Source organism: Leptosomus discolor, chromosome 3 (genome assembly GCF_034619465.1).
Source record: "Leptosomus discolor isolate bLepDis1 chromosome 3, bLepDis1.hap2, whole genome shotgun sequence".
Taxonomy (NCBI): domain Eukaryota; kingdom Metazoa; phylum Chordata; class Aves; order Leptosomiformes; family Leptosomidae; genus Leptosomus; species Leptosomus discolor.
The window spans coordinates 29,258,927-29,369,282 of NC_141393.1; the positions used below are offsets into that span (position 1 = coordinate 29,258,927).

The following is a 110,356-nucleotide window of genomic DNA, read 5'->3' on the forward strand; positions in this document are numbered from 1 at the left end:
GAGCACGTTGCGCGGCTCGGGCGGGGGGCGCCGCCTCCGCCCGCTGCTCGGCGTCACGGCCCCATTGTGAGGTAGAGGGAGGCGGAGGCGGGAGGAAGAAACCGCCGCTCGCTCCGCGCGCAGTACCACGGCAGGCAACGGCGTGTCGGTACACAAAAGGACGCCGTGTCGCCGCCGGCGCTTTCTCCCGCTCCTTCTCCGGCTCCCCCGGGGGGAGGGACACGCCGGGCCCGCTCCCTCCTCCCCGGGCCGGGGGGGCCGCTGCCCGCACTCACTCCTTTCCTCCGTATTTTGGTTGTTTGGTTGGTTTTTTCTTTCCTTCCCCCTCGAAGCGGGTCCTGGAGCAGGAAGAGAGCGCGGAGCGGGGCGATGCCGCTGCTGCACGGAAAGCCCTTCGTGAGGGAGAAGTGCCCCGCTGACCTTCGGCCGGACGAGCGCGTTTTCTACTGCAGGGTCACTAACGAGATCTTCAGGAACTACGAGTAAGAGACAACCCTTGTGTCTGTACCCGCTACCGGCCGTGTGTCCATCTTGCCCCCCCCCCCCCCCCCCCGCTCCGGGGCGGCGGGCGGGGAGCGGTTTAACCCCCGAACGGCTGACACCTGGGCGGGCGGGGAGGGGATTCCCCGGCAGCGCCGCGGGGAGCCCTGCCGGGGGGGGTGGGGTGGGGGGGGCGCGGCTGGCGCCGAGCCCCTGCCCTCCCGAAGGGGGTGGGGGGAGAGGGCGGATCTCTCGCCCGGGGCAGGGGGAATCCCTGCCTCTGCTCGGCGGGGGTAACCCGCGGCCCCCTCCCCTCGCGGGGACGGAGGGGAGCCGGCTCCTTCCCTCACCGCCTCCGCCCCGCATCGCTCTTTCCGCGGTGTCGCTCTCGCCCCTGTCCCCCTGCCCCCGCCGGGGAAGTGAAAGTTGAGCGTGTGGGAGGCGGCGGGCGGTAACGAGTGTCTGCCGGGCCCGGGCTCTTCCCCTCCCCTCCGCCGGCAGCCGCGTGTCGGCGGCGGACGGTGCTAGGCCGCCCCGCGGAAGGGGCCGATCCGGGCCCGGGTTCAGCTGGGGCAGCGGGGCCGGCCGCCCTATTGTTGGGGGGGGGCTCCGCATGCGGAGTCGGCTGGGCTCGGTCGGGCTTGGTTCCCCGGCCGGCTCCCGCCGCGGTTAACCCCTTGTGCCGGCCCTCCGCCGGGCCGGGGTGCCGGGGCCGCCGCGCCGCCCAGGGCCGCGCTCGCCCCGCCTCCGCCGAGAGCCGCCGGTTGACCCGGTTGGAAATGGCTGGCGGGCCCTGCCGCCCGGCCGGTGCGGGGGAGGGCAGCCCGGCCGCGGAGGTCCCTGCACCTGTCCGGCGAGGCGAGGGTCCCGCAGCCGGAGCGCTCCCTTCCCGGCCGGTCGGCACCGGCAGAGGTTAAACCCGGCCTGAAAGCGAGCGGGCACACCTGTCCCCTTAGGATCTGTCTTTCTTGTTAGATTTTTCTCCCTCTTTCTGTCCCTTCCTTTTTTTTAAATTTTTTTTTCCCCTTCTCCGTGTAAAAAGACCAGTGGAAACTGTGAAACTGCCGTTAACCGTCGAAAACGGATTGCACGGGTAGCCCCGAACTTGCTGGCGCTTACTTTATCGCTTGTAAGAACAATGGACAGAAAGTATTTAGCGAGACGTTTTTCAAAAGCTGATAGATGTGTATGTGTGTTCACCCCCGTCTGATCCAGCACTATCCCCGCCTACAAGAAGGCCCCTGCATCCAAACTCTCTCTATTTTTTTTTAAAGACGTGCAGACTAATGAGATTAAATCTGAAATACTTTTCATTTGCAGCATACGAAATTAGAGCACACCTAAATCTTTTTCGTGTTTAGACTTGTTTTTCTTACTCAAATACACTTCACCTAATAAAATTTTAAAGAAGTTGGATTAGGTAACTTTAGAGGGTAATGCCTTACTGTTTCCTGAACGGTATACTTGAGGGGGGAGGGGGGGGTGTTGAATGTTTTGTTGGAAGTTTTGTAAGGAGTGTTTTCATTTTAGGGCGTATAAGAACCTAAGGATCCAGAGCTGACAGCCTCCTGTTTCTGTAGGAATTAAGTCCCCCTCCCCCAGCTTCCAATAGTTCAAAAGCTGCTCTTCTGGTTACAATTATTATTATCACATAATTAGATGACTCTCATGTATTTGTTGACACTGCACTGAAATACACTTAAGGTATGTGTAGTTTTGCTAAAATTTTAGCATGAAAAGTATCCTTTTAAAACATCTTTCTGCTTTCAAAGGGTTTGGTGAATATTTTAAGTACTCTGTCAGGCTTATTTGCACTGCAGGGATGTTGTCACTAAGAAAAAGTGTTAATGACCAAATTCCATATTTAACCAAAGTTCATGAATTAAGGGATAAATTTAGACTTGTGTTCACACAGGCAATCCCTAGAAATGTCAGTGGGTGGTTAGCTCAGAGGTCAGGGCTTAGAATATGGTATTTGGGACAACTCTGCAAAGGAGTCTGCTATGCTTGTTTCTTGTCTATATGGAGTGGGTTGGTTTGTTTGTTTGTTTTCTCTTCTGGCTTTTTTGTTAGGTTGGGTAAAATTGGTGCTTTGGATTGAAAAGTTTAGTATTTTGTACTTAGCAAGGTGTCCTGGCACAGATGAGTAAGTTTAGATTAACGTTAGTTGTTTGTGGCATAATCTACTGGAGAACGTAAGGTCATCTTTCAGTAAGTTTTAAAGGTGCTGATCCTTGTCTCTGCAAAGTGATGCTTCAAATAGCTAAGGTCTTCTGAAAACACTTCCCATTTCTTTGCCTAAGCAAGGGCAATTAGCTTAATAGGAATAGGGAGGGCTCACTTGTAAAAAATTGTATCGGCTGTTTCCTGAAAGAAAACCGCTGTCTAAATCTGGCTTCTCTGAATGTACTTTTGCAATGGCAAGTTGAATTTTTTGAGGGCAGAATTTAAAAATTCTAGAGTCTGACTAGATCAAACAGGCTGTATAGATACATATGGTAACCTGAATTCACCCCCTTCCTCAATGATATGAATGCTTTTAATTACTACAAATGGTTTAAGACTTCAGTTGCTTTCTTGTTTGTTTTTTGTTGTTGGTTTGTTGTTGTGTTTTTTTACACAAACTTAGTGTTGAAAAGCTTCTTTCATGCCCGTGGCAGCTTTAGTAGAGATGAATACAAATCATATGTTAGTGTTATTTGTCTCAATATAAGAAAACATCATGCGATTGCGAGGAGGATTTGGCAAGACCAGTATTTTGTAAAGTGACTTTCCTGTTAAGAATGCATTTCCTTTTTAATCTGAAATACCATCACGTAATTTTGTAACCCTTTAAAAGGGGGTGCAGTGTGGTGGCAGTGTTCGATTGTGTTTATCAGGAGTAGCAGGAACCGGGGGAACTGTTGTTCTTCATGCTTGGTTGTACTCCCAGTTAGAGGGACAGACCAACGAAAGGGTCTCTGGAGCCATAGTAGTAGCTGGAAAAGCAAGTGCGGGGGTGTGTGAGATGCACCAGGAAAGCATTAAAGGAGTGGGATGTTACCACTAGTCTTTGACACCTTGTCTGTGAAAGTTAATAGCTGATCTAGATGTGGGGTGAAAGCTGCTATTAAAAGTATGGGAAGTCTTGCTCGTGAAGACAGCTTGAAAAATAAAACGATGAGTAGTATAGATACAGTGGTAGGAATGTTCCTCATTCTAAAACCTGGGGGGGGGGGGGGGGGGGGAGGAAGAGCAGTTTTGCATTTTCAAAACTTACTGAAACTTCTTTATAGGTTGGCCTGTGGAATTCTTGGTTACAGTGAAAAAGAGATCTGTTCAAGAGGCTTTTCAGTGTCCTTAGTTAAATTAGGTGGATTTTTCTCTTTTGTTGAAGAGAAACTCATAACTTGAAATATATTCCTTAATGCATAATTAACCTGTAGATATTAAGGAATAAATGTCTCTCACTGTTTGTTTGTTTTCTTTTGTGCATTGTTTTGTAATATCTATTATTGACCACTTCTGGAGACAAGGCAGAGTACAAGAACGCTTTTGCGATCCAGAGTGGCAGAGCTGGTCTTCTGTGATTACCCTCCTACCGTAGACTAAATAGATTATATATTAGAGGCTCATAGGGGCTTCAGTAGTAAAAATAACAATTATTACAAATTAGCCATTCCGTAGATTTTTTTTTTCCCCTGCTTTTTCATCTCTCTTAAATTTCACTTAGCATGACTTTCTCATATTTTATATTCTCTGATATATAACTCTTCTGTTTTAAAAAAGAAACACTTCCCCCTAACTTTTTTTAATGTATGCTAAGAAAATGAATGGAAGTAAATAGTTTGAAACAAACATGTTCTTGAAACACACTAAAAACCCAGCAGATCTTGAACTCAATGGGAACACTTAGTTCAAGCAAAAGGCATCTGTCATTTCTACACTGGATTTCTGTATCCATTGCAAGTGCAGTCAGCACAGAGATGGCAAATAATTTATTTCTAGCTTCTGTTAATGAACTGCCTCCTAGCAAGCACCTACAGAGTAGCACTATTATACTACTTTTCAATGATTTGCTGATAATTTTACCTTGCCTTGCATGGAAAACTAGCTAATGTAAATGAAAAAGGCATCCAGCTGAGAAGTCAGCATTAATCACTACTACAAAGACAACTCGGTGTTTGGTCTCTGCTCCTCGAGTGGACATCTTCACCATGTGCGGTGGTCCCGTTTGACTTCTTGCAGGCAGATGGGGCCATGCAAGTGAGCTTTGTGGATGTGTTTTGTGTGAGCTTCCTTCTCTGTGTTGTCAAGAGTTACAGAGATCTTAAACTAGTGAGGAAGCCCCAAAGACTGTCATACCCTAAAGATGTAGATAAGGCTTCAGATGTGACATAGCAGCAAATGCCCTTGCTGTTGTGAATTTAAGTTGAACATAGAATATGAGCGAGTGTGTTACTGCTCTAAAGAAAGAGAAAGGGTGTCACTGCTGCTGCTGCCACCATTCTCTTGGTTTGCTGCCTGTTGTGTCTGCTCTTTGTCAGTCTTTTTGTGATAACTGATGTGCACCAGAGAGACAGGGACAGAAAGAGTACTACAAATAACATCTACTGCTATACAGTTGGGATTTTGTTTTCTCTCACTCAAACCAAGTTCAAGTGAGATCATTAAAACATTGCAATAAAGCTGTGTTAACAGACTTAAGCCACAGATGGTTTTGATGTGCTATAGGTAATGACTGGCTAAAGACAAATAATGCTTTCAAAATCAAATTAATTTTTTTCACACAGTTTTTTTTCCTCCCTGTAAGTTCATGGGGGGGAAAATCCACACAAAACAAAAGAGGAAATGAGGGAGAATGAAACTAGATACACAAACTACTCTTCTATGCAAATGGAAAAATGTTTTCCTCAAATTTGTTTCAGTTAAAGTCGTCTTAGAATTTTGCATTTGTAATAATCGTGGATTAAAAATTTTAGAGAGGGGTTTGTTACTGGTTTTTGGTTTTGTTGTCTGTGTCGTCCGTCCGTCCGTCCGTCCGTCCGTGTCGTGTGTCATGTCGTGTCGTGTCCCGTTCCAACCCCCCCTGTAAGTTCAATGCTGTTGCTTTAAATAGCACGACTGCCTGGTGTCCCCTCACAAAGAATAACAACAGCTCTTAAAGGCACACTGTCAGCGTCAACCTCAGTCTCCCTCTCTGCTCTCTCTTCCCCCAGCCCTCCCCCTTTTTACTTTCATAATTTTTGAAGATTATGTTCTAGTAAATTTTTTAATAACTCTTAGGGTGTTTTTTTCCTTTCCTGGCTAAAGATAATTATCAAGAGCCTCTTTGGCGAGTGAGACGCAAATATGTATGTAGAGACACACAGCTGCATGAAGATTGAGTAAATGTTTCTTTATTCATTGAAGTCAGTAAGACTACTAAATATTATTCTGACTATAATACAGAAGTATTGAGATGTAGGGGAGGAAGAGATCTGAAAAGATCATGTTTTATGGATCCAATCATCTTAACAAAAAAAAAATGAAGTTTTGTAACCTTTTCTTTAAAACATTTAAGTAACTATACCTTAAAGATACTGATTTGCCGTCGGTGACAGCAAAAAAAAAAAGAAAAAGACTATTTTATCCTATGCACAAAGAATGACTGACAGCCATCCGTTCTTCATATATTGAATAATTTCTCTCATTCCCTCTCCTTTGTTCTCCTCTTCTTGTTTAGGGTAAGCAAACCCAAATTATTCCTTGTTACTTATGAGTGTTAGACCCATGTACTGTCAAATATATTAAGTAGATGCAGGTGATCTAAAAATCTAAAATTTTGTAGCTATTAAATATTCAGATAATATATCTCTTCTGCTTCTCACAGCTGATGATCTTCCTAAAGCATCTTTCCCTCACTCAGAGGAATCCTGTGCTCATACAGAAAGGATTATCTGAGCCAGGACCCTCCATTGTCCTCAATCTGGAATTTCCATTTTCATTTACAAAATGTTATGGTTTGTCTGCTCATTTGAAGTGAACATCGTTGTCTGCATCAGTCTGACTGACACACTGACTGATGCACATTTGCCAGCTTGAGTTTGCAGGGACCCTTCAAGAAAAAGCTTTGAGTGTGAACTGTCCATTTCTCTCACCCCATTACTAGAAATGATTTGAATTGTTCTGTTCTTTTAAAAATGGTAACACTGCGCAGCATAGTGGTTTGTTTCTTTTTTTAAAGGAATGAAACTTCACTATGGGTAGCTTGTGTAGCATGCAGTGTTCTCACAGTACTGTGTATCTGCCTTGAAATAGGATGTTGAACTGATACAAGGCAAAACAAAACTGTTTGTCATGTTTTGTGTTGCATATTTGTCAATACTAGTCCATTAAATTTTTTTAAGGCAGGCAAATAAAAAACTGTCTGAACCGAGGCTTATTGAAAGATTGCTCTGCTGCCTGATCACTGATCCATAATACGGTTTAACATGGTTTTGTGAATAGCTACATCATATACTTCGTCCAGAAAGTGTTTTAACAAACTGCTGTTTTTCTGATATCTGTCAAAAATTGATGGGTATTGACTAATGAAAGCTCTTCTTTCTTGATTCCAATGTAATAACTATTAAGCAAGCAAGCAATAACAACAATTTAATTTTAACATTAATTTGAAATACAGGGAAGGAGGAGAATCAATATTTGCTACTGGAACAAGGGAGGAGAAGAATCCATAGGAAAAAATAGTTTAATGGTTTTTCGAAGAGCAATGCAAACAGTGAAGGAATAAAAACTATTTTGAGAACTACTTGACATTAATTTTTTTACCTCTTACACCTTTTGTGAGCTTGGGCTCTCAGAATCTGAAACTTACTTAAGTTTCAATGTGTTTGTGTGATCTTAAGGTCATTTTATGTTTGTACAGTTTTAGAACCTCCTCTTGCAAATATTTCTGGAAATGTGGGGGATGTGAGGAGGATATGACACCTATTAAACTCAGTGTGCTTATTCTTATGCATAAGGTTTCTTCCATGTGAATATTTGTTCGCAGCACTTCTAGGTCTTGACGCTGTTAGTGTAGTCTGTAGTGAAACTTTGGTTTTACAATAGCACTTTACCATGCCATGGCTAAAAAGTGGTAAATAATCCTTGATTATCTACAATCTGTAGAAGAGTACAGCTGCCTTTGCATTTCAGGCTTGTAGAAGAAATTTGCTGCTGTATTAATAGTGAGCAAATTCAAAATGTTAGTCAGCACTCAACTGTTTTCTCTCTCCCACACCCTCTGTCTTTCCAGTGATTTTTTTGAACGCACCATTCTGTGCAACAGCCTTGTGTGGAGCTGTGCTGTCACAGGTAAACCCGGACTCACATACCAGGAAGCACTGGAATCGGAGAAGAAAGCCAGACAAAATCTTCAGAGTTTTCCAGAGGCACTCATCATTCCAGTTCTCTACTTGGCCACCCTTACCCATCGCTCCCGACTTCATGAGATGTGCGATGAAATCTTTGCTTATGTCAAGGATCGGTATTTTGTTGGTGAAACAGTGGAAGTAGTTAGAAATAATGGTGCAAGGTAAGTGTATTTAAAAATAAATATGTATTTCTTTTTGTTTAGTGGGGGTGATTTTTGTGTGTGTGCTTTTTTTTTAAACGAAGAATTGGCATAATAAACTCCATCAAACTCGCCCAATGTGAGGTGTGATGCTCAAGCTAGCGATAGTGTTACTGCTTCTCTCTACTTTAATTAAGAGTAGGATTGTATTGCTAGGCTTGGTATGGCTTTCTTTAGCTTAGAAGCAGCTGTGGAGGCAGGACAGCTCTCTAGGATCTTGACACTGCTGGTTTTTGGTCCCCATGGTGCATTTGCAAAGGAATGTCAGTCCCCTGATGTGAGAAAGGTGGGTTGTTTGTAGAGTGAGATTTAATGAGAAACTAGGGAAAGCTATGAATTAAAAATCATATGAAAGTTTTGATTAAATCATCCAGAATGTAATTAATCACATGGTGTTTTGTGTACTCAGAATGGCAGAACTGTTCAAAGCTTAAAGAATTGATGAAAGTTGGATTTCTGTGTTTTAGGTGGTGGCAAAAATTGTGACTGCATTCTCAGAGAAGTTGGGAATTAAAGAGTTTGTAGTAGGTGATTATCTGGGATTTAATGCGATTGTTTTTTTTCTCCCACTCAGAGTTAATGTTATGTGTACTCTTATACTGATGCATATATTGCAAACATTTTTATTGTTAATCTTAGACTGATTAAAAACTTGGAAGAATTTTGAGCTTCAGATGCTTTCTTTCTCATATCATTGGCATATATGCTCTGTAGTATAAATAAGTTGTTCTACAATAGGTGGCTAGCTTGAGTCTTTCTTTAAAGCAGTTCTGGGAGAGGACTATAAGTAGTCCATGTTTTGTGTAAATGAGTTTGCAGTTGCACGTAACTGACGTTTAAAATGGGAAAGACTTAAACATGCTCAACTTGGAAATACCTGCAGAATGTGTGCTGAAGCCTTTGTGGGTTCAGCTGTTGTGGTTGGTTGTTTTTTGGGTTTTTTTTTGTTTGTTTGGTTGGTTGTTTTTTTATTGTTGTTGTTGTTCTGTGTTTGTGGGGTTGTTTTGTTTCGCCTTTTTCAGTAGAAAGGTGCCAGCTTACGCTGCTGAGTAGATGGGGCACAACCTCCCGGTTTCTGTGGGTAGCCCGAGGTCTCGGCGTGTGATTTCGTGTATATTGGGGGATAGGAGTGGGCTGGATCAAAATGGTGAATGGAGAACACAGTTATTCTGTATGAGGGTTTTTTAGTGATTGATCCAGATTGTATTGAAGGCAAATTTAGTACGACACCAGGAAGAAAAATCTGTTGATGTGCTGCAGGAGATAAGTTGTAAGGAAACTTGTGTGGGTATGTACATAAGGTCAGTGCTTAATAGAAAAGCTTTCTGTCTCTTCCCTGCTCTATTCCTTCCAACCAGTGAAGTCCCAGTCTGCAAAGCCAGACAAGAAAAATTCAGTAGAGTTGCTGCTTTCTGTACAGAAAACCTGTATCCAAAGTTTGTTTCTATCTTTCTCGTCTTTATACTTGTCTAATGACTAGACCTAGGTTACCACTAGTATTACAGTTATTTTGCTTAGAGAATAAGTGAGGGTTTTTTTGTGTTGTGGGGGTTTTTTGTTTTTTTTTTTTTTTTTTGTTTGTTTTTTTTTTTTTTCAGGAATAAAATTCAGGAAACCTGAATATTATGAACTGTCAGTGTAGTTCAGCTGTTGGTTTTCATTTGCTTAAATGCCTTTGTTTTCCATCTTTCATGATATTGTCAGTTTCCAAACTAATAGCAAGAAGAATGCTTTAGAAGAACAAACTTCTTCCCCAAGAACAACCCTTCTGTCTTTCTCTTACTTTTCTAAACTCTCTGCCGCAATATTTGTGCGTGTGCATCTTAGCTTTTCAGAGATGAATGAAAAGTAGGCTTATGTGCAATAAATACAAGTCTGTCTTGTTTCTTCATCTTTTGAAATCCAGAATCCTTCTCACTTTTCTTTTTAGACCATCATAGATCAGTTTTTAAGTTTGCCCTAACAAAATGGTTTCTACTTACCATGTAAGCTAAACCGTTAGGATAAAGTTGTGATAGGATTCTATCTCATTAAGATAGCGGTATCGTTTTGGTTTTTTTTTTTTTACCAGCCTTTAGTTCAGTTGTCTTGGTTATTCCAAATTGTGTTGGGATAGGTATCTTAACAATTTTGTGTTTATGTTCCACTTTCACGGATCAATATATTAATATTTTTGGGGTGGGTGGGATACCTTACAAAATACTGAGATTCAGTTAAAATCTTTTTCCATCGAAAATTAACCTGCTAGAGATTGTAAGTTTTAAAACTACATAAGTGTAAATTTGTGTCTGGCAAAATGAAGCACGAAAAATTCACCTTAGCTGATTGTATGCCACTGATATCCTAGTCAAATGTATAGCAGAGAGCTAGTTCAGACCTTTAATACTAAATTCAGGAAACATTGCCAATAATATGGTAATGCAGAGAGATTTTTATGCTTAGAGATACATAATTAAAGAATACAAAGTGGGAGGAGGTGAGGCATAGTGATTCTTCTGCCCAATTAACAGTTGACTTTGACCTATATTTTGAAGTACTACATTGGGGATTAAGTATACCAACTCATGTAACTTGTAAATAACACAGCTGTTCAACAGAGCGATTTGCGTGTGTTTGTCTTGTGCAGCTACATTTTTGTGATCTTTTCTAGCAAAAATGGTCACAGTCCATCTATAGTGTAATAGTATCCTAGGAGACCAATGCAGTTTGGCAGATCGTGAAAACCCGGTTGTGTCATGGTGTTGTGAACTCTTCCACTGCATTTATGTATGAAGTTTTTTGCACGTGTGATGTCAGCAGGATTGTTTGTTGTTTGAGCTCTGCGCATCATTTAATGCGAAGCCTACAGCATGTGTAAACAGGGGTTGCTCAAGCAATTTAAGTATTGGTATTTTATGGCTCCTAATTTTGCACATGTAATATTCTTGTAGGATAGATTGCTTTGATTCAGCTTTCTAGATTTTGAACAAAGTAAACGGGAGGGAAACCAAACACGAGAAAGGTTAGCACTTTGGCTTGATGTAAGTGGTTTTTATCTTGAGCATATGAAGTGGTCTGTGTAGTCTATAGACTATATACAGTCGCTAGTACTGTAAGCAATGGACAAGTGATCTAGACAGAGTAAGAGGACAAGTGCTTTGTGCAGAGACGAGGCAGAAGATGATTTTTTTTTTTTTTTTTTTTTTTTTTTTTTGAGACTGGTGGCTCTTGTATCCAACCTGCATGTTCTGGTTGTCGCAGAATCTGATGCCCCATTGCTGTTTCTGATCTTATGTCCCTGTCAGGCTCTTCTGGTTTCTAGCCTTTTGTTGTGCTGCTCAGTTTTGAATTTGACTGCTTCCGCCTTGCTGCTGAAGTCTGGTAGGAGGAACTCTTGAGAGTTTGGGAGATACTCTGTCTTCCTGTTGTTTCGGTATGTCTGGTGTCTTAACAGCCCATATCAACCAGAAAATTGCGGAGAAAGCCCCCCAGTCCTATGACTTCTGGCTTGTTCAGGCAGTCCCTGAAAATGATATGTGCGATTTGGTGATAGTGGAAGCAACAAGGAGATAATTCTGCTTGCTCTTTAACTCTTTCAGATAATGTATTGATTAAAAATGGCTGGCTTTTTTGGTTTGTACGTGTCCAGCTTTTCTGGCCAAACGGTCTCACTTCTCCAAAGTGACAGCTGTGCTATGCTTTAAAACCGCTATCCCAATTAAAGCACCATGGGAGTTCTGTAACAACATTTTCCTAGTACTGCCTTCATAAACAACAAAATTGTTATTTGAAGCATCAATCTGAAACATCATATAATATAGACAGAAAACTTAATCTCAAATTAAGTTTGTCTGAGTTGCCAAGAAACTGAAAACAACTGACACTGTAAGTACTGTTACTTAGAATGTCAAATTGCTGTTTATGGGAAGTGATTTGTTGAAAAAGGCAAGGAAATTGAGATTTTGTTGGGGGGTATTGGGGAAATGAGAGCAATATTTCATGTTAACCATGGTCAGTTAAGATGTAAAATAAGCAGCTAATGTTTTAACTCACACTTTATTGAAGCAGGGTAAAAATGTTGACCACCTCACTGGAATTGCTTCCTGTATTAGCTCTTCAGAACTGAAAGGTTAAGACCCATACGATACTAGTTGGCTTCTGTTTTTCCACAAGGAATGGCATAGTAACCTGTCCATTTGTTGCTGTCTTAGTACCGTGTTTTATTATTGGTATTTAAAACTTGTGAAGTTGATTTTTCAATATCTTGGCATCTGAAGTCAGTTACCTGAAAGTTGGAACTATGTAGTGTGGAAGGCCTACCTGAAATAACCTCAGTGAATGCCTTAGACCAACCAAATAAAACCTATAACTGTGCAACTCATGCAGCTGTAAGACCTGTTCCTTTCTCCTTGAGGTCAGGAGTGTGCTGCTTTTTTTTTTTTTAAATTATTTGTCAGAGGAAAAACTAGATTTAAAGCACATGTAAACAGACAGTTGTGCTTTATCATCAGTGTTCTGAGACTGGGCGCTATCACAAGAAATAATGGCTGTCTTTATTAGACTATACAAGTGGGCAGTGCAATAATTAGTTAATTAATCTGTAAGCTTGCAGTCTGACTTGAGCAGTGAAGAGATCTGAGGTTTTAGGTTGAACAACTCTACTAGCACTTCAGCTCCCCCTCCCCCGCACTTAAAAATAGCCTATGTGATGATGCCTTCCCTTCCTCATGGAGGGTGGGGGACAACCAGTTGTTGTACGTTTAGTACAGAACTTGATTAAGAAGTCAACCACCTGCAGGCTAAAATAGATTCCTTAAAGGTGGTGTATAAGAAGGAAACAATCATACAGACCGTAGCAGATATGAAAAAATAATGTCTTTTTCGTTGGATTTGACCACTAGATGACACCACTGCAAAGCATAGTGTTTTCAAAATGAACCTGTTTACAGAAGTAGTAGATGAAGTTCTCTGTTGGGAAGATTGCTGCACTTGGTGATACACTAAGTGTAGGTTAAAGTCCTTTCTTTGCTCTGAATGATCTGGTGTTGACCATTGCAAAGCTGTAGGAAACATAGATAATCATGGAGCAACCTTGTCTGTAAGTGAAACTTCTTTTTTTAACTCATCAATTATTTGGCTGGTGTCCCAGTGCTTTAGGACTCTTCATAGTGGATTAACCACTGCATTAGGCCAATTAAAAGATTTGCATACTGTTCTCATCTCTGTAAGTCTTAACTGGGGCACAGGAAGCATGTTGCTGGCCATGACTATGCCTAGCTGACATGGAGTTGGGATGGGAGAAGATAATCCTTGTAAGGGATAAGATTATAGCTCATTTTCCAACTTTTTCGTTCAAACTGGCAGTAAGGTATTACTTCCTTATAGTTGTCTTCTGAGAACTAGGATAAGTTAATATAAGACCACTAGGTAGTAAAAGGCAATTATCTTCCATGTTTAGACTTTACGAAGCTACAGTGAATTTAAATCATTTTCTAGTCCACCAACAAATTTTCCCCTTTGACATGTAGGCTTCAAAGCTGACTGTATGCAGAGGCATTACAGCTAATGTCTACAGAATCAGAAAGTTAAAGTGTGTTTTTGTAGAGGTAAAGCTTAAGCATAAGTTCCTGCATACAAAGAAAGTTTCCTACTTTATTTCAAAAGGTGAATTTGAACTCCAGTAGCGAAGTTAGTGTGGTGCTTATGAAACAGCATCGCTGACAGTACTGGACAGCAGCTTACCTCTTCATAGAGAAAGTACAGTTTGCATTCTTCCACCATTGCTGTTTAAAGATCAGTCAACTCCTGGTCTGGAAAAAGTCACATTAAGGACAGTGGAAAGTGAATTCCTTAAAGTCACTTGGGATATAAATATATTTGTATTTGTTGTCTGGTGAATATATTCGTGTTTGACTAATGGAAGCTATGAGATGATGACATCTGGGAGAGAACCTGCAACTCCTTTCTTATAGATTGTTGAACAGCTGTTACAACTATTTTTGGGTGCTGCCAATCTCTGTTAGCTGTCATTTCTATGCACGCTCTCCGATTTTGTAACTATAAATTTGAAGGTATGGTTTTATGGGTTTGAGGTTGTTTGTTTTGGGATTTTTTTTTTTTTTTTTTCTTACTAGTTTCTTTGAAGTATACGATCTTACTGATAACTTGACAGGCAAATGAAGATGCTAAAACTTGAAAACAGCAGCTCTTACTGTACTTCAGGAAGCCATTATGTGCATAAAACTCGTCTCCTTGTTGTGTGCTTTTGTTTTGTATGTGGATTAAACTGTACCAGTTAGCTTAGTAAAAGATGTCATTTATTCCTTCAGATCTTGCCTTGCTTTTATCTCTGTAATTACTTTCAAGCATATGAGAACTGTTAGGACAGGGATACGAGTTACTGCACTTACCTGACATTTACTTCTTAAAAACTTACTAAAAGCTGACAAAACAGAATGAGGCTATAGCTTTTTGGTACTTCTTGGTACTTGCTACTATAGCTTCTTCTATTACTGACTCTTTTGGGGTTTTCTGTATTCAACCAACGTTATATACTATTAGAAAACGTGTGCTTTTTTGATTTTTGGCATTTGAAAAACTTTGCTTTCATTTGGGTGTCAGTTTTAAAAAGTGAATTTCCTTTTGCTTCTGACTCACTGATCATTTTCTTGATGTTAAAGGTTGACTTCAAAGTATTGCAATATTCCCTGACCACCCCATTTGAAACAGCCTTCTGCATAAAAGGGATGGTTTTGTTTGCTTACTGTAAAGCATACAGAGGCATATTTATAACTCACCTGGGCCTTCAGGGGATCTTGTTTTTTGACTTGAAATGAGGACGTAACAGAGTGCCAGACTATTATTTATATCAGAGTAGTTAGTGCCAGACAGATTGAAAGCTGTTGTGTGGAATGCTTAGCTGATGGGCAGTGAGAAGTGGTCTCTCCTCTCACAGCTTCCAGCTCCAGCCTTGGTTGGAGTAAGGCCTACTCGGCACTTGGGAAGGACTTCTAGTTAAGTGAAAGTGCCAATAATTGCAGGGTTAAGGTTTCCACTTGACATCCTGCGATGGCTGGGTTTGGCCCATTATGTAGTGGAGTGCAGCTTCTCTTCCTCCTCTTCAAATTGTGTTATACTGCTTCAGCAGAGGTAGATGGAGATATCTGCTTGTCCCACAACTTGTAATAGCTTGTGTATGTGCCTTTGAGTTGCTGGGCTGAATGAAAGAGGAATGTGGCAAGTATGTTATACTTACCCTTTGTTCTGGGTTTATCCTGAATCACTCTCATCTTGGACTACTGGTGACCTTGAAGCATGTGGTATGTCTTGCCCTAGTTAGGTATGTGGTTTCCCTGGAAGAGACTCTCCTAGGGGGACCCGGTGTTCCTTTGCCTAGATGACATTTTTCAGTTAGGAAGCATAAACTACTGAAATCACTGAGCTACTCAAGAAATTATACTGTCTCAGGGCCCCTAAATGAGGGAAGTCTTACTACTTCTCCTTCCCCTGCTTTGGCTGTGGACAGTATTTGCCTCTTGCACGTGCTCTAGTTCTCATCAGATCCTTCAGTGAGCTGCTTGAAGTAGCTGATAGGACAAAAACTTAGCCAGCTCTTTGCGCTCGGTTAGTTTTGGGGTTTTGGGGTTTGATTGTGTTTGAGTTTTTTTGATGGGTAAGTTAATTCAATTTAATGGCAATCAATAAATGATACTGAGTGCCAGAGCTACAAAAATCAAACACCACACCAAGTATGTGGCTGAAAGGAGGAATGGCAAGGGAACATTTCCCCTTTTTGGCAGTGTTGAACTGTTAAGTCATCTCTGCATCTCATGGGAGCAGCAACCTGTGTCTGTAGGTGCAGTTGGCTTTTGTACACCTTCAGCCTGCTGCTTCTTTACTGTTCTTCTGGGAGTGACAAGGTTCAGTCCTACCTTACAGTTTTCTGGTAGATGTGTTAAACTGCTTTTCAAAGCACAGCCCAGAATCATATTTCTAGAGAGATACTGATGGAGCTGGGTTTCCAGAGAAGCTATGTCCTGTGCCACAGTCTCCAGTCAGTGTCTCTTGCCTTTAGATTGCTGGAGTCAGTTCTGTTCTTTCAGCTGTGCAGCTGACCATCTCTACCCAAAATTCATGGAAATCAATGGAAGATCCCAGGTTTTTTTTTTTTCATTAAAGAGGAGATGTGCACTGTATTTAAAAAAAAAAAAAAAAAAAAAAATTACATTGGTGATATCTCCTCTGGCTTTGTGTTTGAAAATTCTGTGGTGGTCTTCTCTTTTTCTTCAAAAAAACCCCCTAGATTTAATCATACAGGCCAAGCACTTCTTGGAACCTTTTCCATAACATAAGAGACCTCAAAGAGCTTGGTTTCTGAGCACAGCAAAAAATCAAGCTGTGAGCAGCATAAAGGCCATCCTTGGGACAAGTTGGAGGGCCTCTGTACCCTATTGATAGCAGCCTGTAGTGCTGAAAGACTTATGCAAAATGGTTGGAGTATAGGGTAATCCTTTTGCGGGTCTACTGTTCTAGTTTTTGACTGTCAGTGTCTAGGCTAGAGTTGCTGGGACTGCTGTGTAAAAGTTCATGATGGCTCTATTCTCAATTCATCTGATGCTTTTCCAAATGCCTTAGGGATTCACTTGGTGTGGCTGTAAGCTTTTTCACAATATTTGTCGTTATTTGAAGAAAGTGCTTCCTGACTGAGGCATTATTGGGGTACGTATTTATTTACTTTAACATCACTGTCTTTCTAGATTGAGGTGCCCTCAGTTCTTATTTTATGGGAAATAGTAAGTGAGCATGGTTTGACTTTGACGTGAGCTCTGTAAAGATCTTAAGGTATTCTTTTTAGAAAGTATTTCAAATACTATGCTTCATTTGAATGCTTTGCTTCAGCTTTCAGCTCTGCTGTTTTAGGTGCCTTATGATATAAAATAAGTTGTAATAAGTGAACTCAGGGAATGATGGTTATTGAAAAGAGCAGAGCTTCATTTGCACTAGAAGCAGAGTGTCTTTGCCTCTCTTAGCCCAGGGAAGTGCCTACATGACTTGACTGTAGCAAGGTTTGAAAAAAGTCTTTGTTCGTAGATTATTATTTCTTTAATGTCAGAAGTAATGGTTGCATCACTTTCTTTAATCTTCTGTCCATCAGTAACCATTAAATTTCATTGGATTATGCTTTTATTGAGCCAGGTAATGCATGTTTCACTTGATTACTTCCCCAAAGATTTCTGATAATTATTTGAATGAAGGCATAGAGGATGGAGAATCACTTGCTTTCTGTGATAGCTTATTCCATTAGTCATTCTCCTTGTTTAATAATAAAAAGGAGGGGAGGCAGCTGTATTGGGGGTTTTGCTACTTACTAAATCAAGCATATAGAATATGTAATTTCTGTTCTTACAGAAGGAAATGTGATACCCTGTAAATTACAGGGCTATCCAGTGGATAAACAGGTAAATTGGGTGTTGGTAAAATACTCAGTGACTAAATATATCAGTGTTTTTGTCCAGGAGGATTGATTGGTGTGTGTGCATTTTAGCCTCTTTGTCCTCTCATGGCACTGGATAGCGTAGGTTGCGATTTAGCTTTCTTGTGGCAGCTTTACTGGGGTTGCAAATTCAGTGTATGTGCGCGCCCTCTAGTGGTCTTCAGGTAGCAAACGGGTTAGAAAAAGTGTCAGTAGTCTTAAGCATTGGCCCTTTTGATTATTTTCCATTAGAAATTAGTTTAAAAGTGTTTTTTAGATTGAACTGAACTCTCTAGGAAATATATTTTATAATCTGAAACAGACATAATTCTACTAAGAAGTCTTTTTTTTAGTAAGTGATCTTTGGATTTAAAAAAACCATAACAGTCATAGACATTCTGCCATGCAGTCAGCTCCTTGGTATTTAGTATGAAGGGAACGCTGTGATGTTGCAAATACTGGAAAATCAAGATATTGTAATGATGGACTTTTCTCTTGGGACTCAGCTGGAGTCTGGTGCTGGGCCAGACCTTAATAAGCCTTGCTGGACTTATTTTGTGAACAGCCACTAGGCTCTGTCTCCATTACATTCTTGGGTGCTCTTGGTCCTCTTTACACGAAGTCTGTTTAGATTTGCACAGTTAATTAGCCTGAGCTCCACTCACCAGGAAAAACGTGTCTTCCAGCCCCAGACCAGCCAGCTTTGGAAACGAGACCGGCTGCATTGGAATGGCAGCGTGCCTGCGGTCAGTGAGTCCGGCAGGCTTGGGCTGCCTCTGTGTGCAGGCAGCTCTGGTGTCCCCCTGGATAATTAAGCATTGGTCATATTGTTGTCTTTAGGAGTGTATAAGGATTTTAATAGTTGGGGGGGGTTATTTTTTTTTTTTTTTTTTTGAATAACATACCCCGTTGGAGCATCCTGGAGCTGGTGGAGAGAGTCTTGGGGAGGACAGTTACAGGCTAACTATGTTACTGGTCCTAGCTAAATTTACAAGTGAATACAACCTAGGATGTTTTAATGTTTTCAGCTTTTCTTCCTCTGCCCCCCTCTTTCTCCCCCCCCCCCCAGTGTTTGCAGATTTTGGATAGTGCTGTCTGCTTGCAGAAAGAGGTGTTTTAAGAAATATTTTGACATTATTTCCTTTTTGCTAGTGTTCAGTTCAGATAGAAGAACACTTAAAATTTTTCTGTCATAGATTTGTTCAGATTTGTTTGTTTGTTTTTAACTTAGGTGAGATGTTACGGTAACTCAAGCCTGTGCTTCATGTATTCTCCTGTTCTATTCATTTCAAGTGACAGTGTTTGGTGCCCAGAGAAGAGAATTATTATGTATTCTTTCTCCCCCCACCCTTTGAGCTTTTAGTGGTAGTATGTGACAAAATCCCTTGACTGCAATAGTTAATTTTCATGAAGCAAACAAGGCTTTAGGAGATTAAACTAAAAAATACGAAGCATGGAATTCCAGAAAGGGGTGAAAGTTAGTGGTTAAGAACCAGCTATATACAGTTACCCATTATGAAGTGTTGATTAATTATACTTTTTAATATGTAGTTAATTCTGCCTTTTATAACTAGCATTCAGTATGGCAAAGGGATAGACTTGTTTTGTCAATTGTGTGCGTGCCAGATGGAGCCTTAATATGTGTCAGCAGATAAATGGGCCATTATTAAGATTAGATGCATAATGATCATTTCAGCCTTGTTTATTTAGGTCATCGACAGCAGTGAAAGATGATCTCTTATAAGTTAAAATACTTTTGGATCTGAAAATCTTTTGCTTTTCTTAGACTGCTGTCAAAATAAATGTAAAAGGTTTGGCATGTAGTTTTAAAGTAACACATTAAGTTAACTTTTAGTTTACTTATGTAGGGACTGAAAAAAAAAACAACTTACAACCACAAATAATTCTACTCGTGACTTGATTTGTTGTCCTGAGTAGTGAAGCTGATAGCTGTGTAAGCAGATGAATTTGTTCATTTATTAGATGGAGCTCATGAAATTAATATTTTGCCTAGTATTTCAGTGCAAGGCTCTTAGGTATTTACTTATTTCATAGACAATACAATGTTCAGTTTTTTTTTTTTTTTTTCTTAAAATAACTTTTGCTACAGTGTTAAGATTCCTTGCACTAGTGAAAGACGTTGACGGTAATAAATGTCTGTGTTTTATTTCAGGTTGCAGTGTAAGATTTTGGAAGTCATAGCTCCAGCCCATCACAATGGAATGGCGAATGGCCATGCCAGCAGTGCTGACAGAGACACAATTGTCATCAGTGACAGTGACGACTCAGAAACGCACAATACCTCGGCACAAAATGGGTAAATGATGCTTTTACAGTATAAAGCATTTGGGCTGGGTGGAAATGAGACTAAAGCAGATGTGTCAGGGTCTGATGGAAACAAATGACTTGATCTGTGTGGGTTGTGAGTGTTCAACCAGCTAAAGTTGACAAGCTGAATACTCACAGGTGCCAGTTACGCTACGTGTAATCCACCAGGGAGCTTTGTGTTTCGAGAAATCAAGTACCTACGGAATAATCATTGTTAATCTGTTTGTAATGACAGTGTTTCTGTTGAGAGATGGTGGAAAAGCCATGTGTGCCCACTGCTGGTCCTCTCCGTGCTGCAAAACCTGTGCTGTTGTAGCTTGGAAAAAGCAGTCATATTCTGCATTTCTACAGTCTAGTACTGCTTAGCACGATATATTACTTCACTTCCATTGTGGGGCTCAGAGTGGAGATTGCCTTATGGTATGAGGACATGCTCTTACTGGAACTCTCAGAAGAGTCTTTCCAGAGACTTAATGTGTTTGTGTTCAGAATATGTACAGAGATTTCTTTGTTGTGCACGTGTCCATATAAATATATGCCATTGTGTTTCATGAATTTGATTATGATTTTAGGTGTGGTGAAACAGTGTGTGTCTTGTCTTAAGAAACTGCCTACAGGCTGGAGTAGCTTAATAACATCGAATAAGAGAGCTTCTTGGCTATAATTGTGGTGTTTAATTTGTAGTATCCCTTTACTGACCGGTAATTGAGCTTACATGTGCAGCTTATCCTAGCAGTATAATGAGAAGAAAGATTTGTGTGCTTAACAAGCACAATGTTGATGAAAGAAGAGGGTTTGAAGTAGGCCCTAATCTTGCATCTAGCAACATACAGGCTTTACATGAACTGTCATTGACTTTGAGATGTCACATGGATGCAGAAGTTATTCTTACTGCCTGCTGCATGAGGACTTCCATGTCTTGACACGCCTTGAACAACTAGGGTGGAGCCCCTCACTTGGCTAAGAAAATAACCCAGGATAAATAATTTTTAAAATTCGCTGCTGTCCCTTGAAGGCAGCGTCCAAGGTGTTGGTGAAGAGGTCCTACATCTTTGAGAAAATAAATGCGTTTTTCTGTGTTCCACAAGGCATATGGCATTTGAAAGGAGGTTGTTCTTGGAATTATGCAAGTGTGCACAGAGCTGACTGTGGGATTGATCCCTTTATATTGCTGTCACTTCCGTGCATGCAAAGCTGGTAGTAAGACTGAGTCTTGCACTCCTAGTCAGTCTGTGGTTCTCCCCAGTGGATTACTTATTTTGACAATGCAGAGAAGGGAGGGAAAATAATTTGTTTCTCTTAGAAAGAGAAATTCCGTGAGAAAATACAAATTTTTGAAGCACTGTTCTGTGGCATACCTAACTAATGTTTATGCTACAAGCTTGAATTGCAAGCCTCTTATGGCTTTAAAATGCTTCCTGGAAGTTTTAAATGAGTCTTTTTGTAATAAATGCAAGAGTGTAATAGCAGTTCAATTAGTTTCTGGGTATATGCAAACTCAAAAAGTATTACCTGTAAAACCTGCCTGAAAGTAGAGCATTATTATCAATTTTTGTATATTGGCATCTCAGATTCTTTATACACTTACTCATGACATAAGAAATCACACTGAACTGAACGACGTAGTTTTGCAGCTCTAATCCTTCAGGGACTATATTTTGCCCTTTATGGAGAAACTTGGATGTGGAGAGTATGGTTGTTATTCACCTTGGGACTGATGTCAAGTTGATATGCACAGAACCCAGTTCTGCCTCAGTCTGCACACAAATCTCCAGATTTTGAGACCCAGCCTTCGTGCAAAGCTGCAGTGCTGTTAAACAATGGTACAGCAGATGCTCGGTGTGTTTGTGAGAGAGGGGGAGGGGAGCACAGCACAGATTGATGGGCCATCTGCAAATATTTTTCCTAAAGAATCTGTAAGGCTAGAGAATCTTAACTGAAAATAGATGTCATTAGAGATCCCAACCTTTCTCTGACCGTACCCCTGTCTACGTGGGGCAGAAATAGCCATGCATTCTGCACAAGTGTTCTTGCTGACTTTTTTTATTGTGTTCTGCAGTAAAAGCTGAGGTTGTGCAGGGAGAAAGAGGCTGGGACACTCTCATCCTTACACTCCCTCAGAAAAGCAGGCTGCCTTGAAAGGCCTGGGTTATGAAGCAGAAGGTAGCAATCTTCTGAGATCTTAAACCACTGATACTATGCCCTGGGACTCTCTGGTACTCTAGCATCTTAGAACAGTGGTGACATTATAGGACAGCGTTACCATGGAGTGCTAGGCTTGGGGGTAAGGTTGAACTTGCATTCACTTCAGCACTCAGCAGCAGACTCCTTCTAGGGCTGTGGGTAATGTGAACCACCAACATCATAAATACTAGAAGAAAAATTTCATTTTGGCTTGCTGGCTGGTTCGTGGCAGTAAATTTGGGTGTTTGTTCAATTTGAAGTGAAGTATCTTTTTTTGGGGAAGGGTTAGTGGTTTCTGCAAATTCTGGGATGCAAGCAGAGGAGATGTGTTAGCTTCTTAGGATGATCATTAGAAACTAAGCAGAAAAAGCTTGGTGTGTTTGGAAAGTAGTTTGGGGCTATTATAGATGATCCACTGAAGGTGAGAGAAGGATTTACTCAGACTAAAAAGTAGAGGTTAATGATATGAGAGTATCAGCTGATAGCTGTAAAAGGGCAGTACCCTTTGGGGAGAAGAAAGCATTTAACTTGATAAGCATTTATTTTTAAAACGTAGGTGCATTGCCTTATGATTCCTGTTACTTTCAGAATGTTGTTGATGAGGGTGGTGGTTTGTTTGGTTTTTTTTCTAAATTGGTATTTCAGAAAAATATTCTACCTGGTTTTTACTCATTTTGAGATATGATCCGTAGCTCTATGGCTACTACTCGTATTAATTTTTATTTAACTCTGTGTTTCAGACTCCTTCCTTATTACCTTTTTCTCCTTTTTCCTGCCTTCCTGTTGCCATCACTCGTACTAGGAGTATTAAGGAGGTGGTTTTCTGAGGGATAGGGGTGTATCATTACTTGTATTGCACTTTGTTCTTCCTTCCTTTCTCATCTCCCATCTCCCTACTAAGAAAATGAACATCTCCGATCCCTTTTCTGTTCCTTGCAGGAAGTGGCTTTCATGCAGATCTAAATCTAGTGGCAGAAAAGTTGGCAGAAGTGAATAGGTCCTCTTTGGTACCAGTGGAAGTTACATCCTGTATTAAATATGGCTGGGTATTTTCAAGAGGCCCATTGTGTATGTGTATAAATATATTAATCGTGTACAATATAAGATTGTGTTTTGAGATTGTAGCTAACTTCTTAATTTTTTAAATTTTTTTTTAGGGAGAAGAAAGCCATAATTGATCCTTCTTTGTTCAAATACAAAGTCCAACCAATTAAAAAAGACCTATACGAAACTGTTATTGTTAAAGCATCTCAACTAAGGTAAAGATTAGTACATGAAAGCTAAAATTGTACTTTGTAACAATGTGTTGTGTAAGTCACTGTAAAATGTTTTTTATACAAAATGGCATTTTAAAATAATATGTTAGAACTATTAATTAGAGGCACTGGAACAAAATAGTGTGTTTCACAGGCTTTCTGTAGCAAGGGTTCCAAGCTCTACTAGTATTAACACAGATGCCAACTCCTTACAAGTCTCTGCTTTCGTTGGCACACAGATGAGACCTGCTGTCGCTTCTGGTTCCTATGCCTACTGCTGTGACTGATGGAGTAGGTGGAAAAAAAGTTTGAGAACTTTATTCTATAATATTGATGATCTGTTGGCATTGTGAGCTCTCTCTGTGTGATAGCATTACTGGTTTGAAATGTTGAGGCAGACATTGGCAATCAGACTGATTTACTGCTTTAAAATAGAAAGCTGCAAGGAGTTTTTGCTTCTTAAATAACATAATTTTGGCTGTGCATCAAAACTTTGTAAACTGGGTACTTTGGGGAAAAAAAAACAAAACAAACAAACCCCCAAACTTCAGTAGTTTCAAGTCATTTAGTTCCAGCATAAATCAAGATTAATTTTTTTTGTGAACTGTAGTTTCATTCCTGTGTAGTTGGCTTTCTCCTTCCCATGAAATAATGCAGGTTCCCTGGGATGCCAGGAAGCATTTAGAGCGCACACTGTCCCTTAGTGAGGACTGCCAAGCCTGACGGAGCAGTGTGTGAATTCACCCCTCTCACTTGTTGGCTTGAGACTGCTGTCTTACCCCCCTGTTTGAGAGGTGTCAATGCTGCTTTCCTGCTGTCCTTGTTTGCTTGTTTGTTTTTGCTCTCTTCTGAAACCATCAGACTTTAGTTTTATTTGGGGATTTTAAAAGCTACTGTGATAGAAAGGAATGTTTGGAAGATCTAGCAGGGCTGTGGAGCTTGTATAAAAGAGGACGTACCAGGATCTTCAAAACAAAAATTACATATGCGTAAACCAATTGTTTGAGTCTTCCTTGGGTTTTGTTTTGTTCATGAAGAAATTTTTAATTGAATTGACATTGCAGAGAACAGCTGTTAGTCACAATAGTAAGTGTGATTTATAATTAAGAAAATGAGAAAAAGGTCGATCATTTGATCTGTTACACGTGTTCTTGCACATATTGTCAGCTGTACTTAAACAATAATGAAAAGTTAGTTGATAATGCTACCTTTCTTTCCTAATACAGCCGGAGAAAACACCTCTTTTCTCGTGACAAACTTAAACTTTTTCTGAAACAACACTGTGAACCACATGATGGAGTCATTAAAACTAAGGTAAATAAGAAGGAATAATTTGTGGGATAGAATATTGGCCCTACTCAGTCTTTTTCTGCTCTTCTCTACTAGCTGCTTAGAACTTCTTTTTTAAACTACATCAAGTTTAGCTTTTTGAAAGTATAATATATTGAGTTAGTATTTGACTTTTCCAAAATAAAAGGATGAATACTGCATTTTTTTTCTGTAAAAACAGGTTTTTGGTAACTTTTGCTTGCAAACTAGGTGGTAGCTTTCCTGTACATGAAACAGAATTTAATTCTCTAATTTCTTCTTTAGCTACCAGTTTAGAAAAGTCCCCAAAATAAAAATGGGAACTTTTACCTAGAAAAAATATTATTTATTAAAACATAATATATTTTTGCTTAGTCTCACACGTGAGTTGTTTTCATTTTTCAAGGCATGAAGCTGGTATTTCTAAGTCAAATAAAAATGTAACTATTTCTGTTTTGGTACAGTAAGCTAATGATATGGTGTTGTAATGTGTTTAGCTGGAAAATATTTTATTGTAGATTGAATTTAGTCTCCAGTTCTTCAGTCAGATAGAAGTACCAAAGATTTCAGGTGGCTGGAATGGGCTTTTGATGAGGCCTTAGATGTTGAAGATGTAAAGATGCATATTTTTGTCACCTTATGTGGAGATACATGGTCATACTTAATCCAAGTTATGACTGAAGTTCACATCTTAGTCTGTGCAGGATGACTCTGAGAATTTCTGTGTCCTTGTGCTCAAGGAATTGAGCAGCTTTTCCCACACTTACCAAGTAGGTAGCAATTTCCCTTGCCTTGCTTGCTGTGCTGCAGGAGAGATTCTGGACTCTTTCACTGCATATCGCAGCCTTGACCCTGAAATCCCTCTTATCTTCACCTTGTTTTTAGGCAGTAGCTTGTTTGTTTGTTATGTCTTGTATTTTGTGTATGTGTTTAAGAGGAATCCTCATACAGCTGTGTATCTGCCCCTTCTGCACAGGAAGGCTCTGAGAGATGAGAGTATCAATGAGAGTCTTGCCTCTGAAAGCTGTGGAAAATAACAAAGGCAACTAATTTCTAAATAAGTTTGTAACTTTAAAGTCTGTCTCTTAAATGGAAATAGAAGAAAATAGAGCTGAAAGGGATAAACCACCTTCTTCCTTGGCCTTGTTAGCAATCATGTTGTCCTTGATGTGATATGGTGTGTTGGGTCTAGTGATCTATTAGCGATGCTTTCTGGTGCCTCAGGAAAATTGTTATATCCTTTGTGTGTGTGCATGTGTCACCTTCTCTTTGTTTGAGCTTTTTGTGGAGTGTCTCCTTGTTCTCTTGCTGATTGCCTTGCATTTCAGCAGTTACGTGAACATGTCGTATTTGGAGTGGCTCCTTTGTATCCTCATTCATATCACAGATTAAGGCAGACTTACTGAGGTCACCAGGGTGAGAAAGCCGACTTGAAAATAAACTTTGACAATTCATAATGAGAAAAGTCATAAATTTTCTCCTCCTCCAGAAATGTTTAAGTATGATAAAGAATTATGTGATTCTTCATTAATTAATTTTCCAGCTCTCTCTGTCAGAAGTCATTCTCAACACATTTCAGTAATTCGCTAGGAAGACTGTGTCCAGCTGTGTTTGCTAAAAGGTGTATAAAGAAATAAAATCTTATTAAATGAGGCCAAATTCTGTCTTCAGATGTGTGCTGCTTACGTTATTATCCACTTGGTCGATTAACTCTACACTATTTCAGAGTTTTATTTCTTATCCTAAGCTAACCAGTTGTGAATCTAGTTACTTTTATTGTCTCTTTTTGTGAATTAATGATTCATTAACTAGCTTACGTTTATGAAAAGGTAAGAATTTCACAACAAATATCTGTTTTCCTCTTTCTTACTTAAGGCAACATCAATTGCAAAATATAATCTAGCAGAACAAAATTTCTCCTACTTCTTTGCTGATGACCCACCCACATTTATCTTCAGTCCTGCAAGCAGACGACGAGGGAGACCTCCAAAGATGTCATCTGCTAGTCTTGTAAGTGGTAACTTTTTTTAATTCCAGATGAAGACACATCAGCGTAGTCTTTACATTCTTCCATTTTCTCTGAACTTTCAGAACAGTTGGAATGCAAGGTTGACTTTTTTTCTTTTGAGGATGAATTGGGATATATTACATAGTTGCTATTAAAGTTGATTGCTTTGTAGTTAAGCTGGTAAGAGGGACACCATACTTGATATGTTATGTTCTTATTTTTATCTTTCTTATTTTTGTGATCCCACCAAGAAACTAGCTTTTCAGTGTGTTGTGAAGGCGCCTAGAGTACTTGTCCCTTCTGGGGGGGATTAATAAATAATTTGTGAAAACCCATTAATTTGTACTCTGAGATACAATTCTGTTGCTTGCCCTCAGATAGTTATGTCACTTGCCTGTATTTAAACACAGCAAAGCTTAGTGCTCTAAACTACTTCATTTGAAAAGAAAACTGGAAGAAAAAGTTCTGTGTTTTCTCCCTCCCCAACTATTAGTCAAGATCTCTGAGTACTTAGTATGTTTGTGGGAAACTTAACAGCCTGTTTTTATTCTTGTTTTAGAGAACTGTTGAAAAATTTGGAATATCTGTTGCTGGTCGTTTCACTATAGATATTATGTTCTTTTTTTCCACTCCCAAATTCTCTATCAGGAGGACGAGACTAGTGCTAAACAAAATACCCAAGGAAACAAAAGTAAAGTAGCAAAGGAAAAGACAAAGTTCCAGAAGCAAAAAGAAGATATGCAGGCCATGGGTAAGTTGAGGTTTAGTCCTATGACTGGTAGAACCAGTTTTTGCAGGTCTCAGAGCAGGCCATAATTAAAGTATTTTGGGGGTTGTACCTTTCAAAGGGAGAATGTACTAAGAGTATACTGCCACAGCACTATTGCAAAGTGCACCTTTCAGTGGTTAGAATGGTTGTTTCCGGATTATTTTTTTTTAAATTTTTAAATTTTATTTTACTAAACTGGAGAAATGTTGGAAGCTTGCAGTCCAGCTGTGTTGATTTCTGTCTTGGATAAATAAAGAGCAAAATAAATTTTTGCAGGAGTTTAGATTGTGAAGTCATGCATAAATTTTACCAGCTGAAGGTATATCAAAACATGAACATTTAACACAAATCGGTTGTATGAGGAAAATCCATAAATGGAAAAACTACTTCAAAATTTAAAAGAACTGCAGTTCTTTCTAAACCTGTAATAATCCTTAAGGAAATCTTATCTTTCTGAAGATGTCTGTGTGTAGGTATTTAAGGCATGTCTAAAGGTTCTGCAAGATTACTTACAGTATGTTTAGAAATTTTTCTAATTAAAAGAGCACAAGTAACTTACAAGATTTTTATTTCGGACTGACTAAATTATTTTGGCGTAGCTTTGGCCTGTTTCTGATCTGTTTGAGCAACTTGATTTCAGATGAAGTAAGGGGACACACATGTCTTTTGTATGGGTTTAACTAGGTAAACTGGTGCGTCTTCTTGAGGAGACAAAGTTCAGACAAGGAAATGTTCTTGTGCATTGTAAGCGCTGATGTCCTGCCTAAGGAAAGGCTTTCATCTATCGAAATATTTCAGTGAACTTTTGATTTCTACCTCTCATTTCCATTATCATAGAATGTTTTAGGATGTCAGGGACATCTGGATGTTATCTAGTCCAGCATCTCCTTAAGTAACTGCAAAGTTGTCTGAGGCTGCTTAGGGCCTTTTCTTCGTAAGAGATGGAGACACTAAGGTTTAACAGGCTTTATGAAACTTGTGTGTCTACTCTTTTGCACAACTATCATCTATTTGTTTATGTGCTGGAAATGGCAGCACAGAACAAGATAATAGCTGATGAACATCAGAGCTGCTTCCTTTCTTGTGTGGCATTAACAACAGCTCCTGGAAGGCTAGTTAAGACATATTCTGGCTTATTTTTGTCTTGGTGTTATCCTATTGCCCAAAAACCCAAAATGCCCAATGCCCTTCAAACATGCAGTTTCAAACAATGAAACAGTAATCAGCTTTGAAATAAGCTGTACAACATGGAGATCTAAATGTATTCTTTATATTTTCTGCCGCTTCACTAGAATGCTGTCACAGCACGTCGATATTCAGGCTTCGTAAATGCTTTCTGTTCTTTGTTGAGGACCCAAAATGATGATGAATGCATCAATAAGTAATAATAATAATAAAAATACTGTGGTGTCACACTTGTTCTGTGTGATCATTTTTGGCCTAGTGTTGGTCTGTGATTATAAACTTTCTGGTTTGTTGGGTTTTTGTGTGTGTGGTGTGGGGTTTTTTTGCTGTTGTTGTTTTGTTTTTGAAAAGTTGAAGTTCTTTAATTTGAAACCAGCAACACATTATGTTGGTGGTGTGAAAGTATGATCCCATCCATGCAACAAACTTAAAAGTACACTTTCAAATATATATTAATGTAATTGAATATTAACCTAAACATTTTTTTTACCTGTAAATATTACCTTCTCAGTATGTAGAAGACAATGGGGGATCAGCTTCACTGCTTTTGCTCACTGGGTGAGAGACGTTGCTGGTATGTGTAGTAGCTATCTGTAAAGCAATATAGCCATTTTTAGATTTTTATAGGAAGAGGTAATAAAAATCTTTTTTTTAAGTGCAGTCCACTTGGTAATAGACATAAGGATCTTTTCATTTTTCTTCACTTATGATTCTAGCTTCCCTGTATATTCAATTAAAATGGTAAGCCCCCTGACCCCCTTTTATTTATTAGCGTGTGAGTGGGTTGACAGACATTCTGTCCACAGAAAGTAGAAATTTGTATCCTGCTGTTCTTCTGCAGACAACTACAAATAAATCTGGATCTCCTCAGGCAATAACATTTATTACCAATTAAAGTTCAGCTTAAACTGTGTAACAGAAGTAAAACTTGCACAAAACCCGCTGAAATACTAAGTAGATTTCAAATGTATTGACTTTTCAGTAATTCAGTAATAATTAAATATTTAAAGATCACTTATTTAAAGGTTTTTACTGTCACAAATATTTCATGGTTATATGCCACACCTAGTTGTGACATACTTTTATTAAGCAGTGATTACTAAATATGTTGCTGTAATTATATCCGATTGTAATCAGTTCTCATCTTTATATGTCACTTGATAGAAAACAATAAACTAGTAATAAACTTATGTATACTCATAAAACCAGAGAAATTTGACTTTATTACAGTGATGACAACCATGTAAAACATGTAATACTTAGGCTTAAAATTCTGATTCTCTAAAGTGACTGAGTTTCTGGTTGGCATAGAAACAATTCAGTCTTCATAACACTGTCTTTTTCATATGGTAAGTATAAAAAGATCAGTTTATTTAGCACGTTAATTCTATTTAACTTTTTATAAAAGAAAAAATAACTTTGGTTTGTTTGGGTTGTTTTTCCTTTATAGCTTTTGAAAAAGCTAAATTAAAACGAGAGAAGGCAAATGCTATAGAAGCTAAGAAAAAAGAGAAAGAAGATAAGGAAAAAAAGAGAGAAGAATTAAAGAAAATTGTGGAAGAAGAAAGGATGAAGAAGAAAGAAGAGAAAGAGAGACTCAAAATGGAAAAGGAAAAAGTAATGTGTTTGCAGTCTGTGTTTTATATAGGAACAATATAATGTCTTTCTAGTTTATTTGTTTCTGAGTTGCTATCTGCTTCAAGTTATTTTTCCATTAACTGATTTCAGTTCATAGAAATGCACTTTAGAGGAATAAGCAGTTATGTGATTATGGTTTTGTATTTCTGGATAACTTTCTGTATATTATAATTTTAGTTCACAAAAAGTCCGCTTTGAACTTACTGTTGAAGTAACGTGGTGGGTTGCTTCTTAGGGTTTTTTTTTTTGCCAGTAATGCATGACAGATTTGATTTGATGGTTGTCTTCTACTTAAGTATTAAAGACGCTGTACTGCATCAGATTCACAGCACATTAAATGGTTGTGAGTTTCCTTGTGGTTTCCCTTTGGATAGAAATCGGTAAATAACTTTTTTGTCACTTTAAATATGAATAAATTATTTATTCCACTGTATTAATACCACAGCCACATCGACTATCAATTTCGATGGTCTTTTTTCTTTTTGTGGCAACTTTTCATAAATCCTGTTATTTTTGGATACTGTTTTTTCCTCAACCACTTCCATTAAAACAAACAAAAAAAAAAATCCTTGACAAAACCCTATGTCTAATCCAACAAAGTATCACCACAGTTTACTTCTAAACACTTTGCCAATACCTTCTTATACAAAATAAAAATTATTAGATTATTTCATTCTAATTAAATAAAATTTTGTTTTATTTTTCAATGCAATTTAAACAGTAAGAGTAGCAGTTCTAGAAACTATAACAGAGTGATCTGACCATATTTTATATACAATTATAACTCTCTCTTTCAGGAAAGAGAGAAGCTGCGTGAAGAAAAAAGAAAATATGTGGAATACCTTAAACAGTGGAGTAAGCCTAGAGAAGACATGGAATGTGATGATCTTAAGGTATGATTGAATTTGGAATAGCTGAAGCTTGTACTTTACAGGGTCCCCAGGCTAGATTCACTGATGTAGAGGCAGATCTAGATCTGGTCTGAATGCTAGCTGTTGTGAGTCACCTGCAGTCATATAATATTTCCCAGTGGTGATGCTAATAGGAGCATCTGCATTTTCACCCTCCAGAGAAACTTTACAGACTGATCTCAGTCTTAACGTGGAACAGATGTATTTTTAAAGTGCTGCTCTTACTGAGTGGAGGGTACTGAGTATGCCTGACTTTTCTGTTAAATATACAACATGAGCTCACCTAGAATCAACCCAAGTTGTGTAAAAGATTTGAGTAATGAAGAAACCAAATTTTTGCCTGCAAAAGGTAGAAAGGACATTAGCTTGTTACGCCCTGTGGCATTCTTTTGATTTAAACTCTAGCAGTATCCTTGCTTAATGAACATCTTTCTGGATGATCCTGAACACCTATAGAAAGTAGTAAGACTTCACCTCCCAAAGAACTTCATGTTCTAAACAAGAACATAGTGTGGCCATACATAACAGAATATTGTCTAGTGTTACACATTTACACACACTTTGTTATGGTTAATTTTGGTAGGGGATAGCAAAAGGAGGCAAAACTGTCAGAAACACAAGGAACAGGGGTTTATTTGAGATACACCGGGAAACATGGCAGAAGTGCAAAGAGGACAAGTGGGAATAGAGGAGCGTGTTAAATAAATTTAAGTGATAGCACTGCTTGGGGGGAATATGAGAACTGGATATGTTTGCAAGGAGAGGTATATAGGCCCTTGAAGATGAGAGTAGAAACTCTTACCTGTGTATAGAAAGGGAGAAGAAACTGAAGAAAGGGAAGAGCGTTGTCAAAATGAGAGGAAGCTGTGCAAAACCGTGCTGCTGTATTTCAACTGAGAAAGAAGAAGGGAGGGGTGGGAAGGTAGTATCATCGCTGCAGTGAAAATTGACAAATATAAATTTAGATGAGGTAGCAAGAAGAAAGATCCACCCATAGACTGCTTTTCAAAATATTCCCTTCTCAGAAAACGTATGAAATAACTTAGTGTTCTTCTGAAAGCATGGTATTCAGCCGCCCTCTTGTTACTGTTTGTGAAGTACCACCTTGTGGAAAGGAGCCCTCCTTCTGGAAATTGTTTGACTCTGCTAAGAAATATTAAGTGAAGATAAATCTGGAAGAGTTACATCACTATATTAATTTGAAAGCCAAACTCCATATTAGACACAGTCATCTGTGATTTGGAGGTGGTGTCTCTGTTAAGTGGTCTTGTTACACGGTTACATCAGCTTCCTTTAAAATGTCTTCAGCTATCATAACTGCCCTACCAATGCAAAAACCCAAATACCAGAACACTTGGTCATTAGACACAATCTTGCATATCCTGATATTAGATGGGTGTGTTTTTATGTGAATGTGTTGGGTTTTTGTTTGCTTGTCTTTGCAAGCAATAACGAGTAACTTTTTAAGAATATGTTTTGCTTGTCTGGACAGTTCCAGCAAACTTAAATTCAAAACTCTTGTGGAATAATACAGGTTTAAAGGAAAAATCTTGACAGTCAGCATTCTTAACTTCTAATGGATTTGAGTTCCTTTAAAGAAAGATATGAAATTATTAAACTTCATGAAGATGAATAAACTTTTATCTCAAGACTTACATCCAAGTTGCATGCTCTTCAGTTTTTAAAGTTAGTACTACCACTGATGTTACCGTGATAATGGATTATGTGTCTTGCAGAACTATTTTCAGTACAATGTAAAGAAACCCAACAGATGTACTCCTTAGCATTGTAGACTGTTCGGTTTTAATCACTTGTGTACTCTGCAGAAACCAATGAACCAATACATATTAAGTTGTCCCATTTGGATTGCAGGAACTTCCCGTTCCAATACCAGTGAAGACAAGACTTCCTCCTGAGATCTTTGGTGATGCTCTGATGGTTTTGGAGTTTTTGTATGCTTTCGGGGAACTTTTTGATCTTCAAGATGAATTTCCTGAAGGAGTGACTTTAGGCAAGTTGTCGTTTATGTGGCAAGGTGCCCCAATTTTGCGGTGTCCCTTTTCCTACCAAAAACCCAAACATCTTAAGTGCACACAAGTGCCAGTGCTACAGAATTCTCTGTGCAGCTTTAATATGTCAGTGCCTACATGTGCATATCAGTCCAATTTTCCCTTCACAGTCAACTTCTGCGGTGTTTATGAAATCAAGATGAATTTCAGTGTAGAAGCTGCTAATCTACTTACTAAAATGTCTAATGGTACTTTACTCTTGCAGTTATGTGTTAAGAAAATAATGTTTTGTCAGCAGTCTTTCTGACAGCATCACCTTAGGAATATTTGCAGTAAATTACAGAAAAGTAACTTGATTATCATACCTGAAGGAAAAAAAAATAATGTTTTCATTCTTCAGTACATAATTGTTTTCCAACTTTGCCGCAAAAGTGACATTTCTTAAACTTTATTCACAGAAGTTTTAGAGGAAGCTCTTGTAGGAAATGACACTGAAGGCCCACTATGTGAATTGCTGTTTTTCTTCCTGACTGCCATCTTTCAGGCAATGGCCGAAGAGGAAGAGGAAGTGGCCAAAGATCAAATAGCTGATGCTGAGACCAAAGGTCAGATCCTTAATTTTACTGCTAAAAACCTGAAATTCCACTGGAATTAACTTCAAACTGCATGATTTATGGCATTCATTTGTTTAACCTTGTCTTATTATGCACGGATATTGTATGTAAATGGACTTGGTTTTTCTCTTTTATCTGAAATTAAAGCTTTAAACTGAGCATGGAGAGTGGGGTCTGGGGGGAACAGAGAAAAAGCAAGCCCATTGTTATGACGGTTGTATCCAGCAAAGCATAATAAGCTTTTAACAGCACTGCTTATATTTTGGAGGTGAGGAAAACTCATCTTCACCTTCTTCCTCTTCCTTCAGCACTGTTAGATGTTTCTCCTGAGGGTCAGGAAACAAGGCATTTTTCTGAATGTTCTCAAAGGTCTTTATCTGTAGCTATAAAAAGAAAATCTGGACCTAACTAGATTAAAAACTAAAACTCCCCAGCACAACTACAATGGAGAATTCAATATTCATTGTCCTTCAAGACTTGGAAGTATGCATCCACAACTCCCAGATACTACCATGTCTTGGGGTTTTCTGATAAAGTATCTCACAGTCACTCTGCCTTTGGCCTTCACTCTATGGCTGAAGTTGCCCGTGTTTTCAGAGGCATTTGGTATGTGCTAACCACTGCTCAGAGGAAAGTGCAGGCTTTGTTCCAAATTTATGTGGTCCTGTGTTTATGGACTGCCAGATTTGCTGACTAGTTAAAGGAAAAGCTTTGACCCTTCCTGCTGGTCTTCATTTCATTAGAGTTAGATAGGACTGTAAGAGCACTCCCTGTTTGAGGTCAAGTGAATCCTGTGGTTCCCACATAAGACAGATGCGTGAGGTACAGGAAGGTTCCTTTAATTCCTCCCTTGAAGACACTGCATATTCTCATGCTTAAGATTTATGTCCAATCTATAAAATGTCTATATAAAACATGGCACTATCTTCAGTAATGCAGTCTGTTCTTGTTAATTAAATAAAGTTACAGATTTGATACAGTAATAACAAATTTAGACTGTATTTTAATTACTGTTGAATTTAGCAATTAAACTATATCTTACTGAGCGCATTGCTTGGGCAATATAAGCAAGGATTCTATTATCGGTAATCATAGAATAGTTGATTAGATTCTTTTATTATTCATAGGACTGATCATAAAAAATCTGATGTAACTTTTGTATTTCAGTTTGGCTATATGGAGCTGGCAATTGCAAAAATATGCCATTTCACTTCTAGTTTAGCAGAGCTGTGGGCAGGGCACTTTATGTATTGTCTTTTACTTGCCTTTGAACTTCCACTCCTTGGCAGTCTTGTTAAGACAACTTCTTTCTCATGAAAGAATGACGTGTTCTTGGCTTTGTAATTCTGACTAAGCAAACTAGTAGTAGTCAGTGTGTTTGCTCACTTAAATTCTGTACAGGCAGTGTTTCTGCAACAGAAGGCTGAGAGTTTTTGGTGTGTACAGTACCTTCTTAAACCCTGTTATACAGATACAGTGAGAGGGGAGGTGCAGAGGTTAATTTTGCAATGTCTGGATGACAGTTTTCAAACAACATCAATCATCATACAAGACTTGTGGATTTGCTTTTTATGTAGTCTTAGTTTGGATTTGTGGTTCTTTGTTGACTTGCTGACTTTGTAACTGCTTAATGATTTGGACTTGAATAAAGTGAAATTGTCGAAATAGCATACAAGGCTGAAAAAATTCTGCCAACCCTCTGGAGAAATACCTGTAAGTGCGAAGGAAACTTTTGTCTAAGAATTTTGCTGTTTCTCCCTTTCACTGTCCTGCTTTCCTGGTCAGTTTGCTAATGTGTGATACTCCTTAGTAAGCGCAGGTGCTTGTTTTCGTGAAATATGGTGTCTTTGTAATTGTATTTGTGCGGGACAGTAAGGCTATGTCTAAATTACAGATTAAAAGTATACAGTGAGTGGTGATAATCAGTATCAAAATGTCTGATTGGTTTGGATGGTCTTTCCTAAAACCAAAATGATGATAGGAAATAACAGTTCATTTGAGGAAACAAAGTACAGGTGTTCTTGCATTGTTATTTGGTTTTGCTTTCAAGTGTGTTTATGGATTTGTTTTTGCTGCCTTTTATATTGCCATTGTGCATGTTTTGTGCATTGGGGTTGCTTTAACAGCTTGTATATAGGGAGAACAGCGTATAGCATGTGGTGCATGTCCTTAGCTTTTAGTTGGATTTTTAGTTGCATTTAAAGATATGTAAATTTTAATTTGGTTGTTGAATTGAGTTTTGAATACATGGATGCTTTTGTGAATATTGGCCCTCTTTTTGCTTTGTATGCAACTTTTAAAAAACGGCTTGCTTTCCTCCCCTCCGCAGTACAAGTTTTGATTTGCACTAGAATAAAGTGTTTATTTCCTTAAAGATTTAACAGAGGCTTTGGATGAAGATGCAGACCCCACAAAATCTGCACTGTCTGCAGTTGCAACTTTGGCAGCTGCATGGCCCCAGTTACATCAGGGTATGTGTGGGTTTCACTTCTTGTTTTGTTACTGTTCTTATTTTGCTCTGTATTTTAAAGCACATTTTAAATATTTATATACATTTAAATGTCTATTTAAAATAACTGTTCATTCTTCTCAACTGTAGGCTGCAATTTGAAAAACTTGGATCTTGATAGCTGCACTCTTTCTGAGATTCTCAGACTTCACATTCTAGCATCAGGCGCTGATGTAACATCAGCCAATGCAAAATACCGTTACCAGAAACGAGGAGGGTTTGATGCTACTGATGATGCATGCATGGAGCTGAGACTGAGTAATCCTGGTCTCTTGAAGAAACTTTCAAGTACCTCAGTGTATGATTTGTTGCCAGGTAATAAGACAGTAAATGTTAGAGATTATTAGGTTGCTTATCAAGTGATACGTTTTGTAACTGCTTCAGATCAACAATGGTCAAAATTCACTGTATCCTAGAATAACTTAGGTTGGAAAGGACCTCTGGAGGTCACCCCCTGTGCTCTAGCCTTGACAAGCAGGTCCCACCAGATCAGAGATTGCAGAGCTAGACAGTTTTGTTACTTCTGAGTAGGTTTGTTTTAAATCCTGTTTTTAAAAAAGTGTTAGTTTTACTTATTCTACTTCTCTGGGAGAAGCATCTGAGTGTTTGATTCAGCCCCTGCTTTTTATTGCTGTTCTGGTTTGGGTCTTTTGTTTGTTATTTGGAAATGGAGAAAAAATTACCATCTACTGTTTATCTCCATTCTGAAGATAATACTGCATTTTAGTTCTTTTGATGCTAAAAGTTAATAAATTAAAAATAAAGGCTCACATCTCTGAGCAAAGCAGATGTTTCAGGAAAAACCTCTTTGCAAGTGCAGCTGGTGCACTACAGATTTTTAACTGTTCACTTTTTCTTGAGTGAGAACCAATCTTCGGTCTGGAGGGTGTAAGAGTAAGGCTTATTTATCAGTTGTATAATGAAATATAAAAATTGGTCTGGATTTTATTAGGGGAAAAGATGAAGATCCTTCATGCCCTCTGTGGGAAACTTCTGACTCTCGTCTCCACTCGAGATTTCATTGAGGACTCTGTTGAAGTGTTACGACAGGCAAAGCAGGAGTTCAGAGAATTAAAGGCAGAACAGCATCGCAAGGAACGAGAGGCGGCAGCAGCAAGGTGAAACTAGGATATAGAAAGCTAAATTTTGTTGCTACAAATTAGATTAATTCCTTGATTGCAAAGGGGATATGAGAAACAATAATAGTGTTTGTGTTTTATACTGGTTTCCTGAGACCCTAGAGAGGAGCAAAACTTCATTGTGCTAAGCATTGTCCTTTCCCTTGTTACTATTATTTTTAGATGATGCTACAGCAGAAAAAAAAAAAAAAAACACATTGGCCAGATCAGATACTAGATTAATTGCAACTGGGTTTCTATATTCTTCTTACTACTAGGATACGTAAAAGGAAAGAAGAAAGGTTAAAAGAACAAGAGTTAAAAATGAAAGAGAAACAAGAAAAGCTGAAGGAAGAGGAGCAAAGAAATCCTGCTGTAGAAGCATCTGTTGGGTATGATGTATGGTATTACTGTGATACATATGATACAGCACTCTTCAGTTATGTGGCTAGATCTTAGCTATGTAGTTTTTATTGACTTGATCATATACGAAGGTATATTTTAACTTAAGTATATAGCCCTGAATGTTGATTTTATTTTTCTTCTAGTGTTGTAGAATTGCTTAATGAAAGTTGTTTATTTTTTAGATCAACTTTTATTATACTCATAATTCTATTGAAAGCGTGAAGGTTTTACCTACTGACAAAAGCAGCTTGCAAAATCTTCTAATTTGTATTTTTTACATTACTTTTTGTCTTGCATTGATTTTATGTCTATGAGTATCTTCATAATAGACCATTCTAGTTTGTTTTCTGATTTGAGAAGTTCGTCTAATCTAAGCTAGATAATACTGACCTCACATAACTGTTTATGGATCAAATTTAATAGCATTTTTTTAAAAAATGCTGTGCTATCCTGGGTGATTTCCATAAAACCAAGTTTTTTTGTTTTATTAATAGAGCTGTATGGTTTCATGTGGTAAGATTCATGCACATTCAGCTGTATATGATTCCAGAAAAAAAAAAGGAAAGTGTATATACAACACCATATCCTTACATGCTTGAGGAAGGGAGTTCGTTAAATAAATCCGCTTGCAAAAGATGAGAATGGGCCAAAGGCAGATTTGTGTTATGTTTTTGAAACTGTAACTGAAAAAAAAAGTTACCCTGTAATGGTTGCATGTAGTTCTGTAGGCTTTTAATTATATTTGCTAGATGAGGGAAAAATGTGTAATAAGCATTTTGTAAAATGATACCTCTTTTGATGAGGAAACACTTTTTTTTTTTTGTCATGAAAAAATAATGCAGGTCAGTAGAACTACACTAAGATGTCTCCAAAAAGGATCTGATTATAACAATGCTCTTCAAATGAAAGAGAGCATACCAAAGAGCAGGTTTTAGTCTTTTAATATGGAACTTCCCATTTACAGTTCAGCAGATTTCTTCTGGGTTTTGATATATTCTATGACTAAAGTTATTTTTAAAAAGCATGACAGGTCTTTGACTAGCTTAAGTACTTCTGAAAGGAAAATACTGTTTGTGTTGAAGATGCCATATTCTATTGTGTTGGGTTTTTTTTTTCATTCCATTCAGCTTTTAATACATGGTCAGTTAGTCACATTTTGTTTATTTTACTGTGTCAGGGAGGAGGAACGGGAAGACCTTGATACTAGTACAGAAAGCAAAGAAATTGAACGTAAGGAGCAAGACATGGACATAGTGACAGAGGACGAGGAGGAGCTGGGACCAAACAAAAAACAAGGAAGAGGTAACACTATAATGTGTTCGTACACGTACAATGTATGCGCACATGCATGCACCTGGGAAGTTCTTAAGTTTTCTAGTAAATTTTTATAGTCAATCTTTCCTGTAAAGTTTTAAAGGGAAAAAAAATTCCACCCCACCAAACATGATCCTATTGCACTATTAAGTGCATTGAGCTGGCCTGATGTAGTTCTAGCGGTCAGCTGTATGTTCTTTCACACTTCTGTTTCTTCTTGTCTTCCATGCTTGCTGTCTGGATTCCTCTTTTGTCTGTTAAAAACCAAGCTGTTGCCTCACAAACCATTACAGTTACAAGTAGTGCACTCAGAGGGAGAGAGAGAGAGGGGGGGGGGCGGGGGGGGAGAGAGAGAGTTGTAGGAGGCTCATCTAAGAGGGTATGGTGTGGGTTTGGTTCTGTTTATTAGGAAGCTGCAAAAACGAACAGGTATTTTAAAAGAAAATGTTATATTGAGTGGTTGGGTTTAGTTTGCCTTAGTTAATGAAGCAGCATGCCTTCTATACAAGAATGCAACCAGACTTATCCCCACATTTAATTTCCTCATCGGTGTGCTAGTAGGAGTTGTGGTGCAGTAAATGGCACTGCCTATTTGTAACTAAACATAGATAATCACCACAGGAGGATGAATTGTTGATGGGTTTGGACTGCTACCTTATCTGTGCCTTTCTCCCGTGAAGGATTCGTGTTAGCATCTGTGCCAATTAAATCCTGGATGATTGTGGACTTAAGGTTGCAAACACGTACAGTTCCTAACAGTACCTGGGATAGAAATTCTGAGTCATTCAGTAATACAGGTTTGCATGTTTACTACAGTTTTATGATGGCAAAACAATGAGGTCTTAAACAGAATTTCAAGTTTTCTCAAATGCCTGTGTTTGAGACCTTGTGCCTGGAAGGCAAACAAGTGTTATTTCATTCCTACAATTGGAGAAACTGAAGGTCACGTTGGAAATCGGTAGCAAATGAGTGCTGACAGCATCTTTCACTGTTGCATGTGTTAATTACACAATGTACTTTTCTACATGACTTATCAGGACCTGACCCTTTGGTAAACTAAGATGTACAAGTTGAAAGGAAGAAAATAGTGGTGTGGATAAAGTAATGTAACTGAGTTTGCAATAAAAGCTTTTATATAGGGATTTTGAGGTCTTTGGGGGATTTAAGTTGATCATTTTGAGTATGATAAAGTCAAAACCATATTCAATAATGAAATTGCTAGAATTTTATCATTATAAGATACTTTTGTAACATGTTTTTAAGTTTTTTTTTTTTTTCCTTTTTATGGTGTTAAAAATGACAATATCAGTAAATGAGACTTGCTCTAGCTTCTGTGAAGTGAAAGTGCACTAAAGATGGCTTCCCCTTTCTTGAGGGAAGGGGGTTAATCACTTGAATTTTTCTTTAATAAAACTAGTATTGTTTCTTGACTGGGCTGATGGCCCTTGGCAGCGTAAGTTTAGATAATCGGAAAGGGACAGAACCAAAACCTGACGTTTACTTCTGGTTTTGGTTAAAAAAAGAATTTATAAGCATGTTGCTTTCATTCTTCTTCCCTTAACTTTTAGGAAGGAGAGGGCAAAATGAATATAAAGAATTTACAAGACGAGAAGAGACCACTTGTGAAAAGAGTGAACCTCTTACTGCTGAAGATGAAGAAGCTTTAAAACAGGAGCAACAAAAGAAAGAGAAGGAACTGTTAGAAAAGATTCAGAATGCAACAGCCTGCACAAATATCATCCCGTTAGGTCGTGACCGTCTGTACCGACGCTACTGGATTTTCCCCTCTGTTCCTGGATTGTTTATAGAAGAGGACTATTCTGGTCTCACAGAAGACATGTTGTTGCCTCGAACCTCTTCCTTTCAGAATAACATACAGTCTTGCACAAATGAACCTCAGGTATTCAGTAAAACTGGAGAGTCTTTGAAATCCTCTGAATCTACCTCCAATATTGACCAAGATTCACACACCAGTGTTGTTGTAGAGGTGCCAAGGCCAGTATATAAACCAAACCGTTGGTGCTTTTACAATTCTCGGGAACAACTGGACCAACTCCTAGAGGCTCTCAATTCCCGAGGATATAGGGAGAGTGCCTTAAAAGAAACTCTTTTACAAGAGAAAAGTAGAATATATGAACAACTAAGCAGTTTTCCTGTGGAAAAATTCCATATTCCAGGTAAATGAAAGGGTCCTGATCTTAGTTTGTTTCTACAGCTGTAATTTCTATATAATATTCTAGAAACTGCCAATTCTCATGTAATTGTAATTCCTAAGAAATTAGAATTATTTTTAAGCATTGTTTCACTCTATGGAAAACAGGTTTGGGTTTTTTCCTTTCTTTTTTTCTCCCTTTTTTCTTTTTTCGTGATGGGTCTTTGCGGTGTTTTTCACTTTAAAAAAGCAATTTTTCTGTTATCCCACTGCTTAGTACAACGGGATTGGCTTTTAAACAAACGTCTTCAGGAAGTAATTTGAGCTTTGGGGAAAGATTAACTGGGGAATAAAGATTAATATCTGCTAAAGGTAAATCATAGTATTGATCGTCTGATGTCCTCATTTCCAGTATGATGAAAGGAGACACAAGATATGACACTGGAGACAGAAACATCGCCAAGGAAGGCAATTACTGTTACCTTGATTTGTTGAGCAGGACGTGTTCTTTCAAAACATTATAATGCATGAAATGATTCAAAAGCCTTTACTGCCCTATTGTGAAGAAGGGAATGATAGCATATTGCAGGGTCATACTAAAACCTTTGGGAGGAAAAAAAATAGTGTAGCTGTGTTGCTTGTTATGTGGCTTAATGTCAATGCACTGGATTCTGTAATACTATTTTTTTCTATCTTTTTCCATTTTCTTCTTTTGGTAGAGTCTTGTTACAGGAGGAGGAGATATCTGCAGAGCATTATTGGGTTTGTGGGTTTCAAAATGTAGGAATGTACTTAAAAGCATCCTAGACCTACGATTTGGGGGTTGTTTTTTTTCACTTTTCTCCTAGCCAAGTATTTTGCCACTTACTGGCAAGGCATTAGCTCCCATCACTGATAAAATTCTGTGTACTTAAGCTTGCAGCTGGCTTATTTGTTGCATGTTGGTGGATAGAAGATGTACCAAAATAAAACTCCCTAAGGTCATGCGTAAGAAATTGCATTTTGTTTTAAATTATGCCAAAGTACTGTGAGGATTTTTGTATTGGGGCAAGGGAGAATTATTCACAGCAGAGCAGAGTTCTCTTTTACTGGAGTGTGTATGCCAGGACATGCCGTGAACATGTCAAATACTACTAAATGCATAACTGATCTACCATTTCTTTTGGTGGAAACTAGCACAGGACAGAGTTTCCACACAGTAATTAAGCTTTATTTGGAGGCCTTATAGCTATGTGTGTGGTTTTTTGGTGAGAAAATCTCAATCGTTTCCTGATATATTTGTATTTGTGGTTCTTTATTTTCCTAGTTGCTGCACCTTTATCTGTTTTGTGTGTTGCTTTCTGCCCTGAAGCAATTTGATTTCCAGAGTCACGGATTTTTTTTCTTCTCTTTCTGTTAGAATAAAAAAAGGCAGATTTGAACTTCACTTTAATAAAAAAAATTCAAATGCAGTGGTCCAATACCAATGCTGCCTCCCCTGTGTGATAAGCAGTGATAAGTGGTCACGTGTAGCTGTACTTTGGAGGGAGTTTTACTGCAGTGGTCTGTAGCTGCTGCCCTATTGCCTTCACTCAAATGACTTGCAGGACAAGTGAGAACTATTCCATGATTCTCTTGCGCTGTAGACTGCTCTTCTCTGCTTTCTAATTCTGACTCAAAAAAGCATGGAAATAAAATTGATATGTGCCATTACTTGAATTTATTCCAGTGTCTATTAACTTTTCCTCATCATTTGCAAGCCAATTGCAGCTGTTTGAGTTCTACTCAAGAAAAAACGTTTCTTTTTTTTCTAAACCAAAAAGGATGTTTCCCACATCCAGACATCAGAGTAAGCTAGTTCACATTTTGAGAATATTTGCATAGCTACTTTCAGTTACGGGGAATTGCTTCCACAATTGTGTTTTAGAAATTCATCCTGTACTTCCTTAACAACAGCTTCATGGTAATTTTTGATTAAATACCTCTTAAGTTCTTGCATATACTGCCTAATCACTGCTGTCATAGGATTTAAGGTAAATCCTGCGAACAGAAATGTTTGCCACTTATGCAGGTTTGCCAGCACTAATTTAGGATCTGGGCATACTTTCAGCTCTTTCCTGTGGCTTTTGAGCTTTTGCATGAATTTTCAGTTCTCTTATGAAGGGGTTTTTTTTTGGACAGCCCATCATCACCTCTTCCCTTCTTTTTCATAAATTATCTTGCTGTCTTGTTCCTTTTTTCCCCCCCTGCCTTTAATTAGAGGACACAGTCAGTCTAGTCTGTGCCTGTGTCATCTGTTTGTTCTGTTTTAAAGTTAGATTTTTTAAAAGGGATTATATCTTGTTCTGTTAGTTTTTGCAATTGTTAGTTGCACATGCTTGTTTTAAATGTTGCCATGATAAAGATCCATGCAGGAAAGAAAACTGAGGAGTTCTGCAAAGTAAGGGCCATCAAATACGAGAAATACTAGAAATGTGACTTAATTCTTTTTCTTCTTTTTTTTTTTTCCTCCTTGCACTTATAGCAGAGAGTTGTTAATTATCTGCTACTTTAGAAAGCATTTTAAGACAAAAGAATGACTTCTAAATTGACAAGAATTTCTTATCCTGTGTTGGAATGAGCAGATGCTAATCGATAGGTCTGCTTGGCTGGATTGGATGCCTTAGTTGGCATGGAGATGTTGGTGTTGGCAATGTCTCTACAAGAAGGGAGTTTTGAACATGTGTGTCTGTTCTGCGCTGACTACTTTTTTTCCCTCTGCCAGCAGCTACTTTAAGGAGTGAAGTCCACTAACGTGAAGTTACTTGATATTCTTGCAGACAAACCTCAAAGTGACATCAGACCTCCTCCAGGACGGGGAAGGATGCAGAATGCTTATGATGGATCTCACATATCTGCAGAGAAGCAGCTTGAACTGAGACTTAGAGACTTTCTTTTGGACATTGAAGACAGGATCTACCAAGGAACATTGGGGGCTATTAAGGTATTTATGAATTGTAGAATACCTAGGAGCACGGTGGTGCCATCAAGTCTGTAAATTAAACGAGAGCTCTTGCATGCTATGGGTTTTACTGAAAGCATAATTAAATTAAGTGTAGAAAGTAATTGGCACTAAAAGTTTGTGGCCTTTGGTTCTTTAGAAACTTCAATTTTGTATGTTTGCTTCAGGTTACAGACAGACAGTCTTGGAGAGCAGCCTTAGAACATGGGCGGTATGAGTTTCTGAATGATGAAAACAAAGAAAATGGTATAATTAAAACTGTGAATGAAGAATCTGAAGAAATGGAAACTGATGATCAAGATAAATTTATTGTGAAAGACAGGTAAGAGCTATGGTTTAAATGAGTGTCAGGAGGATGGAGCCAGGCTCTTCTTAGTGATGTCCGATGATAGGACAAGGGGCAGTGGGTGCAAGCTGGAGCATAGGAGGTTCCACATTAACATAAGGAAAAACTTTTTCACTGTGAGGGTGGCAGAGCACTGGAACAGGCTGCCCAGAGAGGTTGTGGAGTCTCCTTCTCTGGAGACATTCAAAACCTGCCTGGACGCGTTCCTATGTGATCTACTCCAGGTGGTCCTGCTCTGGCAGGGGGGTTGGACTAGATGATCTTTCAAGGTCCCTTCCAACCCCTAACATTCTGTGAGTCTGTGATTTTATAGCAGTGCTCTTTTTTTAACCTTCAAATTGTTTTTGCCTTCAAATTCTTTAGGATGTTTTTAAGATTTGAGTTGTAAAATGTGAGATTTTTGCATTGGTTTATATTTGCTAAATGACACAGTTCTATACCATGTAAGACTAAGACACCAATTTTTACAACTTCTACTATTCAGATACTACACTGCTCAAAGTGAACATTAGTTACAAGTAAGGAATATGTGAATTTGTTTTACAAGCACTTAAAATGTAGAGGGAAATTAATCTGGCAATTTCTGGTTTGTTTTGTTTTCCAGAAGGGGGCTGCTGGGGCGGGGCGGGCATAAACAACAAAAAACCCACTTTGTGGAAAGGGTAGGAGTGTTTAAAAGGGGAGATGGTAATAGTAGCAAATTGCTGGTTGAACTGGCCAGTGTACCACTTCATGAGTCACAGTAAGAACCATCAGTGCAACAAGCCATGGTCTGGATTAACCTTTAGCACTGCAGCAAAACAGAGATGTAATCTTACAACTTTATGAATGATGACCCTTTTGTAGAGCAAGCTGCAACACAGTTAAGGAGAGGAAACCTCAAATCATGTAGTGTTGCAACTGTAAAAGTGTTTTGTTCTTTGTTTTTAAACAAACATTTGAGAAAGATGTAGGACTGTACACTATATCGATCTTTGTGAATCAAACCACAGAAGCTGTGAAGATTTCTAAATATTTAATTCTCAGAATTTACACACTGTTCAGAAATAAAGATCTACCTTCATACATATAAAATTGTATATCTTGATAGGATGCTAATGTTGAAATGCTACAGGAAAAATGGTTCATTGGAGGTGATCATTGTACTAACAGGAAAAATGGTTCATTGGAGGTGATCATTGTACTAATATACTGTTTGCCTATGTATTCTGCGAGGTTTTCTGCAATTACTTATTTTGTGAAAGCTGCATTTCTGGATGGACTTTCGAATGCTGTGCTGGATGTAGGAATTTGAAGTTCTTTAAGGTTTTTCCCTTTTTATTGCGGTTTGCTGAATTAGTATTTTCGTATAAGACTGCCCTTCGGATCAGAGTTCTCTAGTTGCATGCAAAATGGATAGGGTCATCCTTCTTCATATTAATGACACAATTTAGAGACACTTGCTTCCTGAAAACCACAACATAAAAATATTCCCCAGTTTTAATTAAGAAGCTAAAATTCATGTGTCTCCAGTTAGTTGGGCACTTGCTCCATTGCCAACACTCAGTTCAACTGCAGAAGCTTGTTGCTTCATTTCTTTTCCGTTTGATACTGACTCCGTCAAAGTTTCTGAATAAAGTCTACTCTAATACTTGCATATTAAAACAGAGACTATGGGATTCTGAAGTCATGTGACAGATTGCTTTTGATGCTGGGCTTTTTATCCACCTCAGAGCGAGTGACATCTCATTAAGACCTTGGAGTTTGACTAGTGAAATGTAAATAACTGTGCAGCTTTTTTCTGTTTGCTTTCAGGCTCTCAAAATGTGTGTGACTGCAAAATATAATGAACAGCTTTTAAGTATGGAAAAAGAACAGGGGCAAGCAAAAGCATTGCTCATTCACCAGAATAAAGCAGAATCCAGACAGTCTTAATTAGTAATTTTTTTTATAAACCCCAAGCAGAAATTGAATTTTAGTTTCATTACTGTGAGTTGCTCTGCTACGCTATACTTAATGTTTGTGGTTCAGGAAGAGTAACTACACTTTGAAATGATTACTTAGTCTTTGGTCAAAGAAGGCTGTTTTATTGGAAACCTACTCTTCCCCCCCCCCCCCCTTACATGAAGAGTTAGTATTTTAGAAAAATACTCCAAGGATGAGAATGTGTAAGTTAACAATAGATGATTTAACATTCTAAAAGTACTTTCTGGTTTTATTTCATTTATTTTTTTTTTCAAAAATCTTACTAATTGTGGGGATTTGTGTAGTTGAGCTTCTGCAGATGGAAGCATTCCAAAAGGCTACACCTCAGCACTGGAAGTGCGTTCACTGAAGACTTATTTGGACTATACTCTTCACAGAAATCTCCTGTAAACTAGCTGATGGATTTTTGCATCAAATCTTCTGGAAATCTTAATAATTGTGTTGAAACCTGTCATTCGCATTTCTTGAAATTTAGGTAACTTTGTTACCTAAAGGTGACTTTTATCTACATTAACTAAACTAATTATGCAGAGTTGAGAACTGGGATAACTAGTCACACCTGTGCAGTATCAGTTCATATCCATTGTCCATTTATGTAAATGCGGTGAAAATAAAAATGTACTGTGGATGCAGCCCTGTACAAATATCTGTGGTGTTCAATTCAAAGTATGTTTAAAAAAAAAATAATTTAATACATTTCTATTCTAGACTCCTTGGGTTAAAAACTGAAGCTCCAAGCGCTGCATCAACAAGTACAAGTACTCCTCAGCCAGTTAATAACGTGGTCCACTACTTGGCATCTGCACTGCTTCAGATAGAACAAGGAATTGAGCGCAGGTTTCTCAAAGCACCTCTTGGTAAGCTTTCAGAATTGCAACTGTATGTCTCTAATTTTATGTAAGATTTTGTAACAAACAAAAGACCCCAAAAAACCCCACCCCAAACCCACTTGCTTCTTTTATAAGACTGGATGCTTTAGAGGGATGAATTGGGGAAGAGAACAAATAACTAACCTATCACTTTGTACCAGTGTTAAATTAAGAAAGGTAGATTGTCAAGGCCATAGATCATGAGGAAATAGTAATATTTTTCTTATTATTCCGCATAGCTGGAATTACCTGTATTAATTAAGTAACAGCATATTTTACTCTTAAATACATGCCTGTTTAACCTGGATCCTTTCAGTGATCCTGTTTATGTAGCTCTACAATTATACTGATGCATTGGGAGACAAATTGTACCCTTAGGCAGAAAGAGTGACCTTTCGGGGGGAATACTCTGTAATTCAGCATTACTGTTGAGGCCAATGTATCATACAGTCATACAATGAGTTTCTTTTGTGAGTTTTTTTAGGTTGTGAAAATGTATGTTCTTTTTTATACTGTTTCTGAGAAAGCAATGTAGGCCTGGTTTATCTGGATCACCTTGTTCAGCAATAACGGAATATTTACAGTAAAACGTAGGAAAGATTTACATTGTGAACTTTTCAGATCCTCAGGTTTTGCATTTGTGCTGTAAGAACTTGGAAGTAAAAGGTTGCAAGAAAAATTTAAACCAAAGCACGATTATAACTTCACTTTGACACATAGTTGTTCCTTGAATTCTTCTGAGTGCTCTACGGGTGAGAGAGGGGATCCAAAGTGCATAAAGTCATTTTGCTTCTAGTGATCCCTCAGGTCTGCATTCCTTAGGATCCTTTTTCAATTTGAAACCTGGGTTTTGTCTTGGAGAAGTGTGTGAAGGTGGTTCATCCTTCCCGAGGCAGCTGGTTTGGCCAGGCTGCCCTTTGGGACCCAGCACTGAGGACGAACTGTGTCTCTGCTCGGCCGGACTGGTTTACTCCTCACCCGCAGGAGCACAGCGTGGCTCACCAGCGCAGCACATTCCAGGGGTCCTCCAGAGCACAAACTGCTACATGTCCTATTAAATTGATGCTCTCCTCTGATAATGACCACATACGAAATCCTTAGGCTCTGGCAGATTTTGCTGCAGTAGTTTAAGATGAAAATGCCCACATTTTCTCCTTAATGATGAATACACATTGGTGTGTTAACACTAGGCATCAGTGTCCCGTGGTTCAGTTGGCCTAAAACTGTTTTTGCATCTCAGCTGCTCCTGCACGGAGTCTGGTGTCTGGATATCAGTTGCTGCTGAAGATGAGTTTGAGCTAGATTTGCCCCAGAGACTCTGACATGCAGGCGTGGGTTCCTTTCCACAAGCTTTTGTTATCAGTGTGGTGACCTCTAGAAGAGGGAAATGCACCAAATGATTGAGATGAAAGGGGAGAGCATATGAGTAGTTGAAACCACAGCTGTTTGAAAGCTTTACTTGGTGAAGTGTTTGGTCCACTCAAGTATGTCTGCCCTTTCCAAGCCAGGCATGATACAGCTAATTTTCCTGCTATATGACTAGATTTACAACATGTGCATGGGACAGTTAATTGACAGTACGTCTAGCATTTGTCATATTTACTCTGCATGTGCAGGTTGTAAATACTTTGTGCATATAAATTTGATTGTAAATATACTGTGCAGTATATGCCTCCGTTTCCATGTTCTCTCTGAGAGTGTTTTGGCAACAGGAACTTGCTGGCAGCTCTAAGTTTACCACAGTGTGCCCTTAAGGGGAAAAACATGGCTATTAGTAGGATATGGCCATAGATCAGGCATCCCAAGTTAGAGGAAAAGGACTAAAAGAGGAAAACTGTCCCTGAAATGTTGTAGAGAAAGTTTTTTAGCAATCCTCCTGTGTCTTTTTTTCAGTGATCCCAACTCTATCATAATCTAATGATGGTTCATATTCTTGCCTGGCCTTTTGATGATGATGGGGGGGGTTCTTGTTTGTTTTTAGCTTGGGAATCCTGTTTTCCTTTAGATGCTTTATACTGTGTGACAAAGAAAGTATATAGGGAAAGCAATCTGATGTGATTTGCATGTCTTAAATCCCCTGTGTTTGTTTACCATACTGTACCTGTGGATCTCTTCTGCTCTGAAGAATGGTACTCCTGTAAGATTACTGTAATGTATAGAATAACCTACATAGCTGAGGGCGCAGGAAGGATCCCAGGTCTCCTGTGCTCTGGCTTAGTGCCCTGACCATTAAGTAAGTGACAGTGTCAGGTTCCCTCTTCTTTGCTTTACCTTTGGTGCCAAGTGTCTCGTGTTCTCAGCTGTGTAATGGGCTGCTTTTAGCAGGTGACAAGTCTGAATGAAGGCAAGATTTTAGTCTTGTCACCAGAGATCTCTTGGAGGAGCTGTGGCTTTGAGTGGCTCTGTAGTAAAGCTTAAAACACGCACCTATTTACTGATGATTTTCTGACTGCAAGGGAGAACGGTTGTATGAACGGTGCTCTGACTTGGGAACTTCTGGACGTCACCAGAAGGCGCAACTGCAAAGTGTCAAGGAAACATGTGTGTTGAGAGGCATGTGGCAAACTTAAGCACTGTAGAGGTCAAGCAGCAGTTCTGGATGCAGGCCTTTCTGGATATAACTTTGCAGTGTTTCAGACATGTTTTAAAAAAAAAGTGTAGAATTTGCATAATCTTATTTTCAGCTTAAGCTCCCCGGTTGGAAGCAATGTCTTTGCATGTTACCACAGCAAGTTCTCTTTCTTAGTTTGCAACTTGCATGTGTGTAACGGGCAAAAAAAAGTTCTCTACTGAGCTTGACAAGGAGATGTTAGTAGTGTTACTTTGAATGAAAAGTGGACACTGCTTCTTGCTTGGGAACTGCTTTGTGCTCAGAACTGTGATGCCCTCTTTCATTGACCCCTCTAGAAAGTGGCCAACAGTACTTTGATGATAGAAATTAGCTTTTAGTTTGTAACCACTGGGTTTTGGTTTGTGGGGTGTTTGTTTTTGTTTGCCTGTTCTTATATAGATCATTGTCAGTACGCTTCTTTTTTTCTAACAGGAGTTTTTTTTTTAATAGTTGTTCCAGCTATTTAATGGAACCGTCCCCTAGACAAAATGCCTGCTTATCTGTTTCTAATATTAAACCTGACAAGTATGACTTCTTAGGCTGATTTAATTACCACTGAAGTAAAAACATTGGAAGTCAAGCAAGTGCTAGGAGTTCTGTTTTGGTAGCAGGGGAGCACTTTCTGTAAAAAGCGTACCCCTGCATTTCTGCTTTAGACCCAACTGAACATGCTTTGTCTTCGTCATTATTTCAGTTGTTGCCTTCATTGCAGAGTTTCTTTTCCCTCTCTGCCCCCCCCTTCACTGTGCTCTGTGCTATTAGGGAATGGAACCATACTTAACAGTTTTTAGTTCTCCCTCTATTTACAGCTTCTAGTATTAAAGACAGCCCAGTGAAATGCATTGCAGTCACTAGCAAGTTTATCCCAGTGGCCTCCAGGGTGCAGAGCAGACAAAGGGACCCAGCACAGCAATGAAAGGACCAGCTGCTCCTCTCTGCTCCGTTTTTGTTCTGAGGCTCTATCAGGCTGCCAGGAGCCTCGCTGGTGATTCTGATAAGTTTAGAGTTGAGGTGCATACCAAATATTCAAGTGGAAGAGCAAGAAAAGACTGACACAGAAGATAGCAATGCAAAAGGAGATCTAGAAACCCCAGAAACAGCACGCTAGATGGCCACTAATCTTCTGTTGTCTGGTGATTAAATGTAACACGACTTGAGTTGTATGCATTTCTTATTTATCAGTTGTGGTTTAGAAATCCTTTCATTACACGTTAGCTATGAAATACTTTTTTTTCTGTCAGTCCAGCCCAAGATAATGTTTGGGGAGAATCACAAAAAGGGGGCTACAGCTTGCAGTATATGGTTTTTCCTGCAAAAATTCTGAGTTAAGATGTAAAAAAAGGTTTTTTGTTAGTTTGTTTTTGGTGTAAAAATAGCTGTTTGATGGAAACTCTGAAGTGCTGCTTCTCAGATGAAAAATGTGTTTGCGGGGGAGAAATGCAAACGACTTTTATTGTGGATTTTGCTTCTTTATTGGTATAAATTACGTTCCTTACATTTTCAAAATACTTTGCAGTGGAGAAGTAGGTCTGATAATTCCTATTACATAGATGTGAAAATGGAGGTGGTTTGGTTGCCCTGGAGTTCAGTGAGGCAGCCACCAAAAAACTCTGACTTCAGTACTGGTGTAGTACTAGTAAGCACCCTTCAGATTTCCCTAGGAAACGTTGGATTCTAATTTATGGGAGAACCTTTCTGACTGATCTTGGGAACCATTTACCTCCTTCTTAACTTGGGCCATGCACCACTTGTGGGACAAAAAAAATAAGCAGCTTTTTTACTCCTTTTGACTTGTGTTTATTCCATTCCTTTCTTTCTAAGTTTGATTATTTTTGTTTACTCAGAGTTGTTTCCTTTTCTGTTTATAATTGTCATCCTCATAACAGCATCAGACATCTTCCAGCAGTGAACTGGGACAGGATTAATGTATATTTATGCTTTGGTCTTGTGCATTTGTTACTTCCCTGAGGAGTTTCATGAGCAGAGGCAGCAAAGGTGGAGGTGGGCATTTGTTATGATGAAAGAATTTTTGCTTACTCTTCAGAGAAGGAAGTCTAAGAAGGTACCTTGCATTTGGAGCAGATGAAGTTTACTATGTCTCTTACTTCCTGGGAGAGTAATTTTGTCATTTTAATACTTAAGAATACTGCTGCACAAAAATATCTTAAGTGTTGTTTCACATGGACAGATGAGCTAGTTCTCATGGTCCTTGAGGACTCTGCCCGTAAACTGGCTAGAAATTTGAGATGTTAGGAGGGACGTTCATGGTTGCATAGACCAGAAAAATTGTTTGCTGAGAGAGAAACCTGTGATCGGTAAGCTATTCCTCTAGCCATTTGTACCAGAGATGGACAGAAAGGTAAGAGAGGGTAGGTTTAAAAGCCTTCAGTTTAAGCCTTGTGTTTGCATTGGGAGTAAAAGTAAATCCTGGGATGTGCAATTCCTCCGTGCACATTATTCTCTTACCCTTCCCTGCCTACCTTTTTCTGTGTGCATATGTTGGGAACCACTGCTCTAATTATATTTTTAGACTGCAAAAGTATAGATTATAGAAATTAATTAAGAAATAATCCGCCACACTTCAAAAAGGTATTTGAAATAACTTTATGAATTTAATGTTAGGTAATGCAGCAGCTGTTAAAAGGAACCACTGGGGGGATAAAAAGAGGAACAGAGTGGAAGACAAGACTAGTCAGAGAGATGGTAAATTTTAAATGTTACTTGTATTGCTAAGAATTAAAAAGTATTGAATATTTTATCAGGTTTTCTTTTGTTTTTACCTTAATAATTTTGTAGCCAGTTCCTTAAATTGAAGGAATTGCAGTATTGCAGCCAAAGCCACGTTTACAAATGTGGGTTGTAAAACAAATACAGCTCAAAGATCTAAAATTAAAAAACAAACAAAAAAAAATTTAAGAAAATTTCTGCAACCAGAGATGAAGAACTGTATTTTCTTTTTATTACTGTGGGACAGAAATCTGCATGTTCACATAATCCTTTTTTTTTTTTTTTTTCCTCTCCCCTCCATCCTTTTAATACCCTCTTTTTTTGGGTGGGTTGTGTGGGTTTTTTGTTGGTTTTTTTTTTTTTGAAACTTTGCAGCTTTGTGCAAATGCATATCCTTTCTAGAAATACTAAAACGGAAAACCCTTCACTGAACTCAATTAGCTATTGATAGATGAGTGCATAGATCTGTCAAACAACTTCATTTGCATTGTAGCAAGGCTTGGAGGGCTTAGCTGACAGAGGGGTATCCCACTGCGCAATGTAGAGCTGCTCAGACACAAAGGAAGAGGCCGTTTCTCCCTCCAAGTTAACAATACAAATGAGAAAGATGATGGATGGAAGAGAAAAGTGTTATTCTTATTTTACAAATTGGGATGTGACACAGTGGGTGTCATGTGGTGTGTTTCTTTCAGCAGCAGGACATGCTGAAGCAGGTCCTGGTCAGTAATTTCTATCTCAATATTGCGACTGCAGTTCTGCAGTGTTGTGTGATGAACTATATTGGTGAATGTATCCAGGCTAAAAATAACCACCAAAAAAAAGTAATAATGTTCAAGCTGCCATTGTCAGCAAAATAAATGCTTGACAAACTATATATATGCTTTATATATGTGTGTGTATATATATATGCAAGCAAAGTGCCTTTGAGTTATAGTAGAATATAGTGTGTATATATATATATAGAATTATAGTAGAAATCTGCAGAAGAACTGAAGTGAGTCTCATGTTACAGTCTAGTGTCCTGACAACCAGTTTTAATTTTCTTCTTAGTGAATTTTGAAAAATACATGGAGAGATATACTGCAGTACTTTGAAAAGAACCTTGTCCACTATCTTTAGTAAGACTGAACTTGAGACAGCAAACCTAAGGACAAACTAATGGGAAATTTTAGGAAATCCAGATTTGTATTTGCAGTTCAGAGTGGCTGTATTTTATTTATGAAGCTGCGTTGCCTGTTTGTCCTCTGCCTTCTCCCATCACCTCTCTTGTGCTGCTAATGCAAATGTATGCAAGATTAGGCAAATCCTGGCAGCCAGTTGATGAGAAGGCAGAAAAGCCTTGCCAGGAGGGCAATTAATCTCATTTTTGTGCTTTCATTTTATTTGTTATTAGATATTTTCTCTTCCTAAGGAGGAGTCATTTGGTAGACAGGTGGACTGCAAGTCATGACTGTGCCCAGTATGGCTGGTGCAGCAGGCAAAGTGGCATTTTGTACTGGGGTGCATCATTAATCTGCTAGAGATCACACGGTAATACCACTGTCCACACAGCGGACTGTTGCTTTTAGAAGGGAAATCTGTGGACGTTTCTATAATCAAAAGTACTGCTATATTTTCTCTTCCTCTCCTTAAACTTTCTTGCTCTAAAGTGCAAGAAATGGCTTTCCACATTCATAAAGAAATTCTCTTTCTGCTTAGCAGCAGAAATGTAGAGTGTCATTTGGAACCTCCTTGTTTCTCTAGCTCCTCAAACAGCCCGTTTGCTTCTGTAATTCCCAGCTGCTCATTCCCGTTTGGTACCGCCCCCCCACCCCACCCCCCACCCGTTCTGCATGTGTATTTGTGTGGCCGCTTCGGTGGCCTGGATTGCAAACCAAACCTGTTTGAAAACACAATATAATTTCTCACCCTTGCCCCACCCCCCATTTATTTTTAACTTAATTAGGATCCCAGGTCTTACTTGGTTTGCCACTAGGTGTGTACCACAGATTCATGTGTGCTACACTGCTTATAAAATATGAGGAAAACAGTTAGGTTTCAAACAGACTAGTCACCCAGTCTGGTTAACCACACCGAACGTGCAGGTTGTTGCGAGGGCGGAGTGCAGGGCAAGAATAAAGGCATTGAGGGGTGGGGAGTGGGATGAAAGATTGTCTGCTAGGCTACACTGGAGCGAGTGCAGGCAAGAAGAGCCCTTCAAGCTGTTTTTTGCCAGTGAAGGCTCTGTTTAACGCCAGGTACTTTCTTCAAATGTAAACATTTTGGGATTTCAAAATGTACATACTAGAGAAAGTAAATTGGGAGTGTGATTTTTTTTTTTTGATTTTATTTTTTTTTAATCTTAAGTAATCTTAATTTATACTTTATAAATTGAATCAAATTGTTAGTTTTCCAGGTTGACATCTGAGTAAGACTTTTATGTCTTACTCATGTCCTGTGTCTGTGCAAGTCCTAAGTTGAATTGGTATTGAGGAGTAGAAGTAGAATCTTACTGCTTGGAAACTAAGGAGGAAATATTCCAGTACTGAACAGATAAGACAAATGTTATTATCCCACTTTACTACTGCCATGTGTTTGAAAGTCAGAGCCTTACCTTATAGTCTAGAATAACCTGGATGTTTGAAAAAGAAGTTTGATCATTGTTTTTTTGTTTTGTTTTTTTTTTAAATCCGTGTCTTTAATGGAAGATGCCAGTGATGGTGGACGGTCCTATAAAACAGTTTTGGATCGCTGGAGAGAGTCACTTCTTTCTTCTACCAGCTTGTCTCAAGTCTTCCTTCATCTGTCTACATTGGATCGAAGTGTCATCTGGTCAAAGTCCATCCTCAATGCTCGCTGTAAAGTGTGTCGAAAGAAGGGCGATGCAGAAAGCATGGTGCTGTGTGATGGCTGCGATCGAGGCTATCACACTTACTGTATCAGGCCCAAGCTGAAGGTATCTGAGGAAGAATAAGTGCTTCCTTTTCACACAAAAGTTCTTATGACTTAACTGCATATAACTAATGCCTTTTTTTTTTTTCCCTTCTGTTTCTAGGCCGTTCCTGAAGGAGACTGGTTTTGTCCAGAGTGCCGACCAAAGCAGCGCTCTAGACGCCTCTCCTCCAGACAGAGGCCTTCTGTGGAAAGTGATGAAGAGACTGCTGAACGACTAGGAGAAGGGGAAGAAGAGGCAAACTATTATGAAATGGGACAAAGTGAGGAAGAGCATTATGAAGAAGAGCAAGATGAGGAGGATGAATCTCAAGAGGAAGAAGAGATAAGGTAAATAGACATCTGTTGAAGTGGTTTCTTACTGAAATATCATCTTGATTATTGGGTGGATTAATTGTTCAAACAAGCATGTATCTTGAAAATCCAGCCTGAAAAAACGTTTATTTTTTTAAAATGGCGGCTTGTTATTAATTTGGCTCATACTGATGGGTTTAATATTAACAAAAGCTAGGTCCACTGGACTTAGACTCACTTTTCAGGATGAAAATTCCAGCCTTGGATGTATGGGTGAGAGATGGCCATCAGAGTTGCAGTTCTGTACAGCTACTGTTTGAATGAATATCAAGTGGAGAGAGTTTCAAACAGTAAGGATTCTCTGGAGAAAACCTGGAGTTATTTTTGTCCAGTTTTGAATTTTGGGGGACTAGATGCATACAGTACGTATTGGAACATTAGGGAAGACAAAGTCATCCATCGGAGGCTATGTGACATTGGGAGGACTTGAGGACTTCTGCAGTACCTGTTTAAAAAAAAAAAACTCCACACCAAGAAATCCTCTGCCAAAACCAACCAAAAAAACCCCAACCCCAAACAACTAAATAATCCAATGGGATAATTTCAGTAAAGTGATGGGATTTGATACACATGCCAGGAGCGTAAAAGTTGAAGTAAGCTTTCCTGATCTTGGAGTATTTTTCTTCTTTTTGGTACAGTTTTTAGACTGAAGCAAGGTTATTTGTGACTCTGACTGTTGGGATTCCGTAGTTGGGAAGAATTTGCATCTCCTTGGGAAGTAAATTTATCTTTGGGATCTTCCTTCTCTCCTGTAATGGAAGAAGAGTCTTGAGTATTAGTTATAAACCCTGACTAGAGCATAACTTTTATGCTTAGTGTTTTAGAACTGCAGTTCGTTTATGTAGCTAACAGTACTGTTCAAAAATCCTAGTAGTTACAGTTGCTGTGAGAAATAATTAAGCGATATAAAGGAATTGATAGCTGGTGCTCCAGTTAATGCATTCGTATTGCACAAGCTGCAAAGGTGATCAGAAGTCTGAGCATTTCTTTAACGTATGTGCTCCATGTAATACTTAGTTAAGAGACATCAGAGCAGTATTTTAAGATAACGATAATTGGATGACTGCATCAGCTTGAAAGCCGGCTGCTTACCAGTCCAACCTTGAATGGTTGGGTTTTTTTACACGCTGAATTAGAAAACTGAGCAAAAGAGGGAGGAATGGAATTTTGGGATAAATAAACATAATTGTTCACTTTTTGTAGCCCATCAAAGCAAGGAAGACCTCAGGTCAAGTTCCCATTGAAAATGAGAGCAGCCAAACTCAACAACCCCTTCTCAAGCCAGAACAGCCAGCGTCAGGCAAGATACGCTTCTCGGAGTCAGCAAAACACACCGAAGCAAACTGAACCTTCACCTAAAGTTACCAGAAGGGGTTTAAGAAAGGTAAAATCAGCCCCGCCATCAGACACAAAGCCTTCTTTAAGACTTAATAGCCGGACCACTCGTCAGAGCCAAAGTTCATTACAAACAGATGTATTCGTGGAATTAGTCAGTCCTCGAAGAAAACGAAGAGGAAGAAGGAGTGCTGATGATGCACTGGAAAACAGCCCGTCTAATTCTCTCGGATATAGAATTGTTGATACTGCGGACTCGACTGAACGGCTTAGGAAGTATCCAAAGCTTTCTGTTCCTGATAATGAACCCAAGAGAAGAGGCAGGAAACGACAATCCACAGGTTAGAGAAATGTATTTGTCCAGAACGAAACGTTCTGTTCCTTGCTCAAATATTTGTGTGGTAGAGCAAGGAGACTAGAAGTGGTGGCTGAAAGCATTTTTTTACCACTTCCAACAAGACAGTTCCCTTTTGCAGTGACAGAAGTAAACCTTAAAAAAAAAAAGAAAAAAAATTCAGTCATCTAAAAAACAAATACTAAATTTGCCAAGGAGATTTATCATAGCCGTATTTGACATTTTGTATTTGCACATAATATGGAGCAGTTACTGATAAGTGGATAGAAAATGTGAAATTGATATTTATGCCTTAACCCATGCAAATACAAATGTTTACTTATAGCTTTTATTGTTTTCTTTTATTAAGGAGTTAAGCAGTGAAGAACACAGATGTAGGCAAGGTAGTGAAATTTGGAATATGTACATACAACAAGAAATTGCTACCAGAAGAAAAATGTCATCTATCTGGTGCAGGGCTAACAGTGTCTTCGCTTGTTAAACTAATATACCAAGTATTTGATGGTAGGGAAATGCTTGGAGAGCTACAATAACGTTTGAAAACAAAGAGGACCCAGTGTGAGACCGAAAAGTGTAGAAGAGCTTGCACTCCAGCGTGGCAGCCTTATATTCTGCACTATTTCTGTACTTCGCCATTGGAGTTTCTGCGTTTATCCTCTAACCACCCTGCTGACTACTCTTGAAAGCAGATAAAAGCACTCTGAAAAGAGGTTTTGTGGAAGTAGTAGTTACGAGCAGGCGGCTTATTCTGTCTGTCTCTAATAGGGCTTTTCCTTAAGTGTTTAACAAATTGTCTTAAAATTGAAACCAGTGAAAAAATCCTTTCCAAAATTAATGCGATGAAGGAGAATGCAGGAGGAACCCAGCTAAGTCCTGGTACTTGTCTCTCTTGCCATACAAAATGCGATTTGGTGGTTAATAACAAGGCTGTAGTAGAGTTAATATCTGAAGCCAAACTACGAGTTGTGCCCTGAAACTACAGATTTAGTACCCAAGAATAATGGTGTTTCACTTCTTAAAGTGTTTTTTTTTTTGTTTGTTTGTTTTGTTTTACTTGTCAGGTTTTTATTTTTATCTCATGGGGTGGTGTTACTGTTTTTTCCAGAATCATCTCCTCAAACCTCATTGAGCAGGAGAAGTTCAGGACGTCAAGGGGGAGTCCATGAACTCTCAGCTTTTGAACAACTCATAGTGGAACTGGTGCGACATGATGACAGCTGGCCTTTCATGAAACTGGTTTCCAAAATCCAGGTAACTGATAGAACTGTAGGGGCAGTGATAATGGTTGAGAATCCTGTTTGCTGCCAGTAAAACTTGGGATTTTACAGCATGGCCGGAACAGGGGAGTAGAGCTAAGCAATGGGATTCAGAACTCTTCCATGTCAGCTCAAATATTTGGTGCCAGAGGTAACTTTTACAATTGAAATGTTATTGAGAAAATTTTAAATAGGCATTTAAATAGGCATTTAAAAATGTGAAATGCTTTGATGGGGGGGGCGAAACAAAACAAAACAACTCCAAACAGAGCACAGGACTGCTAAAGGTAAGCTTATGGTTATTAATTAGTTGCATTAATCTTCAATTTATACAAAGGTATTTTGAGAACAGACCTGCAATAAAATCACAAGGTAGGAACAACTTCTCATGTTAACTATAATGCAGTAAAAAGATGGTTTCTTAGCTTAGTTCCTGATTTAAGTAGGTACCCAAAGTAAGTGCTGCTTTAGAGGTTTGGGAACTTTTATTGTAATACAAAGCACGTCTGCTTTCCTGCAGGCTGCACTGGCTTGTCAGTTGTAAGGCACTGCTGGAACTATCCTACCCAAACACAGTGCCTGTCCTCTCCAAGCCCTCTGGAGCAACTCTGCACAGACACTCTTGCAGGATCTAGAGCTCGATGTTTTAAGTGCTCTATTAAAATTAAAAGTGACAACTGTTAAGTGAAGACTTGAGACTGAATTCAGAGTGACTGGAAGGATTAATGTATCTGGACAAAAAGAACAATGTACGAATGTGAATGAAAGGTGGAAGTACAGAGGAGCAGGAGACTAATTTTGAATGAAACAGAGAGTAGTGTCTACCTACTAGAGTACAGGAATTACACTGGAAGGTACAAGAATCTGGTGAATGCAAGGAAGCTTCTTAAGGAGGGATGGAGAATTCAACTTAATTTTGATCCTGAAAAGAAACTGCTAGAATTCAGTGCATTCTGGTTTGCCTCAATCTATCACAAAGGGATAATCTCTACTGTAGTTCAGAAAGAAAAATCCATACCCGAGTGACCCAAATTTTCTTCATTAGGATACAAATTTTGGTTTAAACTTTTTGCTGCTTTTAAGGCAATATAAAGAATACCTTGAATGATCAGTGAACAGCAAGCCAGAAGCAGAAAAATTACCTTTCTTTTTAGTACTTACATAAGCAGCACTCCTAAAGGGAAAGGAATGAAAAATGTGTCAATCTTAATTCTATTGCTCCACTAATTCTTTCTCTAGCTTCATTTGTAGGTTGCACTTAATACAGTAAAAGTTACAAGCCATAACCAAGAACCTGGTTTGAAAGCATTCATGATGGTGCATGTGGGTAGCTTTTCTTGTTTAATCTAAAAAAAAAAAAAAAAAAAAAATCAGATTTGGATTGGGTATCTGTTTGCACACACACCCTCCCACCCCGCTTAGGGAGTGAGACAGCATCGCCCTAAGCTTGGTGCTTACCTGGAATTCAAAGTCTGTGATCCAAACGATCACAGCCCGTAAGGGTTAGGCAATCCTTTTCCCCCCCTCACTTTTATCACATGAACAGCCTCTCAGAACACTGTTTATCTCTGGTACTTGCATACTGTGTCCTGCTCACTGCAGAAAGGCTCAGTACCTTCTTGTCAACACAACTAAATGGAATCTCAGGATTTCATTTCTTTTGCAAGATGGCAAATAGTTCAGTAAAAATGATCATTGCTCATGATTAAGGAGCTTTTAGTATTATAATATGTTACAGGAAAATTAAAAGTCTTAAAATCTTGGAAATAATCTTGGCACTGGACAGGACTGGACACCATAATGCTTATCTGCTCACGCCATTTTCTTACAGTTGATCACAGGGTATTAGATTTATTCATTTAATTGCTGGCTAGTGTTTGTTGTGGTCTGCTACTTTAATGATACAAAAACCAGAAAAGCAATACCTGAAAACTAATAGTCAGTTTGGGAAACGGAGGTGGTTGCTTGGGACTTCTCTGTTTATTTAAAAACAAACACAAAACGCTTTCTGCTCATTCATGACTTGCTTAATTTTTTACATAGGTAGAATTTTAAGCTTCTATTTGTCTATGAATCATTCTTTTTCTTTACTTTTATTTTTTTTAAAGGTACCAGACTACTATGATATCATCAAAAAACCTATTGCCTTAAATATAATCCGTGAAAAAGTGAATAAATGTGAATACAAGTTTGCATGTAAGTATTATTTATTGAAAGAGGTAGTGAACTCTGTTCTCTCTCTTTAAAATAAATTATTGTCCTAAAATAGAGATGTGTCAGAGGATTAGAAAGCTGAAATTGTGTTTGGTTCGGGGGTTTGTGGTGTGTTTTGTTTTAAAGAGCATTTACTAATATTTTTCAAATAAGGTTTGCTGAACATGATGTACAGATAGATAAGAAATGAGCAGCTGAGAAACTGCTGGTAATTTCTCAAGCCTTTGATGTCAGTGAGTGACACTGATGAAATATTTAGAGAAGGTACTGCTTGCTTTGTATTTCCTTTATTGATAATCAGAGAAATTTAAGACTGTTTGCATGGCACTGCACTAATACAGTGATAGACACTTGACACAGATGTAAAGACGTTTCTGGGCTGCAACTCTGTAGGATCACTGTACTAATCCAGTGGTGTCATACTGCTCTCTGATGACTTGAGACATGCTAAATTAATCTGTTTGCTTTTTATTTACTAGCGGAATTCATTGATGACGTTGAGCTGATGTTTTCAAACTGCTTTGAATACAACCCTCGTAATACAAGTGAAGCAAAAGCTGGAACTAGACTACAAGCTTTCTTCCACGCTCAGGCTCAAAAGCTTGGACTTCCAATCACATCTGGTAATGTGGACCACGCTGCTCCCGCAGCAAAGAAGTCACGAATCTAACCTCTGCCTTCCAAAGGATTTTTTGAGGGAATCTGTTGTGTTCATTAAAATGAAATGTTAAATCACGCAGTCGTCGTGTCTGTCTAAAGCAATAACAACTGTTCAACCACCTTGAAGTGTGGCCTGCACTATATTCTCAATGTAATATTAAGCACTCAGGAGAACGTAGGAAAGATTACCTTTGCTACAGTTTTATTCAGTGTCTAATAATTTTGATAGATGTACTGGATACAGTACTGGTTTACAGAGGTTTTGTACATTTTTAATACATTCATGTGTCCAAATATCTTCCAGAAGTACATTTTTCCTGCACCAAATGACCTTGTTTCATCCTCTAGATTTTGTAGGAGCTGTGGTATTGAGGGCTTTATCAACTCAGATAAAATCTTCTGCTGTAGCACAGTTGAAGAAACTGTGTGTATGTTTAAAACTTGTTTGAGCATATCTTCTCAACACTACACATGAATGAGTACAACTGCATATCTTTTAAGTACTGTACCAGTGCTGGCTGGAGGTATTCAGTCTGAGTTTATTAAGTAGATATTTATTTAGCATTCAAAGTAATTTGTGAATTTGTTTTGTATTTATAAAATTTGTACTTGGGGATTAAAAACAAAAAAAAAAGTTCCATAACTTTTAAAATTTCTTTTCCGGTGGGTGGGGGTTTTTTTGTTTGGGTTTTTTTTTGCTTTTTTTTTGTTTATTCCCCTCTGACTTGATGATCAATCAATAAATACCTTCCCGTGTCCCAGGCAGTTCTTCTAGCAATGAGTAAATTTACAGGACTGTGCTACAAGTTTCTACGTACAACTTTGGACGTGTACAAATAAAATGACACCTTTTTCAAAGTATTTTGAGCTCCTGACATTTCCTTTTGAGTTACACTGCTACACCATCTTCCCCATTAACTTACTAGGACAAGTTGTTGGAAGAATGCAGCAGAATTTGGTTTCAATGTGAGTACCCCAACCAGCATTTTTGGCAGCTGCAGCTAATGAGATAGTGGACTGGACTCCGAGTGATGCAAATATTCATCAGTATGTAAGGAGGAATGTGAGAAGTACGTGTGTAAGTTGTATGGTTCTTTAATTAGCATTTTTGACTATGCAAAACCTCATAGCTTTGTTTAGCTGAACAGCAGCTTCTTTAAACTATCCTTACTATCCCTGATAGTTTTACTTCCAGTATTTATTAATCTAAATTTATTAAACTCAGTTTGAGTCAATAACTTTTAAAACCCTTTTAAAACCAGTTTTCCCCACCTGGAGGTATGCCGTACTGTGAGAAAACAGCGTAGAGCAGAAGTTTGGGGTAGGAGCGAAGAGGGTAAGAAAAACTGAAACACGAGGCTTGCTGCTGCAGCAACTTCTCTCCCTGTGTCTGTGCTAGCTTATGTTGTAGCATTAAGACCTGTATATGCTACAGACCTGAATAATTACTTGCTATGTAGTTGTGGGGTTTTTTTTGCTGCTGTGGTGTTTGCCTTCCCTTAGAGGTGGCAAGCACAGGCATTCCCTTGAGCCTAGGGAAGGGATGGCAATAGACAGGAGACTGTTTGGTTTGAAGTGTGGGATTTGTGTGGTGTTTGGGGGTTTTTTTATTAAAAAAAAATAAACCTAAGAATGAGAAGAGTGGGGGGGGGGGGGATATTGTTCAGAAATGTCTGATAATACCCCAGAATTTCTATGCGAGTTTTAGCTTGTTCAGAGCTGACATCTCTCTCCTGTCCTGATCAAAGACACATTTCTTGTTCCCACCGCAAAGAATACTAAATTCTGTAAGGAATGTGAGCAGCAGAATTCTTCTTTGCAGGGCGTAGGTTGTACTTGATATCCCTGCATCTGTCTAGTCCCAAGAGGATGTGAACATCCTGACTAGCAGGTTGTACAAACACTTGTGCAAGTTACTGTTCACATGAATAGTCCCCATTGACTTAAATGTGGATACTTCTTTTTTGGGGGGGACACACACACGCAGTGAGCTGAACAAGTCCATCTGTGGCAGATGCAATTTAAATCATTACTGTCCCCAACCTACTCCCAGCTGTTCATTCCTACTGTTCTTTCTCAACGGTTATTTCCTTCAATAGCGTCCCCTCAGCAACATTGCTATAATTTTGAGTTTGGGTAGAGCAGATGGGAACAGTTTAACCCAAATCTCTGCTTGTGATGGTGGTGTTTGTAGGCTTGTGCCATAAGCTAAGTTATCAATTTGTCGTTGAGTTTGCAAGCCTGAGGCCTTACTTGAACTGCTGAAGGTGAAATACAGGAAAATGCCTACTTCTCCTTTGACCACTGGGCTTAAAATATTCCTATATGCTGCATGTGCGATGCAGATCTGACTGTCCTTGGCTTCAGTGGTGCTCACAGGGCATGAACCAAGCCCTCTATTCCTGGCAGAAGGCTGCCCAAGATGGTACTTTCATTGCAGCTTTGTCAAACTTCAGCTATGCTTTTTCTGAGTTATGTCAAGATGTCTTTTTATGGCTGTTTATTTCTCCCACACATACCCCTTTCAAAAAAGGGGAATTGCTTCCTATCTCCCTCCTTGTCTTGGGGGCTGAGATATCGTGCCTCTTGTCCACTTTTCCCCCCAGGCAAACCCGTGTCTTACCGTGATCAGCCATCCCATGTGCTGTTACCACCCGGGTGAGGGATGTGGTGCAGTATCTGCAGGGGGCTCCAAGCCAAGTTTCACAAAGGTGTAGAAATGGATAGGGTCAACGGCTGCATCTCAGCTTCAGAGGCCCTGACTAATCCGGCAGTACCAGACTGTTCAGGAAACCAGGCTTCCATGAGCTCCAAGTCCAGTGTCTGTCCTCTGAGCTGTGTTTTGACAAGATCCAATAGTGAAAGTCTTTCCCTTCTTGGTAGCTCCAACATATCTTAGCCTTGACAGGTATCCAGAGACTTTTATACCAGCTGTTCTTCCTGCTGTGCAAATTCTGCCCTTTTCATTCACGTCAGGTCTAGGAATTCCTGAGTAACCACCCTAGGCAATTTCTTCTGATGCATTTTGTACATAACTCCTTCATAACCATGGGGCCAGTTCCTTTGGAGGAACTGGGCCCCAACCCAAAGCCCTCTCTCTCCCAGGAAATCTCGGCATTTCCTCAAAGACAGCTTACTCACCTGCTGGCCACCACAGGCTGCCAAAGATGCAGGAGACAAATCCCTACAGTGGCTGCCATTATTGGAATATGCCCTTCCTGCCCAGGCAGGACGAGGTCAGAAGGAGAAGGCCTGTTCAAATGCTGAATGTAGCCTCGTGTGGTGGTTGCAGTCAAGCTGATAATGCCTGTTCATGCATAGATGTCAACTAGCAGCACCAATGTAGCAAAGTTGTTGTGCCAGGTCCCTCTACCTGTATTAGGAGGCAGATGATCACCTTGACTGGTATATCCAGTGTCAGATTCACCTGCTAGAAGTTGAACTTCTGGAAACCTTTAATGATGCTGGAAAGCTTAAGTTGCTTTGGTCTGGCAGGCGCTGCGACAGATGTGAGCCAGCACTCTTCTTTGTGAAGGGTTTGGGCTGGGGCCACCACCGCTGCACCCAGTGTTGGATGGCTCTTGTGTGGAGGGGGAAGTTTTAAGTATTGTAGGAGAGAGCCCATAATGTTAGTATTAACAGTAAAGGAAGATGGCCTTACCATACTCTTAGCAAATTAGGTATTAGAAACCAGCAAGAAGCAGCTGAAAACCAGCCTGAACTTATGTGTATAATTATAGGGAGGCAGAGATTGCTGCACCCTGAACAGCCCAACTTGCCGCAGTCACCAGCTGCCCCACAACCCCGCAACCAGCCATCTCTGAAACTATCACAGTCCAAAAGTGGAAATTCTGCTACGGACATGTGCAGGGGGCAGATCTCTGGGGACGCCAGAGTCCTGCCCGACATCATGTTGCTGCCAGACTGGTAATCTAGTTCTTTAGGATTTAGGAGATTACATGCGTGGTTTATGATTTTTGAATCATGGATGTACCCGCTGAATTAACCCTTGCCCAGCAACAATCTGGTATCTTCTAAATTTTATCTGTTTGTATTCAAATAAATAATATCTAACACTGGTCATGTTGCGTAGTGTGGGTTACTGTCATAACTGATTGCAACAACTCCAGCTAACACTTCCTGAGGGTATCAAGGACTATTTCTACCCTGCAAGAGCCTTCTCTAAAAAAATTGCCAGTGTCCAGATGCCTGCAGGTAGTTTTCTGTATAGAGTTTGGCTTGCCTGCTGTAACTCCAGGAGATTTCTCCCCTGCACTGCTGAACTGCTGCCTTGACCTTCACAGCAATGACTTCTTGATCTCATTCTGCAGAGGTGCTCCTTGTGCTTTACCCAGCTTGCTGTAAGGGGATATTCTGAGATTACTCAGCCTGCTACCATCAGATCTCTTCCTCCAGCCCTTCACCAGCAACCTACTTCCCTTAATTTGGTGCTTCCTTAAACAGTGGTCTTAAAACTTTAAGTGCTCAATTGTATAGATGTCCAGTCTCAGGCCTGTATTACAACACATCTTGGAGAATCTCCAGTTACCACCGATAAGAAAGTTGCCCATTTTGAGGCACTCAAGTTTGAAGATGTTTGGATGAAGTCCAATGCAAAAGGTAAAATGACTTGTGCTGCAAATCAAAAGAATTGTAAAGACGGATAAGTAAAGCCATCACCTTGTTTCCCATCTGTTCCTAATATGGATGCCGAAGTAGCACCATCCCCAAAACATGTCTGTGTATTTGTGGACATAAGTGTGTATACTTGCACAAAGGTTTGTATTTTTAACTGCTGTAAGCCACTGACCATTAAAATAATGGCTACCATTCATGAACGTTGTACTTCTATGTTTTTAGAAGGCCCATCTCCCGTACCCAGGAGAGTGCTGGTAAAACTGTGATTTACTCAGAGCATGAGTGGTGCTGGGAGCGAAGCCCAGCTTCCCCCTGCCTCCCCCCCTCCCAGCAGCATCCGCTAGCCTGAACTGCAGCAACAATCTGCGGATGGGTCTGCATTTAAACTTGGTTTTATTGATTAAGTAATCAAACAATTCTGATCTGCTGTTGGTGAAACACTCCACCCTCAGCCATGCACCCACAGCTGCATTCTGGCGAACAGATACTTTGCCAAGCCAATGCTTTTTAATATTTGGAGTGCCTAAAAATGCTAAACATCAATACAAACTACACCTGAAATGTTTTCAGTAGCAGAAAGCCACAGGCTGCATACATTTTCCAAAGAGTGCACTGAGGCCAACTTTGGGTTTGTTTCTCTACTGTAATATATCAATTTCCTAGGTTCATAGTGCTGCTTTTCTAGAAAATTGCTGAAATTAATTTTAAATTACTTTTTCTTTTAGGTGCAACTCCATCTTTAAATTTTTTTTAGGTATGAAAGAAGATGGGAAAAGGAATGTTTTTCTGGGCCTCCAAACAGAGGAGCATATCAGCTGTCGCCTTGCGAGAGGCTGCAGGTACGGCAGGAGGCTGGTGGTGCTCGGCCCCTGCGAGGTCCCTCACCCTTTGCCAGAAGGGGGAGAAGGCAGCCAGCACTGGTGCTCAGCCTGGCCCTCCTGGCTGCTCCCAGAGTGTATCCAGCTGTTCCGGTCACTCGCTTTTGATGATAGAAATGTTAGATTGGGCCAAGTTTCCTACAAGGATGTTACATGACAGCATACTCTCCAAAGCGCTCCCCGCTGCCCCCAGAAGATCAGCTTTCACTTATTCTTCTCCCCAGTCGTTCACCTTTCCTGTCGTAGATTTGTTTCAAAGAACCATAAAAGAAAGGGTCTTCAGTCGAGTAATGGAGTGCCACTGCGCTTGCATCGTGTCGCAGCGCAGTTATTCTGGCACTGTGTCCAGCCTGGTTTAACAGTGCCGTGCGGAGGAACCGAAAATGGCACGCTTGTGCCACAACTTCACTTGTAACAAAGTTGTCTCGTAGAGGGTATTCCTGCTCTGCCACGGTATTACACAGTCCAGACTGAGTTTTGTCAATTTGCTATTCTTAGTTTACCAATTTATTTAGGCTTTATATAGCTATTTCCTAGACTAACAGTCCTATAAGAACATTTATAATAATCTATGTGCTTTCCAATTTTTCTTCTCTGAGCGCCTTACAGATGAAATTAGTTCGGAGAGGAAAGGACTTTGAAAAGACGGGCTGTGCTGTGGCTTGGCTGCTGTGAACCATGCATTTGAAATGGCAGAAATGTGAGCCAGGATGCTGAAACATTTGGATTTTGGATGGCAGTTCTGCATTTGATTCTGGGCAGCGTGGGGATTTGCCTGTGGGATCAGGGCTTCATAGTTGCCTTTCGCGAGCATTCCTGTGCAGATCCCACCGTCAGTCACATGCTGGGCTCTGCAGTCCTGGCACCACTCGAGAGCACTGCTGTCACCGGAGGACACTTTCGCACTGACCAACAGCTCCCGCGATCCAGCAACAGTTATAAATATTCCTGTGCCCCAGTCATCCTACAGCCCATCCTCACCCACCAGAAAGTGATCTCAACTCATGTATTTAGCATGTCAGGCTTAGCTAATGTTTTTTTTTTAGATTGCTATCTGAAAAAGAAAATCTTTACTGTTTTAAAAGGCAAAATCAACTTTTTAAGCAACTTACTTTGTGAGGGGGCTTTGCAATGCTTCGGTAGGTTTAGTCTGTGCATCGTTTGTTCCCGTAGTTGTCCATCTTTGTTTCTAAGAGGTTTCTTAGAATCAGTCCCTGGGTTCAACCTTCATCAAACAGAATTTCCTCCCATTCAGATGCAATGCTGCAAACTGAGCCCTAGGTCTGTCTGGAGCAATAGTAATAGTATTAAAACTTCAGAACCAAAAGCGTCTGTCCTCCTTTTTGTCTGGCCTTTGCAACTTCCAATCTAAACAGGCCATATGAACTAATCTCTCCTGTCTCGGCACTTTTGTGATGGCCTCCTCCATCTCCTGGAGAGGATTTGATCCTTTCCTGGTGATTATTTTTTGTACTGCAAAGACATCTCCTTAAATGAGGCCTACAATGCCATAGAAGTGCTGATCATGATTAGAAACAGTCCATTTTCCAAGGACCTTATTCCAACGCGATGACATAACCCCAGTAGGAGGGGAAGCATGGAGTGAGGAATGTTAGTAGCAGAATCAGGCCAAAGCTGCAAGACTTGGGATTAGTGCCTGAAATCTGTGTGCAATCTGTGTACAGTGCTGCTCTACACTTGTCCAGCTACGGGAAAACAAGGATTCCTTGTCCCACCAGGAACCCTGGCCGTCTCAGGGGGCCCATTTTTTGGGGGATCTTCTGCAAAGAAGAGCATAACAAAGTTGACTCATCATATTCCTCACATGCTGGCCAGCCCCAGTGTCTTGGAGGTCTGCATGCATCTAGCCAGAAGGCAAAGAGCTTTCTGAAATCATTGCCACCGTTTCCTGGAGGTGCACCAGTTTAAATTGTGTCATCTGCTGAGATGTCTGACCGCATCCTGACTTTTGGCAGCCAACCTCCTGCGAACCAGGCTGAAGCTGTTCAAGAAATTACCCCTTCCAGCTGTCCTGCTCCTCCGCTGAGAGGAGTCGCTGCTCTGTGGCTGAACAAGTTTTCAGAAGCCTAAACAGGATGAAACCACTGTTAGGAAAGTTGTAAATGTGGACTTATTTTGGTGAGAATGCTGTTGTCCTTATTCCTTCTTTATTTGAGTTTTATTATATTTATGTACTAAATTTTACATACTGCAAGCAAGCGAAGAACCAACTGTTGAGCAACAGCACAGAGTAAGAAAACAAATGACATTTTTATCTCCATTATGATTTTAAAAAGAAAAAAGGAAGTCTGATTCTGTGCTGTGGCAAGTCTATTGAAATCCTAGTGTAAGAGGCAGCAGAATTTGACTTCCTAAGCTTGGAGGGAGAAATTTGGAGACTACCAGCATAAGGACTACTACTCCATTTGTAAGACATGGGAGAAAGAGCAAAAATTGCCGAATGAAGCTGAGGCACGTGCATAGCGAAAAGATGTTGCAGCAGTAAGAGTCACATGGCTTGAGAGGCGTACAACAGTTCTGCACACCCACTGTAGTAACAGACAACTTTCTTCTGCTGGCAAAGGCACGGAATTTTTCGCCATAAACTTCAAGAGGTTAGCAAGGGGTGAAATTGCTATTGAAGAAGCACCTCCTGGGCCCATGGCATTGATTAACATCCCCACTAACCTTAGGCATCCTGGTTTTATAGCTCCGCTCAAAATTCCTGACAGAAACCAGCAAAACTATTAACGGCATCTCCTCTGTGTTACTCGTAGGCATGTCCTCGAATAGTGCCAGGAAGGAGTTTGAAGCTGATGGGCTCGTCTGCAGCTGTGAGTGGATGCCGTGGGGCTGGGGGAAAGGCGCTTAAATAGAAGCTCCCAGGCGTGATTTCCCATGTGTTACCCTCCTCTGTGCAGCAGCTCCCCTGCTGCAGGCACAGATAGCGAGCACAACGTATTTCGAACTGAAAACCAGCTGGCAGTACCAGAAAATTCTTTGGTTTTTCTTCATAGTGGTTTCACAGCTGCCATACTTTCAGTGTGAGGCATGGGGAGCTCTGCCATTAGCTCATTTTATAGGAAAAAGTTACATACACAAAACAAGAAGACAAAGGGAATGGATTATCCAGAAGAGGTTTTTCCAGGTGACTGATACATCTAGCAAATTACACCATTGCTTCTTGGCTGCTGGAAGAACATTTCTGGACATTTTATTAGAATAATTAAATAATAAAATCTCTATCTTGTTTAGTGTTACAGCCTATTCTTCCAAAGCACTCTGGCAGCTCTTCCCCTAATCCACTTACCCAGCGTACGGGCCAGCTATATACGCCTGGTTTTCTAAAGGTCACTTTGGCTCCCTTCTTGCCATTTCACTGTAACAAGCATTATTCTGTGATGCACAGCAATTACCATGCTCCCAGAAAATGATGCTGCTTTTCCCATTTCCTCTCTTTAGATAGAATTTACCATATTGCATCCATGTCTGCTGTACAGCCAGGTTCTGCTTCACTGTACGTACAGAGAGATGTGTCTCTCTGACACATTGGTAGTTGGAGGTAACAGCCAACATCAAACTCCTCGAACCTAGAGTTGTCAGAGGATGCTCATTGAGAAGGAAAGTCTGACTTTGCTGTTTGCTTGAAACAGAGGTTTCAAGAAAATTATTGTTCTGCCTGACTCGCATTTCCTTCTTTAGGAGGAGGGATGGTCTGGGGTTTAAAGCAGGGACGGGACCCCAAGCCTCCCTGCCCTGTCCCTGCGCTCACCACAGCCTTCCGGGGTGACTCTGGGCAACCTGTCGAACAGGATAAATAATACTCATCAGGCAGGGATACTTCATTAATAATTTTAATCAAGAGCTTTGAGACCTTGGAATAAAACTGCTACAAGTAGAAGTGAAAAAAAAATACCGTTTTTAGCATGGAAGTGGAATTTGTCTTTAAAAAAAGTTAATAAATCGACTAATTTATATAGTCGGTGGCTGATCTTACAAATCCTTCCTTACCTGAGGTTATGCCATAAATTTATCTCAGCTGTGAACAAGAGGCAGCAAGAAGAGAGACTTGGGAAGAAACTGCTCATGGGGAAAATGCATTTTGCAGGGCATACAGGAATTTATGAAGGCCAGCAGGGTACATAGTAGTTACTTTTTCTGGTGCTATAAATGTGCAAACCTTTCTGAATATTGAATATGTGCTAATTACTTAAAAGTAATTTTTATCTTCTGTTTTTATTAATAAGGTTGAGCAGTTTCCCTGTGTTTTAGACTTCAGGGGAATTTTTTGTTCCGTTTAGCCATTTTTCTGCCATTAGTTTCCACATTTCTCTCATAGGAGGAATGTTTATTTCCTTTTTCGTTGTGTTTAAATACCATCCCTAAAATGATGTAATTACAAGACATAACATTTTAATTAAATCTCTCTTTTATTGTCCATTGACCAATGACAGGCCCGTGGCTGCCTGGCGTTATGATTCATCAGCACGTGTGACTTACCAGTATGGAGCTGAGAGTCTTGGGGGGAGAGGGGGGAATTCCACCAGCCCGAAAAAGCATGTGGCTGCTGCTCCTCGGGCCTCGCATCAGCGCTGGCCGTGCCGGGCTTACGCTGCTGCTGCTTCCTCCCGCCCCCCTCTGCCTGCTCTCCTGGCGTGCGGCCATAAGGCGAACTCGGCCAGGGAACGCGGACGGTTGAAGAGCTTTCCAAGGAAAAAGAGCAGGGGGGCTTTTCTTTGGCCACACTGCTGCACGGTCAGAAAAGCAGCTCCACTTGGCAGGGAAAGGGGCTGCTTAAACGAACCGAAGTACCCCAGCGCTCAAGCCGGCATCGCAGCTCGAGAGGATCATACCCCACCTCTTACAGCCGTATCTCCGGGCCGCAGCGAGGGTCGGAGGGCTGGAGTGCCCGAGCCCCGGGTGGCGGTTGGGGAAGGTGGTGGGGAAGGCGGGCAGCCCTCCCGCGCCGGGGCAGCAGCTGGCTGGTGGGCAGCACCCTCGGGGCCACGCTGGGGCTGCTGAGTGTGGCGGGAGCGGGGCGGCAGCCCGGGCCGTGACTCAGCCGGAGGAATGTCCTGGCGCAGGGAGACCGGGGTGCCCGGCGAGGGTGACGCAACAGCCCGGCTCGCTCCCATCTCCGCGGTGGGCAGAGGCCAGCAGGCATGGCCCGGCTCCTCAGGGAGCAGCGGCCAGCACCTCGCTCGTCCCCAGCCCTGCCCAAGCCATTAAGAAGTTGACTGATAGCTCAGCGCCCCAGAAGACTTTGGGACCACACCGGTGGAAGAGGCTGCTTAAGCCAGCAGAAGTGACCCTGCCGAGGCTGGTGGAGCTGGAGCTTCGCTTAGGGGTAAATCCGTCTCCTGGTCCGACACCAGGGCTTGCTGGGGAACTGTGCTCCACACCAGCACACCGATCCTGCCCCTCGCTGCAGGCTCCCAGCATTAGCACACATGGGAGACACTGCGAGTCTTACCAACTTGCAGCAAAAACATGCTAGGATCCACCACTTATAGTCAAATATATTTACTGTATATTTTTTTAAAAGAAATGTATCCACAGTTTAAGGAAAGACATAAAAACTCGGTGTTTGCCTTTCACTGGGATTTTCTCTAATGCTGTCTTACATTACAAGAAGTTAGATTTTACCTGGCATTCTTTGCGCTCCCACTGAAAATACAGAACTGTTGGAGGGAAACCGGACATTTTTGCAGAGGTACACAGGAGAGACGAGGGGGAAAGGAAGTGCCCTGAGCAAGAGATCTCATCAAATGCGTTTCCTATGGATTCCTCTCTCTTGACAGATCGATTTTTTTAACGGGACAGTATCAAGACTGTCTGTTATTTCAGTGTACACCTACACAAGGTCCTCTGCTTTCCCTTTGTAGTCCTATTCCTGAAGATAATCTGGCTACACCATAAGAGATCTGATGTCTCCTAGGAGAAACCAAGAAGTTCCTGAGTTGAACTGGCAGACATACAGCCCCACTTTCTTCTATCTCAAATGAATTATTTTATGAAACTTAATTACTTAATTAAGGATCTTAATTACTTTTGTGACCTCTATCCTTCTGCCAGGTTTAACTCAAACAAGCTAACAAGTTAAAAAGTCACTGGGACAAGGACTAGCCCAAGTGAGAGAGGGGATGCCTGAGGAGGCCAAGCAGAGGCCTTGCTTCCATGGGAAATGAGGCTGAAATGGTAAAGTTGAGCTCAGTGATGTTGACAGAGAAGCAAAGAGGATGTACAGCATACGAAAGGAGAAGACTGTGATTTCAGAGAGCTTCAATGCATAAGGCAACTTAGTCCATTATAATCACTTTGCACTAATGAGCATCTAGGAGTTGAATCCAAACAAACAGTGCCTTCTGCTTCACAGTGAGTCATTGCTTCCATCCATGGAGGGTGAGGGGAGGCTTGGAGGGCTTCCTCAGAGGCATGTGCTCCACATAGGGTATCATTCACAAAGCTTTTAGTGCTGCTGCTGCTGGGCTTTCTGAATCATAGGGCTATTTCGGTGGTGCCTGGTGGGATGCAGGTCTTGTGGCACAAGGGTAGTGAAATCCGATGCTTCCTGAGTGCAGCGAGATGCCAAGGTGGGGAACCAGCTTTGTCTCAGTGTGCTCCAGCAATGAGATTTGCTTGGTCATTATTGCTCTCGGCTGGATACTGGCCCTTTCTGTGGCCTCCAAGGTCACCACTGGGCTCTATCACAAGTTTCTTCTCTGATTGCTGCAGTCACCAGGAGTCCATAGTTCATTTTCTTGAAAACAAGAAGCCCCTTTCTGTGTACCTGTGACCTGTTCTTCACCACTGAGAAATGTTCTCCATTCTGCTAAACTCATTTCTTTCTCAGAGATTTCTATAAAGTCATAAAATGTTCCTTCTTCAGTCCTTGGTGACGACAGCCAGGTACTGGTCAGTGACCTGCGGGCAACAGCCCTGAGTGCCTCAGGTATGCGCCTTGCAGGTGAAGAGAATAACAAGCACTTCTGATTAATTATTCAGTTTCCATGGCAGTAAGGAGGGTGAGTCATGCACAGTTTTGGGAGTTGTCATCACTGGAGCATCTACCCTCTGTGCAACTCTGGAGCTGGTAACTCTTTCTCCACCTTTCGTTTTACGAGCCTGGGATGTGCAGTGCAGAGGTCCTGTGTGGGTGGCTGAGGGTTCTCTGCAAGGGCACAAGGTTAGGACACTCACAGCAGTTTCGTGGCCTTGTGCAAGTGTTAGAAGCAGCCTGCTGAGCCCACGGCAGTGCTGTGGTCACTGGCACCAGAAGATGTACTGCGTGCATGCACGGCTACGTCTGCTTGCAAGGTGAAGGAACCCCATGCTGCTATTGGCCACAGCAACCTCTCGACACTGTGTACAGCTGCGAGGACGCAGACCTCCGTTTGGGACGCTGAGAAGGGCATGTGTCCCACACAGCGTGCCGTGACACGCTGCAGTGTCATGAAGGCTGTTTTGGGATACATTAAACCATCCTGATGAGAAGGATCTGAAACTGCTTAAGTCCACCCCAGTCCATGAAGCTGCACAAGAGCAGCAGGTGCCCAGAAATGGGGCCATCAAGACATTCCCGTGGACTTAAGCCAACCATAAAACTGTGTCTTGAGAGTTATCCAGTTTAGGATTTGTGCTATTAAGTCCCATAACAATTTTCACTTATTCTAACTGGTTACTTGTTCAATCATAAAGCAGCACATACAGTGCTTGAAAACCGAATTGGGTAACAGCTGACTTCTTAAATGTGAGTATGCAAGAAATGCGAGTATGCAATACAGGTACCCCTTCCTGGGTCCCACACTGCTGGCACTGAACAGGCAGTAAATGAGTGGCCATCGGCTGGATAAAAGTCGAGTCTAATAGACTGGCTGTTTCAGTCAGTGGCAGTGGGGAGTCCTGAATGAGTGGCTGTAAGGAGCTGAGGGGTAACATAGCTCCAGGTCAGTGATTTCAAGGCTGATGGGCTGAATTTTGAATATTGATGAATGCAATTCAGTCTCAAATTCTGCATTTAGAGAGGGTGGGAAGTAGCTCAAAAAGGAGATTGAAAACATAGTGGCTCCTCTGGTCAACATGGTGGCATATAGTAATGGAGAAATGGGAAAAAAATCCCGTACCCCTTACGCAATGCAGTATGAATGTATATGTACATATATATACACATGCATGCTGACAAACACTAGTTTGCTGGTTTCCGCCAAGGTACTATTAGCAATTCAGGTGTTTTAGGGAGCGATGGCTGACTGGCCACCACGCAGGCTGGGTGCTCACACCTACAGCTGTTTGACATCCTGCGTGTTTAGAATCCCTTGGTTTTCAGACACAGCAGTCTGGGCAGCAGAAAGCCGCACATTACTGACAATCCTCTTGTCCGCTTGGATGGGCTGGAGACAGAATGTTCCGTGTTTGGTGTGCCGAGCCTGAAGCCCAGTCCAGCTCAGGACAAGTGAAACACTCTCGGGAGGGCTGTGCGCCCGTGTTTTCCTGTAACTCATCTTCCTAGCTTTTAATGCTGGTCCTTCTGCCCTATGTGTCGTGTCCCACCCCATCGTCCAAGCAGCTCTTTCAAAACCACCCAAGGTGCCACCTCTGCGTCAGGTCCCCCGGCCTTTTCCTACAGAGGCCGCGGGCAGCTGTGGCAGCAGCACAGCTCCCGTTCCAGGGGGACAAGGGCCACAGCACACAGCGACGACAAAATGCCCCCGATGCCGGCTTGCCAGGCGTCTGTGGACGGGCAGACATTGCCTGGCCGTGAAGTGTGAACGGGGGGGGGCTATGCCAACGCAGTGGCTTTAAAGCAGCAGAAAGCACCCGGGCACTGGGAGCAGCACCGGGCAGCCGTGGACGGCTCCAGAAGCGACCGTGCCACCATCGCACCCCGACCTGACGCGACTACCGGCTGCTGCTGCTGCTCCACGCTGGGCTGAGGGGCTGCATCGCCCCTTCAACAGCCACCGACCCGCCGGGCTAGGCCTGGGGCCGGCCCAGGGGCGACGCCGAGGGCTGCGAGGCCGAGGCGGCCGCGCAGGGACGCGGCGGGAAGGGCGCTGCCAGCCGCACCCCCGGGGCAGCGGCGGCTCCTCTCCCCGAGGGCAGGCTGCCGGGCTCCGCCGCCTGCAGGCCCGGCCCGGCCCGGCCCAACCCAGCCCAGCCCCGCGGGGGGCGGCCCGGCGCGGCGCGGCCCGGCCCGGCCCGGCGGCACGTGGTGGCGGCGCGGCCCATGTGACCGGCCCTCCCCGGCCGCCGCGGCTCATCCCCCGCCCGGCCCGAGTCCCCGCCCGCCTCGCCCCCAGCGCAGCGCAGCGCTCTCCTGCGTGCAGCAGCCCCGCACCGCAGGCAGCCGCCACCCCGGGACCCGGCGCCATGGTAAGGGCGGCGCGGCGCGGCCGGGCGGGGAGGGCGGCGGGGGAGGCCCGCGGCGGAGGGGGCAGGGGCAGCGGCAGCGCGGCCCGGCGGGACGCGGAGCGGAGCGGAGCTGAGCTGAGCAGGCCCGGCCCGGCGCGGCGCGGCCCCGCGGCCTCCGGCGGCCATTTTAGTCTAATTTTAGCCGGGTGCGGGGGGAAGGGGCGGTGGGAGCGGCCGCGGGGCAGGAGCGGGCGGCAGGGCGGGCCGCGGCGAGGCCGGCGGCGGGCGGTTGGGGCCGGGCGGGCTGCGCAGCGCTCCCTGCGGCATCGCCCGGGTGTGCGAGTGCCTTGCCCGTGCGTGTAAGGGGCGGGGGGCCGGCCGGCGGGCGCGGGGAGAGGGGCTCCCGGCTCCCCCTCGGGGCAGCGGCTGCTGCGGCCCGCCCGGGGCCTGGGCCCGAGGAGGGTCCGCGGCCGGTGGGGGAGCGATCGGCTGGAGGCGCTGGGGCCGGAGCGAGGGTGGCCGAGAGCAGGGCTGGAGGACGCGGGGCGGCGGGAGGCCCGTTCCCCGGAGGCGAACGCCGTCCCCGCGAACAAAGCAGGGAAAGGGGGCAGGCGGGCTCCCTCGGGGACAAAGCCGGCGGCTCCCAGCGAGCCCTGCACCTGCCTTCCCCAAACCGCCGGCTCTGGCAGCGCCCGCCTCTTCAGCTGCAATTGTTGGAGCGAGAGCAAGGGCGCTGCAGATGGATTTCCCTCGATCGCTCGCTCGCAGTGGGGTTTGCTAAATTGTTTTCTTTTTGCCGTGAGCTCCTCGTTTGCCCTGTCAGTGTTTTGTTTTCTTGCTGGTTTAGGCTCGGGTTTTGCACGGCTTGGAGCCTTGTGGGGAGCTGTACACATTGTAATTGGTATTTTTGGATGAAGGAAGAGCGATCAAATAATACTCGTGCAACTACAAAGTAAAATTCAGGAGTTTTTGAACTGCAGTGTTGAAGCTGACACAATGCAGAAAACATTTTTGCTGCTTGGAGAGCCTTACATCACCCAACAAAATGAGAGTCATGACAGTGCTGGATGCGAGCTGCTGCTGTAGCGTTTGTTCCACTAAAAAAAAAAAAAAAAAAAAAAAAAGCACCCTCCATCCAAACGCAGAACTGCAAACTCCTCTCCTATGTTCAGTTCCCACCACCCCACCCCTCACTCTCCTCCTCTCCCCAAATAAGCCAAATGCATGATAAGGTAATGGAAGACTGCTCAAGTAGTACCGTTGTGTGCCTAGTTGTGTAAAACTGCTATCCAGAATCACAGCTGAAGATGCTGAGATCTGCAACAAGAGGGTACAGAATTTACACCATCTTTATATCTTCTGCGTCTATAGTCATCCTGCAAAGATGACTATAAATTCATAGTGTGTTCAGGTTGAGTACATACTTTTATTCTCACAGGGGCAGGCAGACTTCTTTATCTAGCACTGTGGGCTATCATCTTTTCTAGTGAGTGTTAATTTTTGCTGTTTAAATTATTCCTTTGATCTCATTTTACAGGCTTCTGGAGTAACAGTGAATGATGAAGTCATAAAGGTTTTTAATGACATGAAAGTAAGGAAATCTTCAACCCCAGAAGAGATTAAAAAAAGAAAGAAAGCTGTTCTCTTCTGCTTAAGTGATGACAAAAAACAAATAATTGTAGAGGAGTCAAAGCAGATATTGGTTGGTGACATTGGAGATACTGTGGAGGACCCCTATACAGCCTTTGTGAAGTTGCTACCTTTGAACGACTGCCGATACGCTTTGTATGATGCCACATACGAGACAAAGGAATCTAAGAAAGAAGACCTGGTATTTATATTCTGGTGTGTAAAAGCAAAGCTTGCTGTAAAAATTGAGCATTTGGGAGTTAACATTGGATGACTGAATAACTGTTTTGTGTGGCTTTCTTCTTTCCTTTAAAGGGCTCCTGAAAGTGCACCTTTAAAAAGCAAGATGATCTACGCAAGCTCTAAAGATGCCATTAAAAAGAAATTTACAGGTATGGACGTAAAAATGTTTTGCTCCGTAATTGTAATGCTGTTTAGATGTTGAGGTTCTCACAAGTACATTGTTGTCCGTCTGTCTTTCAGGTATTAAACATGAGTGGCAAGTAAATGGTTTGGATGATATTAAGGACCGTTCAACACTTGGAGAGAAATTGGGAGGCAACGTGGTAGTTTCACTTGAAGGAAAACCCTTATAAAAAGACAGACAAGTGCCATCTGGATCTAAGGAGCTTCCATTTCTGCAGCTCGTTCAATTGGAATAGTATTAGCCTCCCCATCCCCTTTCCGCCTCAAAAAATACGTCCCTTCCCTAATGCCCCTGAAGGAGATGTCATTGTTAAGCAGTCTACCAGTGATTGCCATTAGACTGTTTAATCCTGGTAGTTTTATGTAGGATCCAAGGAATGCTTTCACGTCATACTCTTAGCCAAAACTGACGTTGCAGGCATTCCTTGCAACATGTACAATGAATGTGATAGTTAATGTGAATAGTCTAGCAGACAGCAAAGGGTAAGCTAATTGAATGCCTTGAAAGTATTGTCCACTGGTCGGATGGTAGACTTTATACAGTATTACTTACAGTTGCACTTGATTGCAGTTCCATGAGGCTCTTGTGCATTCATACACCTCACCTGCCTTGACAAGCCTATTTTTGTGACATGGCAGCACACAACACTATGCATTTAAAGCACTTTTTTGTAATATGTTTGACCCGCCCCCCCCCCCCCCCCCCCAAAGGAATGCCAATTAAGTTGCTGTAACTGTGTCATCAAATTATTGTAGTACCTCAGTTTCATACCTGTTACATGCATATCTTTATAAATGAAGTAGCTGTTACGATGCCTTTTGTTTTCCATTGAATGTACACTACTGAACAGGAGTAGAAGTTATCTGTTTACCATGTGAGTCTTGAAACACTAAAGTTTTGTAAAACATCAGTCATGGTGGCAATTTCTGTATTAAAAAGAGCCTTAAATGGAACGTTGTTTTTTTGAGATCAAAAACTGGCCACGTTGCAATAAAACTTGTGGCTTATTACAGAACGTTGCCTTGTTTTCATTGGAAAATACAGTTTTTAAGTATGTTTAATTTAACGTATTTTAAATAACTTCTGTGGAAAGTATTGTAAAGATAAACAATCATTAATCTCATCTTAAATAATGCAAGTTTTTCATTCCTAATTGTGATTTAGGCACTGCTTTACAATACTTTGTGGCTCTGTTCTGATCATTCAATAAAGGACCTGATCCTAGTTTACTGTTAAAGTGAAGAAGCTACCACTAGTAGAGACCATTAGTTCCATGAAACACTTGTGTCAGAAACGTGAAAATACAAGGTAATTAACCACGCAGTGTGTTTCGTACCTGAATGTTCTTAAAGTTCTACACGTCAGAGTAAAACCTTGCACGAAATCTTACAGCTCGCTCTCTTTTTCAGTAAGATGACATGTGATGACAGTTATATGTGGAATATGAAGCTGGTAATTTTTTGCTTTATCGAGTGTTGCAGTCAAGATGGACTTGGTACAAGAAACAGCCTAAATGAACCCTTCTACTTGTTAGCTTCTATGTAAATAGAACTGGAAAGTGTTTGCCACTACTGAGGCTTGCACTGGGGACATGTTTTGGCAGGGAGCCAAATAATGCTCTCCTTATAGAGAATTTGATCTGCTCTATGTGAGCAATCCTCCGTTAGCCAGAGCTATTTATGGCAAACACATGCTTTTGTATCTTGTCATCGTTATCCACAAATGGCAAAACTGGACATGATTCTCCTGGTATGCATAAAGGAGCGCTGTTAGGCAGCCACTCACAGCTGAACTGTACATGCTGCTAGAAGGAATGCTCTTTATCATTACCTTATTTTAAAAAGTTGGTAGAGTAGAACTGTTGAGCTTTTAAATACGGGCCCTTTATGTTCAGTCCATCGCCCTTTTTCAACAAGGAAGCAGATAGTAATCAAAATCTTTTCTACTTTTTTCTTTTTTTTTTTTTTTTTGTTTTGATAGTTCAAATAACCTAGTGGTACTGTGTTTAGGTTCTCTTGTCCTGTAGAACTTTAAGACTTTGTTTCAGGCTTCTGGCTATCCCTATGACTTCACACCTCATTGTGTTAGCTGTTCTATGTAGACTAAACTTTACTAGAATTTAACTAAAAAGGCATGATGACCACTGACTTACTAAGTGTATTAATGAGTCTTGGTTTTGTTCTACAAAACTCTCCTTTCAGGTACCTTTTAAGGTTGAGAAGTAACTGATGGTATGCATGTTGTCTAGATTAAAAAAAAAATCTTTTTATTCTTCAAAATAGTCTATTTCTGGTTATTCATGTTGTGTGCAAAGCCCAGTTTAATGTAAAGACCTACTTTGTGCTTTTATGTTTGACTTGAGTTCAGTACAGTATAATGAAATGATCTTTTAAGTAATTTTTCACAAGATATAAATGGTTTCTTTAGAAAAAGCCAAAACTGAAAAGATTAAATTTTAATAAACCATTTGAATTTCATTTTAGACAGTAAACTTTTTAAAGCAGTACTGTGTTTAAATTTCTTGTTTGTCTCTGCTGCAGTTTGGAAAGATGTCTGTGGCTTCTAAGTTGAATATTAAAGGTTACTTTTTTTTTTAAAACTAGCTTAGGTATATATTCACTCAGTCTAAGTAGATACAAAATTGAAGCACAAACTGTATTTATGTAAGATTCCTACCAAAACAAGTTTTAGATCGAAAAGGATCATCCTGCCTTCAATTTGTTCTTAAAATGACTGACTGATGTGAGGTCCAATTCAGATGGCTTGCTTTAAAAAAAAAAACACAACAAAAACCAATAAAGTGCTACAGAACTGTTACTGTTTGAATTATAAAACACATGAGAGACAGCTGGCATCTGTTCCAAGATGGTTTGTCAGCTGTTGTTTTCTGTCATTATGCAAAATGGTGAGGGCCTCATTGTGCTTGAGAAGTGGAGGAGAATCCTCTCAAGTTGAGTATCTTCTGTGTATCTTCTGTGACTTTTGGGTATCTTTTCTTCAGTTATTTTATTGATAAACAAATGTTAAATAAAATTTTCATGAGAGTAGCTTGTGCAGAAATGGCATTTTTCTTCTAAAAATACTTCAAAACCAGCAGTTGTTTTGTTGATTTGGTAAATCCTGGAAGAGGTGTAGGCAGATGGGTTTGATTTCTCTGAAAAGGGAAATCAGTCCAGGACTGGGGTGAGTAGGTGAGGTTTATGCTTGTGGCAATTTTAGAAATGCAAAGCTTAAATTTATACGTACTCATGTAAGAATCATTCCTAGTCAGATCATTAAATGGTTTTTAAGTATGTTCAGTTAAAACCCAAAGCATTTCTCCGAGTGGAAGAGTCTTTCTCTGCTGTACCATCCCCTCAGAACGAGTGATGGAATACAGCAATTGCCACAATTTGATTATAAGCTTTACTCTCTTACGCCAATTCCAGTATAAACCAAATTTTCATGTCTGCCTATTTTTTATAAACTTCTGTAAGTTCCCTTTAGTTTGTGGTGGCGAGTTAATGATTGTAGAGTGAAAACACGGCACTAATGGTGGATGAAGGATCATCAAATGTAGCACCTGTCTAAGTATTGAATTTCTTTGAAATATTTCTGATTTTGAAAACCTGGTATAAATAAAGTTAATTTAAATGTCTTCAGATGTTGAATTTGTTTGCGTGCTAGGCAGCACCTATGCTAATCACTTTGCTGTTGTCTTTGGATTGAGAGCCGCCCAGACACTGAAAGGAGAGGTCATGGACTAAATGCATGGAATATGTGCATTTTTGTGATGGGTTTCACCTACAGCCCATTCAGTTCAATACCCAGCTGTGGCAAAAGCCAGAACTAGTGGCTTGGGAGATAGGTCTAAAGAAGTTTGTAGTGGGCTGGTGCTGGATAGCCTTTTTCTTGTGTTGGGTCCAGCTCATACGTTCAGAAAGTTTTAAAAAGTAACAAAAAGTACGTTTACACTGACAAGCCATTTTTAATACTCGTAAGGAAGTGAGCTGGTGCAGTGTGAAATAGATGACTTTGTGAAGAATGATCAAAAGATTATCCTTTTGGTCTTAGTGGTGTCTCTCCTATTCTTACCATATTCGTGTCTAGTGCTTGATACCCTACTGAATTTGGGCATTTCCCTGCCTCACCTTCCATGCTGTTAAACTTAGAATAACCCCCGTACATCTTACTATTCCTTGCATTGCTTATCTATGCAATCTTCTAATAACATCTGGAAAAAGTACTGAAGTGAAAAATAAAAGCCTTTCATAAGAAGTTCAAACAGGTGACATACTTTCTGTTGTTTATTTGGTGATTGGATAGAATTGTCTTTTTGTGTTGTAAGGCTTACAGCAAAAACGTGTGCTCTTTGGAGGCACTGAAAGTAATTTTGACATAGTCTTTTTAATATCTCATTGTAGGTTAATATTTCTGTTGTCAGCTTTCCTTTGTAGTTATTTAGAAAACTAACGATTGGAAGGAACTTGGAGGTGCCGCTGATTATTTTTAAAAGTTTCTAAATGTCAATTCAGATTATTAAAAAAATTATATATATACAAACTCCCTGCTGCTAGCTTAATTTTTATTTTTGTGTGAACAGGCTTAGGAATGTGTGTGTAGCTGTAATCATGCCTCTCCTCTTCCACCTCTTTATTTTTAAAAACAGCTGTGTCACTGCAAATCCCTACCATCTGCCCGCCATCTCTGTAAAGCTTTACGGACAATCTCCACTTGTACCTTTTAGCATCTATTTTTCCCCTCTCTTGTTTGTGATTGTAGGGGTTTGATTTAGAAAAACTGAACGCTGTAATATTGTGCTCCTCAAAAGCTTTTCTATTATGCAGAAAGTTAAAAGCATCAGTTACTCTCTGGTGAGCACAGCTGCAGGGTATACATTGGCTTGAAAAAAAAGAGATGTGATTTGAGAACCAGTTTAGAGAGCCTTATTTGTGTCTGCTTCCTCTTAGTGGCAGCACTGCTTTCATCTGTGACCTTCTATTAAGGCTAATGTGAGAGCTAAGCTTTTCTTCCATTTTGGCTGTTTCAACAGAAAATTGAATGTGCATATAGCAAACAAGGTGCAGAGCAGCAGAGGAAGGTTTAGAAGAAGCAGTTTTTCATAGAGACCTGTACATCTGGGAGGGGAAGGGGTTACAGCAGAGGGTAGTCTTAAAGGTCTTTTCCAACCTGAACAATTCTATGATTTGTTTCCTTTCAATTTCAGCATGAGCTTGCAGCTGTAAAAACTGAGCTTATGTTATCTTTTGCTCTGCCTGAACATTCTGATTCCACAGTTTCATCTGTCTCAATGTTTTTAAGCAATGAAATGTGAACACAGAGCTCTTCATGATGAAATTTGTTTTCTCCTACAAACGTGAAGCTATGCTATAATGGGGCTCTTGGTTAGCAATATCATATAGGTGATGCACCAAAGCGCATTTGAAGATGTGTATTTTTTGATTACGCCAAATACAATAATTAAGCTGTTACACTGGGAGTGAGGATGAACGGCTGTAGTTCTTAATTAGGGGACTGCAAGTGACAAACATAATTTATGGTCATATTTTAGAGTCTTAGCCTTGTTATTTAAGCGTACTTTAGAGATGAAACACTTCCCGGTCCATAGAATTCATTGCCTGCATAAATTCTTTTAAGAAGCCGTAGCATAATTTTAGCTCTTCGTTGATTATACTGATGCAGAATCTGTCACCTGAAGGTTTTTATTCTTTTGCGTTGGTGAATTCCCTTTGTAGTGCTGCATTATTTCTCTGCATCCAGACTTCAAGATCAGTTCCCAGAACTCTACTTCCATGTAACTGAAATTCCTAAACAATATTTATTGTGCGTGACTGAAGTAGAAAGGCATCTTGTAGAACACCCATAGGAAACAAATGCATGGCATTAGCCTACGTGGCCACTGAACTTGTTTGGCCCTGCGTGCCATCTCTGACTGTTGGGTTATTCTGACAAGAATGTCGTCCCGTTCAGGTTTGTGTGTAACAGCCCAACCTAGGAAATTTGTGGAAACAGAAAATAATGTCTTAATTTTTCTCAGATAAAGACTTCAGAAGGTGGCTGAGTGCCTTGTTCACTGGTAAGGCTGAAACAGCTATTAGGGTCACAGTGATAACCACATTTTAAAAATCTTTTTTACCTGTTCTGACAAACACACCTGGCTTTGATTCTAGCCAGTTTGTTAGATTTGCTTCAACAGGTGCAATGGTTGGAAGTATCTTCAGGACAAGCTATATTTAGATATTTTTAATATACAGATATATTTAGATATATCCACTTTTGATAATTCTGGAAGTTGCTTCGGTCACATAATTTTAATTCAGTCACTTCAAGTGCATCACAATTTTAACTGCCTGGAGTTCAGCATTGCCAATATAATGCTTATAACACAGCATAAACAACATTTAAAAGTCATCATCATCAAAATTAGTAATAGTTTAAATCAGTTTTATTTCTATAGCCTGGTCGCAGTTTTGCAAGGAGGATGACAACTCTCTTAAAAGTCAAGTGGTGTTCCAGTGAGCTCCTGACTAAGCACCTGCCATAGATCTTCACGATAGGGTTGAAGAAGAGTTGGAGTATTCACATCAGAGCAGTTTGCTTTGTGTTCTTGCATATCTGGGCAAATTTCCTATACTGGGATATGTTGAGGTTACTGTGGTGTTAATGTCTAAAGCATTTCACCTCTTTTCAATTTGTGTAGAACCATAGAATCACAGAATGGTTTGGGTTGGAAGGGACCTTAAAGATCACCTAGTTCCAACCCCCCTGCCATGGGCAGGGACACCTTCCACTAGATCAGGTTGCTCCGAGCCCCATCCAGCCTGGCCTTGAACATTGCCAGGGAGGGGGCAGCCACAGCTTCTCTGGGCTGCCTGTGCCAGTTACTCACCACCCTCACAGTGAAGAGTTTCTTCCTAATATCTAATCTAAATCTCCCCTCTTTCAGTTTGAAACCATTACTCCTTGTCCTGTCACTGCACTCCCTGATCAAGAGTCCTTCCCCACCTTTCCTGTAGGTCCCCTTTAGATACTGGAAGGCCACTATAACGTCTCCCCAGAGCCTTCTCTTCTCCAGGCTGAACAACAATAGAAAGGACAGACTGCAGTTATAGCTTTTTCTTATGGTAATACAGTCAACCATCTGAGCTATGAATTTTATTTTTTCCTAGTTACCAGAAGGGAGAAAAGAATGCTTCCCATAGCACTGTACAGCCAAAGTATAACACTGGAATTACATGTGGGCATTGTAACTGTTTTGAGCTATTGCGGCTGTTGTAGCAGGTACAAAATGTGATCTTGTCAAACTTGGGTTGTGCACCTGCCTTGGTAGAATCCAGATAAGAGATGTGGTGAGAGTCTGAGTACCTGGCACTTCAGCTCCATCCCTGCAACATCTCTGTAACATCACGAGCCTATGCCTGCTCTGGAATTTCTCTTTCAGTACTCGTACATTGCTGCTCTACTCTACTTCAGAAGTCAGAGTGACTTACAGCTCAAGACACCTTCAGGAACACCAGGACTGCTTTTGCTCTAATAGTGAAATACAAAGTCGACATACTTCCAGTAATAGCTTTGTGCACACCAGATTCAAGAAGCACATGGTTCTGTGTTTATCTGCAGTTATCCTGTGCACAAGTAATAATGACATACAAATATATTTAGCACCGATAGCAATTCAGAATCTTACTTTAATTTAACAGCTATTTTCTTTGGAAAATAGTGAGGATAAGATTTTTCCAAAGTTTTACTAACGCATATGCAGGAAATGGAATAATATACTTTCATGTTTGTGCTTTAAATATTATTTGTCTAGATATTTAAGGAACCTGGAATTTCCTGCTTTTGCCTTTTTTTTTTCTTTTTTTTTTTTTTAGAAATGGTGTTAATAATCAGTCTTTCTGCTGTAATAGCAAACTGTGGGAAGATGGGAAGAGTCATTTCTCTTTGCATGAACATCTTACGTTGTGTGCAAATACAGATCCTCTCAGTTTCTTCTTAAAATAGTGCTTGGATCACATTCAGTGGTTAACAGACAAGAACATGGGATTTTTTGTAAGTCACATTTTAGGATATTAATATGAACATGCACATGTTGGAGCTATGAGGTAAAAAGTTTTAATTACTAAAGGGCATATTTTGGGAAAAAAAATTAGTAACTTTTTAAAGCTTGTATTTTTCCCTGCTAACAGGTCTTTTATGCTGTAGATTTTCCATGAAGATCTGTTCTTTCTGTTCTGTTAGTTACTTGCTTTTGGTGTTCTTACTTTCCTCTAACTGCATCATGTTTCAGTCTAATATGGTCTGGATTAAATTGTTATCAAAGGAAGGAGGAATTATGTATATAAAATACACAGTTACTGCAGGAAAGAGTAAACTGTTTGCTTGACCCAGTTTTATGGAGCTATTTCTTTCTACAGGGATGGGATCACAGTTAAGGAAAAGGGACGAATGGGTTTGCTGAGAGTATTTAGGAGCACTCAGTGGGAATGAGATTACTATTGTAGTGCTTAATCCTGAAGTAATCATAGACCATCTCATCAACCTTGCACCAGCGTTTGAAAGAGATGAGTGTTCTGGCTACTTTATGATATTAGTCTGAGATAATTTTCCATTGTTAGAAACATGGAGCTCTCCAGATAAATATAGAATAGAATATTTATACTTGTGATGAATGTTTAGAAGTTTTCACATATGTTATGTTTTTAAAAAGATGATTCATAACTAGTGGAAAAGTAGTTCTTCAATGTCTTAAGGGGGCTGAAAATTAAAGTGAAGTTTATAAGAGCAACCAGTTAAGCTATTTTGGGGAATTGCTATAATGTTATCAGGCTTGCTTTTCCATCTGTTGGGCAGTGTGAAAGAGTACATAGAAAGGGTGTTGTGGTGCCATAGTATTGGTTATCACTGACGTTAAATGCATTTAATAGTAATGAAGTTACAACTCATGCTGTATGCAAAAGGAACAAAAAAATATTCTCAGATCAGAATTTGTCGTTTTCATAGACAGTGACGTTTTGTTCCCTTTGAATAGGTATAAGTGTCCTTGCTGTGTCTTTGTTTCCTTAAAGGGGAAAATGACAAAACTGATCATTTCCCCTCCCTTTGACTTGCTTTCTGTGTCCCTTCTCCTCCAAAGCATTTCCCTCCCCTTCCAGACTACCTGCAGAAATTGCTTACCTCCTTCCTCCAATCCTCCTATTTATCTCAGTTACCTCAGTTTCACCTCCTCTCATCACCACCCTTTTCACTCCCTGCTAGCTCCGATTCTCCTCTGGTCCTGTTCCCTCATATTAGCAGTGTGTTTTAGTCTTTATCATAAACATAAGCAAACAAGAAAAAAAAAACGAAACCCAAACACTTTTGATCCATATACCAGTTTATCTTGTTAAAGATATGTAGCTTATACTTATAAACAAATTGTTCAAAGATGAAAGTTGGCTACAGTTTACCAAAGTGGCAAAGAGTTTGAAGTAATCTCTTGAGATGTTTCAACAGTTCCATTCCACTCATGGAGTGTTACTCTGAAGTCCAGACTCTACCATTTAGATTGGGAATTGCTGTATTGGATTATTTTATGCTTTCCTCAGTGCCAGAAGCCTAAACTGTCCTTTTTTGCAATCATTACAGCATCTGGTTTCGGTTGTTAACTTCCACAAAAGTGATAAATACTTACAGTGTGGGGAGATGCTATGGATGCATGAATTTATGGTATATTGAAAAGTGAAGCTGTAGAAATAGCGTGAAATAAACTATGTATCAACATAGAAAGCTGAAAGTTAATTGCATGGCTCATTGGTTAAGACTTCGTAGTCAAATCAAGAAAATTGTATTATAAAATGTATAGAAAATCCACGAGGATTACAGGCCATATTACCAACTTTACATGTTAAGAAAATAAAAAAAAAAAAAGGCAAGAAGTAGCCTTTTGTATAATCAGAAGTTATATTAATATAGTATCTTTTAAGAGTTTTAATCTACTTCCTTTTCTGAAACTTTGTACTACACTTAATTAACCTCCTCAAGCTTTTCTCTGCAGTCTCAAGCAGTAGAAACTGCCAGCATTGCAGCGAGGATTTATTTCCTTTTCCTGATCTTAAAAAGAAAAGAAAAAAAGTCTGTGATGAAGAGATATATGAAGTAGGGCCATCTGAGGGTGCTGTTCGACAACATAGTGAAGACAGTCCAATGACACGTGTGGGATGAGAAGGGGATTCCTGCAGAAGCTGGGCTGAATGCTCCCCCTCTTTTCTGCTGGTGCTTAACCCTGCCTCACCAGACAGTGAATTTAGGAATCTACATTTCTCACTTATTTTGGGAAAAGTTATTTTTTCGCTTGTTTAGGAAGGCACAATGCCCGAAATGTTTCAGATGTTTCTGAGAATTGCCTTGGTAGTTCAGTATATGGTATGCAGGGTGTCTGTGGAGGAGCTGAACTTGCTCTGTGTTCATGACAGCCACTGCCTGTTGCTCTGTGCATTTCCAGGTGATTCTGGGCTATTGTATTACGTACACCCTGTACAGTAACTCCAGCTCTTCCAGGAAGAATTGGATGTTCTCTGTCTGTATGTTACACAGCAGATATGTATACTCACAATATATTTAACACAGAGCAGAAGCGTTGGATATTTGGGTATCTGGTAGGTAGTGAATGATCCTGACATAGTCATATGTGTCTGCTGGCAAATCTCAGGCAAAAATCTGGAAAGTCCAATGATCACTTGCATCTCAGCTTCTTGTCATGTACACGCTTTAAACTGCATGTTCTTCAGTACTCTGACTCCGGTACATATATAGAGCAGTGGTGAAATTTGGTCCATCAAATCTCAGCTGCTGATAATGCTGCACAAGACATGTAAAGGCATTTTAATGTTTAACTTAAAGTGAAACTTGGAGTTATGCTACATCAGACGTGCATGCCTGGCTCCAGCTCTTGCTCCTTTTAACAGTGCTCTGGCCACCCTTCCCCCATGAAGATCGGTGATATGAATTAACTGAATTCCTCAGATTCTGAAGTCCTGACTACAAGCTTTTCAGAAACTGGGAGTTCTGCCATGCCATAGTATTCCTAAGGGTGTAGGCAAGCATGCTCCATGTACAGCACATGTCACAGCACTTTGAATATCCAAGGGCCAGCACTTCTAGAGAGTTTGGGTTTTGCTTTGTTTCTTTAACTAGTGAGACAAACTTTGTTTCCTCAACTTCAGCTTTCTGTTAGCATTCCAAGTGAATTGTATCTAGTGGCGTTTTGAGTGGAAAAGTAAATTATGAGTTTACTACAGACTAGTTAGAAAACAAGAGTAGCAGGCAAAATAGCCTTTGGAATTCAACCAATGCATGCATATGCTAAGTATATATGAAGTTGTTGGGTTTTTTTTTTTTTGTCAGGATTGATATAATCCAGGCATAATCAGGGGTAGGTCCATTAAAATCAGTGGAAGCTTGAAATGCTTATTACAAGTTCATTAATGTCTGGAATGATTAGAAAAGTATGGCGTGATGTTAATGGCAGGAGGGGAATGCTCTGGGTGTACAGTTGATGACAAATATTTTACCAGCATTATGTGTATTTCAGAGCATGCATCACAGATTTGCAGCTTTAAAAACCAAAGATAATATAGTCCGGACTGAAACGTGATGGGTCTCAATATATACAATGCAGCCATGATTCTTTTAATCAAAAGGCTATTTTAAATATGCATTAGTAATTTAACCTGTGATGGAAGAAGCCTGAATTCACCTCTCTCTCGACTAGCTGTGGTTCTAATTCACATGTTAGTGTCCTAACCAGGTCTGTGGACTCCAGTTAGGGGTTTCACTGGTATTCCTGCGTGTCAGCCTGGCCTGATGGCCAAAACTTATCCTTTGATGCTGCCAAGGTACAAACGTCACCCTCTCAAGTGCTTTAACACTTCGTTATGCTCATGATGAATGCAATGGAACTTCACATGCTGAAGGACACTGACTACTGGTTATGTTCTTGTTTGCCTGGTTTGTGCCTCCAGAACTGTACAAATATTTTGTATGAAGAAGTCACTACTTAGTGATTAGGGAGCAGACATCTAGAAATCAGGCCTGGTGCTGTCTGTATCATTGTGGTGATGATTTATCATCACATCCAGCTCACTTCGCACTTCACAGAATCAGTTTCTAGAGATTGTAACATGAACATCTCCACATCCAACACATGCCTTACTCATGTCATTTGTCTGCTTAGTACTTCTCTTTGATAAGCCTGGTGAGTTTTTTTGAAGGATCAGATTCAATTGTCAGAAGAATTCCTTATTTATTTTTATGGCATAACATCACTGTGTGTTTCATTTACTTCCTCCAGAAATCATCTCTTGATCACTGTCTTTGATCAGATGTGAATGTGTTTTCCTCGGCCTCAGCTGCAATGATGAGATGCCAAGTATTTCCACACGCTCACAGTCTGGGAAGTGAGAGGCGTCCCTGTAAGCTACTTCTATAAAAATCATTTCCTGCTGAAAATACAGCAATAGTCATGTTGCCAGGGCTTGCAGAGGGGTCTCACTGCACAGGTCAAAGCTATTTTGTTCACTTCTTCCATTGTGGGAATTGTTTGGTCTTGTGCATTGCTGAAGCATAGGGCTGCCACTGCCAAAGGAACACAGACTTCTCTTACCCATATCCTGGCCATGTGATGTTCCACAGCACCTGAAATGTCTGAGAGTCTGATCACAGAGCTCCAAACCTGCAGTAACCAAATGTGGTGCAGGTCAGGACTCCATGCTGGGCATGTGAAACTTTGCACATAATTTTTCTATGCAAATCTGTCTGACAGGGAATGGAGAACCTCATGCCACCCAAGGGGGCTTTCATTCCAAACACTTGCTAATGTCTGCTATCAAGCCATATAGCTCCTCCCCTCCTTCTTTTTCCCCAAAATTTAGCAAGTTCACCTTAAAATTAATTTTCTAATTTCTACTACTATGATGGAGGTTATGTTCAGAGTCCTGCTTTGATGTTTTGAAGCCTTATTTTAATTCCAGCCTGAATATATTCTTGGGCATTTTATTTTGTACCTGTATTGTTCTTTACTTTGAATAGCCTTCCCTTTCCCTTTTTTTTAACCCTTGATGTTATATTATCTTCTCTTATTTGTTCACAACAAGGTATTTCCGGTAAGACAGCCTTCTTCATCCCCTTAATTGTCCCAGCAGCACTCTGGGTACCTGGTCCAGTTTGAATCTATCTTTCCTGAACAGGCCTTATCACTACATGTTATGAAGATCTTAATGCATTGCTTTGTCTGCATTAAGTCTGATATATATCATGTGACTGATACATCTACTCATTTCTCTTCCTCTGCTCTGTCCTCATGCTTATAGAATTTTCTTTTGGCCTCTAAGATCATAATTTTGCAATATTATTCAAAATATTCCATTCTGTTCCCATTACTGCAGTCCTCAAGGTCATGAAGGTCTTCCTGCACGATACTCCAGTCCTCTTCTGCATCAGTAGTACCTTCCAGTTTTGTGTTGTCAGCTGATTTCGTTAGCTCATTTACTTCCTATTTTTTGTGCCAAGGTCATTAATGAGAAGATTAAATAAGATTGTTCCCAGAGTGAATCTAGGAAACTCCATTAATAATTCCCCTCTCTCCTCACAGAATACTCCTCTTCAGTCAGTTTCTCACATGCTTTACAGTTCATATGTTAGCTCGATTTTCATCTTAATTAATGTTACACAAAATACATTCAGGAGTCCAGCAAGATTAGGTCTAGTGTCTATTTCTGTAAAGAACAGGCAATCATTTTATCACATAAATATATCAGATAACTCTAGAATAATCTATCAGTGATAAGTGGGTATTTTTATCCCACTTCCATATCCCTCTTTATCATTTATTACATTTCCTTTCCAAATGTGTCATAAAATCCTGATCATTATTCAGCTCAGACGTACATGCTTTGGCAGGTGCCTAGCTCGCTTATTCCCTTTCTTGAATATATCTAAAAATTAATATTAAGAGATCAGTTTCTCACTTTTATTGCTGATAAATTAACCCCCAAATATTTGGTACTTCATTCAAAGTAAAAATGCTAAGAATTAGAACAAATTACGTTATTTTCTAGTATTCTACTAATGATTATAAAAGTGTCTCAGAAATGTACAAAAGAGGGAAAAATGAAAACAATGAAACAACTATAAACTTTATTGTGGGTGGCATTCACAAATTCTATAAGCATCATTTAGCATGCTGTTGTCTTACTGTGGAGCCCTACATGATAGCCTTGTTGCCTGATATGAATCAATAGCTAGCAGCACTTTGGACTAAGCTGTGATGTTGCACATCCTTAAAATAAATGTCAGCATTAATGTGTTTTAGGTTTGGAACCAGATGTGAACTGGAGGTGACCTGAAGCAGAGAGGGTTAGAAGAATTGCTAGAATGCTAGGAGGGGACTTGAGCCGAAAATATGTAGATTTAAGAAAGAGCCTTACTGAACTTGATCGAACCTTACTTGCTCTTGTTACTTGCTTTAGCTCATCACAAAGATTACACGTCACACAGAGTCACATCTCAAGCAGCCAAAACATTTTATGATTCATGTGGAAGTCAAAGCCCTGTGTACCTTAGGGCATTACTTCAGAATCATTGCAGAAGGAACAGCATCACCTGATGAATCACCAGTATGACACTTTTTGCTGTCCTTTTCCATAAGCTTGTCCAAGGTACCGACTTGGTGTAACTCGATTCTGTTGTGCTTGCAGGATTTGATACAGTATTGTACCACTACAGCACACTGGTGTGTTTTATGGAGCAGAAATTAATGTACATTCTAAGATAAAGTAGTCATGATTAAGCAAAAGTCTTAGCTGTTGGTGGTTCAGAGCTGGTTTTGCGACAGCATGACTGGGAGACAGGATTACATGAAGTCCAGAGCTAAGAAAGGTCAGCCCAGACTGGAAGGGGAATCCATTGCCAGGACATATTACTGGAACTCCTTGGTCTTCAGTCCTACAGTTGGGGTGATTATATGGAGATGTAAAACAAGAAATACAGCAAAGAAACTCTTTTTCTATGAGGCATAAAAGGCAAAATTTAACCTAAAGCTTTTATTTGGTGCATTTGCAATTGGGCTTTACACTGGTGCCTACCTTTCTCCTAAAGCACTGATTCTCTGGGTGGGGAGATTTCAAAGTGTGAATTCCAAGAATAGCATTGCCTTAAATGGTGGGAAATGAGCTGCACTGCAGGTTTGGTAAATCTAAGGTTTTGTTCAGCCACTTAGTCATAGCTGCCCCCTCAAGTGAGAAATAACAAAAGGAATTTTTTTTGAGAAGGTGAAACTAGAGCAAAATATAGTGATCTGAAACTGTATGGGCCCTTTGTGTTTTATAAAAGAAGCAGAGGTAAAAGATTTCCCATTGCAGAGTATTATCAAATGACTAGAGCAAATAAATTGTACATAATGATCTTGACTTCCTGTAATCAGCAAAGCTCCATTGACTTTAATGGGAGAACATTGATTTGCGCTAGCAGAAGAGCCAAGTGGAAGGAGGTGCATTCCTGACTGTCTTGCTCATGTGGGTAATCTCTCTGAAATAATTCTCAGGAATAAAGATTACCAAGGGTCTGTGTTTCTTTTGCAGCTCCATTCTGCAAGTCCTTATACTTTCATTGCCAAAGCCATCTTTAACAGCCCTACTGCACAAAGTGCAAGGAACCTGCTCAAGAGGAGGGTCCGAATTTATTCCCTTTTTTCCCTGGCCTGGATGAGGATGCCTCACCAGTGCTGAGGCACAGCTCCCTGCTCCACTCCTGGTATGTATTGCTTTGTGAACTTGTACAGTGTCTGCCACAGGCACAGAGAGCTAACAGGCAGGCCTGGGAACTCGGCAGCAATGAACAGGACACTGGACCCCCTCCTTTTGCATGGAGTCAAACACTGCCCTGATAGAAGAATTTTTGGTGTCAGTGTTATTCCAGGTATCAGCAGGATTTGGCCCTACATGTCACAGTTGGTGTGATAATTGTGGACAGTTGACCTTCCTAAACTGTCCTGGTTTGGGAACTAATGTTCTGGATTTGTTTTTTTTACCTTGGGAAGGAGAGAGCTTGATCCCAGCAGGGGGACTGGAAGCATTTCCTAGGCTTGTTCCCATTGCTCTGTTCCCATTCACAAAGCCACCCATGCGGCCCAGCATCCCCTTTGGCCACATGTAAAATTCTCAGTGAGGCTGGTTCACCTGTTCACCATCAGATCCACCCCTCACATAAAAAATCCATAAGTCAAAAGGCACCGATGTGGAAAAAGAAAAAAAAACAAAGTCAAAGTACCAGAGCTTTCCTTTCTTCCCTCCACCATACATTGACCAGCTGGGACAAAAAGAGTCATGTAACACTGCTTAGTTCTTCTCTGAAGACCTGATCCTATAACAGTGTTCAGGTCTTCTCTGAAGAGCTGATCCTGGACCCTCTCATGAACATTACAGGTATCTCTCTTTCTGATCACATGCAGTGTCTCAAATACCGAACACTTCGGTTCCCCACGTTGCAATACAAAGCCTTGTTTGCTCTCAAATGCAGAATTACAGTTCTAATTTCTGCCTACAAAGATATAACCTCTCACAGTATCACATTATCTTTGCCTTGATGGCAGATCTATTGCAACTCAGTAAAGCACTAATGGAGATCCAATGCTATTCCATTACCCTTCATTGCAGATCACAGCCTGGGCTGGTCAACATTATAAAGTTGTGCTGGCTACAGCCTGATGGACAAGTGCTTTTGTTATCTGTAGCCACGCATGCTTTGTGCAGACCTCCGTTGTGGTGCAAGCTATCCCAGCTCAGTGTGTTTGCCCGATGGCATGTCCTGTCCATCAGTGGAAACCACCACACTACTTAAAACACCACAGCAGGAGCCTCATGCGTTTTTCCTGGTGTGCCCACTGGCTTTTCACAGCAGGGTGCTTTAGTGTAATGTACCTGTGGGCTCATCTCCACTGAAGCACAGGTTGAAATAATCCATTAGTAATGCCACAAGAGGGTTTCTGATTGGTTTAAGCCAATCTAAAACTGCACCGCTGCTGAAAAGCGGGGTGCTACCCTTCATACTTTCCCTATGTTCCTCTCGTGCTGGCTCAAGTGAGCCAGCTGGAAACTGATCCTGCAAGAAAAGCAGGTAAACTGGGTCAGCTCCCTCACCTGCCTGCCCCTGGGGCTGCGCCAAGCGAGCTCCCCTCCAGCAGCAGCAGGGCCTTTGATGGACTTAATTCAAACTGCGCTCTGTGGTTGTTTCACGTTGAGCATCTCCAGATCCTGAGAGACGGTGTGATGAACCAGAGAGAACTGGCCTGTCTGGAAGCATGGGCTGCAGCTCAAGTGCTGGCGGTCACGCTGTGGGAATCAGTTATTCAGTACAGCTATAACGATTGCCCTGCACATCTTGGCTGTTTTGCAGTGAGCACCATCAGTCAAGTCAAGCTGTCTCAGGAGATGTTAACTCAAAAGCAGACAGCTGGAAGTAAAACTGCAGTGAAGCCTAACAGCGAGTGCTGTCTGCGGCTGCATCTTAAGCCATGCCTCTTACTGCAACTGGCTATACAACACTATTTAAAATCAACAAACATCTGCATCACCATAGCTATTAAATCAGGAAAAGTGAACCAAGAGGGTGATATGCTTGACCAGCCAATGTCTACATGGCCCAATTAATTTTTTTTCCTGACTACCCCTCCAATCAGTCCTAAGGCCTCTGGCTCTGAAGATACTGTATGGAAAGGAACACATTTGGATGCAGCACAGAATTTTTTTTTTTTTTGGATGGACCACTGGGCAAGCAGACATTTGAGACTGTGAATGAAACATAGGAGGTGTCTTAGGGCGGCTGTGCTGTAATATGAGTGTCACAACAGATTCACCTGGAGATGGAAGCAGCTTTGGTTTTGAGTCAGACATCATTATATTTGAAGAGCTGCCCGTGGCCCTTAAATAATGCTTCAGCTGACTGTTGTTTTAATGCTGGTTGATAGCATCTATCAAACTCAGCTTTTTCTCTGGTAAACATGTATCAGAAATAACATGTTGTTTTCATTTTTTTTCCTTGGCTTATCTTTGATCATTTTGAATGAGACCCCTTTCATCAGAAAGTCTTTACGATGCTGGTCAGGCAAGGCTCACCTGACATGTGTAGGAAGACAAAGGACACCCAGTTATTGTTTGGAAAGCTTGTGAATGTTGCCTCAAGCGGACCAGGTTATCACATTCTCTCATGCTGCAAGTGATGCTCTAATACTACTGGCATTCGTAGTACGTGCTAGGAGACACCCAAGGTTTTCAGGGGAGAACTCAGAAGAGTGTAGTTACCTGCCAGACATGAAAGAGGGCAACAATGAAATTCAAGTGAGCAAGAAGCCACTGAGAGGCACATTCAGAGAACAGAAGACTGAATGTAAGTATGTAATGTAAGGATGGGAGAAGTAAGAAGAGACAAAAAATGGTATGAGCTGGGACTGATTACAGAGGGGATCTGCGAGTGAGGGGAGGAGAGGTGTCATTCTGGAATGAGCTAGAGAGAAGAGTTACCCTCAGGCAAGACCAAAGGAAATCCGGGCATGGAATGGGGTGGTCTAACAACGAGAAAGGAAGAGACAGGTTGGAATGGGAATGAGAGATTAGGAAGGAAAAATGCTAACTATTAAAAAAGAGGGAAAAATAATTGAAAAGCAAACAAAAAAAAAAGTACTATGAGAAAAGGAAATAAGATAACAAGGAGCAGAAGACAAAGAATAATGACTAATACTCCTCAACAATAGATATGTACTGAATTAGGCAGAAAGTGTCATTCAGTCTGTCCTGGCAAAATAAGCAGCATTGTGCAGTCCTTCCTGATACCTGTTATTGTACCAGTGACAAGACATGACAAGAGCTGCTTTGTCTGCCCCGCCTGGTGCTGCCCTGCTGGGGCAGAGCTGGCCTTTGAGGAATGACGTGTATGAGGTCAGTGTTAGCAAATTTGCTTTTTATCCTTCTTGGTCACACTTTCATCAACAAGGCCTTATTTATACCGAGGATTTTTTTCTGAATGTTTTACTACTCCCTAGCCCTGACAAGAATCATCAGTACTAGCCCTGGTGAAAGCACTACTGTAAATGGCCTTCTGGTATTTTTACCTCAGACTTGTCAACATCTGACATGAAAAGAGTAATAATAAAACTGCTTCGAAGGAGGCTCCCATAATGCTCCTACCATTGCAATTGCTGATGGATAGGCTCGGCTGTGAGGCTGATATCCTGAAGCATTCCTATTGCACTCCACAACCCAGAGATTAAGGCGGCTCTAAAATTAAAAAACTGAGAAGCAACATAGGAAAAGAATCTCCCTGGTTTCAGCTGGGATGTCAACAAAAAGTTTTTTTTTGTTTCTGTCATAATAATAAATTATCTTACAATAATTTAAAGAGTTTTGTGCCAGTACTTGGAGCAAGCAACACCCTTTGTCTGGAGCAAAGGCAAGGCCAGAAATTCTGGCTTTCTCTTCAAGAAAGACGTATTAAGAATTGGGAAGAGTGATAAAAAAGGATTCTCAGAATATTCTCTGAAGAGCTCTATGTTTCATCTGGTTTATAAAGGAGAACGGACTGGAGTTTAGGAAAAGACTTGAGTTCAATGGCTTTAAATCCAGTGCAGGCAGCTGAAACACTGATCAGTCTGTCATTTTATTTATAAACATTTCTATGCATCCCTGGTGCCAGGGAAGGAGACAGCTTCTTTATAGGCTTTTTCCTAGACAATGCTATAGGAGCTATGGGAGATGCAGTCTCCTTGTGCACCCATTTGCAATAAAGTGTTTGTGTAGAGCAATGATTGCCTACCATCTCATACAGAAATATAGTGATTAGGTAAGTAACAGTATGCAACCTAAAAAAGAAAAAAAAACCTTCAAAAGGTTCAGAGCTCAGAATAAGTGATTTTTACCTCAGTTTATTCAATAACCTTCCCCTTACAGCTTCTTGGCATTAGTACGTGGCACTGGTTAAAAATCAGGCTTTAGATAGTTCAACTTTCTGCATTGGTGTAGTTGTATACAGGCATGAAGTCATTCATGGCAGACAAAGACAGAATATGTCTATAATGTCATGTAAATGAATTTTTAAATGGCAAAAAGAAAAAAAAAAACCCTGATTCTTTCCTAGGGAAGAAGTGTGCTGAATTGCATTACAATATATATGCATACGTATAGTCAGCATCTGGCACAAGGAGGCCAGGATTTTCAAAACTGCAGAGTGAGCCTTTTCAGGGTCCCTGCAGTCTGAATAGAAGCCCACACATCCTTATTATTTGCATATGGCCCCATTATGCTTTGGAATTCATAGAAGTCTATTCCACACTGAGAAGCAGATTTTTTTTTTTTTTTTTCTGATGGAAATTACTGTTCTTCAGAGTGGCTAGAAGTTACTAGGCACATACTGTACTAAGCTATATTTTGCTTTCTTCTCTAGAATATTATACATTTTTTCCTCTCACATCCTCTGACCAGTTTGATAGTCATTTTTTGCTGTAAAGTGATCTATTGCCATAACAGGTAAAAAGCTTCTGTTGCTAACTGAGCATTTTACACTGGTTTTATAATAAGATTTTGAAGCTTTTTTCTCCTTCAGCCTTAATCTTCTGAGAACATTACACTTAAAAGCTCTAGCTTTCCACAGAAATAAAAGGTAAATATTGATTCATCTTTTCAAAATGTAATTATCTGCTTTGCCACAAAAAAAAAAGCCTTGCAATATAGCTTTAATGGTACGGTTCCTTAATACAGTTTCAGTTAGCAAGAGTAGAGAAAATTTAAAGGAAGTACGTAACAGAATAAAGTATTTTCATCTCAAAGATGAAACAAAAGAAAGAATCAATCTGGTGCTGAGATACGGGAAGGCTGATCCTGATGACCAGTTTGCAAGATGCTGTATTTGAGCTCCCCATGAACAATACATGAGGTTGGTTGAAGGAAACTGAGAGCAATTAGGTTTAGAGAGGGAAGTCGAGACACTTCTGAAAAGAAAAAAAGTGCGTGAAGAGTAGTTCCTCACACTTTTGAAAAATATATACCAGCTAACGAAATACCAGAACTCCAGCACTTGCATACATCAAACACTTGCATTCATTGAATCACTCCATGATTAGTCATACAGTGCAGGTAGTATTATATGACATGACACCATGGAGTGAAAAGGCTTCAGATCTCTGCAGTGTTTCTCTGATAAAAGACAAATATTTCTTAAACTGTGTGGCTTGTAGGTTTCCGGGGATATCACGCTCAAACACAAAGGAATTGTTATTGTTTGGGTAAACCTCGGCCGAAAAGCATTCCTAAAAAATGTGTATATAGCACCATCTACTGACACTATGAGTCTTTGCAGGGGAATATGTTTTTAGAAAATCTGGACTATGATAACAGTGTAGCAGTTTTCCCCTAGTTGGCGCAGGATGGGTCCCTCTTTCTACTTACGGCTCTGTAAACTCAGAATAATGATGGATGGCCCTTGCCTCAAGAGTTTAGCCACTAAAAATGAGACAAAATAAAACACAGTACTCAAAAAGAAAAAAATTGGGAAAAATGAGACAAAAAATGCGTAGCTTGGTGAGTCACAGCTTGTCCTGGAGCAAAAATGAGCTGTTGTTGGCAAAGGAAATAATTTCTCAAGATGTCATTTGAGAGCCCCAAGACTTTCCTTTCTTCTGGCTTCAAACTCCTGCATCCTCCTCTGGGCCACCCACCCAGCTTATCAGAGTCAACGCAACTCACTCATCAAAAGAGTTTTCCTTTCCTTTATCCAATGTAATTTTTCCATTGGTGAGACAGGTTGACTGAAGTCAGGGCCTGCTGAGGACCAGGTCTGGTGTAAACTAGACAGCCAGGTGTGTGGAGGAGGGCAGGAACATGATGGTACCAAAAGGCTGTCAAGTTGCCTCAGTTACATTCATTTCATATAATTTAATTCTTTCTGGGTTATATTTAGTTCATTGACCTGGTTTATTATTGTTATGTAGACATAGAGGTGAGTGTGCAAACAGCCAAGATGGAAACTCCTTCGATGAGGTGAGCTCAGCTGTCAAAGGAGACTGAATGGGATGCAGCCTCAGAGCAGGCGTTTTAAACTGAGTCTTGAGAGAAGGGCACTGGGAAGAGGTAGTGCTCATCTCCCACCTACTAGCTAGGATGTCCCCATGGCCTATACAATCTATTTCTCAGCCACTAAAGCAGAAACAGCATGCAGCAAGCACTGCTCTGCCAGCAGGGAGGAGCATGGGGACAAAAGTAGGGCAAGACACGGGGCTGGGATAAGTTGATCAGGGCAGGGCGAAAGATTAGTATCATGGATAGTATTGTCACTTAGCAGTTTTGGTATCATCTGGTACAGAGCACCTTTTGAGCCACAGTATTGCTGTTGTTTTGGAATATGTCCCTCATGAGCCTTCGTGCCATCCAAAACATGACCTAACTGCTCCCAGAACCACACTGGAAAGCCATAAAACCTTATTTTTTGCAGATGCCCCTGAGACGGTCATCCTGCTGGATTCATGCCAGTCAGCTGGACTACTTAGCTGTCCCCAGGAAGAGGGAATTTTCTCTTTATTACTTGTGAAGCCTTTTCTCCTCTCTTTTCATTTTGGGGTTGGAACTAGGTGATCCTTAAGGTCCCTTCCAACCCAAACCATTCTATGATTCTCAACTCTGACTTGTGTTCTTTGGTCCTACAAAAATGTATTAACAATAAACATTGGGGGGAAAAAAAGCTCATTTTGTCACTGATTTTATTTTTTCCAGAAAAACGTATGTTTGCTAGGTGGAGTGGTAGGATGGTACTGAGCCCAGGCTGTGCACAGAACAGGATGCTAACGCATGGAGATGAACCCCCAGAAATCAGTTTCCTGTATGACTTTGTCTTTACCCCTTCAGCATGACAAGGTCGGTGTTTAAACAAAGGTCACATACTCTTTCTCAGTATCTTGTAAAATATTTTTATTTCTCTTGACCTAAGTAGTAGGTCAGTACTTTGCGTGATGTTGCATGTGTCTGTATCAAGCCAGAAAGACTGCGTACATGAAAATTGTTTAAAGAACAGATTTTTTAATTCGTTACAAAATGCATATTCAAAGGCCTCTTCCTGCAGCCACACTAAGGACAATTTCCAAGAGACAATTCCCATTTCTGAACTCCAAAGCACACTTCTAAGCAGTGCAGAGCCAGAAAGCTTTCTCTTCACTTATCTTGAGGCTGCATGAGTAGCATTTCCCAAGGTGTAGTTCCCTGATTGGCTTAGTCCCGTCTAAACCCGTGGTGCTACTGTGGCAAGCCATGGTCCTGTCCCACTCATGCTTGTGTAACTGTGGGCTCGGCTGGATTGTGGAGCTGACTCAGATGGACACTAATAATTTGTTGCAGGATTAATTTGCAGCTGGATCAATGCCCTTATCTGTCTGACTGTACCCTGATGGGCGTGCCAATGTCCACACCTGAGCCACCACCACTCAGCAACAGCACCCACTTTGACTGGTTAATGCTGATCATGAAACCCCACCCTGGGGCCATTTCTTGGCTGTCCAAGCTCTGATTCACACAAAAACGCAGTCTCAGGCAGGGACTCCCTACCCTCCATGCTTGGTTTAGCCTGCAGATGCTGACGTCTGCCACTGTCATTAGACAAAGGGGCATTTAACGAACGACGGGCAGTCATCAATCACAGGCACGTGTAACTGTCCGTCAAAGGCGCATTATAAACCACTTCATTTCTAACGCTGCGTAGCTGCAGTAGTGTCTGTTTCGCACACCCACTTGTAAAAACGCACGTGGTGACAGGCAGGTGCTGCAAGGCCCAGCTCTCATGGACACAAGGGAAAGCGGAGTGGGGCAGCACGAAGGCGACACCTTATCAGTGACGGTCCGTGCGTTGCCAGTGGCAGTGGGGGACGGCAGCAGCCCGAGTGCCGTGCCCACGCGCGGAGGTTTTGCACGCTCGCTCTCGGTTGAGCTCCGTACACGTGAACACGGCCACCCGTGCTTCGGCAAACCGCGGCTGCACTTTGACCACCGGGCTCTGGGTGCTCGCCAGGCCCACCGGTGAGCCCCGGGAGCGCGGCTCCCGCGGCACGGTCCAGCGCACACCCACGGAAAAAAAGGGAAAACCGAGGCAGCTGCGACATGCGCGGCCACGACCTCCCAGGCCGGAGCGGCTGCCCTCCCCTCCCTTGCCCTGCCCTGCCCTGTCCCGCCGCCGGGGAGCCCCATCCCGCAGCCGCCGGGCCTCGCCACGCCACGGCGACGACTCAAGGCCGCAGCTCCCGCCCGCCCCCACCCCTCAACGGCCACCGAGCGCGCGCTGCTGGGGGCAGGGCGGGCTGGGCGCGCGCGGCCCGCGCCCGCCGCTCCCTCGCGAGAGGTGCAGCGCGCCGCCGCCGCGGCCGCCGCCCCCGCCCCGCGCGGCCGGGCGCCCCGCCCCGCCCCGCCCCCGCGCGCCGCAGCCCCGCCCCGGCGCTGAGCTCCGGGCGGGCTGGCGGGGGGAGGGCCGGCGGGCGCGGTGCTGCGAGCAGCCATGATGGTGGGTCTCGGGGCGGCCGCGGTGCCGGGGCGGGGCGGGCGTGTGCGGCCGGGTCGCTAACCTGTGCGCTTTGTCTCCCCCCACCCTCCCTGCTGCCCGTCGTGCCTCTCCGCGTCCCCCCGGCCCGCTCCGCCTCCTCCTCCTCGCCCCCAGCAGGAAGGCTCGGACGACGGCCCAGATTTCCTCTCGGAGGAGGACCGAGGTGTAAGTGCCGCGGGGCGGCGTTAGGGACCCCGGCGTCTGGGGGTCGGGTGGGGGAGGGCAGGTCTGGCCCCCTCCCCCGGGGGCCCTCCAGGCGCCGCCTGGCCCCAGCCCCCTGCGTGGGGACCGGGAGGGGCGCGAGATGGCGGGGGGCGGCAGGCGGTCAGGGTCCGGGGTGTCCCTCTGCTGGCATCTGCTAATGCGGGAATAGCATAGCCTCCGTCTGAAATCAGTCGCCGTGTGCGTGTGTTTTGCCTTGATTTTTTCATTGTTCTACCACCCAAGTTTTGAAAGGGCAGTTCTTCCGTGCTTTTAGTGGAATAGCTTGAGAGGGGGTTGTGTGTGTTGCTAGAGACGCATATTCTCTCTGTGCCCTTCCCTGCCCTGATAACGTGCCCCCACCCCCCCGCACACACAGATTGTGCTGTGGCCCTGACCAGGTTGACCAGCCTTGTGGAGAGCACCAGGTTCCATCTTTAATTGTGAGGCAGGGCCTAGGTGAAATAGTCCTGCCTTCTCTTGTCTCTTTAGGCCCTAGAGGCTCTCCCATAGATAACAATGGGATGTTCACTTTGCAGGCGCACGCTGCATAATAAACTCTGAATTGAAAAGAAGTTCTGTTGTTGGGACAGGATGCCGCGATTATGTTTCTTGCTGAGAAAACCTTTATTCTCTGCCCTGCTGTTTCTGGCCTTCGTTTCTCTTCTGACTGCTGTATCCATCTTTCTTTAGCTTGCCTGCCTCACTTAAGCAACAAATCAGCTAGTCTAGTATAATTTATTCAGACCGATTACCCCTGTTGGTTAGTGTCTTGAGAAAGACTGACTGAGCAAGGCAGGAGAGCAGCTTCTGGGTTGCTTAGGTTGCCTTGGCTGGTGCTGGTTATTAAAATGGCTACATCCAGTATATTACTCAAAATACAAAATCTGAAAAACGCTGCATTGGTATATGCTTTTATCATGCATGTCATACACAGGTGTCAAATATAATGTTAAGTACCAAGTGATTCTTGACTGTATGCACGTGGTAGGAATTCAGTGCATTTTATGTTCCAGTTTATGAACAGAAGTTGAAAAAGGAATTCTAGTATTGTATTAGGCCAGTTCTGGCCACTGTAGATCTTTTGCCTTTAATTATACAGCTACTTTAGTAAGAATATTGGATAAAAAAAGAGAGAAGGTAGAAATTGTTGTCCTTTGAGTGTCTTCAGAAGAAGGATGGAAGAACTTGTCAGTTATGGAGTTGTATTTTACATAGGTTGTCCCTGGTGTTCAGGAAGAGACATTGAAGCGCACAGTTAAATAGTCTTTATCTGAAGGGACAGGTAGAACATAACAATGCAGATCTGATTCAGTGTGAAACTTCTTTGTTTGTTGGGTTATTAGTTTTCCCTCTAAGGCTACAGGTAGTCGGAGTTCACAAGGTGATTTGAAAGCCTTAAATCTCTTAGCAGTCTTGTTTGTGCTGTTGGACAACTTACATCATCTCAGTTGGCCAAGTGCAGTCTTTTTTTTTTTTTCTCTTTTTTTTTTTTTTTTTTCTTCCTCCTGTCCCTCCACCATCTTCATGCAGCATGGAGGAATTAAACCAGAACAGTGTCCTTCTCCTTTCCCTAATTCTTTTAGGTTTCTTAATTTGAATCACTCTGGGATTTTTTCACTGCTGTGCAAATCTCTGGGGTTAAAGCACAGGTTCTTATCGGCTTGATGTTGATTGTGATACAGAAAATCTAATCAAAAGCAATACTGACGGTCTGTTCATAAACGGATTTGCTGTATTTTAATCTTCAAAACAGTAACTTTATTTTTCTTAGTAGCAGTAGTAAAAATAAACAGCTTTTCGTAGACTGTTTTCCTGGTTCTGATTGACATTTAAAAACTGAGTAGGTCAAGCCTTTATTTGAAACCATGGATGGCAACTTCTGGTTAGAGTAACTGAGCTTTTAGTTTTGCAAATTGGTACGCTTTCCTCTCTAGAATTCAGATATTGCTATGACAACTGTACTTTTAACTCTTCAGAGTCATGTTGGTCAGCTACGGTTGTGTTAAATTTAACGTGGGGGTGATGGGATGAAAAGAGGGCTGGAAATTATGTTGATGCCACACAGAACAGTAATTCTCAAAACAATTGTGTTATACCACATGGAGCCTTTTCTGGAGAATTGTAAAACAGCACTGAGAATCCTCTTTGAGGAAGTAGCAGTGGGTGGTCTGTAGAAGGAACTTATTACAAATGGTCTGCATAAAGTGAGCTTGTGGGAATTGCTTTTCTAAATCTCAGGAAGATACTATCGATTTCACTTGGAGTAACTCAGTTCCTATTGGGTTTTTTGCACTCTCTTTAACATAAACAATACATGCTTTGAAAGGTGGTGTGGTATTGTTCTACTAATACTGTCTTGGGTATTTTATGTCTATATAAACTTTAGCTGACTTGGCTAATGCTCTTGAATGCTCATACAGGGGAAATGAGCTAACCCTTAGAACAGGTCTGCTAGAAACTTAATGCTGTGAAGACACCATGTAATTTTTTGTTGTAAAAGTGTTGTTTGTTTCCCTTGCTCTGTGTATTTATCTGCCTGTAAAGAACCCGCTGAGAAAGGGTCCTTTTTTATGTAACGTTTTTGAAAGCTTAGAGTATAGAACTTGCTGTTGTTAACAGATGACATTACTTAGGAATATAAGGTTTGGTTGTTTCCCTTGTCTCTACCAGCTTCCTTCCTTTATCATTTCAAGTATAGTTGATGCTTAAGCAAGAGCCTAGGTGCTAAATCATCTCGTTGCATTGTGTTCTCTTTTGGTACTGTGACATTGCGTAGCCCTGGCTTCTGGTGTTTTCTAGATCCTTTGAATAAAACAGGGACTTTCTTGGTGTAGCATAGGAAGCTGTAAAGCAGCTAAATGAAGCTTTTGTTTTGCAAGTGCTTCCGCATGGGTGTAGAGTATGTAGCTAAGCAAAAAATTATTGTGCAATGTTGGATGAATTAGACTGGGGGGAGGGGGAGCATGATACAAAGGGGCTGTATCCCACCTCCATTTTTTCCAGAATTTGAGGTACTTCCATTTCAAGGTACATTCACATCCAAATTGGGTTTTGTAGCATTTTGTGTTTTCATTTCCTACTCCCTTCATGACTAGAAAAACATCCGTTGGTTTTGGAAGTAGTGATGAAGAGGTTGCTTAAGTTTGTTGTGTGATGGTGATGTTTGTGATTTTAATTCCCAGTAATGCCATGTGAACCGTTGTGTCACGTGAATACATTTAAAGTCTTTCAACTTTCTGATTGTCTTTGACATCTTTCATAAATGCTTCATTACCATTGCAGATGAAAATGTTCCCTGTTGGCAGTCAGGCTACACAGCATAATTTAACATATGATTAAACTTTTCAAAACTGTTACAAACTTAACTCATTGTAAAGGACTATTTGTTTGATTTATACTTCTATGTCATGAGTGAAGTTGTCATGTAGGTAGTTCTTAATTTTCACAGCACAGATAAGCATTTTGTTTCTGAAGTTGTGAATAGTGCATATGGCTGGGGTGCGCTGCGCTAGAGGCTGCATATGCACTAGTGACAAACAGCCTTTCTACTGGATCTTAGAATTGTGTATTGTACTGCTTTTTTAAAAAAAGGAGGAAATTAGTAGAAATTTTTGTGACCTGTGAAAGACTACAAAAGTACCATTTGGATAGTCCAGATTATTTGCTGAGATTACGCTGTTTGTTAATGTATTCTAGGGGACTGGAGGAAAAACAAACAGTACCCTAGACAGTGTAACCACTAAAAACTTCTTTTACAAGCTGAAAAATGTGGTGTCATGACATAAGGCAGACATTGGTATGTCAGATTATATTTTTCTTTCCTAAATTAGATGTTAAGCATATTGGAAACTCAGTAGGAGCTAGGAGATTCTGCCTCTGAGAAGTGATCTGCAATGGATTGTTGCATGATAATACGCCTTTGTGTGAGGCAGTGACCCCCTAAGCCTTGGGAAAACTGAACAAAAAGTGATCCTTGAATCACATGTGTGAATATGTTACTGTGTGGTGGCTTTAACGATTTCCAACTTTGCTACAAGGAAAAGCTATTGCTGTTTGTGTAATAGCTGATGAACTGTTATGTTTTGCTAGCCTAGCAGAATATGCTAGACTATATGATTTTGGTTTACTTTCGTACACTAATTCTAAGATATATTAGTCCGGTTGCTGCTACATAAGCAGCAGAGTTGTCCGTGCTTTGAGGTTAACAAGAAAACTGGTCTGGGAGCTGACCACTATAATTTAAGATGAGGATTAAGATAACTGGTGGAAAACAAGATGTGGCAGTTGATGCTTCTCTTCTTGTGCTGTTCCAGTGCCTGCCAGCATTACCTTCAGAATCTACTCACATGTAACCTTTGTACTGTGTGTTGCTGATACTTAAAGAATTTTCGTACTTGACTAAGGACTTCAAAATGCAGTCCTGAAATGTTTGCAGGAAAATGTCTGTTTGTATGACAGAGCATTTTTATGCTATAGAATGTGATATTTCTAGAAAAAATGCAGCATCAAAGAAAATGCAGTTAAAAAAAAAAAAAAAGAAAAAGAAAAAAGTAAGCCTCATGAGCATGATGTCAAAATATTTTTTGACAATGTGATTGGAGAAGATTTCGAAGTTAGCCTTAGGACTTGTAAAAATATTCTGAAAATCTGTTGATCATGATGATGAAATTGTCATGGGACAGATTGCTCTAGAACAGCAAGGGTGAGGGGGACTCGAATTCCAGTTGGGGTCTAGCTGAGGTTAGTTTCACCAAGTACTGTTGAAGCCTTTGGGCCAGTTACTGCCAAACATTGTGGTATGCAGATAATTTTCCAATTTTTCTATATTTGATCATTGTCTCATTTTCTTTTCGATGTGACTTTGGAATTATTTTGTGAGAGAGTTTCACGTCTTGTGGAAAAAAATTGCACATATTCCTTGCACTTTTGCCATTTCTCATGCTGATTTGGAAGAAATCGGAGGCTTGGCTTTTTTTGATTTTGGGTGGGATTTTTTTGTTTGGGTTTTTTTGTTTGTTTTCAGAAAAGTACTTCCAAGGAGACTTAGCAATGTGAAGTTCAAGCCTTTTTTTTTTTTTTTTTTTTTTTTAATTCCTTTTCAGTGTATCATGGAAAGGAGGCTGAGGGGAGACCTTATCACCCTCTATAACTACCTGAAAGGAAGTTATAGTGAAGTGGGTGTCAGTCTCTTCTCCCAAGTAGCAAGTGATAGGATGAGAAGAAATGTCCTCAAGTTGTGCAGGGGAGGTTTAGATTGGACGTTAGGGAAAATTTATTCACTGAAACGGTTTTCAAGCATTGGAACAGGGTGCCCAGGGAAGTGATTGAGTCACCATCCCTGGAGGTATTGTGTAGATGTGGTGCTCAGGGACATGGTTTCATGGTGGACTTGGCAGCGCTAGGTTAACAGTTGGACTTGATGATCTTAAAGGTCTTTCCCAACCTAATGGTTCTATGATTCTATGTGAAATGTTAAACAAAATAATAGTGTAAGACAATGTGAGTAAACCAGATCTTTAATAGCTCTTGCTTCTTTGAAATACAGGACTGCTTTTCTCCTTAGAAGTACCCTTCCAATTGTTGGTACCTTTATAATTACCTTTATTGTTGATTCAGGGGAGCAGGGGCAGTGAAGAGAGAAAGCTAGTGAACTTGTTGCTGTCTGTAGATGCACTTTGTCTTGACCATCTCAATTACTAGCAAGTTAACAATACACAGAAATGAAGATAGTGCACAAACAAGGAGTACGGTAGAGGCAATTATTTGTGTGGTCATATGTGCCATAAGGAGTACTACTGGAATTTATTTTTTTGCTGGAAATAATTTTTTAATGTTGGGGCTTTTTGTAATCTATCTTCAGTGTTTTAAGGATGTTCAGCACTGAAGGATCAGGGTTCTTTTTGAGGGAAGAATAAGGGAAATATAATTAACTTTCTTTAATTTGAGCTAAATAGATTTTTCTTTGTTTAGCTTAGAGCAATAAATGTTGATCTCCAGACTGATGCTGCTCTGCAAGTGGATATCTCAGATGCACTCAGTGAGAGAGACAAAGTGAAATTCACTGTCCATACAAAGGTAAAAGCCTGGGTTTGTACACTGAACATTTTCCTAATTATATAGAAAAGAAAATTTGCTTAAACTGTTCATTGAAACAAGTGTAACACAACGCAAAGGAAATGAGAAAGTAGCATCATCTCATATTCAAGAGACTGTGTAGCTTCAGTGCTTAAGAAAAAGGCGGCTAAAAAGTTAAGAAGTTAAAAGCTGTTTAGAAGACAGTGATGTTCAGTTATTTGTACTGATGCGTTGTCATGCCGTTCCCATGCTTATTAATTGGCCTATTGGCAGGTAGACTCTTTAATAAACCTCAATATTCTTCAGTATAGTTTTTAGTTGATTAGCCATGGTTTCAGATTCTAAAAATATATTTCATAATGGAATTGCACACAAGAATAATTTTTAGTTACTGCTTGTTTATGGCTGGGTTTTTTTTAGATTTGAGTGTTTATTGATCCCAGAATCACTGAATAGTTGAGGTTGAATAAAATTTCTGGAGATCATTTAGTCCCATCTCCTGCCTCACTCTCACCATTAAATCAGGGTGGACCAGAGCACATTGCTCAGGACTCGTCCATTTTGGTTTTGAGCATCTCCAAGGGTGGAGACTCCATAACCTTCTTGGGGAACCCATGCCAATTGATTGCTGTGGTAATTAAGATGGGGATAATTATTGCTGTATGAACTTTTTTTTTTGGTCATATCCTTACCTGGGTGGTTGGATTATTTTTGTTGTTCCTTCAGGATGTTTTTC

At 40.8% G+C, this 110,356-nt stretch overlaps 2 protein-coding genes across 4 annotated transcripts; both read left to right on the plus strand.

Moving 5' to 3' along the window:
- Nucleotides 1-369: 369 nt before the first annotated feature.
- On the plus strand, nucleotides 370-62,679 carry BAZ1A (bromodomain adjacent to zinc finger domain 1A). Of its 3 annotated transcripts, XM_086463575.1 has the most exons (27): nucleotides 370-482; nucleotides 7,739-8,017; nucleotides 19,681-19,824; nucleotides 23,177-23,278; nucleotides 24,502-24,589; nucleotides 26,459-26,593; nucleotides 27,240-27,342; nucleotides 29,996-30,162; nucleotides 30,981-31,076; nucleotides 32,967-33,105; nucleotides 33,562-33,708; nucleotides 36,093-36,188; nucleotides 36,317-36,541; nucleotides 37,179-37,344; nucleotides 37,623-37,736; nucleotides 38,927-39,051; nucleotides 40,632-41,240; nucleotides 44,014-44,177; nucleotides 44,363-44,517; nucleotides 47,215-47,363; nucleotides 52,609-52,689; nucleotides 55,401-55,648; nucleotides 55,748-55,974; nucleotides 57,202-57,674; nucleotides 58,794-58,939; nucleotides 61,053-61,140; nucleotides 61,638-62,679. In XM_086463575.1, exons 1-27 carry the CDS (start codon nucleotides 370-372, stop codon nucleotides 61,826-61,828), a joined length of 4,770 nt encoding a protein of 1,589 aa, XP_086319701.1. In that variant the 3' UTR covers nucleotides 61,829-62,679. The 3 variants fall into 3 exon arrangements, with proteins under 3 accessions (XP_086319701.1, XP_086319702.1, XP_086319703.1); XM_086463576.1 differs by lacking the exon at nucleotides 52,609-52,689; XM_086463577.1 differs by lacking the exons at nucleotides 36,093-36,188; nucleotides 52,609-52,689.
- Nucleotides 62,680-76,679: 14,000 nt separating this feature from the next.
- Nucleotides 76,680-80,254, plus strand: CFL2 (cofilin 2). The gene is made up of 4 exons (XM_086462191.1): nucleotides 76,680-76,706; nucleotides 78,223-78,530; nucleotides 78,630-78,706; nucleotides 78,798-80,254. The coding sequence occupies exons 1-4, from the start codon at nucleotides 76,704-76,706 to the stop codon at nucleotides 78,908-78,910; spliced, it is 501 nt and encodes a 166-aa protein (XP_086318317.1). The 5' UTR covers nucleotides 76,680-76,703; the 3' UTR covers nucleotides 78,911-80,254.
- The last annotated feature ends 30,102 nt before the right edge of the window (nucleotides 80,255-110,356 follow it).

Coding starts and splice junctions, on each gene's coding strand:
- BAZ1A (XM_086463575.1), top strand. CDS start 370: ATGCCGCTGCTGCACGGAAAGCCCTTCGTGAGGGAGAAGTGCCCCGCT. Junction 30,163..30,980: donor TCAAAATGGAAAAGGAAAAA/GTAATGTGTTTG, acceptor TCTCTCTTTCAG/GAAAGAGAGAAGCTGCGTGA. Junction 44,178..44,362: donor GAACATTGGGGGCTATTAAG/GTATTTATGAAT, acceptor TGTTTGCTTCAG/GTTACAGACAGACAGTCTTG.
- CFL2 (XM_086462191.1), top strand. Junction 78,531..78,629: donor GACCTGGTATTTATATTCTG/GTGTGTAAAAGC, acceptor TTTCCTTTAAAG/GGCTCCTGAAAGTGCACCTT. Junction 78,707..78,797: donor CATTAAAAAGAAATTTACAG/GTATGGACGTAA, acceptor TCTGTCTTTCAG/GTATTAAACATGAGTGGCAA.